General features: G+C 52.2%; 4 protein-coding genes and 2 non-coding genes across 12 annotated transcripts; 5 read left to right on the forward strand and 1 right to left on the reverse strand.

Moving 5' to 3' along the window:
- The first annotated feature begins 3,720 nt into the window (after positions 1-3,720).
- Positions 3,721-46,046, forward strand: MAPRE3 (microtubule associated protein RP/EB family member 3). Of its 4 annotated transcripts, XM_038751405.1 has the most exons (8): positions 3,721-3,838; positions 18,821-18,885; positions 42,172-42,293; positions 42,778-42,923; positions 43,600-43,801; positions 45,300-45,454; positions 45,615-45,767; positions 45,893-46,046. In XM_038751405.1, exons 3-8 carry the CDS (start codon positions 42,173-42,175, stop codon positions 45,959-45,961), a joined length of 846 nt encoding a protein of 281 aa, XP_038607333.1. In that variant the 5' UTR covers positions 3,721-3,838; positions 18,821-18,885; position 42,172; the 3' UTR covers positions 45,962-46,046. The 4 variants fall into 4 exon arrangements, with proteins under 4 accessions (XP_038607333.1, XP_038607331.1, XP_038607334.1 ...); XM_038751403.1 differs by lacking the exon at positions 18,821-18,885 and having other exon boundaries at positions 3,722-3,838; XM_038751406.1 differs by lacking the exon at positions 18,821-18,885 and having other exon boundaries at positions 3,723-3,838; positions 43,600-43,756.
- Positions 46,047-55,024: 8,978 nt separating this feature from the next.
- TMEM214 (transmembrane protein 214) lies at positions 55,025-69,246 on the forward strand. Its single transcript, XM_038750853.1, has 17 exons — positions 55,025-55,148; positions 60,390-60,604; positions 61,535-61,685; positions 62,014-62,148; positions 62,393-62,475; positions 62,749-62,854; positions 63,108-63,189; positions 63,519-63,620; positions 63,834-63,975; positions 64,562-64,653; positions 65,034-65,082; positions 65,892-66,005; positions 66,400-66,517; positions 66,778-66,874; positions 67,042-67,210; positions 67,397-67,548; positions 68,061-69,246. The coding sequence occupies exons 1-17, from the start codon at positions 55,025-55,027 to the stop codon at positions 68,185-68,187; spliced, it is 2,058 nt and encodes a 685-aa protein (XP_038606781.1). The 3' UTR covers positions 68,188-69,246.
- Positions 69,247-72,747: 3,501 nt separating this feature from the next.
- TRNAY-GUA lies at positions 72,748-72,837 on the forward strand. The gene is given in 2 exon segments: positions 72,748-72,784; positions 72,802-72,837. It is a non-coding gene; the product is annotated as a tRNA-Tyr (tRNA).
- A 1,434-nt stretch (positions 72,838-74,271) lies between these two features.
- TRNAA-AGC lies at positions 74,272-74,344 on the forward strand. The gene has a single exon. It is a non-coding gene; the product is annotated as a tRNA-Ala (tRNA).
- A 2,968-nt stretch (positions 74,345-77,312) lies between these two features.
- Positions 77,313-94,740, forward strand: AGBL5 (ATP/GTP binding protein like 5). 4 transcript variants are annotated; one of them, XM_038751727.1, is made up of 16 exons: positions 77,313-77,393; positions 78,774-79,034; positions 79,287-79,458; positions 79,800-79,963; positions 80,495-80,672; positions 80,933-81,111; positions 81,856-82,285; positions 83,241-83,410; positions 83,699-83,834; positions 84,406-84,608; positions 85,549-85,787; positions 91,322-91,489; positions 92,909-93,021; positions 93,320-93,366; positions 93,708-93,920; positions 94,239-94,740. In XM_038751727.1, the coding sequence occupies exons 2-15, from the start codon at positions 78,805-78,807 to the stop codon at positions 93,841-93,843; spliced, it is 2,565 nt and encodes an 854-aa protein (XP_038607655.1). In that variant the 5' UTR covers positions 77,313-77,393; positions 78,774-78,804; the 3' UTR covers positions 93,844-93,920; positions 94,239-94,740. The 4 variants fall into 4 exon arrangements, with proteins under 4 accessions (XP_038607655.1, XP_038607656.1, XP_038607657.1 ...); XM_038751728.1 differs by having other exon boundaries at positions 93,795-93,920; XM_038751729.1 differs by lacking the exons at positions 93,320-93,366; positions 93,708-93,920.
- Positions 94,741-95,132: 392 nt separating this feature from the next.
- Positions 95,133-97,117, reverse strand: OST4 (oligosaccharyltransferase complex subunit 4, non-catalytic). Its single transcript, XM_038751679.1, has 2 exons — positions 96,917-97,117; positions 95,133-95,325 (listed from the first exon to the last, which is right to left on the reverse strand). Exon 1 carries the CDS (start codon positions 97,052-97,054, stop codon positions 96,941-96,943), a length of 114 nt encoding a protein of 37 aa, XP_038607607.1. The 5' UTR covers positions 97,055-97,117; the 3' UTR covers positions 95,133-95,325; positions 96,917-96,940.
- Positions 97,118-112,657: the final 15,540 nt, after the last annotated feature.

The following is a 112,657-nucleotide window of genomic DNA, read 5'->3' on the forward strand; positions in this document are numbered from 1 at the left end:
GCTTATAATTCTATTTATTCTGATGGCATCGACACCTGTCTACTTGTTTTGTTTTTTGGGTTGTTTTGTTTTTTGGGAAGTCCAAGTTGGCAACATCTTGAGACGGTCCCTACCCAACAACGCCCTACCTCCTTCCCCTCCCCACAGCACCTGTATATACGTTTGTACAGATTTTTTACCTCATTTATTCTACTTGTAATGATAATAATAACGATGTTGGTATTTGTTAAGCGCTTACTATGCGCAAAGCGCTGTTCTAAGCGCTGGGGGGAACACAAGGAGAGGAGGTTGTCCCACGTGGGGCTCACAGCCTTAATCCCCATTTTACAGATGAGGGAACTGAGGCACAGAGAAGTGAAGTGACTTGCCCACGGTCACGCAGCAGACCTGTGGGGGAGGTGGGATATTTACTATTCTATTTATTTTGTCCGTGATGCGCATTTAGCTTTACTTCTATTTATTCTGATGACTTGACACCTGACCACGTGTTTTGTTTTGTTGTCTGTCTCCCCCTTCTAGACTGTGAGCCCGTTGCTGGGTAGGGACCGACTATGTTGCCGATTTGGACTTCCCAAGCGCTTAGCACAGTGCTCTGCACACAGTAGGCGCTCAATAAATACGATTGAATGAATGAATGAATGAATGAATGAATGAATGAAAGCGGGCCCACAAGAGGGTGTGGGGGGTGGCCGGAAGGGGGCGCCGTTCCCTGCCCGCCGTCCTGCAGGGGCGCGGGGCGACCGGAGGGGGGCGCTGTACTAAGCGCCCGGGAAGTCCGAGTTGGCAACATCTAGAGACGGTCCCTACCCAACCACAGGGGGGCGCTGTTCCCGGCCCGCCGTCCGGCATTCATTCATTCATTCAATCGTATTTAGGGAGCGCTTACTGTGAGCAGAGCACTGTACTAAGCGCCTGGGAAGTCCGAGTTGGCAACATCTAGAGACGGTCCCTACCCAACCACGGGGTCACAGGCGGGGGGGGGGTGTGTGACCGGAGGGGGCGCTGTTATTCATTCATTCAATCGTATTTATTGAGCGCTTACTGTGAGCAGAGCACTGTACTAAGCGCTTGGGAAGGACAAGTTGGCAACATCTAGAGACGGTCCCTACCCAACCACGGGGTCACAGGCGGGAGGGTGGGGCGTGACCGGAGGGGGGCGCTGTTCCCGGCCCGCCGTCCGCCATTCATTTATTCATTCATTCATTCATTCAATCGCATTTATTGAGCGCTTACTGTGAGCAGAGCACCGGACGGCTCGGCCGGTTACCGTGGAGACGGCGGGTGCCCTGGCCCCGCCCCTCGGAGCGGTGACAGCGCGGCCGCATCGCGCCTGCGCAGTGCGCGCTGCCCCCGCAGCCTCGGGTGGGGGGTGTGTGACCGGAGGGGGGCGCCGTTCCCGGCCCGCCGTCCGCCGTTCATTCATTCATTCATCCATTCTTAGTGAGCGCTCACTGCGAGCAGAGCGGCGGACCGCTCGGCCGGTTACCGTGGAGACGGCGGGCGCTCTGGCCCCGCCCCCTGGATTGGTGGCAGCGGCGGCCGCATCGCGCCTGCGCAGTGCGCGCTGCCCCCGCAGCCTCGGGGGTGTGTGACCGGATGGGGGCGCCGTTCCCGGCCCGCCGTCCGGCATTCATTCATTCATTCATTCACTCTTAGTGAGCGCTTACTGTGAGCAGAGCGGCGGACCGCTCGGCCGGTTAAGCACCGTGGCTCAGTGGAAAGAGCCCAGGCTTTGGAGTCAGAGGTCAGGGGTTCAAATCCCAGCTCCGCCACTTGTCATCTGGGTGACTTTGGGCAATAACTTCCCTGTGCCTCAGTTCCCTCATCTGTAAAATGGGGATTATTAACAATAATAATAATAATAATGGCATTTATTAAGCGCTTACTATGTGCAAAGCACCGTTCTAAGCGCTGGGGAGGTTACAAGGTGATCAGGTTGTCCCACAGGGGGCTCGCAGTCTTAATCTCCATTTTACAGATGAGGGAACTGAGGCACAGAGAGGTTAAAAGTGACTTGCCCAAAGTCACACAGCTGACAAGTGGAGGAGGCGGGATTTGAACCCATGACCTCTGACACCCAAAGCCCGGGCTCTTTTCCCCTGAGCCACGCTGCTTGAGCCCCCCGTGGGACAACCTGATCACCTTGTAACTTCCCCAGCGCTTAGAACAGTGCTTTGCACATAGTAAGCGCTTAATAGATGCCATCATTATTATTATTATTACCGTGGAGACGGCGGGCGCGCCGGCCCCGCCCCCCGGAGCGGTGACAGCGTCGGCCGCCTCGCGCCTGCGCAGTGCGCACTGCCCCCGCAGCCTCGGGGGTGTGTGACCGGATGGGGGCGCCGTTCCCGGCCCGCCGTCCGGCATTCATTCATTCATTCATTCACTCTTAGTGAGCGCTTACTGTGAGCAGAGCGGCGGACCGCTCGGCCGGTTAAGCACCGTGGCTCAGTGGAAAGAGCCCAGGCTTTGGAGTCAGAGGTCAGGGGTTCAAATCCCAGCTCCGCCACTTGTCATCTGGGTGACTTTGGGCAATAACTTCCCTGTGCCTCAGTTCCCTCATCTGTAAAATGGGGATTATTAACAATAATAATAATAATAATGGCATTTATTAAGCGCTTACTATGTGCAAAGCACCGTTCTAAGCGCTGGGGAGGTTACAAGGTGATCAGGTTGTCCCACAGGGGGCTCGCAGTCTTAATCTCCATTTTACAGATGAGGGAACTGAGGCACAGAGAGGTTAAAAGTGACTTGCCCAAAGTCACACAGCTGACAAGTGGAGGAGGCGGGATTTGAACCCATGACCTCTGACACCCAAAGCCCGGGCTCTTTTCCCCTGAGCCACGCTGCTTGAGCCCCCCGTGGGACAACCTGATCACCTTGTAACTTCCCCAGCGCTTAGAACAGTGCTTTGCACATAGTAAGCGCTTAATAGATGCCATCATTATTATTATTATTACCGTGGAGACGGCGGGCGCGCCGGCCCCGCCCCCCGGAGCGGTGACAGCGTCGGCCGCCTCGCGCCTGCGCAGTGCGCACTGCCCCCGCAGCCTCGGGGTGTGTGTGTGACCGGAGGGGGGCGCCGTTCCCGGCCCGCCGTCCGCCATTCATTCATTCATTCTTAGTGAGCGCTTACGGTGAGCAGAGCACCGGACGGCTCGGCCGGTTACCGTGGAGACGGCGGGCGCTCCGGCCCCGCCCCCTGGAGCGGTGACAGCGGCGGCCGCCTCGCGCCTGCGCAGTGCGCGCTGTCCCCGCAGCCTTGGGGGGGTGTGACCGGAGGGGGGCGCCGTTCCCGGCCCGCCGTCCGCCATTCATTCATTCGTTCTTAGCGAGCGCTCACTGCGAGCAGAGCAGCGGACGGCTCGGCCGGTTACCGTGGAGACGGCGGGCGCTCTGGCCCCGCCCCCCGGAGCGGTGACAGCGGCGGCCGCCTCGCGCCTGCGCAGTGCGCGCTGTCCCCGCAGCCTTGGGGGGGGTGTGACCGGAGGGGGGGCGCCGTTCCCGGCCCGCCGTCCGCCATTCATTCATTCGTTCTTAGCGAGCGCTCACTGCGAGCGGAGCAGCGGACGGCTCGGCCGGTTACCGTGGAGACGGCGGGCGCTCCGGCCCCGCCCCCCGGAGCGGTGACAGCGGCGGCCGCCTCGCGCCTGCGCAGTGCGCGCTGCCCCCGCAGCCTCGGGGCGTTGGAGCCGGAGCCGGAGGAGCCCGCAGGAGCGGCGGCCTCCGCCTCCTCCTCCTCCTCCTCCTCCTCCTTCATCTCCTCCTCTTCCTCTTCCTCCTCCTCCTCCTCCTCGCCCCCGCTGCCCGTCTCCTCCCGGGACCGGCCCCGAGCACCGTGAGTCCGGGGGTCCGCGGGTCCGGGGGCTGAGTCAGAGGGAGGCCCGGGCCCCATCCATCCGTCCATTCATCCATCCATCCATCCGTCCAGTCATTCATTCATTCATTCAGCTGTATTTAGTGGCTGCGGAGTACTGGACTGAGCGCTTGGGAGAGGACCAATAAGAAGAAGAAGGATGATGGTATTTGTTAAGCGCCCACTAAGTGCGAAGCACTGTCCTAAGCGCTTGATGATGGTATCAGGCGCTTACGCTGCTCTAAGCGCTGGGGATGGGATGGCAGACCCCCTACTCCCTCCTCCTCTATCCCCCCCGGACCCCCCCTTCCCATTTCATTCATTCATTCCGTCGTATTTACTGAGCGCCGATTGGGTGCAGAGCGCCGGACTAAGCGCATAATAATGATGATGGTATTTGTTAGGCGCCCACTAAGTGCGAAGCACTGTCCTAAGCGCTTGATGACGGTATCAGGCGCTTACACTGTTCTAAGCGCTGGGGATGGGATGGCAGAGCCCCCCACTCCCTCCTCCTCCATCCTCCCCCCCTCCCCGGACCCCCCCCTTCCCATTTCATTCATTCATTCCGTCGTATTTATTGAGTGCCGATTGGGTGCAGAGCCCTGGACTAAGCGCTTGGGAGAGGACCAATATTAATGATGATGGTATTTGTTAAGCCCCCACTAAGTGCGAAGCACTGTTCTAAGCGCTTGATGATGGTATCAGGCGCTTACACTGTTCTAAGCGCTGGGGATGGGATGGCAGAGCCCCCCACTCCCTCCTCCTCCATCCTCCCCCCCTCCCCGGACCCCCCCTTCCCATTTCATTCATTCATTCCGTCGTATTTATTGAGCGCCGATTGGGTGCAGAGCCCTGGACTAAGCGCTTGGGAGAGGACCAATATTAATGATGATGGTATTAAGCGCCCACCAAGTGCGAAGCACTGTTCTGAGCGCTTGATGACGGTATTAGGCGCTTACACTGTTCTAAGAGCTGGGGCTTCACTCATTCATGCAATCAATCGTATTTATTGAGCGCTTACTGTGTGCAGGGCACTGTACTAAGCGCTTGGGGATGGGATGGCAGACCCCCACTCCCTCCTCCTCCATCCCCCCCCCACCGGGACCCCCCCTTCCCATTTCATTCATTCATTCCGTCGTATTTATTGAGCGCCGATTGGGTGCAGAGCGCTGGACTAAGCGCTTGGGAGAGGACCAGTAATAAGAAGAAGGATGATGGTATTTGTTAAGCGCCCAGTAAGTGCGAAGCACTGTTCTAAGCGCTTGATGACGGTATTAGGCGCTTACGCTGTTCTAAGCGCTGGGGATGGGATGGCAGACCCCCCACTCCATCCTCCTCCATCCCCCTCCCCCCGGACCCCCCCTTCCCATTGCATTCATTTATTCCGTCGTATTTATTGAGGGCCGATTGGGTGCAGAGCGCTGGACTAAGCGCATAATAATGATGATGGTATTTGTTAAGCCCCCACCAAGTGCGAAGCACTGTCCTAAGCGCTTGATGACGGTATTAGGCGCTTACGCTGTTCTAAGCGCTGGGGATGGGATGGCAGACCCCCCACTCCATCCTCCTCCATCCCCCTCCCCCCGGACACCCCCTTCCCATTTCATTCATTCATTCCGTCGTATTTATTGAGCGCCGATTGGGTGCAGAGCGCTGGACTAAGCGCATAATAATGATGATGGTATTTGTTAAGCGCCCACTAAGTGCGAAGCACTGTCCTAAGCGCTTGATGATGGTATTAGGCGCTTACGCTGTTCTAAGCGCTGGGGATGGGATGGCAGGCCCCCCACTCCCTCCTCCTCCATCCTCCCCCCCCGACACCCCCTTCCCATTTCATTCATTCATTCCGTCATTCATTCAGTCGTATTTATTGAGCGCTTCCTGTGTGCAGAGCACTGGACATCGAGCGCCGACTGGGTGTAGAGCACTGAACTAAGCGCTTGGGAGAGGGTAAATAATAACACCAATGATGGCATTTGTTAAGCGCCTACTATGTGCGATACACTGTTCTAAGCGCTAGGGATGGGATGGCAGACCCCCACTCCCTCCTCCTTCATCCCTCCCCGGCACACCCCCTCCCCATTTCATTCATTCATTCCGTCGTATTTATTGAGCGCCGACTGGGTGCAGAGCACTGGACTAAGTGCTTGGGAAGGACAAATAATAATGATACTATTTGTTAAGCTTAGTATGTGCGGAGCACTGTTCTAATTTCTGGGGTTGGGATGGCAGACCCCCACTCCCTCCTCCACACACACCCCCGGAACCCCCTCTCCTAAAGATCGCTCTCCCCACCCCGGGGACACCCCCTCCCCATTTCATTCATTCCGTCGTACTTATTGAGCGCCGACTGGTTGCAGAGCACTGGACTAAGCGCTTGGGAGAGGACCAGTCGGCACCAGAGACGGTCCCTACCCCACAACGGGCTCACAGTCTAGGAGGGGACCCCTACCCCATTTCCATTTCCCTCCCATCCCTCTTTGGAGGCCGCCCCTCTGTCCGTCCTCCAAGGGATTTGTCCCCCCCAATACCCGCAGGCCTCTTGCCCGGGCTGGGCCGAGGAAGATGAAGGGAGAGAAGACTGGAAATCCAAAGGAGAGCCCATCCTGCCAACGCCCCCTCCCCTGAATCCCCCCCGAGGATCCAGGACAGGGTGACCCCTCGTCATCCTGGGCACCGCAGAGTGCCAAGGGGAGCCTTAGGGCTGGAGGCCCGCACCCACTCATCTGTAAAATGGGAATCAAGACTGTGAGCCCCACCGGGGACAACCTGATCACCTTGAATCTCCCCCAGTGCTCAGAACGGTGCTCGGCACGTAATAAGCGCTGCACAAATACCATCATCATCCTCATTCCCAAACTGGAAGACTGCCCGGCCTTTCCGGCCTGGTCGGGCGGAGGGAGGAGAGGGGGCTGTCTTTCTTTGGGAGTGGAGGGGTTGGGGTTGGGAAAGCCTGGGGTGCAGTATAAATTGTCCTTTTGCAGAGTTTATTCATTTGCAGGAGGGAAATGATAAGGTGGCCGGCTCCCTTCCTGCCTGGGCCTGTCTGGAATCTGTGAGCCCACTGGTGGGTAGGGACTGTCTCTATATGTTGCCAACTTGTACTTCCCAAGCGCTTAGTACAGTGCTCTGCACACAGTAAGCGCTCAATAAATATGATTGATTGATTGATTGATTGATCTGGCCCTGTGGTGTCCTTGACACCCTCTTTAATTCATTCATTCAGTCGTTTTGATTGAGCGCTTACTGTGTGCAGGGCACTGGACTAAGCGCTTGGGAAGTACAAGTCGGCAACATCTAGAGACGGTCCCTACCCAACGGCGGGCTCACAGTGTAGAAGACGGGCTCTTAGGTGGCCCCCGTGGCTCCTTGGATTCCCCAGGGAGGCCATGGCTCCTTGTGTTCCCCAATAAGGCCACCTCCTGCCCTCCCCATCCCGGGTGGGGGACGGTCCCCCATGGCAGCTTTGTTTTCCGAGCCCAAGCGAAAGCCACGCCGAAGTCAGAGCCATTTTCACCGGTCGGGCTTCGCCAGGAACAGCCTTTTAAAACATGCCTCAACGTGTGGGTCCCCTAACCACCGACTTCTGTGTTTACCAACTTCCTTTGATGCCCTTTTTTTCCTTGAGCTTCCCAGATTACAGGGTAGAGTCGGGAACTCAGGGAGCCTGTTCCACTAGGCCGGCCCCATTTCGGCTCAAGAAATGCGGGAGAGGGGGGTGCCGGGATGTGGGCGGAATGGATGGGTGACTGCTAAGTGCTCTATTTCTTTGGAGTTGTTGGGTGCCGGCTGGACCTTGGAAAAATCCAGTTGCATTTGACTGGGACTTCGTCGCGCCTTGGTTTTTATGCCCTAGATTTGCTTCCAAGAGCTCTGTCTGCTGACCCCCTTAGCTTTACGTGGGAGAAGCAGTTGAGGGATACTACAGTCCCCTTCAGCGCATCGTCTCCACGCGTGACCCGCGCCCTGTAGGGGCTGGCTGAGGTCAGCTTCATTGAGCGGCAGCGGGCCGTTGAGGGGGTCGTGGAGGGGGATTCTGAGGCCCTGAGAGTCACGACCCCTTTGTGCAGTGGTCTCAGACCTGTTCTGGGTGGTCCGATGAAATGACTGTCCGAGCGAGGCAAAAGAAGGCCGTCAGCCCTGACGGCGGTTCCTCCTGCGTTGAGCCTGTTCTGACCAACAGTAGTGCTGGAGAAGGTGTTAGAAATCAATCCATCCATCAATAGTATTTATCGAGCGCTGACTGTGTGCGCAGCACTGTGCTAAGTGCTTGGGAGAGAACTTTCCGTCCCGCTTGAGGTGGATGAGTTTGAACAGATAGTTTAGTCTTTTAACTTAATGTGTAGGTTTGAAGAGATGGTGGTGACAGCGTGGTTGTGTTGAATACCTAGATACTCATCTTTGTCCTTCATGCTCGAAGTGTGGATGTGCCTGAAAAACCCCAGTGTGGGACCCGTGGTCCTGACCAGCCTGTACCCGTACGGACTGCCCTTTGTTGTGCTTTCGTTCAGTATCGTGAAACGGGGTGGAAAGTAATGGAAAATTTTGGCCTGCGTAACCTGCCCTGAACCCCTGGCTATTAGGAAAATCAAAGAGATGGTTCCCTGCCTCTCCCTCCCCCATAAAAAAAAAAAGAAGCAGAGAATGATTATCTTACTATAGCTGTGGAAGAGCTATTGGTAATTTGCTTTGCACATAGTAAGCGCTTAATAAATGCCATTATTATTATTATTATTATTACTAATACTGCTAAGAGAAAAAGGTGTCTGAAAGAAAGGTATTTCTTATTGTGTCACCTGTTACCAAATGGTTTGGAAACGAGAGCCATTAAAGCCCAAAGAGTAAGTCATGAGAGATGTGAATGACAGGGAGGAGGGTTCATCGGTAACCAGTCTGAACAGAACAAAGTGGCAGAGATCTTTGTAGGACAGAAAGGGGACAGTCCCTCCAGAGGTAAAGTTAGACAACTAGACCAGTTAGAGGTGAAGCAGACATTTGAATGGAGAGAAAATGAATAATAGGGAAATTTTGGAGGAAAAAAAGGACATTCTCCCTGGAACAGGAGAGAGATGGGGAGCCTGGTTGCTGGTCAGTCAGTCGATAGTATTTTTTGAGCACTTCCTCTGTGCAGAGTGTTGTATTAAGCACTTGGGAGAGTGCAATATAGTAGAGTTCTCTGCCCAAAAGGAGCTTACAGTCCAGAGGGAGAGATAGACGTTAAAATAAATTATGGGTATGTTCATTAGTCCTATGGGGCTGAGGATAAGGAGAATATCAAGTTCTTAAAGATTACAGTGCGTAGGCATGTTCTTTCCTCAAAAGGAGCTTGTGGTCTAGAGGGGGAAACAGACCTTAAAATAAGTTTTGGATATGTTCATAAGTCCTGTGGGACTGAGGACAGGGAGAATATCAAGTGCTTAAAGATTGAAGTGCATGGATAACGCAGAAGGGAGAGGGAGTAGAGGAAATGAGGGCTTAGTTGGGGAAGACCTTTGGGAGGAGTTGGGATTTTAATAAGGCTTTGAAGGTGGGGAGAGTGGTGGTCTGTCCTCTATGAAGGGGGATGGAGTTCCAGGCCACAAGGAGCATGTGAACAGCTAGAGCTGTTAAGTCCAGGTGGGAGAAGAGGATGGACATATCCATCCATATCCATACGTTCATTCAATTATTTATTGAGCGCTTACTGTGTGCAGAGCACTGTGCATTGGGAGTTTCCAGGTGAATTGGGATTTCTGAAAGCACTGCCTCTCTATCTGGCAAAATCTCTTGTAGAGGCACTGAGTGAACCCATTTGGGGAGATTGGAATTCGGGAGTTCACTGGATGGCAACCGTAAAATATTGATTTGTACAACGTGGTCCAAGAATTAATGGGAAAATCCATTATAGAAAAGATGAAGTATAAACAAGTTTGCCATAAAGAGGTTTTATGCTGATTTTAACAAAAAATGAAGTGTCCTGTCACACTCTAAAGAGGTCCTGCCTTTCTCCCATCTGCCTATTTATATGTTAAAATCTGTGGGAAAAAATAACAACACAATGGAGCCATTTCCTTTAAAGTTTCTGTATGTTCAGGGCCTCCTTATGTATATTGATTAAAGCTTTCCCCGGGTGGAGGTTTACTCTGGTGACTAGCTTTTCTACGTAATAGAGAAGTAGGGTAGCCTAGTGAATAGACCGGCCTGGGAGTCATAAGGAATCCCAGCTCCGCCTCTTGTCTGCTGTGTGACCTTGGTCAAGTTATTTAACCTCTGGGCCTCAGTTACCTAATCTCTAAAATGGGGATGAAGACTGTGGGCCCTATGTGGGACATGGACTGTGTCCAACCTGATTATCTTATACGTACCTCAGCGCTTAGTGCAGTGCATGATATGTAGTAAGCATTTAAAAGATACCTTTAAAAAAAAAAACGAACTCCCATAAACAGGATGTGCTCATCTTCTGGAATGTTACAGGACAAGGCAGAGTTCTGGTCACACTCCAGTTATTCGCTCATCTCCTACCATCAAAAAAATCATCCTTCTCCCACATTCTGACTTACGCCGAGGGAGGTCACAGAAGTTTGGCTTTTGTAGGCTCTGACGAGGGTAATGGAGTTCTGCAAATGGAGATCTGACTACTGACTCGCCTCAGATTTCCTGGCCACTCTAGTTAGTGAGCGGGGGACCCACACGTAGCACTGTTCGATGACCGTTGGTGCCAGCACTATGGGGGTCTAACATTTTATTGGACTTAAAACATCAAAGCTCTGGAGAGCCAGTGGGAAGCTTTAAACTCCTACCGGCACTTACTCAAGGGTGGAACAAAAACTATTCCTTTCAAAAATTGTATAGTGGCTCACTTTGTTCCCTGTTGAAAAGCTGAGGAGGCAGGCGATTTCTTAGCATCCCATGAAGAAGGTCAGGTGAGAGAGTAATGGGATTGGGAATGATTCGGTGAAGCTTGGTTTGTGGAGCGTTTCAACTGCAAAAATAGAAATGTATGAAATGTCCCTTTATCTCAGTGCATTCAAGCTGACCTGATTATTTGAAATACCGTTGTGTGATGCCTTTATGTGGAACCGTTGACTGAATTAGTGCCTGTGTGTGTGTGTTTGCATATGGTGAGGAGGGATGGTTTGGTTTTCAAGTCATCCGGTTTAGTCAGTCTGCCTCAAGTCTGAATGGTGTTTTTTCATCTAGGTCTCGGTTTGAGAGGGAGAAGACTTTACAAGAAGCTACTGTGTGTCTGCTGCCTCAGGAATGAGGCCCAGGTCTTGTACCGTTCGCAGGCACAATTTCATAATAGAATCTCTCAGATCGGCTTCGACCCAGAGCACCTGCCGATTGAAATAGCTGCCGTCGGAAAGAGAGCTGGGATTTGCAATGACGCTACCATGCTAAGGGGGAGAGGTAGTAAGCAGCTCAGCAAAGAAATCAGGAACCCAGTTCAGGTCGTCCATATGGTAGACTAGGCGAGAGGCTGGGGTTGCTGCCATAAATCCGGGAGGAGAGGTCGGAGATGGATCCTGAAATGGATGAGAAGTTAAATGGACTTGGAAATCTATTTAGAAAAACCAAGTGAAACGTGGTGCAAGACAGACCTTCTGAGACAGGGGTCAGGAACCTTTTTGTACAGAATAGCCAAACAAAATGAAATCATTGAGTGGTTGGTATACAAAGAGCCAGTGGTACAGTTTAAGCACACATTTTGATTCATTATGAATCGAGCCATTTTCAAAGCCTCGTTTCCCCCGACCCTCCACCCCCAGCAAAGCAATAGCCGTGTTGAATGCCTCTTACCTAACTCCCGTACAACCACCGGTTAGCCATGGCTAGGCCGGATTAGCCCCCGCCACTGGGGACCCAGGGCTATTTGGTTTTCTGGGGCCCCCACGTGACATCGTTATGTCACACTGCGCACTGCTTCGTAGCAACAGCTACTGCTACCAGCGGGGGAAGGCAGGGGAAGGAGGGAGGAGAGGGGAAGGGAGACGTGATGGGCCCCTGCCCCCTTCCCTCTCCTCATCCAAGGAATGTGAGAGGGCAGGGCCCACCTGGCCAGGCCTGGGCAGCAGCGGTGCCACCGGCAGATGTGTCCTGTTGTCCCCAGCTCAGAGCACCACACCGTCCCTCCCCGCAGACAGTGATGGGATTTAGCCATGCTGCCCGGGTGTGGAGGCAGGGGCATGCATGTTGGGTGGGTGCCCCTGCCCACAACCTCCCTTCCCTCCTTCCCTTCTGGTTTCAAAGAGCTGCCAAGCCCACCGAGACCTCCAGGGTGGGCAGAGATTCACCTCGGTGAAGGGGAGGGGGACTCCCTAAGCAAAACATGGTGAGGATTTTACAGTGCAAACGGCATGGGCAGAATGGAGCCCAGAGGCCCTGCATCGTCCACCGCAGCTTTTAGGCAGGTGGCAGCGGTGGTGCCGCCTTGCAGCACTGTCCGACACTGTGTGTTGTGAGGTGTTTGATGCCCCCACCTCGCTCCCCAACACACACACACACTCCTCTCTTATCCCAAGTCCCTGCCCAGCTGTCTCACATGCGCCTCTCCACTCCCCCCGGCCTCAAGAGCCACATTTGGCTCCGAGGAGAGACAGATCTGGCTCTCAAACCATAGGGTGCCGCCGCCTGTGCCCGGAACCCAGAACCAGGAGAATCCAGAGCTTCTGCAGCTCTGCCGCTGCCACCTCAGTGGCTCGGTGGAAAGAGCCCGGGCTTGGGAGTCAGAGGTCATGGGTTCTAATCCTGGCTCCTCCACTTGTCAGCCGTGGGACTGTGGGCAAGTCACTTAACTTCTCTGAGCTTTAGTTACCTCAGCTGTAAAATGGGGATTAAGACCGTGAGCCCCATGTGGGACAACCTGATTACCGTGTATTCCCCACACACACACACACACAGAATTAGAACAGTGCCTGGCACATAGTAAGCGCTTAACAAATACCATCATCATCACCACCGTAAATGTGTGCTCAGCAGAAAGCATCGAAACCAACGTATCTAAGCAAACGCCTCTGGTCCAGGATGGTGTAGGGACCTCCCCTACTCCCTTTACTTGTTAGTGAGTTGCTCTGGGAATGTGGCCTGGACGAACAAATTACAACAGCAGGGAGTGAGAGTCAGAGGAGGCTTCCCTCCACCCTGAGAGCGGTGACTGCCCGGCTCCGATGATGTTGGCATCCCAACGATTGGTGTTCGCCCACTCTGGCAAGTCAGTGAGCACCTGGGTACTGTCACTGGTGTGAGTCAGTGAGACCCGAGTTGGATTGATGAGTGTATTGCCCTGTAAAAGAGTCAGGCCCAAGAGCGCCGAGTGAAACTGAGCAGCCCTTCCTCTCCTCTGGAACTGTGTGCCTGCCGGAGTCTTATCTGCGGGATGTAATGTGACCTGCTTAGTCAGGCTTTCTGCAGGAGCCTGATTTTGGCATCCAGCCCCTCCAATCTCCGCTGCTCACCCGAGGCTGTCAGGAACTTTGATTTACTCCCCGGTTGCCCTGGTTTTTGTATGGGGAGAGACCAGGCTGGCAACTCCCAAGATGAACGTTGATTAGGCTTGCAGCTTCATCGCTGCCCTTGTCTCTCAGCGTCTCAAAGTGACTTGGCCAGGGAGAAGAGACTGTGCTGGCTGAGCTGAGCTATCACTCACACTCGGGGGAGAGAGGGAGAGAGAGCGTGTGCACGCATGCACGCAGCACTGGACATTTTAGCGTAAGGGGACCAAATTTCCTTTCATTAAATTCAAGGATCCCCGCTCCTCCAAATGTAGGTATTATTTTCATAGATCTTTATATGGTGTTCCCAAGTCTCTGATTCCAAATTCCTAGTGTAAATTAAAATAAATAATGAATGTATTGCAACTGTATTTGGAGCAGAGCATGTATAAATTCTATGCACTATTTTTATAGGTGTACTGGTTTGATCCAGTGTGGGGGAGACACAGATGCCAAGAGAGACTTTCGGCTCTCAATCTCCTCCAATTTTATTTTTATCATTATTATTATTGTATTTGTTAAGCACTTACTATGGGTCAAACACTGTTCTAAGCACTGGGGTAGATACAGGGTAATCAGATCAGACACAGTCCCTGTCCCACGTGGGGCTCCCAGTCTAGGTAGGAGGGAGAACAGGTATTTAATCCTCATTTTGCAGGTGAGGAAACTAAGGCACAGAGAAGTTAAGTTGCTCATCCAAGATCACACAGCAAAAATGGGCAGGGCCAGGATTAGAACCCAGTTCCTCCAACTTCCAGGCCCGTGCCCTTTTCACTAGACTCTGCTGCTTGTTAGTTTTCCCTTCTAAACCACAGTCCCCACTTGCCTACTCTCACCCACACTTCCTCACACACCTAATTGTATAGCATTTGTTGAGCGCTTACTATGTGCCAAGCACTGTACTAAGTACAAGATAATCACTTCAACAGCCCCGCACCCTCTCTGGCCTCATATGGCCTAAGCAGTGACGGGATCTGTAGTTGAGGAGAGAGCAACCTCTCTGACGCACAGTATTGCAGGAGGCCCTTGAGGAACATTGTAAATACTAGGCACAATTTCGGCCCTCAAGGTTCTTATAGTGTAAACCAGGAAACAGATCAATAGAACAGTAGAGCTGTAAGTGGATAATTGATTATTATAAGCACAGTAATTACAACAGGGCAGCTAGTCGCGTGGGGCTTTATCAAGTACCCCCTTTGACATGACAAGATGACCCCCTGAGGGGACTCTGTTTTAATCCACTATTTTTTCCTGCAGCATTCTCAGCTACACCCCCCCAGCAAGCGGTCCTCCTGTCCTAAAGTGGGAGTGACCAGGCTCTGGCTCTCGTTCACTTGCTGGGCCACTCACAGCCAAACGCTGGCCAACACGCTCTGTGGCTCGATCAGCAGTGAGAATAAACTGGAACAGGTCAGGACAAAAATGTCCAGAACGGCTGTTCCGGTATGAAAACGATCTGACCACGGCGATGGCAGGCCTCAGGGGACTGCTGTGCCAACCCTTACAGGGGCAGTGGCACAATGCCCCTGCCCATATGGCTACTCTGGGAGGGGTGTGGCACCGGTCCCCAGCCCCGGGCATCACTGGCTCACCACCACCGCTCACCTCCATCTTGCCAGGGACCTTCCCAGACTGAGCGCCTTCCTTCCTCTCCCCCTCGTCCCCCTCTCCATCCCCCCATCTTACCTCCTTCCCTTCCCCACAGCACCTGTATATATGTTTGTACATATTTATTACTCTTTATTTATTTATTTATTTATTTTACTTGTACATATCTATCCTATTTATTTTGTTAGTATGCTTGGTTTTGTCTCCCCCTTTTAGACTGTGAGCCCACTGTTGGGTAGGAACTGTCTCTATATGTTGCCAATTTGTACTTCCCAAGCGCTTAGTACAGTGCTCTGCACACAGTAAGCGCTCAATAAATACGGTTGATGATGATGACCCCTCCTCTCCACCACTCGCCAGCCCCCTCTTGCTCAAACGTGGCTCCGGCCCGTATCACGTTGGTGGTTTGTAGGTCAGGAGGCTTGGCCACCCCCAATTCCTTATCCTAGGGTGAATCCCATTCAGCAGCTGTGAGTTGGCAGGGTCCCCTAGTCACCCCCCTGAGTCTCGGGGCCAAGATCCAAGCTGGGGCTGAACCAAGGGGCCTTCTCTTGACGGTAATTGTTTTGAGAATCTTTCCCTCCAGAACAGATCTAAACCCCCATGGAGGGCCTAGAACTGACCCTATTGCTACCGCCTTGGGGTCTTCCAGCCCTGGAAGGCCTCCAACCCCAGAGTGGATCCCTTATCCTCCTCCAAATAGGCTCCAGATTCCCTCTGGGCTCCAGCACTGTACCGGTGGCTTCATACCCCCTAAAACCCACCAGGATGTTTAGAACTAGGGCCCTGTTCCATCAAGTCTTGTTCGAAACTCCCAGCACTCCTTAACTGGCACTGGCTGCTGGAGAGAAGAAATCCCTAAGCTTAGAGAAGCAGCGTGGCTTAGTGGAAAGAGCCAGGGCTTGGGAGTCAGAGGTCATGGGTTCTAATCCCGACTCTGCAACTTGTCAGCTGTGTGACTGTGGGCAAGTCACTTGACTTCTCTGTGCCTCAGTTACCTCATCTGTAAAATGGGGATTAAGACTGTGAGCCCCACGTGGGACAACCTGATAACCTTGTATCTATCCCAGCGCTTAGAATAGTGCTTGACACCTAGTAAGTGCTTAACAAATACCACCATTATTATTATTATTATTAGCTGTGGCCCTGACTTCGTCTACTCAGAGGTCTGGTGAGAGCGACAACAAAACTCCCAGAATTCTCCCTTCCCCTTGGGTTTTCCTTTGGTTGTGGTTTTAGTTCATGTTTGGGGAACTTTTCTTCTCAAACAGTTTCCCAGCTACAGTCTCCCACAGCCTCTCCCCGGCTGAAAAACCGACCTCCCGGGAGGAATTGTGTTTTCTTCACCACAGTATTTGGCTCTAAGCCTCAGCTTACAAAGATCCTGCAGTGCAAAACTAATTCCTGAACCTTGTCTCTCTCTTCGCCATTCCAGGAGTGGCTGCTGAAAGTCTTAAGTCTGCAGTGGGGTATAGGAAGGTAAGGCCCCACTCAGATGGATATAATCCTGTTTTGCGTTTTTTCAGTAAAGCCATCCTTTTTGAGCAATTCTGCCTTCCTGGATCCCCTGGAGGGTCAGTAGGTAGTGCATATTCTTCCCATTCTACAGATGGGGAAACTGAGCCAAGTGCGGAGCCAGTCGCCCTAGGTTACAATTAGCCGGTTCCTGAGCCTAAATTAGACTCAGATCCCCTGGTGCTCCTTCTGGTACCGTCGGCTGCATAGGTTTGTTGAAACATTCTTGACATACTTGAAAATGTACGGATGGGTACTCCTAAATCCTCGTCATGATTGTGGAATCCTTTCACCCCTTAGCTTCGCACTACAGTCAGAGGGTCAGCTGCTTCTTAGCTAGTTCTAATCACTTGGTCTTGGAAGGGGCAGTGAGCTACCTAAGGCAGCTGTCCAACTCTTCCTTTCTTCCTTAGGGATAAGGGGGGAGTGAGCTTTAGACTGTGAGCCCAATGTTGAGTAGGGACTGTCTCTATATGTTGCCAATTTGTACTTCCCAAGCACTTAGTACAGTGCTGTGCACATAGTAAGCGCTCAATAAATATGGTTGATTGATTGATTGATTGAAAGCCCTCCACTATGAGCCCAAATGGACTTGGGGCTGAGGGGCATGGCCAGGGTTACCGTAGATTCATAGAGCTGGAAGGGAAAGGTCTCCTGGCCAGCCAGTCTCGGATTCTGGGAGGTTTCATTCAGTTGGAATCCATCGCTCCCGGTCTTTTCACCATGGGAAAGTTGATTCATGCTCAGGGGTCTATCCTGGTGCCTTATTTCTCTAAGTTGAAGTCCTTATAACAATAATAATACTGATGGGATTTATTAAGCATTTACTATGTGCAAAGCACTGGTCTAAGCACTGGGGAGGTTACAAGGTGATCAGGTTGTCCCACGGGGGGCTCACAGTCTTAATCCCCATTTTATAGATGAGGTAACTGGGGCACAGAGAAGTGAAGTGACTTGCCCAAAGTCACACAGCCGACAAGCGGCAGAGCCGGGATTTGAACCCGTGACCTCTGACTCCAGAGCCCGTGCTCTTTCCACTGAGCCACGCTGCTTATGAAGGGATCCTCCAGTCTTCCTCCAAAAGCAGAAAGGGCTGAGGGAAGAACATTGATGCAGGGGTCCAGAGACGTGCCTAGAGTAATAATAATGAAATGTGCCCGGAGTTGGAAGCCAAGTCCAGCTCAGGGCCGCTCGAGTTCCTACAGCTAAAACACCCTGGGGTGCCTGCCTACCAACTGAGAGGGAGTAGATCCTGGAAGCGGTGGAAGGGCATTTGTTTCAACAAGCCTCCAAGCCCTCAGGACTATCAACAGTTGGGAAGTGGCTTGGGAAGGCTCAAGAGTGGGGAAAAACATGATGGGAAGGTGCCCAGGAGATGGGGAGGTTACAAGAAATGATTATATTGGAGTAATTGGGCAGGTTGTGCGAGGTCCAGAGAGGGGACGGGACTGGAAGAAAGGAGTTTTATCACTCAATCATACTAAGCACCTCCTGACTGTAGAGCACTATAGTAAGTGCTTGGGAGAGTACAATACTCTCAGGATATAATAATGATGGCATTTGTTAAGTGCTTACTGTGTGTGAAGCACTGTTCTAAGTGCTGGGATATGTGTCCCAAAGTCTAGCAGAGGAGACAGACATGATTTACAGATAGAAGAAAAGAAAGGAACAATGGATATGTAGCTGCGTATATTCTTAAACAAGTTATATAAATCACTGTGTACAGAAGTGCTATAGGCGCATGTGTGCGTAATTGGCAGAAGAGAGCTGCGTGGGAGTAGGGAGATACGACCTGGGGAGAAGAAAAATGAATCGGGGATGGTCTCCTGGAGGAGAAGGGATTGAAGAAGGGCTCCAGAGATGAAGAGCTCTGTTGACAGCAGATCTGAAGTAGGAGAGAGTTTGAGGCAGGGAAAGGGCGTGAGCCAGGGGTCAGAGGCGGGAGGGAGGAGAATGAGGAACAGTTACCTCAGGAAGAGTTGACAAGAATTGTCCCAGTTATTGCATCACAGTTGCAGTTTCTGTCTTCCAGTGAGGGGGTATCAGAGTTCCCACCTGCATGCAGAGTGACAGATCCTCCGCACATTAAATTCCCCTGCAGCATCGGGTGCCCACAGGACACCCTCAGGAGTTTAGGGGGTGAAGTTGGAAGTGAAACCATTCAAACCAAAAGCTGCCTCTTTCTCGGCACTGCGCTATCTCATCACTGTCAGCAGTTGGGGTCTTCCTGTCTGTTCTCAGGAAGGGTTCTGAGCATGGGGAAGACCCTACCATTGTGTCCCCGTTTCCTCCACAAAGTGAAAATTATTTGCCTCCCACTCTGGGTTCCGGGAAATGAATAAACACTAATAATTAATGTTTGTGCTTACAGATCCATAGATGAGAGGCATGCTGAGTTCAAAGAAGTAGAGTTGGACGTGGGCAAGACAGCTAAATGTGAGCATCAGAATAGCCTGTGATTCCCACTCTCAGAACCCCATTTCGGGAAACCTGAATCTGAGAAGAGTTAGTAGAGTGATGATCCTGGCTGCCTGGGGAGGTTGTAGCAGAGAAAGGATTGGAGACATCGGGACTGGGGACATTGCTTCTGGGCTCATGAGAAGCAGGGGGCCACCTGCTTGGCTGCAGGTAGTCTTTCTAACCATCAAACAAGGCTTGTTAAGCATCAGGCCTTCAGATGGTGGCTTACCTTTTGGCGGAAGACAGAGCCACCCTCATGGCAAGCTACCTCCTCCTGCTTCCTTGTGAAAACTGTTCCAAGGTAGCAGTGAAATTCCTGGGAACTTAGCTAAAAAAAATCAGAGGTGCAATAACTCTTAACTAACACTTTTGAAGCACACAGACTTGAAGTTCAGGCTAATGGCCCAATAATTCCTCTATAGAAAGGTGGAGCTGGGTGTTATGCCCTCCCCTGACCCTCAGGAGTTTAGGGGGTGAAGATGGAAGTGAAACCTTTCAAACAGACTGCTGCCTCTTTCTCTGAACCACCTATTATCACTGCCAGTGGTGTGGCTGCCTCCTGCCTAGGCAGAAAACCTGAATGCGAGATTCCTTCCCAAAGCATCCTCCCAGCCTGTCATTCCCTAGCTCTGAAGTGTAGCTTGTCAACATTAGGACATTGGGAAGTTTATGGTGATCTGGAGCAGTGAAGAACCTAAAGCTCTTCCCTCCCAGCAGTAACGTACTGCTCTTCTTGTGGTTGCTGAATTGACCCCATTCATTCTTTCCCTCCGTGTCCGTCCCCTCCTGACTTTTAGACCGGGTGACCCCTGTGGCCGGGAACTGTGTCTGAATCACCGTCTTTGTGTTTCTCCCCCAGCACTTAGTTCAGTGCTCTGCATCTAATCAATGTTATTGCTACTTATGGTGTGGCTGGTTGAGGTCTAATCAATCGATCAGTTGTATTTACTGAGCTCTTCCTGTGGGCAGAGCACTGTTCTAAGCGCTTGGGAGAATACAGTATAACAGACATATTCCCTGCCCACAGTGAGCTGCGTAGAGGGGGAGGCAGGCATTAATAACAAGAAATAAATTGAGGCTATGGACATATGGCCAAGATGATGGCTGCCCCAGCAGTGGCTTGAATGTGGAGGAATCCCCCAACCCAGGTGAGGGAGGGTAGACATTGAGGTGCGCCTTTGCTAAACCACGAATGATCGATCTGTGGGCATCTCCCTCAGGCAATTGCTGGAATGTCAAGAAAACAGTTCCTAGAGCTTCAGAGTTGTGTCTTTCTGCCTGGGACGCCTTTCTCTGGTTTCTCTGAGAGTGCTGGGTCTGATTCCCCACAGATGTTGCCACAGGGCAGAGGACACTGACCCTTCAGTAAGCTTTTGCCTCTTGGCAGAAGAAACTAATTCCCTAATTGGTCCTTAAGAGCTGGACCTAGGCTTGGGGCATTTTGTTTCTCAGAATCCACACAGAGAGCCTTGCGTTGCCTCATCAGGGCTAGGAACAGGCCCTCTTTAGAAAGCAGGGATCCCAAGGGGGAGGGAGAAGAGAAAGGCTAATGAACTGTAAAATGCCTGATGGGGTGTTTTTGAGTTCCCTGTTGCTTTCAGGGGCCACGGTCAGCCAAGCCAAGCCCGTGTGTGAACTCACACACACGGAAGCACACAAAACCCCAGGCTAGCCTAGGGCTGCCTGCCAGAGAGGAATAAATGGGCCCTTCCTCTGACTAAGTGTCTTCTGAAGCAGCCAATCTAAGGTCAGCAGTTTGGAGCTCCTGAAAAGAAGGAGTGGCCCATTTCCCCTCCCACCCATGCTGACCTTGTGATTTAGAAAACAGCTTAATGGGATGTTAGCTGAGCACCACCTGTACTATAATAGCCCTTATTCCACAGTTCACCCTAACTGCCAGCCAGTATGGCCACTCTGAAACTCCAAGCCCTTCCTAAACAGATCTACAGAAATCTACTTTCTGTGTTCTTATGTTTAGGCTGAGCCTTGAAACTCCGGCTTCCTCCCGCCTCTGATTAGGTTCTAACATCTGGGAAGCCTGTGTTGTCCCACTGTGTTGGTTGAGGCAAGTATTAAATAGTTTTGAGCATCTAATAGTTGTCCTCTGGAACATCAAGAAGGTCAACCAAAACTTAGCTGGCTTCTGGTAGGCTTCTCTGTAAAAGACACCTCTCTGGGGTGCGAGGGAAGATGGGGCCTACTGGGTTCAGAGAGGGTGCCTACAAGTCTAGGCAGATCAGGTGGTTTGGCAGGGAGAGCACCGAGATCCCAGACAGGAAGTCAGCTCCATCACTGACTCAGGGCGAATCTGTGGGAAAAATAATTTAACTCCTCTGTAGCTCCACTTCTTCTGTAAGATGGGGTAACGTCCGCTCCCACTACCCAAGCATGAGCCCATATTTAGACTTGCTTTGAGATCCTCAGATGAAAGAGATTAATAAAGTTCAAAGTGAGGTGCTGATGTAGACTGACGGACGTCTTCCACAGACACCAAGATCTGCGGGGCCGGGGATGATGGGAGGCGAGGGAGGTTGTAGGAAGAAGGGACGCACAAGAGGAGAAGGGCGAGACCGGGTGAGAGGCGAGTCAGGTCAGGGCCACACAGAGGGGTAAAGCACGGCCGTGGGAGCTGTAGGCTAGGTGATGGTGGAGACATAGGTGGAGTGGAGCGAGGTGGGGTGAGTCAGGAGAGTAAGAAACACTGTCCTGCCAAGAGCCCAAAAATACACTGGCCCGTCTGTATGTGCCAGACTAGCGAGGATTCCTCAACTCTGGAGATTTCGGTATGAAGAACCCTAAGGGTTTTAACATGTTGACTGGCTGAAAGGACTTCTCTGGGCCTGCTCCCCTTGCTCAGCCAAGAGGGACATTATGAGGGCTCATCTGAGTGTCCACAATGAATTAAAGTTCTTGGTAAAGCACTGAATTTCTTGGAAATTAGACTGTGAGCCTACTGTTGGGTTGGGACTGTCTCTATATGTTGCCAACTTGTACTTCCCAAGCGCTTAGTACAGTGCTCTGCACACAGTAAGCACTCAATAAATATGATTGATTGATTGGAAACTGGCACTATACAAGTCAAAGGGTCAATGTGATTTTATTACCATGTGTTGGATGGAACGCTGTGCTTTGGACCGCCCTGCCTTCACAGGCTCAGCTCCCCTCAAGACTCGTAGGCCCAGCCCACTGCACTGTGGATGAAATGGCCGAACGTCCTTGCCTTGTTGGCTTCCACAGATGGGCCAGGTTGTTGCCGGGGGTACTGGGAAAAGCTGAGCCTATTTTGCATTTGCTCCTCCACTGTGGCGCTGGGAACAGATGAGCGTCCTGGCAGAAGCAGACAGCTTGAGGACGTAACTGAGCTGCCATTCCAAGGCTGGGCCCATTGCTCCAGGATGCCAGAAGGGAACCCAGCAGCAAACGGCTCTTTGTTCCTCGACCCGGGCGAGCGGTCAGCCGGGGCTCCAAACGGTCCAATCCAGCGACTTTAACGAGAATCTTTCTTTGCCGTAGTCACTTCCTCTCCAGTTTCTCTCTTGCCTGAGGGGGTCAATCATCCCGGGAAAGGAGGAGACACCCAAGCAGTGGGTTAACTGATTCCAACCCGGGCTCAGAGCAGATGGCAGAACGCTCGGAGAGGGGGGACTGCGGTGGCGAGGGCCAGGCCTGCAGTCAGAGCTTCAGTGGGAAGCATCTCCCTAACAAACGCAGGGACTTATGTGCTGCTCTGGCTCGTTCTTTTGATTGGGATTGCTGGGTGGCCCGGGTACAGATAGGAATTTACGAGGAGTCAAAAGCGGCTCTATCAAACACAACAGGGGGATAAAGTCCCAATGGGCCCCATTCAGGATGGGGTGGAGAGGGATGCCGAATGCCTCTCTGGAAAGTCCCAGAGGGCCTGACTCTCCTTTTTTGCGGGCAACAAGTTGGCCAGGGCCGGGGCTTCAGGGCAGGACTGCTGAGGCTGCAGAGAAGCCTCTTGGCAAGGAATGTAGCCATTGCAGGCCTACATGTCCTATCCTGCAGTGCTCTCTGGATTGTGTGCGGTTTTGACAGATCTTTTTCACATGGGTGTGTTCAGAGGCATACAGATCCAAGAACAACTCAGTCGCGCAGCTGGTCCGAGGGCCTGGCAGGAGTGTTTATAAGGGGAAGGCTGAGATGAAGAGAGGATCTGTTATATAGAAGCTTCTCCTGGAAACGTCAGCTGGCACTTCCTTTCTGACTGGGAATCCGGCTCCTCTTTAATTCTGGGGACGAAAGAGACGTTAGAGATCACATCTAGCCCAGCCACCTCCCTCCGGGCCTCAAGCCACCGAAATCACCCAAAACGAGTAATTGCCCTTCCTTTTTAAAGACCTTCAAGACCAACTTCCACTGTCAAGAAGTTCGTCCAAGTTTCTAACCTAAATTTCTAGCTACAATTTAAGTCTGTTTCCTTTTGTTCTGAAGATGAAAAGTGGCCCCTTCCGTATAAACCACCACCTCCTTCTCAACTCTTCTAGTTGCGTGACTGGTTGCCCTGAAACCATAAACTCCGGAAAGTTAGCTGCTTCTGGCCTTTCTCCCGTCCCCTCTTCCTGCACCAAATTCCTCTTCTCTTCCTGACCTTACCTTAAAAAAGCCTTTTTCCTGCTTAAATTAAGCGTGATTACTCTCATCCTAGGTGGACTATTCTGTTACCATTGGGCTGGGACTAAGAAGTTCCTTTTTGCCTTCCCGTCACCTCCGATTCCATCCCCCATAGCTGAGAGATTTCCCAAAGGCTCGTCACCCTCCCATGAACGGCTGCTCCGTGTGCCCACAGCTATCTATGGGGTGTTGTCGGCCTTCCCAGTACAATTTTAGACCATTACACAACTGTCTGAGGCCCCTGAGAATAGCCCTTGCCACCTGCTGAGGGCACTGGGGGGATTTGGAGGGAAAGAAAAAATAAATGAAACCCAGTTGCCATTCAGAAATGTCCAGGCCTCGACAGTCCCCATTCAGAAGCAGCCTCACCCTCTGCTCCCAGCTGGTGGATCCCTGTCCGGGAGAAGAGTGGCATCTGTGAGAGGCGGGGGAAGGCAGCAGGGACTCCAAGCCCATGCCGCACATTCTCCCTCTGTCCCTCAGACATCGTCCCTCATGAGTCAGCGATATACAATCCCATTTTCCAACCAGTTCTGCCAACCCCCAAGAACAGAACTCCGATTTCTGGGTCTATTTTCAATGCCTTCCCGTCCCCTCACACCCCCAAGAGGTCCCTTCTGTTTTTTAATCGCCCTGGTGAGTGGGACTGGATTGGCCTTCCATGGGCCATGCAGTATTCAGGTATTCGGGGAAACTCAGAACCATGAGAAGTGATCCCCTAGACTTCCTAGAATAGAGCCCACCCTCAAAGCTTGTTGATGGTTAAAATGTTGACCAGTTTCTTCTCCTCCTTCTATCCCCTGGTTCTTCCCTGAGCATAGTCCCCTCCTCCCTCTCGTTTGAAGTGGGCTGGTCAGAGTAGACGGACTTTCCTGCACTAAGGTCATGTGTGATTTTTATACTTGTACTTGAAACAAACAGATTCTGATGTGGGCTGTCCCTGGGTCAGAGGTAGTGAAGCCAAACCTATACTCAGAACTATATAAAGTTCTGGATGAAGAGGATGTGGACTATGAATCTCTCCCCTCTATTGGCCGTAGCTCTTTGCACCAGTGAAGGAACTCTTAATCATCCCCAGACTCCAGAGGCTGGTTTCTCCCTGCTAAAATCATAAATCCTGATGGAATTCTTTGTTTGCCTCCACTCCATTGGAAGTAAAGGCTGTTCTGCAATGATGTGTTCCACTTGGGATTCAAGTCTTCTTTCTCTTTCTTTTTCTTTTTCTTTTTCTCTCTCTCTCTCTCTCTCTCTCTCTCTCTCTCCTTTTTTTTCCCTCCTCCTTCTGCATACACTCACCGCTTTAATCCTGGGGGGTTTGGTCTCCTTAAAATCATCTCCATCAAATCAATTCCCTAAATACAATTTTTCTTGTCAGTCAGATCCCATTGACAGGAGTTGAAATGGTGGGGGATGGTAATAATAATAATTAATACTGATGGTATTTGTTACACACTTACTATGTGTTAAGAACTTACTGTGTGCCAAGCACTGTTCTAAGCACTGGGCAGGTACAGGATAATCAGGTTGGACACAGTCCCTGTCCCATATGGGGTTCACAGTCTAAGTAAGAGGGTGTAGGATTTAATCCCCATTTTAAAGATAAGAAAACTGAGGTACCAAGAAGTTAAGTCACTTGCCCGAGGTCACATACCAGTCAAGTGGCAGAGCCAGGATTAGAACTCAGGTCCATGCTCTTCGGAAAATTCAAAGTGCTTTACAAAAAAAAAAAAAAGGTGGGGGATTCGTTTGAACAAAAGAGCCTGAGAAGAGACATTGAAGTTTACAAAATCTTGAAGGCGGTAATAGTTTTGATATTTTTTCTGAGTGCTCACTGAGCCCAGCTGCACTAAGCGCTTGGGACAATACAAGCAAAGCACAAATCACGACCCTTGTCCACAAGGGGCTAACCCTCTAGCTGGGGAGACAGACATCCAAATAACGGAATCAGAATAAATAACTGAATGTGCAATCAAACATGCAAATATAATAGCGTTAGTCGTGAGACAGGATATAAATACATAAGCACTAAAGGTGACTGTTGGGTTAACACAGTTTTGAGTGCTGGGAATTAAGCCCCCTGAGGTCAGGGCTCATGTCTACAAACTCTGTACTTTACTCTTGTGAGTGCTCAGTACAGTGCTCTGCACAGTAAATGATCAATAAATACCATTTATTGATTCCCCACAAGCCCGTAAGCTCCTTGAGGGCAGGGATCATGCCTACTGAGTCTATTGTACTCTTCCTAGTGCTTAGTATAGCACTCTGCCCAGGGTAAATGCTCGACAAAGTGTTGATTGATTGACTTAATTGGAGAAGGTTTGTTGGAGGAGGAGGGATCGTAAGAGAGTTTTGAAGGTGGGAAAGGCTGAGGTTGGATGGATTTCAGGAGGAGAATTCTAGGCTGGATGTACAGAGATTGGAGCAAGGGGTTGGAGATGGGAGGGACAAGAGCAGGGTACAGTTAGCAGACAAGCTTGGGAGGGACAAAGGTGGCGGGGGTGTGTGTGATGGGGACATGAAACTGTTCACTTACCCCACCAGGCTGATGGACTGCCCTTCCAGGTCTAAAAGTGGTTGATTTGAGACAAACAAAAGGAAGCGTTTCTTTTGCATTATCACGTAATAAGTACAAAAGTTAATTAAAGTTAGGTAATAATAATTGTGGTATTTGTGAAGTGCTTACTGCTTGGGGAACCACATAGCTGCTGTATTGGTCCCCAGAAAAAACCCTCGTGTCTGTTGATGTTACTCTGTAAGGGAGGATTTGGCTTTGAGTCATGGGTATAAACCCTCCATATGAAGACAAGAGCAGGATTTTTTCCTGAAGCTAATCTCCAGAAGTTCTGGAAGTAAAGTGTCAGCTCCAGGATACAATTTTATTGTCCTTCCACCAGTAGGCTCAACCTGTGAACTGTGCTCCCAGGTATTAAAAATACCTTCCTGTTCACCATAGCCTGAAAAGGCAGCTGCCAAACTATCCATAGTCCACAGAACCAGCAATAGAGGTCAACTCTATTCTCCAAGGCTCTTGGGTCTATCAGAAACCTCGTTGTTGCCTCAACAGCCTGCGACCTGTGAGAAGACTTATAGCAGAACTTGGAATTTTTTATAACTTGTATTTCTTCGTTTCCCACAGCAAAGGGCCCTGGACTCCTAATACATTCTCTTTCCTTCCTTCCCCTCAGGGAAGAGTAAGCAGTTGAAGTTTGGAAAACCGAGTGAAGAAGGCAGGTCACTACAGTCAGTCGTATTTATTGAGCGCTTACTGTGTGCAGAGCACTGTACTAAGCGCTTAAGGTTTCCCCAGGGGAGCACTTAGCGCTGAAAAGCATGAATGCCCTGGGCAGGGTTAGGGAGCCCCAACTCCACCTCTGCTGACCTCAAGATGGGATAATTGCTGAAGATGGTGGAGTCTAGCATGTGAACAGAAGGATGGCAATTCAGAGGCTAAGTGATCAAATCCTGGCCTACTGGGATACATGGTCTTTAGGCCCTCTGTCCTCTCCATTATAGAACGAGGTGTTCCTACATAAACGGCACCAGAAAGGAGCAGCACAGCGTAGTGGACAGAGCACAGCCCTGGGAATCTGCTGTGTGACCTTGGGCAAATCACTTCACGTCTCTGAGCCTCAGTTACATCATCTGCAAAATGGGGAGTGAGACCGTGAGCCCCACGTGGGACAGGAACTGTGTTCAACCTGATTTGCCTGTGTCCATCCCAGCACTTAGTACAGTGCCTGGCACATAGTAAGCGCTTAACAAATACCACAGTTATTATTACTGTCATTATTACTCTCCTGACCTCACGTTTGAGGTGCCAGGTGACCAGCTCGTTTATTCGGCATCCTGGGGCCTCCATTGCCTGGGCTCCGGCCTAGTCAGCATGAGAGCTGTCCAGCAGCGTTTCAGCCTCCTCTTTCCTAGCTGCCCACTTGGATAAAGAGCAGGAAAGCATAGGTGGAAAATGTTTAATCAGTCAATCAGTGGTATTTATTGAGCACTTACCATGTGCAGAGCACTGTACTAAGCACTTTGAGAGTAGAATAAAACAAAGAGCTGGTTGACACGTGCCCTGCCCACAAGGAGCTTGCCCTCTGGATTGTTCCATTCATTTCATTCATTCATTCATTCAGTTGTATTTTTTGAGCGCTTACTATGTCAGTCCCCTCTCTTTTGGTTCTGCTGGTCCCTCCGCACATCCGCCAAGCTAGCTGTCTTCCTCCCTTCAAGGCCCTACTGAGAGCTCACCTCCTCCAGGATGCCTTCCCAGACTGAGCCCCCTCCTTCCTCTCCCCCTCCTCCCCTCTCCATCCCCTCCGCCTTACCTCCTTCCCTTCCCCACAGCACCTGTATATATGTATATATGTTTTTACATATTTATTACTCTATTTATTTTACCTGTACATATCTATTCTATTTATTTTATTTTGTTAATATGTTTGGTTTTGTTCTCTATCTCCCCCTTCTAGACTGTTGGGTAGGGACCATCTCTATATGTTGCCAACTTGTACTTCCCAAGCGCTTAGTACAGTGCTCTGCACACAGCGCTCAATACATACGATTGATTGATTGATTCTCGGTTTGCCACTGGAGTCAGTTCCCTGGAGCTGTGTCAAGCTGGCCAATTAAAAAGCAAATGTCTTGGTGGGGGGCGTCCGGCTTACCCTTTCAGCCTGCTGAGAAGGCCCCCTTCATTGTCTCCAGACTTGCTCACTCAGCAGAGAAAGCCTTTGGAAATGGTTGCAGGACTCGGTTTGGCCTTTTCAACCTAAGGGAGCATCACTGATCCCTACAGTTTTTCATGAATGAGGGGATGGAAGAATGAACAGACAGGAAATAGAAACAGAGAGGGAAATTAACTGATCAAGATCGCACATTAAGTCAGTACAGAGGTGACAGATGATCAGTAGATAGAGCATAGGCCTCGGAGTCAGAAGGACCTACGTTCTATGATCTTGGTTCCGCCACATGTCTGCTATGTGACCTTGGGCAAGTCACTTAATTTCCATGGGCTTCAGTTACCTCATCTGTAAATCGGAGATTAAGAGTGTGAGCCCCATGTGGGACAGGGACTGTGTCCAACCTGATTAACTCGTATCTACCCCAGCGCATAGAACAGTGCTTGGCACATAGTAAGTGCCTAACAAGTACGAAAATCATTATTTTTTTTATTAATTATTATCTGTTCATTTGTCATTCACTTGAGCAGTCTCTTCTCTCAGCTCCCTTATATCTCTCTATGTCCATTATGTCTATTACAGTCTATCACCCCCATCAGATTGTCAAGCTCTTCAAGGGAAAGGAATCACATATATGTTGCCAACCTGTACTTCCCAAGCACTTAGTACAGTGCTCTGCACACAGTAAGAGCTCAATAAATACGATTGATGATGATGATGAATCACATCTGTTGCTACTTTTGTATGTTTCCCTAAGCACTTAGTACAACACAGTGTCTTCAGTAGGTTTTCAGAAAATGTTGATGGAGCAGATCCTCAATAATAACTGGCATTTGTTAAGTGCTTAGTATGTGCTGGGCACCGTTGACCACTGCACCCTCCTCTTAACTTTTGGCCCTTGTTCAGAAGGAGGGAACTGTACCCCAAATCAGGTGAGCCAGCTCCTCAGAGAAGCACGTGGGCAGAGGGTGATAGACTGGTGCCGGAAACGGGATTCTGGTGGAGAGTGGGAGAAGGGAGCGGGGAGCAGGATGGATGGACTGGATCAGGGAAGACGGAGCTTGTCCCTGGGGCCTCACGGGTCGGTTTTGGAAATGGCCTTGTTCAGGCTTGCTGGCAAATCCCCTTTTCCCCAGCCTTGACTAGGCCCCATCCACTGAATCTGCCCTGGGCCCACTAGCTGAGTGGACTAGCTGGAGCTGATTGACTTTTCAACCAAATACACATTTCCATTGACGGGCACAATGTGATCTAGCAAAACGTGGTACAGATTCATGTCATTTCCCCTTTTCCCTTCTTCCTTTTTTCAGGATTTCCAAGCAATCCTAGACATCCTGATAGGGCAGGAGTGTTTCCAGTCTTCCATTTTTTTTATCATTATCAATCACTTCTTTCTCTTCTTGTTCTATACAAAAATCTACTCATTCTCTTTACCTCCTACTAAAGTTTAAAAGCTGTCACTATCATATGGTCTAAAAAACATTTCCCTTACAACTGTAATATATTTATGCCTATAGATATAAATTGATTTAGATCTAGTTGGCTTGCTCGTTGTCCCTTCGAAGTGAGTTCTATAACATCCCTGCTTTCTGTGGTCAGGTATTCCAAATGCTTTGCCTTGTGGGTGCTGGTCCAAACTCCATCAACCTTCTCTCCCATAACACTAAACAGGAAACCCTGCCTTCCGTTTACCTGGTCAATTCCATCTGGTGTGGAAAAACTTCACTCAATGCTTGTAGCCCGTTGTCCTTTTCTGTGACAAAACTTCTTTATCCCCTCTCCCTGTCTTCTGGATCGGTATACTATTGACATGGGTCATTCCTTCGTGAAATGTGTCATGAGTTTCTATACTTTCCCAATCAATTCTCACCAGTAGAGTTCATTTCAGAATTTATTTATTGTCATCCGTACTCTACTGTAGTTTGTTCCTCGGCTCCCATTTTCCCTCCCCTTTTCTCTGGGCCTTTCACTGAGAGAAAACTGTGTGTCAGTCCCTCTGCCTGTCCTTGAAGGCTCCTTTTGAGCCCTATCCCTCCTCACACCCCCTTGGCGTTCAGTCTGATCAGCCTTCAGCCTGGACCTGAGTGAGCATTTCCACTCCTTTATTGTTGGTCTTCATTAGTAATTTCTCTCCCTTCCTATTTTTCTCTCTTTTACTCTAAACTGTAAGTGCCTTCTAGACTTTAAGCTCGTTGTGGGCAGAGAATGTGTCTGTTTATTGTTGCATCGTACTCTCCCAAGCACTTAGTACAGAGCTCTGCACACAGTAAGTACTCAATAAATATGATGATTGAATAGATTGCAATCTCCTTGCAGGCAGGGAACATGTCTACCGATCCTGTTGTACTCTCCCAAGCGCTTTGCACAGTGCTTTGCATGCAGGAATCGCTCAATAAATTCCACTGATTGACTGATGGATTTAACCTGACTCTCCTTCCAGGTAGTTCACTTATCAACCATTACCTAGCAAGGCATCTTGCCTCTTCTTGCTTGTGAGATATCCCCCACCCAGTCTTCCTACTAGGTCCACGATCTCCCACTGATCAACCTTGTTTTCCACCAGCTTGTTCTGTCCTGACTCTGTCCTTCCTCCAGCACAGGCTGTTGAGGATATTCCCGCCCAGGGCACGCCAGTGCCCCTGTTCTGTACATCTCCAGTGCTTTCTGGATCCACTCTGGGAAGCTTAAGGCTGCCAGTCTAGATGCAGTATCTTCTGTGTGCTTTTATGTCATCCCCTTCAATCCTGGCATCTGAGTCATCACAAAAACGTCTGAGTCATACTGAGTGATTTTGTAATCCAGGATCCAACAACATAATCTCTGTCTGGATCCCTGCCAATTTCTCCCTTAAACAAGCAGCGGGGCCTAGGAGAAAAAGGATGGGCCCGGGACCTGGCTCTGGAGTCAAAGGACCTGGGCTCTGATCCCAGTCCCACCACTTGCCTGCTGTGTGACCTTGGGCCAGTCACTTAACTTCTCTGAGCCACTATTTCCTCATCTGAAAAGGGGGATTCAATCCCTTCCACTTAGATTGTGAGCCCCATGTGAGGCAGGGACTGTGTCCTATGGGATTACCTTAAATCTACCCTAGCACTTAGAACAGTGCTTGATACATAGTAAGCACTTAACAAATACCACAATTATTACTCATATTTATACATAATTATATAGCTGTATTGAGAAGCATCATGGCCTAGTGGATAGAGCTGGGGCCTGAGTCAGAAGAACCTTGTCCCTGACATCATCTGTCTTAATTTTTACCCAGACTCCTTGCTAGTTCCTGTTACAGCCCAGAGGAAACAACACATTATTATTCCCACTTAACCCTCGGGGGAACCAAAGCAGAAGGGGAAATTATTTCTTCAGGGTAACATATGAGAGTCTTATCTGCACAGGACAAATCCAACATCTCTCTGAAAGACTAAATCTGAAATCATCATCATCAATCGTATTTATTGAGCGCTTACTATGTGCAGAGCACTGTACTAAGCGCTTGGGAAGTACAAATTGGCAACATATAGAGACAGTCCCTACCCAACAGTGGGCTCACAGTCTAAAAGGGGGAGACAGAGAACAAAACCAAACATACTAACAAAATAAAATAAATAGAATAGATATGTACAAGTAAAATAAATAAATAAATAAATATCGCCTGGTTCCGAACAGTGCAGTAATATTTTCATCAAGTAAAAGGGGGACTTGGCCTAACTGATGCAGACAGGCTGCAAGTGGTTTGAGGGGGGATGGAGAAGGCCGCTGGGTCCAGGAGACGGACCCCTCCTACATAGTCCAGGAGCCCACCTGAGTGACAGCTGCTGCTGGTGAGATGCTGCTGGAGCTTCACATCTCTTCCAAGGCCCCTTCTGCACCCTAGAGAAATAAATATTGCAAAACACGAAACAGATTTTGTTCTGTTTGTTCTACATGCAGAAGGCAACTCTTGCTGCACAGAGATTTTATAAGCCAAAGCAGTTCGAACTGGGCCACACTGGGCTAGGTTTTACGTTAAGCACTGCATATGAGTGGCAGTGCAATTCCTCTGAAATTAGAAAAGTAGAGGTAGCTCCCGTTTTCATTTTTGAGAACATTTCTTTTGGCCTCCCTGGATTTTTATTTTTTTGGCCTGGGGATAATGTTTCTTCCCCGGGATGCTTAATGCTTAATGCTTCTGCTAGACAGCACTGCCTCTGTCTATGGCGGCAGAAAGTCATTTGACATTTTCTCTATCCTCTAGTTTTATTTCTCCTCTCCCTGCCTTCCAGCACTCTGGGCAGCAGGAGAGCCAAAAGAGAGAGGGAGCGAAAGAAGAAAACATCTTTGGGAAAAAGGACGCCCAGCCAAACCATTAGCTGCAGGGTGAGGCACCGTAGAAAACGGACACAAGTAGGCACAGGCTGCCCATCAGTGGGTGTGGTGGGTGGCCCCTGAGATCACTTTGGTCCCGTGCAGGTTCAACCAAAAATGAATATTATGATTAAAAATGCAAAAAATTAAAAATACACCCACCTTTGCGGACTCTTCCCGTGATTCAGGAGTAGAGTTGGGGCCACATCTCAGGTTTCCAACTCCCAGTTCAGTGCCCTATCTATGCCGTTTCCATTTCTGACTTGCCCCCAGCCTCATCAGTCAGTCAATCAGTAGAATGTATTGAGCACTGTGTGCAGAGCACTTGTACTAAGTGCTTGGGAGAGTACAATACTGTCTCAGCCCTTCCAAGCTGTGAGGCTTGCTGACCAAAATCAGGTTTGCAATTTTCAGTGAAGCAGCCTGAATGCAAACGCCTGTTTACTTTAGTCTCTGTGTCCCTATGAACTTAGATCTATACCCTATATGCACTTAATATTCACCCCACCCTTAGCCCCACAGCACTTATGTACATATCCGTAATTTATATTAAAGTCTGTCTCTCCTTTAGCCTGTAAGCTCCCTCTGGGCAGGGAACGTTTCCATGAACTCTGCTGATTTGTACTGTCCCAAGCATTTAGTGTGGTGTTCAATAAATACCAGTGACTGATTGATTTAGTCTCCCACTCACACTTAAGAGGCTAGTGACCACTGGGAAAGGACTGCAGGGCACCAAACTCTAGGTGTGGAAACCACCCCCTGACCTGTGGTCAAGTAGAAAGGCAGCCTACTGAGAATTGGATGCCCGTACATTAGCATCCCAGAGAAGATCCCTTTGGGTGAAATAGAGTCTCCGGTACGTGAAGCTGGCCTATACCCCTCGTCTCCTCACTTCTCTTTTCTGGCTCTTAGTCTTTCTCAAGGTTGGATGGAAACCCCTTGCTCTCAAAAACCCCATGTCTTATATCCAGCCTGTCATCCAGTTTTACCGTTATCCTCATCATAAACCACAAAAGAAGTGAATGCCCATGAGATGCTAGGGAGAGAAACAATGGAGAGACAGAGCACAGCAGAGGTCAGCTTCTCTGCCCTTGGGAAGCTTATAGCACATCTGAGACAAGGCTTTCAGCCACGACAATTAAAACAAATCTCCTCTTGGAAACATGCTGAGGGTCCCATTTTATTTGCGTTTGTCAGAATGGACAGGATCAATTCCTGAATGAAGTACGCTTCTCTTGATTGTAACTCCAAGGGCAGGGATCATATCTATTATCTCCATTGTTCTCTCCCAAGTGCTTAGTACAGTGCTCTGCACACAGTAAGTGCTCAGTAAATACTATTGGTTGATTAAAGGATGGGATGCCAGAAGAGAAAGGAGGGCTACTCCAAGTTTAGGGGACAGCTTGACGAAGGATCAGAGAAACTGCATTGATGAGGACATAGGAAGGATACAACGACAACTGGACAAATATGGAAGTCATTTTCATTAGATGTAAGCAAAGAAGAGAGAAAAGGGGCATTTTGTGGAGTGGTGAGTGAAGAGTCCTCTGGGAATTATGTATTTAGGTGGGGGCTCATCATCAATCGTATTTATTGAGCGCTTACTGTGTGCAGAGCACTGTACTAAGCGCTTGGGAAGTACAAATTGGCAACATATAGAGACAGTCCCTACCCAACAGTGGGCTCACAGTCTAAAAGGGGGAGACAGAGAACAAAACCAAACATACTAACAAAATAAAATAAATAGAATAGATATGTACAAGTAAAATAAATAAATAAATAAATAGAGTAATAAATATGTACAAACATATATACATATATACAGGTGCTGTGGGGAAGGGAAGGAGGTAAGATGGGGGGGATGGAGAGGGGGACGAGGGGGAGAGGAAGGAAGGGGCTCAGTCTGGGGTTCAGTAGGGTTTGAGGTATAATCACCAGCTCTCTCCCATTTAGATGGGGAATGTTTCATGGAAGAGTTAGCATTCCAGTAACTGTTTGAAAGAGGGAAGACGAGGGCATTCCAGGACGGGTTGAAGCCAAAGAAAAGGCCCTGGGACAGAAATGGAGTTTTCCTGGAAGAGGGAAGGGAGTGGGCTGGGGGAAGACATGTCAGATCACCTGGGGCAGACAGATAAAGGTTCTGAAGGCAGGGTTGGGGAGATACCTGGGGGATGGGTTTTCAACCAGATTTGCCTCAAGGTGGGGACAGGGGGATCAGTGTTCCAAGTAGCCCATGAGGACGGCCACTTGGTGAGCAGCAGCTTCCTCCAGGACAGCTTCCTGAAGTAAGAGATCCAGAGGCCTCAGCAAGAAGTGGAGCAGTGGCTGAAAAGAGAAGCTAAGGCTACTGCCACCAGCTCCTGAGTCCGTACCTCTGCCAGAAGCGTATAAGAAGCATATGAGAAGCAGCGTGGCCTGGAGGATAGAGCAGGGGCCTGAGAGTCAGAAGGACCTGGGTTCTTGTCCCAGCTGTGCCACTTGCCTGCTGTGTGACCTTGGACAAGTCATTTCACTTCTCTGGGCCTCGGTTACCTCATCTGTAAAATGGGGGTTAAGACTGTAAGCCCCATGTGGGGCAGGGACTGTGTCTAACCTGATCCCCTTGAGTCTACCCCAGTGCTTAGAACAGTGCCTGGCACATAGTAAGTTCTTACAGATACCATTTTTTGAGCGCTTACTGAGTGCAGAGCACAGTACTAAGAACTTGGGAGAGTACGATATAGAAGAGTTGGCAGACAAGTTCCCTGCCCTCAAGAAGCCATCTGTGAGCATGTCCCACACAGCAGAGGAAGCCCTGGGAGCAGGGTCGCCCACTCTGTGACAAATACCGGGGAAGAAACCAGACAGTCATATTGGCCAAAGTCCCTGCCTGTCCTGCATGGGGTTCACAAGCTAAGTAGGGACCCCTATCCCCCATCCACAGTTTACATAGGAGGAAACAAAGATCTAGAGAGATGAAGGTCCCTTGACAGGCTGGTGCCAGAGCTGAAGTCAGAGGCCTGGTCTCCCGATTCCCAGTCCCCTACCCTTTCCACTAGGCCATACTGTCTCTTTCCCTCCCAACCCTAAACTGAAGTCCTTGGAAGAATAAGCAGCCCCAATGCGGAGGGAAAGACCCCAGGGCCATTCAACAGCACCCTGAGTGCCCAGGTAACACTCGCCCCAGTTAGCAATGGACAAGGAAAGGTGCCCTGCTACATTTTCATGGGCAGTGGATGCAAGAGATTCTCTCTCAGTGGCCCTGACATTAGTGGATTCATTCCATCTCAGTGGTCAGTGACCCAGAGGGCAGCTTTGGGAAGCCACTCCATTGATAACATAGAACATGACTTGTTCCCCTGGTCTGTAGTTCTTCATTCCTCCACCAACACACATACCCGGGCACCCAAGATGCCACCCCTTGAAAGAGAACTAGGACTGGCGAGGTGAATTTTAGAGGAAACCTGCCATTTCTCCCCTAGCAAATTCCCTAACCAGGAGGGGAAATGACACCAGATCTGGTGAAACCCTGGAGACCCAGCATGCCTCTCTAGGATCTGGCAGGCAAGGTGACCGGCTAAGGCCCAGGAAATAGTGCAGGCTGAATAATTCAGATAGTGGGGTCAGAAGCTGTGTAGTCTAGTGGAGAGAGCAGAGAGCTGGAAGTCAGGAAACGTGGGTTCTAATCCCAGCTCCAACACGTTCTTCCGTCCCTAGTAGGTCAGGGACTGTCCGATCTAATTGTATTGTATCTACCCAAAGCCTAGTGCAGTACAGATCGTAAGTGTTGAAACAAATACTACAATCATCATCATTATTATTATTATTTCCAATATTAGCTCCGGTGGCTCAACAGGCCTGCCAGGCAGGAATCTGGTTGAGACCTGTGGCCCTACCCCTTCCCCAACCTTGCCCGCTATTCTAGTGCAGTGCTTGGGTCCTGGCTCTCTGCCACACCAGTGGGTACAAGTGTACCTAGGAAGAGGAAGGGAGCAGGGTTTGAGATGGCCAGTGGGAGAAGCTAAGCCAAACTCGGGCCTTTTGGTGGGATCAGGGGCTCTCCTGGAGACAAGAAGACCAACCGGGGTGTCTTTTCAGGCAGTGCAGTCTCTGGCCCTCAAACCCTTCCGCCCATTCCCCAGGCTGGAGTCAAAATGCCCATCCCCTTTGGGTCTGGGTGGGTGGGGTGGGGGAAGGGGTGGCATTGTTTATGATGGGGGAGCAGCCCCGGGTGGGGGGCAACCTGAGCTCAGCCGGGGGAGGGAGGCGATTGGCTACGTCACCCCAGGCCTTTGTGACCCGGCGGAAGGGTCGCTGCAGCTGGCCCCCATCACCCCCTCCCCACAGCCAGCCTGCATTCCCCCATGAAGACTCAGAACATCGTGGATGTGAGCAAAGCGGGCAGGGGCGACGGCAACCACAGACCTCCCAAACAGGTGATTCCAGTCACTTCCGAGGCTGGACAGGACAGCAGCTCAGAAGCAGCGGGCACTGTCCGGCCGTGGAAGCGGGAGGCGGGCCAGGAGGGCTCCGGGTGGGCTGGGTGGGGCCCCCCCCGGCCTGGCTGACAAGATGGGGTTTTCAGAGCCGGGCCTGAGAGAGGCTCAGGGTCGGAGAGGAGGGCAGACCAACCTGGAAGCTGAGCTTTCGGGAAAGATAGACGGATGACAGCTCGAAGGTTGGAAGCTGAAGGGCTCATCAGGACTGAAGCGTTCAGCCTTGTCCCAATAATAATAATCACAATAACTGCTATGTTTGTTAAACCCTTACTATGTGTCAAGCATTGTACTAAGTGTTGGCGTAGGTACAGCGTGGTTCAGTGAAAAGAGCACGGGCTTTGGAGTCAGGGGTCAGGGGTTCGAATCCTGGCTCTGCCCATTGTCAGCTGTGCGACTTTGGGCAAGTCACTTAATTTCTCTGTGCCTCAGTTCCCTCATCCGTATAATGGAGATTAAGACTGTGAGCCCCCCGTGGGACAACCTGATCTCCTTGTATCCTCTCCAGCACTTAGAACAGTGCTTTGCACATAGTAAGTGTAATGCCATTATTATCATTATTATTATTATTACAAGATAGGTTCCACAGTCTGAGTAGGGTATTGAATTCCAGTTTTGCAGATGAGGGAACTGAAGCCCAGAGAAGTGAAGTGTCTTGCCCATGGTCACACAGCAGACAAGTGACAGAGCCGGGACTAGAACCCAGGTCCTCCAACTCCCAGGCCTGAGCTCTTTCCACTAGGCCACACTGCTTCTCCCAAGACCACAAACTCATTCGTTCATTCAATCAGTCGTATTTACTGAGCACTTAGTGTGTGTAGAGGACTGTACTAAGTGCTTGGAAAGTACAATTTGGCAACAAATAGAGACAATCCCTACCTAATAACGGGCTCACAGTCTAGAAGGGGGAGACAGACAACAAGAAAACAAGTAGACAGGCATCAAGAGCATCAACCCTCTCTGGGTCGGGAGCTGTATGGCTCCCTGGAGGTTTAACGTCATGCAGCGTGTCTGGTGTCTGTTTTACGCCCTGGTGCCCTGAAGAGGGTGAACTGTCAGGGTCCCCGGGCGTGCTGCTTGTTTCCTTGCCATAGAGTTGCCACCCACTGAGGTCATTCAGGACTACCTTGCCACTATGGCCCAGCCCAGGCAAAGGCTGCTTGGGGCCATGCAGCTAAATGCCCCAGGGTGGGGTGACTAGGGACTCTTTGGAGCTGCCAGAAGAGAAGTTTAACTCTGGGGAGGGTGGAAAGTGGAGAACAGGGAACTGCCAGGGAGTTAGAAAATGCAGGACTCTATCGTGAGGATTGTTTTGTAGGCCCCTGGAATGTGGAATCCTTAGCAGGCTCATTATTCCCAGCCCCTGCGGGGGGTTCCAAACTCCATCAGGATTTGCTTACTATAAACTGGGGTTCTCCCAGAATCCTCCTTCCCAATCTCCCACAAGCCTAACGGGAAGCCTGGTGCTAGCGGGTAGTGGGTCACCAGCGCCTGGTGCTTTCTGACTGCTGCAGCAGCTGCTGGGAAGAGCCACTGTGATGCAAGAGGCTTGACCAGCCCACCCTCCAGGGCCAGGGGTAGGACAGGTCAGAGCTTGAGAGGCTTGCGAGGGAAGGACTGGACAGGACCTAAGAGGCTTGCAGCCTTCCCGAGTGCGGTCCCCAAACACAGGCTGGCTCCTGTTTCAGGGTAACCCCAATCCAGTGCCACAGGAGGTGGGAGGAACCATTCCGGGCTCCTTTTAACCTTTCAGATCTAATCAGGGAGGTCTTGGTTTAGCCCCAATCTCCAGTATCCAGACCTCAATCTGCCTCTTGAAGATCTTCCTGGGGCTGACCGTGCCCAGAGGGCACCTCCCAAGTCAGCTGCAGCACAGACAATTCCCCCAAACCTATCTCAGCCCAACTCAGCCCAACCTCACGCTCCCAGGGCAGGCTGTGAAGCCGCCCTGAGGCTCGGGAATGTGATGCTGGGTGCCCTCAAGCGAACAATGCTCCCTCAAGATACTGCAAGAGCAGCCGGTCTCCTGGCCAGCTCATAACGCTAAGTCACCCCTGCCCTGCTGGGTGCCAGAGTCTCTGGGAACTGGCCCCACACCCAGAGACTTTGGCACCCCACAGGGCACACCACACTGCGTATAGTCCATCAGGGCAAGCTTTGACCCTGGAAGCTATTTTTCTGTCAGCATCCTGTAGGTTATATCTCAGCAATCTCCATACTTAGAGCCTCTCGAGCCACCACTCCCTGGGCCTGCTAGGCTCCTGCCACTCGGCCGGCCTGGCCCCACTCCCTGCCAAGCTACCAAGGGCAGTGTGAGTTGTAGGAAGGACCTCAGCATTGCAGCATGGGCAGCAGAGTTCAAGCCAAGGGTAGCAGAAACTCTGCAGACCTAGCATGCACCTCACCTGCTTCCTTCATTCCCCTCCTTGGCCTTGCATAGCGATGTAAATTCTTGCTGATGCCCACCCTAACTGGTGCCTTCTCCAAAATGGCAGTAGTGCGGCCTAGTGGAATAAGCCTGGGACTAAGACTTAAATGACCCGGGTTCTAAATTGCTCCGTGACCTTGGACAAGTTGCTTCCTTCTCTGTGCCTCAGTTTCCTCATCTATAAAATGGGAATAAAATAACTTGACCCTCCCTCTTAAAACTATGAGCCCCATGTGAGACAGGGGCTGTGTTCAATCTGATTTAGCTTTTTATCTACCCCAGCACCTGGCACATAGTAAGAGCTTAATATCATTATTATTATTATTATTATTCATGAGTAGATAAGAAACTGTCAGGACACATCATTCCTTGTGCCACCAGTGCTCAGGGCCTAGAGGAGAGCAATAGCAGGAAGATTCTCTTTGTCTCTGTTCCCGGTTATGCTACCTCGTCTCCAGACGAGGCTGTTGCTGTGTCTAATGGGCCTCGACACCAGTCAGATTTCTTCAAATCTAGTCATTCCAAGTGAAATCTAAATTCCCAGATCTCCTCAGGGAGAACCCAGAACTGTTCCTGTCGACCCCAAGTTTGCTACCAGACAGGGCCTAAAGTCTTGCCCAGAGGAGAGGCAGCCACCGACAGACACCTCTGCTTAGTAAGTGAGACAATTTCATAGGATACCCTGTTTCTGGGCAGAGATTCTGATGGCGTGGGATACTAGAGACAGGAATTCTGGAAGTTTACATTACACTGAAAGCCACTTGAGTAGAGAGTGTGTCTTGCTATTGTTGAACTCTCCAAGTTCTTATTACAGCGTCTAGAAGACCTCAGTAGGAGCTCAGTAAAGGTCATTGATGAACTGAGTGGGGTTTCTGTGGACTTAGAGAGCTTTGGGTCACCCCCATTTCAAAGACTGTAAGAGGATAGGTCACTTCCAGGAGTACTCTTGGGATTTTTGTTACCTTTACAATGCTTCAGGATCCTGAAGCGTTACTGAACCACCCAGAGCAATCTCAGAAACCTGGGGGGAAATCACAAAACAAACTGAACCTCTGGTCCTTCCGTGCAATGGCTCAACCTCATTCATTCATTCATTTATTCATGCGTGCAGAACACTGTACTAAGTGCTTGGGAGAGTAAAATACAACAATAAACAGACACATTCCCTGCCCACAATGAGTTTACAGTGTAGAGGGGGAAGCGCCCCCGCGCCCCGCTCCAGGGCTGGTCTGATTGCCCACCAAGATTGACCTGGAGTTATAATAATAATAATGATAGCATTTATTAAGCACTTACTATGTACAAAGCACTGTTCTAAGCGCTGGGGAGGTTACACAGTGATCAGGTTGTCCCATGGGGGGCTCACAGTCTTAATCCCCATTTTTACACGTGAGGTAACTGAGGCCCAGAGAAGTGAAGTGACTTACCCAAAGTCACACAGCTGGCAATTGGCGGAGCTGGGATTTGAATCCATGACCTCTGACTCCAAAGCCCATGCTCTTTCCACTGAGCCACGCTGCTTCTGAAGTTCCGGAGCTGGCCCCAAGACTGCCAGCCCCCGAAGACAGATCAGGCCAACGTGACCCCAAGCAGTGCAGCTCAAACTCGGTGGTCTACAAAAATGATTTCACATTCTGACCTTTCCCCTCAGTATTCAGGGAGGGAGCTAATCTTCACCTTCCTGGTCACGTGTCCCTTCAGCCACGCTCGGTGCTCACCTGTCCCTCAGTTTACCCCATTTCTGCTTTCTTTTTTGCATACTTTGGATTTTACCAGTGGCACGTCTGTCTCTACCCTTGCTCCCAGAGTATGTATGCACAAGGTGTATCTTTCTACCCCCCCCCCCCCAACTAAACTGTAAGCCTCTTGAAAGCAGGAACCTGGTTTCCTACAGTTATTGTATGCCTCTAAGTGGCAGGTATAGTGTTCTGCTCCCAGCGTGTGCTCAATAAACACTGATGATGGTGGTGATGATGATGTCTATTGACAAGCCAGCGTTTAGAACATAGTAAGCGCTTAACAAATACCATCATTATGTCTCGGGGTGAGAGCTTCCCCTGCCAGTCACAGTTAGTTTGCAGGGCAAGGCTAGTATTACAGAACCCAGCAAGAGCCCACTGGGCAGGCGGCCTGCCAGTTGACTGGCCATAGCTACCAGTCCCCGTGCCACTTCCTCGGAAAGTTGCAGGTCCCAGTGGAGCCTACTGTGAGGAGTCCTGCGCTGGGCTCGTCCAGAGTAGTACCTCAATACTGGGGAGAACCCTCTGAATGGAAGCCCCCGGGGGTGTAAGCTAAAGGCCCCGGAGAGGCCCCTGTGTGGAAAAGGCAAGGGTCGGTTCTTAGGCCGAGGCCTCCCTCAGAGCCCTCAGATGATCACCGGCCTTGAGGTCGCTCCTGCTCTGGTGATAAGTGTGGGCGCGCTCGACGGATTACACTCCAGTCAATGCATTCTGGCCCAGAAACGACCATTTTGGGCATTTCCTAGAATGCCTTTCACTAGGCCGTCACGTCAGGTCCATGCCACACATTGTGGCCTCGGGGGGACAGGGCAAGACATCTGTTTTGCCTGATATCTTTCCTCGGGGCCCACAGCGAGCCCCATCTGGTGACCTGAGTTCTTTCCAGTCCACAGTGGACTCCCTCTCTCTCTTGCCCCACAGCTGAGGCACTGACTTGGCATGTTCTGTCTCTCCCTCTCTCACAGCATGGCCGTCAATGTCTATTCCACCTCTGTGACCAGTGAGAATCTGAGTCGTCATGACATGCTTGCCTGGGTCAACGATTCCCTGCACCTCAACTACACCAAGATAGAACAACTCTGTTCGGGTAAGAAATGGGCAGGCTAAAGAGAGGCCTCACGACCTGAAGTCTAGGGATGAGGTGGAAGGAGAAATGATCACAATGGGAGTCCAGGAGAAGGAGAGCAAGGAGACTGGAGAACGGAAGCAGAATGAGGAGACCCGAGTCTGAGGCTAAAGGAAGGCGCAGAAGGGAAAAGAGAGTAGCAGCTGCAGCAGAGTTTGGTGAAGAGGGAGGAGCAGATGCAAAATTCAAAATTGATTCACTGGGTTTCTTTATAAATGTGCAAGACCAGAGGTAGGGCATTTTGTAGGGAGAAGAGGAAGGCAAAGAGTGGACGGGGAATTTAGAGATGAGACAACAGCACGGGGGGAGTGGGCTTGCTAGCACTTGTCCCAAGATCCAGGAGGCTTGGCCCTGGGCCTAAGGTTGGTGTTGGAGGAGGAGGAGGAGGCAAGGACTCTGAGGAGGGGGCCCAGGTAGGCCTCAGGTCTGCCCTTCCCATCCGCAGGGGCTGCCTACTGTCAGTTCATGGACATGCTCTTCCCTGGCTGTGTACACTTGAGGAAGGTGAAGTTCCAGGCCAAGCTGGAGCATGAGTATATCCACAACTTCAAAGTGCTTCAAGCTGCTTTCAAGAAGATGGGCGTTGACAAAGTAGGTGCCTGGGTTTGGGGAGCCCAGCCCCCGAGGAAGAAGACGGCTTGGTGGATGGCCACGGGGCGGCAGAGCTGATGGAGTCCTGCTCAGAGGCTTCCTGCCTTTTTCCCTTCCTGCCTCCCAACCCAACCCCGGGGGAGCAGGGACAACCTGGAATGCGGGGTGGGAAGGACCAGCTGGAACATCCCAAGGCCCAAACTAAGCACAGCACAGCACACACTGACTCTCTCTCTCTCTCTCTCTCTCCCTCTCTCTCTCTTTCTCTCTCTCTCTCTCTCTCCTCTCACTCTGACCCTTGGCTGGGAGGTCCTGGGCAAGCCCCTACTCACCCAGCCTTAACTTACCCCTGGGCCCAGTGACCTGCCGTCTCCATCCCCACCTCTGGAGCCGGGAAGATGAGCCACACCCAGCTCTTTTTTCCCGTGGCCTGAAATGAGAGAAATGTAACAGTTTTAGTTCAAGCTGCCCCAACCACTGGGCAGCAAGTCTGGTCTACCCTCTGTGGCTTTTTTTTTTTTGTCGTGGGGGGGAGGGGGGCATTGCGGGGAGGGGGCTGGGAGGCAGCACCCCAGCCCAGTGGAGACTCTCACTGGAGCAGTGGCACTGTCCCACGAGAACCAGAGCTGTGGGCTGGGGGTCGGTGAATGCTGTCTGCTTATTTGGTCTGTTTCAGATCATCCCGGTAGAGAAATTAGTGAAAGGAAAATTCCAAGATAATTTTGAGTTTATTCAGTGGTTTAAGAAATTCTTTGACGCAAACTATGACGGGAAGGATTACAACCCCCTGCTGGCCCGGCAGGGCCAGGAAGTGGCGCCGCCTCCTAACCCAGGTGATCAGATCTTCAACAAACCCAAGAAACTCATTGGCACCGCAGGTAACGTGCCTCCCCTGGGGGAGGGCGCACGGGGAGCCTCTGCCAGCCGACAGTGCCTGCGGGGCCGGCCCCGGGCCCTCCTGCCCGCAGGAAACTGTTATTACGGAGTTCAGATGTCGCCCGTTGGCTGCCTTCTGAGGTGGGGTCGTTGGCAGTGGGGCGGGGGCGAGGGGAGAGAAGGGGGTTCAGGGAACCGTGTTCGCCTGGGTTGTTGGATTAACAAGGTTGGGCCATGACAGCATCCTGTCGTAGGGCTCGTTCAGTTGCCTGGCCCTTGGTCTTGTGGACCCAGGAGGGCAGGGCTTCTGCAGACTAGCCAAGGGCCTGCTCCGGCCAGCTCGTTCGACCGGGATCCTCGGGGCCACCGAACTGGGCGATCCCGCTGCACCTGGCCGAGCCGGAAATCGGGCTTTGCTAGGCCTCGGGAACCCCTCATCTCCACCCCTTCCCAAGGCCACAAGTCCAGACCCTCCTCAGAGTAGTAACGGAGAGTCAGTTGGAGGAGCTAGACCAGAGACAGAGAGAGAGCCGGGTAGAGCCCTCGGAGGGAGGACGGGAGGGACCTGGGAGAGGAGTCGGTCTCTGTACCAACTCCAGCCCATAACATCTGAACCCGTCATAACAAAGCTGTCTCCTCCGCTTGCGATGCCTGACCGCCCCCCGCCTTCTCCTCGCCCCCCAACTCCACCCGCTTGCTTCGCAGAGCCGCAGCCGGTAGCACTTAGGGGAGCCGCGGCCAGGGAACCCGGGGTGGGCACGGGGACCCGAGTTTAGCAGGACCACTTTAATGCCATCCTCCGTGGGCGGGGCTCCGGCTTCTGTAAGTTCAGGCACTAAGCAGCCTGAGGAACGGGCAAAAAGAAGAGGGATGGCAGCAATTCAGGGAGAGAAGCCGTTTCCTTCCTGTGGTCACAGTCCTGCGGGAGGGGACCAAAGCAGATGCCCATCCCGAGAAGCGTCTTGGGAACCAATTCAACCTTGGGTAGTCTGGGAAGCAGAGAGGAGCCAGGCAGGAGAGGGTCAGTTTGTATTGAGACTTAAGGGCAAGGGGTCATTTTGCCCGCCCCCTCCCTCCCTAACTCCTGTAGAGGACAGGATCCCACTGAGCCAGAACCAAGAGTCAGTGCCTGTTCAATCAGCCCGCTGGCCCAGCCCCTTCTGCCCTCCTCTCTCGCCATTTTCCTCCTTTCCTCAGCTTCAGTCTTTCGCCTTTCCCGCTCTGCTCTCTGCCCTCCTCCACCCCTCCTCTTCCGTTCTGCAGTCCCTTCCGCTTCCCCAGGGCCACATGGCGCTCAGCTCTCAAGGGGTCTGAGTTCAAGTCCCTCCAACTGGTATGGACCAGTGTCCCCCACCTCCTGAGGGGGAGTGTGGGGAGGGGGAGAGGGAGGGCTGCGTGGACTGCGACTGCCTCCTGCATGGGCCTTGCACCCTCGCAGCCGCTGGGCAGGGTGGAGCCCCTGGGCAGAGCCGACCTCTCCTGAGTCCCCTCTCTGTGCAGTTCCGCAGAGGACGTCACCCACGGGCCCCAAGAGCATGCAGCCACCAGGCCGGCTGAGCAACGTGGCACCCCCCTGCATTCTGCGGAAGAATCCCCCCTCGGCTCGCAATGGTGGTCACGAGGCCGATGCCCAGATCCTCGAACTCAACCAGCAGGTAGGGTGCAGGTCCCCGGGGAGGGGGCAGGCCGGGGCCCTAAGAGCTTCGGGGGGGAGTGAGGGGAAGGACAGAGAGGGAACCAGGATCTCTGTGGGCTCTGGGGAGGTCAGCCGCGAGTGTGGGGAGCAAGGCGCGAGAGGCACTCTCCCTCTGGCAGCTGCTGGACCTGAAGCTGACCGTGGACGGATTGGAGAAGGAGCGTGACTTCTACTTCAGTAAATTGCGTGACATCGAGCTCATCTGCCAGGAACACGAAAGCGAAAACAGCCCCGTCATATCTGGCATCATCGGTATTCTCTATGCTACTGAGGTCAGTCCCACCGTGGCGGCTCTCTCCTCCCTCGCCTGACCCGACCTCTCCGTCCCCGCGTCTTCCTCCGTCGGTGGTCCCTCCCGTCTGACTGCCCCCCGCCCCGTCTCGCCTCCCTCCCGCAGGAAGGATTTGCACCCCCTGAAGATGATGAGATTGAAGAGCAGCAGCAAGAGGACCAGGATGAATATTAAAGGGGACCCAGCCCCTGCCGGCCCCAGCGAATGGCGCGGCTCCTCCCGTGCCCCCCCAACACACATTATAACCCTTTCCTCACAACCAGACAGCTGGCCGGGTGCTTTGTGTCAGCGCCGCCGTGGCAGGGAGCCCTGGAGAGCGGGGGTAGGGATGGGGACCGGGTCCGAGAGGCAAAAGGCCCAACCACCACCCCCAGCCCCTATTTATTTCCGTTGTCTCAGCTGAATCGGTCAACACTTTCCAAGGTGGCACTGCCCACTGGGCCGCCCACCCGCTCTGCTCCCCGCCCCACCGCCCCCGACAGCTAGCAGCTATATGGTATCGACAGACAAATTCATTGGTATATTTTTACTTACTGGATTTTCCTTGCACTTTGCCTCTTCTTGTCCCCCAGGTCCTGAGGCCAGCCATGCCCTTCCCCGTGCCCGAGATTCCCCCAGATTCTTATTTATTTTGTCATTTGATTTTTTTTTTCCAGTGGCTGAGGAGACGGTGTCCCGGGGAATAGGGGAGGGTTTTACAGCCTAGTGAGGGCTTGGGTGGGGAGGGGAGGATGGGGGGGCAGGAAAAGGGAGGGGAAAGGGAGCATTTAAAAGGTGGGGACTTACCCACCTGGCACTGGGCCCACCCTCTAAATCCACTGCCCCCAGCATTGAAGCCCAGCACTGTCCCTCCCCATTCCTGCGGCTTAGTTCATGCCACACGGACTCTGCCTGGATCCTGCTGTGTGTCAACTCCCCTGCCCGCTCGGGCGGTTCAGCCTGCATCTGTGTTCACTTTTATTTAAAATAAAACTTGTGTGGTAAAAGTCAGTGTCGTGTCTCACTCCACCTGGCTGTGTGGACAGATTTCCCGTTTCTCTCCCGAAGTCCTGCAGTTCAGTGACCTGGAGGTCATCATCAGGACCCCGTCAAGAGACCTTAGACACCAAAGCAGAGGGGCTTAGTGGAAAGAGCACGGGTTCTAATCCCGGCTCCGCCAACGGCTCCACCGAACGCTTGCTGTGCGACCTTAGGCAAGTCACTTAACTTCTCCGTGTCGCAGTTTCCTCAAATGTAAAATAGGAATTCAGTACCTGTTCTTCTGCCTATCGTGAACCCCCATGCGGGACAGGGACCGTGTCCAACCTGATTAACTTGTACCTACCCCGGCGCTTAGAACGATCTTTAAGATAGAATAAATGCTTAACAAGGACCATAAATCAAAACAACAAACCAAAGACGGAGCCTGACCCTCAGCCCTAGCTATTTGAAAAATCAGGCCCTGGACCTCAACCCAGGACGTGGGGAGGAACCAAATCCAGCTGTGAATTAGATATAAATGCAGTGGCCTAGTGGAATGAGCACGGGCCTGGGAATCAGCGAACACGGGTTCAAATCTTGGCTCCGTCGCATGCCTTTTGAATGACCTAGGGTAAGTCACCTCCCTGTGCCTCGGTTTCCTCCCCTGTAAAACGGGGATTCAATGCCTGTGTTTCATCCCACTTAGACTGTGAGCCCCTTGTGGGGCAACCTGATCAATTTATATCAACCCTACCGCTTAGTGCTGTCTTTGGCACATAGTACACATTTTGCAATCAATCCAATGGATCGGTCAATGGTGCTATCTGCAGGCGGAGCACTGTACTAAACGCTTGGGAGAGTGCAATTCAACAGATTTGGAAGATACATTCCCTGCCCCCAGGAGCTAACAAACACCACTATTGTTAGAAGGAAGTAAGGTCAAAAGTCAGTGTGAAAGACGGGGGCCACAACCACGTTGAAAAGGGAGGGGATCGATTGCTTACTGGGTGCAGAGCACTGTACTAAACGCTTAGGGAAGTTCACTACATCACCATGAAGATAGGAAAAGCCGTCGGGGGGCGAACAGTCAGAGGGACTGCTTCCTCTGAGGTGGGACAACGTCTTTGGAAGTCAAAAAGGGTGTAAATCGCTACCTCTCTGGATTCCAACAGAGAAGCAGAGTGGCTCAGTGGAAATAGCCCGGGCTTGGGAGTCAGAAGTCTTGGATTGTAATCCCCGCTCTGCCCCTTGTCAACTGTGTGACTTTGGGCCAGTCACTTCACTTCTCTGTATCCTCATCTGTCAAATGGGGATGAAGACTGTGAGCCCCACATGGGATAACCTGATGCCTGTGTATCTATCCCAGCGCTTAGAACAGTGCTTGCACATAGTAACCGTTTATTTATTTTACCTGTACATTCAAGCTCTCATCCTATCCCGTCTGGACTACTGCACTAGCCTTCTCTCTGATCTCCCATCCTCGTGTCTCTCTCCACTTCAATCCATACTTCATGCTGCTGCCCGGATTATCTTTGTCCAGAAACGCTCTGGACATATTACTCCCCTCCTCAAAAACCTCCAATGGCTACCGATCAATCTGCGCATCAGGCAGAAACTCCTCACCCTGGGCATCAAGGCTGTCCATCACCTCGCCCCCTCCTACCTCACCTCCCTTCTCTCCTTCTACTGCCCAGCCCGCACCCTCCGCTCCTCCACCACTAATCTCCTCACTGTACCTCGCTCTCGCCTGTCCCACCATCGACCCCCGGCCCACGTCATCCCCCGGGCCTGGAATGCCCTCCCTCTGCCCCTCCGCCAAGCTAGCTCTCTTCCTCCCTTCAAGGCCCTGCTGAGAGCTCACCTCCTCCAGGAGGCCTTCCCAGACTGAGCCCCTTCTTTCCTCTCCCCCTCGTCCCCCTCTCCATCCCCCCGTCTTACCTCCTTCCCTTCCCCACAGCACCTGTATATATGTATATATGGTTGTACATATTTATTACTCTTTATTTATTTATTTTACTTGTACATTTCTATCCTACTTATTTTATTTTGTTGGTATGTTTGGTCCTGTTCTCTGTCTCCCCCTTTTAGACTGTGAGCCCACTGTTGGGTAGGGACTGTCTCTATGTGATGCCAATTTGTACTTCCCAAGCGCTTAGTACAGTGCTCTGCACATAGTAAGCGCTCAATAAATACGATTGATTGATTGATTGTTAGTATGTTTTGTTTTGTAGTCTGTCTCCCCCTTCTAGACTGTGAGCCCGCTGTTGGGTAGGGACCGTCTCTGTATGTTGCCAATTTGTACTTCCCAAGCGCATAGTACAGTGCTCTGAACACAGTAAGCGCTCAATAAATACGATTGAATGAATGAATGAACAAACACCATCATTATTATTATTGTCTGGCCTCAGTTCCCTCATCTGTAAAAGGGGGATTAAGACTGTGAGCCCCATAGGGGACAACCTGATCACCTTGTATCTATCCCAGCACTTAACAAACACCATCATTATTATTATTATTGTTGTCTGGGCCTCAGTGCCCTCATCTGTAAAAGGGAGATTAAGACTGTGAGCTACAAGGGGAACAACCTGACGACTTTATATCTACCCCAGCACTTAACACCATTATTATTATTATTATTATTATTGTTGTCTGGGCCTCTGTGCCCTTATCTGTAAAAGGGAGATTAAGACTGTGAGCCCCAAAGGGGACAACCTGATGACCTGGTATCTATCCCAGCACTTAACAAACACCATCATTATTATTATTATTCTCTGGGCCTCAGTTCCCTCATCTGTAAAAGGGGGATTACGACCGTGAGCCCCACGTGGGACAACCTGATGACCTTGTATCTCCCCCAGTGCTTAGACCAGTGCTTTACACCTAGTCAGAGGTCATGGATTTAAATCCCAGCTCCACCACTTGTCAGCTGTGTGACTTTGGGCAAGTCACTTAACTTTTCTGTGCCTCAGTTACCTCATCTGTAAAATGGGGATTAAGACTGTGAGCCCCACATGGGACAACCTGATCACTTTGTATTCATTCATTCATTCATTCATTCATTCAATTGTATTTATTGAGCGCTTACTGTGTGCAGAGCACTGTACTAAGCGCTTGGGAAGTCCAAGTTGGCAACATATAGAGACGGTCCCTACCCAACAGCGGGCTCACAGTCTAGAAGGGGGAGACAGACAACAAAACAGAGCATATTAACAAAATAAAATAAATAGAATAAATATGTACAAATAAAATAGAGTAATAAATATGTACAAGCATATATACATAATAATAATAATTTTGGTATTAAGCGCTTACTATGTGCAAAGCACTGTTCTAAGCGCTAGGGAGGATACAAAGTGATCAGGTTGTCCCATGTGGGGCTCACAGCCTTAATCCCCATTTTACAGATGAGGTAACTGAGGCACAGAGAAGTGAAATGACTTGCCCAAAGTCACACAGCTGACAAGCAGTGGAGCTGGGATTTGAACCCATGACCTCTGACTCCCAAGCCCATGCTCTTTCCACTGGGCCACGCTGCTTCTCTCTCTCTCTCTATATATATATATATCATCAATCGTATTTATTGAGCGCTTACTATGTGCAGAGCACTGTACTAAGCGCTTGGGAAGTACAAGTTGGCAACATATAGAGACGGTCCCTACCCAACAGTGGGCTCACAGTCTGTATGTATATGCATATATACAGGTGCTGTGGGGAGGGGAAGGAGGTGGCTCAGTGGAAAGAGCCTGGGCTTTGGAGTCAGATGTCATGGGTTCAAATCCCGGCTCTACCAACTGTCAGCTGTGTGACTTTGGGCAAGTCACTTAACTTCTCTGTGCCTCAGTTACCTCATCCGTAAAACGGGGATTGAAACTGTGAGCCCCCCCATGGGACAACCTGATCACCTTGTAACCTCCCCAGCGCATAGAACAGTGCTCTGCACATAGTTAGCGCTTAACAAATACCATCATCATTATTATTATTAAGGAGGTAAGGCGGAGGGGATGGGGAGGGGGAGGAGGGGGAGAGGAAGGAGGGGGCTCAGTCTGGGAAGGCATCCTGGAGGAGATGAGCTCTCAGTAGGGCTTTGAATCCTCCCCAGGGCTTAGAGCAGTGCTTTGCACATAGTAAACGCTTAACACATACCAAAATTATTAGTAGTAGTAGTAAGCACTTAACAAATACCTCTGCACACAGTAAGCGCTCAATAAATACGATTGAATGAATGAATGAATGTTGCCAACTTGTCTTTCCCGAGAGCTTAGTCCAGTGCTCTGCACACAGTAAGCGCTCAATAAATACGATCGAATGAATGAATGAATGTTGCCAACTTGTACTTCCCAAGCGCTTAGTACAGTGCTTTGCACACAGTAAGCGCTCAATAAATACGATCGAATGAATGAAAGTCGTCAGAATAAACAGAATCAAAGCTCTATGCACAGTACAGATTTACTACTCTATTCGTACATAGTTACTATTCTATTTATTTTATTTCGTTAACGCTTTGTTTTGTTGTCTGTCTCCCCCTTCTAGACTGTGAGCCCGCTGTTGGGTAGGGACCGCCTCTCTCTGTTGCCAACTTGTATTCCCAAGCGCTTAGTCAAGTGCTCTGCACACAGTTAGCGCTCAATAAATACGATTGATGATTGATTGATTGAATGAATGGAAGTCGTCAGAATAAACAGAATCAAAGCTCTATGCACAGTACAGATTTACTACTCTATTTTATTTGCACATAGTTACTATCCTATTTATTTTATTTCGCTAATGTTTTGTTTTGTCGTCTGTCTCCCCCTTCTAGATTGTGAGCCCACTGTTGGGTAGGGACCGTCTAAATAGAATTAAAGCTCTATGCACAGTACAGATTTACTACCCTATTTTACTTGTACATAGTTACTATCCTATTTATTTTATTCCGTTAATGTTTTGTTTTGTTGTCTGTCTCCCCCTTCTAGGCTGTGAGCCCGCTGTTGGGTAGGGACCGTCTCTATGTGTTGCCAACTTGGACTTCCCAAGCGCTTAGTCCAGTGCTCTGCACACAGTTAGCACTCAATAAATACGATTGAATGAATGAAAGTCGTCAGAACAAACAGAATCAAAGCTCTATGCACAGTACAGCTTTACTACTCTATTTTACTTGTACATAGTCACTATTCTATTTATTTTATTTCTTTAATGTTTGTGTTGTGTTGTCTCTGTGCACAGTACAGATTTACTACTCTATTTTACTTGTACATAGTTACTATCCTATTTATTTTATTTCGCTAATGTTTTGTTTTGTTGCCTGTCTCCCCCTTCTAGACTGTGAGCCCGCTGTTGGGTAGGGACCGTCTCTCTATGTTGCCAACTTGTCCTTCCCAAGCGCTTAGTACACAGTAAGCGCTCAATAAATACAATTGAATGAATGAAAGTCGTCAGAACAAACAGAATCAAAGCTCTATACACAGTACAGATTTACTACTCTATTTTACTTGTACATAGTTACTATCCTATTTATTTTATTTCGTTAATGTTTTGTTTTGTTGTCTGATTCCCCCTTGTAGACTGTGAGCCCACTGTTGGGTAGGGACCGTCTCTAGATGTTGCCAACTTGTATTCCCAAGCGCTTAGTCCAGTGCTCTGCACACAGTAAGCGCTCAATAAATATGATTGATTGATTGATTGATTGAATGAATGAAAGTCGTCAGAATAAACAGAATCAAAGCTCTATGCACAGTACAGCTTTACTATTCTATTTTATTTGCACATAGTTACTATTCTATTTATTTTATTTTGATAACATGTTTTGTTGTGTTGTCTGTCTCCCCCTTCTAGACTGTGAGCCCGCTGTTGGGCAGGGACCGTCTCTCTCTGTTGCCAACTTGGACTTCCCAAGCGCTTAGTACACAGTAAGCGCTCAATAAATACGATTGAATGAATGAAAGTCGCCAGAACAAACAGAATCAAACCTCTATGCACAGTACAGATTTACTACTCTATTTTACTTGTACATGGTTACTATTCTATTTATTTTATTTTGTTAATATGTTTTGTTTTGTTGTCTGTCTCCCCCTTCTAGACTGCGAGCCCGCTGTTGGGTAGGGACCGTCTCTCTATGTTGCCAACTTGGACTTCCCAAGCGCTTAGTCCAGTGCTCTGCACACAGTAAGCGCTCAATAAATACGATTGAATGAATGAGTCATCAGAATAAACAGAATCAAAGCTCTATGCACAGTACAGATTTACTACTCTATTTTACTTGTACATAGTTACTATTCTATTTATTTTATTTCGTTAATATGTTTTGTTTTGATTGAATGAATGAAAGTCGTCAGAATAAACAGAATTAAAGCTCTATGCACAGTACAGATTTACTACTCTATTTTACTTGTACATAGTTACTATTCTATTCATTTTATTTTGTTGATATGTTTCATTTTGATTGAATGAATGAAAGTCATCAGAATAAACAGAATTAAAGCTCTACAGTACAGCTTTACTACTCTATTTTACTTGTACATAGTTACTATTCTATTTATTTTATTTCGTTAATGTTTTGTTTGTGTTGTGTTGTCTGTCTCCCCCAATGTTTTGTTTTATTGTCTGTCTCCCCCTTCTAGACCGTGAGCCCGCTGTTGGGTAGGGACCGTCTCTCTCTGTTGCCAACTTGTATTCCCAAGCGCTTAGTCCAGTGCTTTGCACACAGTAAGTGCTCAATAAATACGATTGATTGATTGATTGATTGAATGAAAGTCGTCAGAATAAACAGAAGCAAAGCTCTGTGCACAGTACAGCTTTACTATTCTATTTTACTTGCACATAGTTACTATCCTATTTATTTTATTTCGTTAATGTTTGTGTTGTGTTGTCTCTATGCACAGTACAGACTTACTACTCTACTTTACTTGTGCATAGTTACTATTCTATTTATTTTATTTCGTTAATATGTTTTGTTGTCTGTCTCCCCCTTCTAGGCTGCGAGCCCGCTGTTGGGTAGGGACCGGCTATGTTGCCAACTTGGACTTCCCAAGCGCTTAGTACAGTGCGCTGCACACAGTAAGCGCTCAATAAATACAATTGAATGAAAGTCGTCAGAATAAACAGAATCAAAGCTCTATGCACAGTACAGATTTACTTGTACATAGTTACTATCCTATTTATTTCGTTAATGTTTTGTTTGTGTTGTGTTGTCTCTATGCCCAGTACAGATTTACTACTCTATTTTACTTGTGCATAGTTACTATTCTATTTATTTTATTTCGTTAATGTTTCGTTTTGTTGTCTGTCTCCCCCTTCTAGGCTGTGAGCCCGCTGTTGGGTAGGGACCGTCTCTAGATGTTGCCAACTTGGACTTCCCAAGCGCTTAGTCCAGTGCGCTGCACACAGTAAGCGCTCAATAAATACAATTTAATGAATGAAAGTCGTCAGAATAAACAGAATCAAAGCTCTATGCACAGTACAGATTTACTACTCTACATTACTTGTACATAGTTACTATCCTATTTATTTCGTTAATGTTTTGTTTGTGTTGTGTTGTCTCTATGCCCAGTACAGATTTACTACTCTATTTTACTTGTACATAGTTACTATCATCATCATCATCATCAGTCGTATTTATTGAGCGCTTACTATGTGCAGAGCACTGTACTAAGCGCTTGGGAAGTCCAAATTGGCAACATACGGAGACAGTCCCTACCCAACAGTGGGCTCACGGTCTAAAAGGGGGGAGACAGAGAACAAAACCAAACATACTAACAAAATAAATAGGATAGATATGTACAAATAAAATAGAGTAATAAATAGTACACAGTAAGTACACATTTAATTATCCTATTTAATTTCGTTAATGCTTTGTTGTCTGTCTCCCCCTTCTAGACTGTGAGCCCGCTGTTGGGTAGGGACCGTCTCTAGATGTTGCCACTTGTATTCCCAAGCGCTCAGTACAGCGCTCACTAAATACGACTGACTGAACGAGCCCCTTATCATCTTTTAGACTGTGAGCCCACTGTTGGGTAGGGCCTGTCTCTATATGTCGCCAACTTGGACTTCCCAAGCGCTTAGCACAGTGCTCTGCACATAGTAAGCGCTCAATAAATACGATTGACTATGATCCCAACTCCGAGGGAAGGCCGCCCTCAGAGAGGGCCACGGCTGAGGGCCGGGCTCCCGTCGTGCACTGGGGCCGCTGGGGACTACAAGTCCCAGGGTGCAGCGCGCGTGTGCGTGTGACGTCAGACGCCGGCCCGCGCGCGACGTGGCAGCGCGTGGGGAGGGAGGAGAAGGAGGTGTCAAGAGGCGGCCATGGCGGCCGTGGGGGTGAGGCGATGGGAGGTGGTGAGGAAGGGGAAACGGGCCGGGGCCGGCGGAGGAGGCCCGCGACGAGCCCTGGGGGAGGCCAACCAAGCAAGGACCATCGCCCTGGCCCGTGAGTCACCCCGGAAACCCTCCCTCATCATCAATCAATCGTATTGATTGAGCAATTACTGTGTGCAGAGCGCTTGGGAAGTCCAAGTTGGCAACAGTCCCCACCCAACAGTGGGCTCACGGTCTAGGAGGGGGAGACAGAGTCCAAAACCAAACACACTAACAAAATAAATAGATATGGTATATATGTTTGTACATATTTTTCTACTCTAATTTATTTGTACATATCTATTCTATTTGTTTTATTTTGTTAGTATGTTTGGTTTTGTTCTCTGTCTCCCCCTTTGAGACTGTGAGCCCACTGTTGGGTAGGGACTGTCTCTAGATGTTGCCAATTTGGACTTCCCAAGCGCTTAGAACAGTGCTCTGCACATAGTAAGCCATCAATAAATACGATTGATGATGATGATGATGATGATTAACGTATGAAGAATGTATGCACATAGTAAGCGCTCAATAAATACGATTGATGATGATGATGATGATGATATGGTCTCCCTCCTCCCCGCCCCCAGGACCGGCCCCTCTCCTCAGTAACAATCCTAATGATGGCATTGATAATAATGATAATAATAATGATGGCATTTATTAAGCACTTACTATGTGCAAAGCACTGTTCTAAGCGCAGGGGAGGGTACAAGGTGATCAGGTTGTCCCACGGGGGGCCCACAGTCTTCATCCCCGTTTCACAGGTGAGGGAACTGAGGCCCAGTGAAGTGGCTCGCCCACAGTCACCCAGCTGACAAGTGGCGGAGCCGGGATTGGAACCCATGACCTCTGACTCCAAAGCCTGGTCTCTTTGCACTGAGCCATGATGATGGTGGCATTTATAAAGCGCCTACTATGTGCAAAGCACTGTTGTAAGCACCAGGGGGGTTACAAGGTGATCAGGCTGTCCCACGGGGGGCTCCCGGTCTTCATCCCCATTTCACAGGTGAGGGAACTGAGGCCCAGTGAAGTGAAGTGGCTTGCCCAAAGCCACCCAGCTGACAAGTGGCGGAGCCGGGATTGGAACCCATGACCTCTGACTCCAAAACCCGTGCTCTTTCCACTGAGCCATGATGATGATGGCATTTATAAAGCGCCTACTATGTGCAAAGCACTGTTGTAAGCACCAGGGGGGTTACAAGGTGATCAGGCTGTCCCACGGGGGGCTCCCGGTCTTCATCCCCATTTCACAGGTGAGGGAACTGAGGCCCAGTGAAGTGAAGTGGCTCGCCCAAAGTCACCCAGCTGACAAGTGGCGGAGCCGGGATTGGAACTAATAACCTCTGACTCCAAAGCCCGGGCTCCTTCCACTGAGCCATGATGATGATGATGATGATGATGATGATGATGGCATTTGTTAAGCACTTACTATGTGCAAAGCACTGTTGTAAGCGCCAGGGAGGTTACAAGGTGATCAGGTTGTCCCACGGGGGGCTCCCAGTCTTCATCCCCATTTCACAGGTGAGGGAACCGAGGCCCAGAGAAGTGAAGTGGCTTGCCCAAAGCCACCCAGCTGACAAGTGGCGGAGCCGGGATTGGAACCCATGACCTCTGACTCCAAAGCCTGGGCTCCTTCCACTGAGCCATGATGATGATGATGGCATTTATTAATCCTGTATATATGTTTGTTCATATTTATTACTCTATTTATTTATTTATCTTGTACACATCTATTCTATTTATTTTATTTTGTTAGTATGTTTGGTTTTGTTCTCTGTCTCCCCCTTCTAGACTGTGAGCCCACTGTTGGGTAGGGACTGTCTCTATATGTTGCCACCTTGTACTTCCCAAGCACTTAGTACAGTGCTCTGCAAACAGTAAGCGCTCAATAAATATGATTGATTGATTGATTAAGCGCTTACTATGCGCAAAGCACTGTTCTAAGCGCTGGGGAGGTTACAAGGTGATGAGGTTGTCCCATGGGGGCACACAGTGTTAATCCCCATTTTACAGATGAGGGAACTGAGACACAGTGAAGTGACTAGCCCAAAGTCACACAGCTGGCAATTGGCAGAGTCGGAATTTGAACCCATGACCTCTGACTCCAAAGCCCGGGCTCTTTCCACTGAGCCATGCTGCTTCTTCCACCATCGTCGATGGCTCCGTGGGCCCGAAACCCTTCATTCATTCATATTTATTGAGCGCCTACTGTGTGCAGAGCACTGTACTAAGCGCTTGGGAAGTACAAGTTGGCAACATAGAGAGACGGTCCCTACCCGACAATGGGCTCACAGTCTAGAAGGGGGAGACAGACAACTAAACAAGCCACGCTGCTTCTCATTCATTCATTCAATCGTATTTATTGAGCACTTACTTTGTGCAGAGCACTGTACTAAGCGCTTGGGAAGTCCAATTTGGCAACATATAGAGACGATCCCTACCCGACAATGGGCTCACAGTCTAGAACGGGAAGACAGACAACAAAACAAGCCACATTGCTTCTCATTCATTCATTCAATCGTATTTATTGAGCTCTTACTGTGTGCAGAACACTGGACTAAGCGCTTGGGAAGTACAAGCTGGCAACATATAGAGACAAGTACCACTCTTATTATCGCCATTATTATTATTATTATTATTACTAATAGGGAAGCAGCCTGGCTCGGTGGAAAGAGCCCGGGCTTGGGAGTTAGAGATCATGGGTTCAAGTCTTGGCTTCGCTTCAATCAATCAATCAATCAATCGTATTTATTGAGCGCTTACTATGTGCAGAGCACTGTACTAAGCGCTTGGGAAGTACAAATTGGCATCACATAGAGACAGTCCCTACCCAACAGTGGGCTCACAGTCTAAAACGGAGAGACAGAGAACAGAACCAAACATACCAACAAAATAAAATAAGTAGGATAGAAATGTACAAGTAAAATAAATAAATAAATAAATAAATAGAGTAATAAATATGTACAACCATATATACATATATACAGGTGCTGTGGGGAAGGGAAGGAGGTAAGACGGGGGGATGGAGAGGGGGACGAGGGGGAGAGGAAAGAAGGGGCTCAGTCTGGGAAGGCCTCCTGGAGGAGGTGAAGGCTTGTCAGCTTTGTGACTTTGGGCAAGTCATTTCACTTCTCTGGGCCTCAGTTCCCTCATCTGTAAAATGGGGATGAAGCCTGGGAGCCCCACGTGGGACAACCTTCATTCAGTCGTCCATTCCATCGTCTCGATTGAGCGCCGACTGTACTTCCCAAGCGCTTAGTCCAGTGCTCTGCACACAGAAGCGGCGTGGCTCAGTGGAAAGAGCCCAGGCTTGGGAGTCAGAGGTCATGAGTTCAAATCCCGCTCTGCCAGTTGTCAGCTGTGTGACTTTGGGCAAGTCACTTCACTTCTCCGTGCCTCAGTCCCCTCATCTGTGAAATGGGGATGAAGACTGGGAGCCCCCCGTGGGACAACCTGATCACCTTGTAACCTCTCCAGGGCTTGGAACAGTGCTTTGCACATAGTAAGCGCTTAATAAATGCCATTATTAGTAGTAGTAGTTAGTGCTCAATAAATACGATTGAATGAATGAACGACTGGGTGCCGAGCACTGGACTAAGCGCTTGGGAAAGTACAAATCGGCAACAGACATTTACTCATTCGTTCCATCGTATTGATTGAGCGCCGACTGTGTGCAAAGCACTGGACTAAGCGCTTGGGACAGTCCAAATCGGCAACAGAGAGAGACGGTCCCTACCCAATAATGGGCTCACATTGCCAAGCCCCAGCTGGTGCTAAGCGCTGTGCAGAGCAAATCACCCTGGCGGGTGGAGTTTCCTCCCTGCATAGTAGAAAGAATAATAATAATGATGATGATGATGGCATTTGTTAAGCACTTACTATGTGCCTGTTCTAAGTGCTGGGGCAATAGTAATGATGATGATGATAGTATTTGTTAAGGTCTTACTATGTGCCGAGCACTGTTCTAAGCGCTGTGGTAATAATAATAATAATGATGATGATGATGATGGCATTAGTTAAGCTCTTACTATGTGCCCGAGCACAGTTCTAAGCGCCGGAGTAATAATAATAATAATGATGATGGCATTTGTTAAGCTCTTACTATGTGCCGAGCACAGTTCTAAGCGCTGGGCTAATAACAATAATAATAATGATGATGATGGCATTTGTTTAAGCGCTTACTATGTGCTGAGCACTGTTCTAAGCGCTGGGATAAGAATAATAATAATAATGATGATGATGGCATTTGTTAAGCTCTTACTATGTGCTGAGTGCTGTTCTAAGCGCTGGGGTAATAGCAATAATAATAATGATGATGATGGCATTTGTTAAGCGCTTACTATGTGCCGAGCACCGCTGTAAGCCCTGGGGTAGATACGAGGTCATCAGGTTGTCCTATGTGGGGCTCACAGTCTTCATCCCCATTTTACAGAGGAGGGAACTGAGGCCTAGAGAAGTCAAGTGACTTGCCCAAAGTCACACAGCTGATCAGTGGCGGAGTCAGGATTAGAACCCGTGACCTCTAACTCCCAAGTCCGGGCTCTTTCCACTGAGCAACGCTGCTTCTCAACTCTCCCTCTCTCTCTCTGCTGCCCTGTGCTTCCGAGGGCCGCGGATGTTTGGCTGGGGAATTCATTCAGTCTTATTTATTGAGTGCTTACTGACTAAGTCTTGGAAGGTACAGTTCATTCAGTCGTATTTATTGAGCGCTTACTGTGTGTAGAGCACTGTACTAAGCGCTTGGAAGATACAATTCGGCAACATATAGAGGCCCAACAGCGGGCTTACAATCCAGAAATGAACCCAGGCCCCCAAAGGACCCATATGTGGGGGTCAGACACATGACCAGGCTCCGCCGTAGGGGTGTCACCTCAACCTCTGTTTCCCTATAAGGAGTCAAATAGCCGTTCCCCAACAACCACCCATCCCACCATTCAGCGCTTAGAACAGTGCTTTGCACATAGTAAGCGCTTAATAAATGCCATTATTATTATTATTATTATCACAGCCCCATCAGAACAGTTCACCGTTAGTGAGCTTCCTCAGAAGGGTGTTGGGATGGTTGTCAGGGGAGGAATTAGGAGTTAAACACCCAAGCCCTGGACTAATACTGAGGCAAGTGCCTCCCATTCAGCGCCTGGGAAGCAGCTGAGTTTGTGGGGACTGGGTCACTCACCATCCAGAAGGGTCCGGCTGCAAGCCACAGAGCATTCCCAGAAGAGTAGAAGCCTGGGAAGGAAGGGAAGCAATGGGAGGAATGAACTTAGGCCCACCCCCGAGCTCAGTAGTTCCTGTTGTCTTCCTCCCTTTACAGCAGCTGGCATCCGGCCCTCAAGCACCATCTTTGAGTTGGGCTTTGAGAAGGTCGTGAAGCAGCGCAACAAGGAGCAAGTACCACCAGCTGCCCCCATTGTAACCAAAAAAGCGAGCACCAAGAAGCAGCCCAAGAAGGCAGGAGCGGCAGCAAATTCCAAGGAGACGGGCCCTAAGGAGAGCCGTTTTCGCAGCCTGGAGGAGGCCCTGAAGGCTGTGAGTGTGATGGAGCCAGGGTTCAGGAAAGGAAGGGGCCGGGGGTCTGCCGTGTGGGAGGGGGTGAGTCCCGGGGAAGTGATTAGGGAAGCCCACAGCTCAAGCTGAGGATGGGGAGAAGCCCAGGAGCTGCGGGAGGGAAGCCCAGGCCCCAAGGAGGGAGGGTTGCCAAGACCCAAGGATCAGGCGTGGGCAGGGAATGAGCCTTGATCAGTCATTGGTATTTATTAAGCACTTATTATGTGCAGAGCCCTGTAGTAAGCGCTTGAGAGGTAATGGAGCCCGATCTCACCATGAAATCACTTCCTCACCTCTTGGCTGAGGGAGTCTTGTCACTACTTCAGGTCATCAACCAGAGCAAGTAGCAAGTAGGTCATTTGGAACTTTGAAGGATGTAAGAGCAAGGCGGTTTGGGGGTGAGCATGAAAAATCAAGGCTCAGATCTTCCCCCATCAGAGCCGCCCAACTTCCTGAGCCCCGGGGAGTCTAAATGCAGCGGTAAAGATTCCGGAGGCCATTAAAAATGTTGTTCGAAAAGGCAGAGAGCTCTCCGATCCTGTCCTCCCAATCTGACCCCACTCCCCTTTGCGGATCCTGCCGTCATCTGGCCTAAGTGCTGGGGTCTCCTCGTTTCTAGCCAGACTCTTATTATGGGGTCTCCTCTAGACTGTGAGCCCCTTGTGACGCAGGGACCCTGTCCAGCCTGATCAGTGGATGATATTTGAGTGCTTACTATGTGCAGAGTGCTTTACTACCTCTTGGGAGAGTACACTACAACCGAGTTGGTAGGTCCATTCCCTGGCTGATGATCTTGTATCTACCTCAGCACTTGGTACAGTGGAAGCCCTTAAGAAATACCACAGTTATCATTATTCTCGTCATTTCTCCCGGCGGGGCTGAGGCTCTTTCTAACCTCTGTGTCCCCGGCAGCTGGATGTGGCAGTCCTGCAGAAGGAGTTGGACAAGAGCCAGAGCATGTTCCCGGGGAACCCGTCCGTGTGGGTGAAGGACCTGGCGGGCTATCTCAACTACAAGCTCCAGGCTCCTCAGAGCGAACCCACGCTAAGTCAGCACACACATGGTTAGTCCGGCCTCCAGCTGCACATCAAACCAGGAAAGTGCTCCCTGAATGAGGAAAGGAGCCCCGGGCACTGTGTGGGGAAAGTCGGCGTCCAATTCTAATGCCCCCAGGCTCCTCATCCCCAACCCCTTTGGGTGCTCCGAGCTGGCTTCCAGTCCAGTTGTATGAACCTGTTAGAGGGGTTGGGGGGCAGGAGTGCGGCAACCTGTATTCTGGGGGCATCTTGGTTTCTTTCTTGTGGGCAGGAGAATGGGTGAGCAAGGAGTAGCTGAGCTGGCCTAGGCCTCAAGGTGCTCTGGCCGTGATGTGAGGGTCTGGTGGGTTGTAGATTATCCATTCCGGCTGGTGAACCGGGAGCTACGTGGAGTTATACGGGGGCTGCTGGGAAAGGCGGCAGGTACCGTGGAGCTCTTCTTTGACCACTGCTTGTACACCATGCTGCAGGAGCTGGACAGGTCACCAGGTAAGAGGATGGAAGTGTCAACTCTCGTGTGTGTACACAAACTCTCTCTCTCTCTCTCTCTTTCTCTCCCCCCCACCCCCCCAGTAAAGAAATATCTGTATCCAGTACACTGATTTGTCCTGTCCGGGGGAGGGTCTGGGAATAGGAAGAGGGCTGTGGGCCCGTCCAACGTGAGGCAGCATGAAGAGGGCGCGTTGGAAGAAAATCAGTGATGCAGTAAGCCTGATATTTCCTTCCTCTTCAGGGGAATCGCTCCACGGCTACCGCATCTGTATCCAGGCTGTGCTACAAGACAAGCCCAAAATCGCCACTATGAACCTGAGCAAGGTAGGTCAACATCTGCCAGGGCTGGAGGGTGTGGGATCTCACGGGCTGGGTGTAAAGAGTAGAGAAGCCCATGCAGGAGAGAGAGCCAAGAAAGAAATTTCCAGGGTTCCCCCAAATATGATCTTTTCGGAAGACCTTGAGTGACCCGGGGAGTGGTCTTCTCCCCCAGACACAGTTTTCTCCCTCCTGCCCTTGTTAGTTATTATGCCCTAGGTATCTTGATTTCCTCTCACCCACCTCCACTGCTGACCCTGGCTCCCTTGGTCTTCCCAGTACCTGGAACTCCTGAGGTCGCACCAGAACAGACCGGCGAAGTGTCTGACCATCATGTGGGCATTGGGGCAGGCCGGCTTCGCTGACCTGACTGAGGGCCTGAAAGGTAACAGGGTATGGGGCTGTGGGAAGGAGAGGGAATTCAGGAGAGCGGAGTGATTGGAGTGAAATGGGGTCAGTGTGGCCAGGAGCTACCTAGAGGCCTGATGCCTTTCTCGGGGTGGGCTGGGAGTGTCTAAGGTGTCTGTGGACCCAGGGTAGTCTCAGCCAAGTTGAGACTTGTTGTGCGAAGCTGTGTGATTTCCTACATAGGGCCTGGTCACTAATCCCACGCCCTCCTTTGACATTCTCTCCTTTAGTGTGGCTAGGGATCATGATGCCTGTGCTGGGGATCAAGTCACTGTCTCCTTATGCCATCGCCTATCTAGACCGCCTGCTCCAGTGAGTGACCTGGGGAGCATTGAGGGAGGAAATTGGGGGATTTTCCCAATGCAAGGGAATCGCTCTTGAAGGGGTAAAAGTAGCAGAAGCTCTGTCTGAAGTCCCAGTCCTACCAGAAGGGCGTCCGGGGCAGGGGTGGGTGAAGAATCCGGGACATCATCCTGTTCATTCCTCCTCCCTGGAGATGGGTTGGGGGTGGCCCCGAGTTGGGGGAGAATGTGCCACTTTACATAGGTGTCAGCCCTGGCCCCAGAGGAGCAGAAGAGGCAAATGATCTGAAGCGGGAACTAACAGGAGGACCTCCCTCCCTTTCTCTGACCCCTCTACAGGATGCATCCAAACCTTACCAAGGGCTTTGGCGTGATCGGCCCCAAGGACTTCTTTCCTCTGCTGGACTTTGCTTACATGCCCAACAACTCTCTTTCCTCCAAGTAAGGTCACCCTGAGGCCGTGCCCATCACTAGCAGGGTTGGGGAGGAGGAGTCGGATAGGGCGTCCCAGTCTCCCAGGTGCTGAGAGGGAGAGAGAACTCTCCTAGATCCCCTCAACTTGGAATTTGGCCCCATTGGGCCAGGAAGGGAGGGTGCATGCCCCCACCCCCTCCACCCTGTTCCAACCTTCTTAACCCAGCTTTATCTCTTCAGCCTACAGGAGCAGCTGCGTCAGCTATACCCCCGGCTTAAAGTGCTTGCATTTGGTTCAAAGCGTGAAACTACCCTGCACACCTATTTTCCCTCCTTCCTGTCCAGAGCCACTCCCAACTGTCCCTCTGACATGAAGAAGGAGGTGAGGAGGAAGAGGGGTAGGGGCGGGTTCAGGGGTTTCCCTTTCAACCCTTGGCCTTGAGATCAGGCTCTGGAAGTTCAGCCAGGCAGCTTTAGGCGGGTCTTCCCTCCCCCCTGAAGATGCTAATTCCCCAGTGCCCCATCAGTCAGGCTCACTCATTACCATCAGCACCACCCTAGGCTAGAGACGGTTGTGCCCGGGGCAGCCAGGGAGGAGATTTAGGCTGTGCCAGTGGAGAGTCCAGCTCCCAGGGTGGTTATTAACATCCTAACTCCAACCCAGCTGGCCAGAGGGAGCCTGCCTATAACTCTCTCAATGCCAGATCATCCTGAACCAAGATATCCAGCCTCATCCGATTCCTTCTCCAAGGTTTCCAACCTCCAAGGCTTGGCGTGGCACTCCCTGAACTTGGGCCTTCCCCCCGGCGGAGCTTACCTTCCCCCTTGCCTGCCTGCCTGTCATCTGGGCAGGGACCTCGTGGATCCTGGTCCTCTTCCCCTTGTTCTCGGGTCCTCAACTGAGGGTTGGACCCGTTCCTACCCCAGCCGGATTTCTTCCAACAATATTCCTCCCCCTCCCATTCCAGCTCCTGAACAGCCTAACTGAGTGCCTGAGCCTGGATCCGCTCAGCTTCAGCGTCTGGAGGCAGCTGTACACCAAACATCTGTCCCAGTCCAGGTGAGGTGGGGGAAGCGAGCCAGCCTGCCTCTGGCAGAGCAGTCCGTGTCCTAGCCCCTAGCTTCCTCCCCTGGCCCCCCGTGGCATGTCGATAGAGTGGACGGCGGGGGAAGGAGGAAAGCGGCTCTTCTAAGCCTTTCGGCTCTCAGCCACTGGTCTGTTGCCCTCCAGTTCCAGCCTGGGACCTTCTCCAAGGTGTTGCCCCAGTGAAGTCCAAGTAGATAACCCCCACCTGTTGGAGCTGGAGGGACTTCTGGGACAAAGGGGTCAAGGTTTGGACAAGGAGGGATGGGTGTGGGAGGCCCTTTGGGCTGCATGATTGGACGAAGATGGAGCCTGAGAGGTGGCCAGGCTGAATGGCAGCTATTCTGTCTCCGCAGGCTGCTCTTGGAACATGTGCAGACATCATGGGACCGTGTGCCTAAGAAGGTGAGGAGGAGGTAGGGGAAGGCCTGCTGGGTGGGGTGGCAGTGGTAGCTCTGCTCTGGTAGCCATAGAAGGGCCCCACCAAGATACCAGATCAAGCTTGGCTAAACTAGGGCCACTCGCACGCGTCTTTTGCAGCAGTATGTCGCTAGCCCAGTCTAGTGGGGGTGCAGTTCCTGGTTCTGTCCCCAGTCCCTCCTCTCCACCCCTTCCCCCTCCCCACCCTTCCTCCCCACAGCCCAAACACCTACTCCCCTTTCTGGTTAAGGGATTTTTAAAAATTTTGATCTGTGGCTCACAGACGTTACCAGGTTTGTTCACCTAATGGCCTCCACCACATATTTGCCCCACCCCAAGTTATGAGAAAGAAATATGATATTTTTGCCACAAAATCTTAAGCAGTGAGTGTGGTTGGGGGGTATGTCAGGAGAAGGGCGTTTGTTGAAAGGGGCATTGCCAGAGGAAGAGGAGGAGAAAGGGGATTAATTCATTGTCTATCGTGTGCAGCACTTGAGAAGTAAGAGTTGTAATCTCAAGTGCCTTCGCACCTTTTTTCTCCTCTTTCCTTTTTTTCTTCTGCTCCCCTATTGCTAGGTTTAATTCTTATATGACACACCTAGTAGTCCCATCTTGTTTTAATGTTACCAAAATTATGCAAGGATTTGTATGGCATTAAACATTTTTTGGTGGCCACCCTGGGTCAACTAGATGGGGAACTGAAATGAAGAGGGAGGCTCTTGTGGGACAGGGAAACTGAGCTCCCTGTTGGTAGCCTCAGGGCCCCCTTTTCCCTCCCGTCGTCCTCCCCACAGATAAGGAAGTCTCTCCAAGAAACAGTCCAGTCCTTCAAAGTGACCAACGAGGAGCTGATTGGGAAGGGCGGGAACAGTGCCCAGGATGTGGCAGCCTGTAATAGCGCTTGCAAGGTACCACTTGCCCAGACCCTGGCCACCCTCACTCACCTTCTTGAACGCACTTCTTTTCCAGCTGTCTAGATCCCAACACCTGTTAATGTCACCCTCCCTCTTAGCTCGGAACACCCTCCTAGAACGCTCTTAAACCTTCTTACCCCTGGGCAGCATGACACAGGCTGAAGAGTCCACTTGTTTTCTCTCCTCCGTGTCGGCAGGGACTCAAATTAGTGATATTTTTTTGAGTGCTTATTATGTGCAGAAAACTGTACTAAGCACTTGGGACAGTCTATTACGGTAGAGTTGTCGGGAAGATCAGTATGTTTGGCTTGACCCTTTACCGAAGAGAGTGTAATTTGAGGACTCTTCTCAGACTGAGGGGAGCGATCGTCCTTTCCTTCACTCCTAGGGCATGTTTCAGGAGGCACGGAGCCGTCGGCTCCCTTGGACTCAGCTGCTGCTAGTCCTGCTCGTGTTCATCACTGGTTTCCTGTGCCATGACCTCCGCTCACACAGCTCCTTCCAGGGTAAGGGGATGAAAAGAGAAGAGGACAGGGAGGGGTGGGAGAGAAGAGAGAGCATTCATGTCTCCCGATACCAGACAGCACCGTGGGGCTACGTCCTCTTGACTGACCCTGTGGCCGTATTCCGCCTGGTTCTGAGAACTCGGCCGTGTGCTGTCACCGCTCCTTGCCCGGCTCTGCGGTGCCTGCCTACCCGTCGTGCCCCCTCGGACATCTTTCATCTCCCAGCCCCCCTGAGGATTTGCTTCTCCTCTTCCTCCTAGCTTCTGTCTCTGCCCGGGTGTTGCAGTCCTCTGGCCTCCTCCCTGCTGGCCAGCAGGCCTGGGCCAAGCTCCATCACTTCGGTCTGCAAGGCTCGAGGTGAGTTTTGGGAGTTGGTGTGCCCAGGAAAAGAGGGAGGCTTTGAGGGGGATTTGGGTGTTCCCCAGGGCCCAGCACAAGGTTAAAGCTAATTTCCTAAGAAATGGCCAGGAGACGTTCAAGTGCTGATTTGCATTACCTCCCCCCAACCCCTCCCTTCTCTGCAGCTGGCTGGAGAAGACACTGCCCGTCTACGGCTCCCACCTGGTGACAGTGCTGGGCCCCAGCCTGCAGCTGGCCTGGGCCCAAACCAATGCTACAGCCACCTATATCTCTGCCCACTGCGCCTCCCAGCTGGCCTGGGTGCGGGCCAACCTCCCTGGCCTCATCCAGGGGGTAAGGAAGGGACTTAGGGCCAGCCAGTTTGGCTGGAGACGGGGGGCTCGTGCCGAAAGGATGACCCTGTGAGAAGCGGGAAGTTAGGGGGCACCTGGGGTGGGGGAGGCTGGTTGGGACTTTGGGAAGATAGGGTCTCTGGGGGTGCGGAGGGGAATGCTGATTAATCCCTCCTCCCGTGCTCAGTTGCAGACCCAACTCCCAGACTCACTGCTGTACCTCCTCCTACAACTAAAGGAGCTTCTACTGTTTCTGCATCAGCACCTGCTGCTCCCGCTGTGGCACGGGCTGCTCATTCTGCTGGCATCAGCCCACAGACTCTGCCAGGAGACCTGCAAGTGAGACACCCCCCACCCCCATAGCCGGCATTCCCTTTCAAAGAGGGGCACCAAGACCAGTACCCCCTTCTTACCGCCTTTCCTTCCGTTATTCCCCAGCTGGGGCCGGGCTTCTCACGGCTCAGCTTCCAAGACTGGGGATTGGCACTCCTGGGTTTTATTCCCATCTACCCTCTGAATATATTGGTCCCTGTACCTTCCGTCAATCATTGGCATTTATTGAGGGCTCGTTCTTGTGCAGAGCCCTGTACTGAGCACTTGGGAGGGTGCAATAGAATCAGTAGACAGGATCCCTACCCTCAGGGAGCTCACGATCTAGCCGCTAAAATAATTTGCAGGTAGGAGGAAACAACCGAGGTTCAAGAGCCGTTCCGACGTACCATGGCTGGGGAGGGGTCGGGGGTGAATCCCTTAAGTACCTTGGTTGGCCTGCAGCCCTATGGGATATGGGGTGACGGGCCTGGCTTCTTCCAGACCGACAGACCCTAACCCCAGATTGGTCCTTCCCTTAGAGGTGACGTAACCTGGGACTGTGTGATGAGACAGCTGAGTGGTGCTGTCCACTGGGCCTGGCTCTGCCTGCAAAACACCACCGTCGCCCTCAAGGATTGGACGTTGGCCATGATGTCTCAGCAATAGGAGCTGCCTCAGAGGCCACTGCTTCCTCTCTGCCAAGGGGCCCCGGCACCCCCTGTGGACTGCAGGGAGTGGGATGGGCATGCATGGGAATGTGTGTCTGCATGGGTATCTTTTCTGATGGTTGGCTCTGGCCACATCCTCCTGCCGCTCCTCCAAGCCAAGAACCCCCATTGGAGCTGATCCTGGGACCTTGTGCTAGGGTTGGCTGAGCCCCTGCACTCCCTCTGTGTATGTCTCCCATGGAGCTCGCTCCCTCCCTCCCTCCCTCTCGCCTTTGGTCCCGCTTCCCTCTCCGTGACTCTGAACTGCGCGGCTCAGGTCCGGTCGCCGCCACCACTCGCCACACCGTCCCAGACCTGGAGACTCCCGTCTCGGCCTCGCTTCTGTCCCATGGAGCGAGCCGCTTTCCCCATTTCCTTCGGGGCTGGGAAGAGCCGTGGGGTGGCCTTCGATTTCCATTCCCCAAAGCACGTTGAACCTCAGAAGCTGGCTGCTGACTCTGGAGGAAGAGAGGAGAGGAACGATCCAAGAAAAAAGCATTGTGGAACTCTCTAGGACCTGCCCTCCCATTTCTCTCCCCTTAGATCCATAGACTGTTGTCAAAGTACCATTGGGTGGGTTGTGGTAGAATCATGTATCCAAGTGCCTAGCACCCACTCTAGCCGCTCCTTTCTTGTGACTAAAACCAAATCCACTTGCTTCGTGCTTCCCTTTTCTTGCTGCTCATCTTCCCCAGCTTCCTCGTGGCTGTAGCAGTGGAAGGGGTGAGGAGCAGGCTCAAGGAAAAGGCTGCTATGGGCCTCGTGTATTCCCCTTACCATCTCCCCCTCCCTTCATATTCATCCTTTCTCTCGCTCTCTCTTCCGTGTCTCACTTTCCCTGTGTCTATTTCACACCTGCTCCCATCCAGGACCCTGGGCTCTGCTTCATCTGCGTTCCGCAGGCTAGGCTCTGGTTCCATCTCTTCCTAAGCCTCCTGTTAAGGCAACAGGTTGTGTATGAATCTTTACCCCACCATATGGATGTGAGGTGGAATAAAGGTGAGATATTTGGTCTGTAGCCCTAGCCCCCTTTTGTGCCTCAGTCGTGAAGAAGATCTTGTAGAAGGGAAACATAGTTCCCGCCATTGATGCTCTTTAGCACCATGACCCCCTGGTGCTGATCTCTAGCTCTAGGCCAACCCTGGGCTTGGCTCATTCTGGGCTGGGATACAGTCCGACAGCTGTCCGACCACCGTCCTCAGTTTTAAATGCACTTTCTTGGTACCCCGTTCCTCACTCGTCAACATTTTGGACCCAGGTTAGGGGTGGATGTAGCAGGTGGGGTGCTGCCGGGAAAATTACCCCCAAATTCCCAGGGAACTGCAACTGTTCTGCTGTGCCTCCCAGGAATCAGCTCTGGTCAATCAGTCAATCGTATTTACTGAGCACTTGCTGTGCGCAAAGCACAGTACTAAGCTCTGGGGAGTACAACAGTTGGTAGACGTGGTCCTTGCCTACAAGTAGCTTACAATCTCGAGAGGAAGCCAGGCATTCAAAAATATAAAGATGGTGTACATAAGTGCTGTGGGGTGAGTAAAGTGTGCAACTCCAAGGGCAGGGGTGATGCAGAATGGAGTGGGAGAAGTGAAAATGAGGGTTTAGAAGAGGAAGGCCTCTTTTTTAGTGAGGCATTGAAGGTGGGGAGAGTGATTGTCAGATATGAAGGGGAGGGAGTTTCAGACCAAAAGCAGGACGTGGACAAGGGGATGAAGGTGAGAGCCAAGATTGAGGTACAGTGAGTAAATTAGCATTAGAGGAGCTGGGGTGTAGTAGGAAATGAGAGAGGTAAGATAGAAGGGGGCAAGCTGATGTGGGTGTTTTAAAGCCAAATGGTAGGGAGTTACCGTTTGATGCAGAGATGGATGGGCAACCGCTGGAGAATTTTGAGTGAGAACACATGGACTGAATGGTTTTGTAGAAAACCGATATGGGCAGCCGAGTGAAATATGGACTGGAGTGGTCCTAAGCTCTGATTTGGCCTGGGGTTTCACCCATCCAAAATAAGGGATACCACTTGGGCCGGGCCAGGCAATGCGTCATGATTTCTTGCTTGTGGGCCATTCTAGTTGAAAACCCAATGCATGTTCATGGAGGGAAAGGAAGGAATTTGAATCAGACCAGAGCTGACCTTGTAAGAAACGTTTGCATGGATATTGAAGTCTCCAAGGGTCAGTTTAGGGGAGGAGAAACAGAAGGAGATTAAGGAAGGAGTCAAAATCATTTAAAAGGGAAGGGGAAGGGACCAGAGGGTGGTAGATCAGTTAATTAGTTTGATTTATTGAGCCCTTACTGTATGCAAAGCACTGTGCTAAGCACTGGCCACTCCTGCCGTGACCTTGGGCAAGTCACTTAACTTCCCTGTGCCTCAGTTTCCTCGTGTAAAACGGGGATTAATTAGTCTAATTTAGACTGTGGGAGCCTCTTGTGGGACAGGGACTGTCTAACCTGATTACCTTGCATCTACCGCAATGCTTTGTACAGTACAAGCCACATAATAAGCGCTTAACAAGTACAACAGACGGCGGCGTTGGTAGACTCGATCCCTGTCCTCAAGGAGAGCAGTCAACAGTGTTGCTATGGCATTTGTTAAGCGCTTACTGTGTGTCAAGAACTGTACTAAGCGCTAAGTTAGATGCAAGTTAAGCAGGTTGGACACAGTTCGGTCCCACATGGAGCTCACAATCTAACCCACAGACCCCGTAAAAAGTAGGACTAGTTAAGGAAGTGGGAGAAGGTGAGGCCCCTCTTGGGGAGTATCCGCTGGAAGGAGTGTATTTGTGTATTTATTCATCGTATTTATTGAGCACTTACTGTTTGCAAAGCACTGTGCTCAGCGCCTGGGAAAGTACAGTATAACATCAAACATGTTCCCTGCCACAACGAGCTCACAGTCTAGAGGAGGAGGTAGACATTAATATAAATAAATAAATTACAGATTGCATACATGTGTGCCGTGGGGAAGGGAGAGAGGATGAATGAGGGAGCAAGTGTGAGCGGCGCAAACGGGAGGGGGAGAGGAGGGATCAGTCATGGAAGGCTTCCTGGAGGAGATGTCCCTTCAATAAGGCCTTGAAGGAGGGGGAGAGCAATTATTTTTCTGGTTTGTGGACACTCTACGGCCCCTGCCTCTGCCCAATAGCTCCTGGCAAGAGGAGGTGGTGGAGCTGGGTTTGGGGTGGAGGATCACATCCACGTTTGTCGAGAGTTGTTTTTTTTAATGGCATTTATTAAGCGCTTACTATGTGCAAAGCACTGTTCTAAGCGCTGGGAAGGTTACAGCACTTAGAACAGTGCCCGGCACATAGTAAGCGCTTAATAAATGCCATTATTATTATTATTATTACAATTATTATTGTCTTGCGGGAGTCCCTCTCCCACAAGAGGTTCCCGCAGTCTAAATTAGAGGGGGGAGGATTTAATCCCCGTTTTACACGAGGAAACTGAGGCAGAGGGAAGTTAAGTGACTTGCCCAAGGTCACGGCAGAAGAGTGGCCAATGCTTAGCACTGTGCTTTGCATACAGTAAGAGCTCAATAAATCAAACTAATTAACTGATCTACCACCCTTTGGCCCCTTCACCTTCCCTTTTAAATTATTTTGACTCCTTCCTTACTCTCCTTCTGTTTCTCCTCCCCTAAACTGATAATAATAAACTGACAATTATTACTGTCCCACGTAGGGCTCACAGTCTTCATCCCCATTTTACAGGTGAGGTAACTGAGGCCCAGAGAAGTGAAGTGACTTGCCCAAAGTCACCCAGCTGACAAGTGGCGGAGCCGGGATGTGAACCCATGACCTCTGACTCCAGAGCCCGGGCTCTTTCCACCGTGCCCCAACTCACAGTCTTCATCCCCCATTTTACAGATGAGGTCACTGAGGCGCGGAGAAGTGGTCACACAGTTGACGGGTGGCGGAGTAGGAATTGGAACCCATGACCTCTGAGTTGGGGCACAGTGGAAAGAGCCCGGGCTTTGGAGTCAGAGGTCATGGGTTCCAATCCCTACTCCTCCACCCGTCAACTGTGTGACCACTTCTCCGTGCCTCAATGACCTCATCTGTAAAATGGGGATGAAGACTGTGAGCCCCACGTGGGACAGCTTGATCACCTTGTATCCCCCTCCCATCATCATCAATCGTATTTATTGAGCGCTTACTATGTGCAGAGCACTGTACTAAGCGCTTGGGAAGTCCAAATTGGCAACATCTAGAGACAGTCCCTACCCAACAGTGGGCTCACAGTCTAAAAGGGGGAGACAGAGACCAAACATACTAACAAAATAAAGTAAATAGAATAGATATGTACAAATAGATTAAATAAATAAATAAATAGAGTAAAAAAATGTACAAACATATATACATAGCGCTTAAAATAGTGCTTCGCACATACTAAACGCTTAATAAATGCCATTATTATTATTATTATTTCCTGATTAAAAATTAAAGTGGAGGAACGCTTTGGAAGTTGGGCCGAGGGCCTGATGAGCATAAAGGAGGGTGCGGAGGGGGGTTTGTTAGCGAGGCCTTCGATAGCTCAGTTGGTAGAGCGGAGGACTGTAGTGGACGCTCCCATGGTCATCCTTAGGTCGCTGGTTCGATTCCGGCTCGAAGGACTTCCCAATTTTTTTTCTTTTCCCCTTCACCCTCCTGCTGAAGAAGTATAAGTTATTTAAATGACGACGGGAAACCAGAGAGTGAAATTAAGGACAACATTTTGTGTATCTTTGTGCGTCAGCGGCCGTGCAACTTTGCGTCGAGTCTATCTCGACTCACTGATGAAGAGAGCGGAGTGAAACAATACCTACATGTGACGCTACATGTAATGTATATTTTGTATTTCGGTGATTTTTCTTCTACGTTCGTTCCTTCACCCATTCAATCGTATTTATTGAGCGCTTACTGTGTGCAGAGCACTGGACTAAGCGCTTGGGAAGTGCAAATCGGCCACAGATAGAGGCGGTCCCTAACCCAACAGCGGCCTGGAAGGGGGAGACAGACAACAAAATTTATTTTACTTGTACACATCTATTCTATTTATTTTATTTTGTTAGTATGTTCGTTCTCTGTCTCCCCCTTTTAGACTGTGAGCCCGCTGTTGGGTAGGGGCTGTCTCTATAGGTTGCCAACTTGGACTTCCCAAGCGCTTAGTCCAGTGCTCTGCACACAGTAAGCGCTCAGTAAATACGATTGATGATGAAGTACTTCCCAAGCGCTTAGTACAGTGCTCTGCACACAGTAAGCGCTCGATAAATACGATTGGATGAATGAGCAAGTAGGTGTCAGTACCGTCAGAATAAACAGAATTATAGCTATATGCACATTAGATATATGCATATATATGCATGTATATTATATATATTGCCTATTATATCATATAATAATATATATTATTGTATAATAACATATTGTTATATATAATATAAAATAATGTATTATATGATATGTGATATGTATTATATTAATATATCATGTATAATATATAATATATTATATATAATATATGCTATGTTATTATATGTGTTATATATTATATGTCATATATCACATATCATATTATTATATTATATGTTATATTATATATGCTATAATATTATTTAATATTATATTGAATGTATTATATAATATAATATATAATGCCATATGTGTTATATATATGCACATTAATAATATAAATAGAAGAATAAGTATGTACAAATATACACAAGTGTTGTGGGGAGGGGAAAGGGGTAGGGAAGAGGGAGGGAGGGGGGCGATGGAGCGGAGAGGAAAAAGGGGCCGTCCACAATCATTTATTTTGCCAGTGCCTTAGTTTCCTCATCTGTAAATAGGGATCCAAGACTTGTTCTCCTTCCTGTTTAAACTGCGAGCCGCACGAGGGATAGGAATTGTGCCCGACCAGATTAACTGGCATCTACCCCAGCTCTTAGAACGGAATTTGACACACAACAAGTACACAACAAATACCATAATTACTATCATTATTCCCAGTAAAGGCCTCCTTGAGTTGCTAATTCACATAGGTTTGATGAGAGCTTTTTCTCCAGGAAGGGGGATTAGCTCAAATGGTAGAGCGCTCGCTTAGCATGCGAGAGGTAGCGGGATCGACGCCCGCATCCTCCACTTTTTTTTTTGCTATCCATTGCTGGATTCATTAAATGATCAGGCTTATTTACGAGACCGCCTCATTGGCCTTGATTTTACTTCTTTGTCATCCTCGGCCCCCTGTATCCCTGAATTGGCGTTCATTATAGTTGTGTCTCGGCGTTACACCGCTCTAAGGGTCAATAACCGTCTCCAAGTTGCCCTACTGAGAGCTCCCCTCCTTCAGGAGGCCTTCCCAGACTGAGCCCCCCTTTTCCTCCCCCTGCCCCCTTCCCCTCCCCACAGCACATCTATTTGTACATATTTATTACGCTATTTTATTAATGATGTGTATATAGCTATAATTCTGTTTATTCTGATGGGATTGACGCCTGTCTACTTGTGTTTCGTTGTCTGTCTCCCCCTTCTAGACTGTGAGCCCGTTGTTGGGTAGGGGGCCGCCTCCATCTGTGGCCGATTTGTAATAATAATAATAATGATAATAATGGTATTTGTTAAGCACTTACTTTGTACAACGCACTGTTCTAAGCGCTGGGGAGGCTACAAGGTGATCAAGTAGTAGCCTCCAGGAGGCCTTCCCAGACTGAGCCCCTTCCTTCCTCTCCCCCTCGTCCCCCTCTCCATCCCCGCCATTTTACCTCCTTCCCTTCCCCACAGCACCTGTATATATGTATATATGTTTGTACAGATTTATTACTCTATTTATTTATTTATTTATTTTACTTGTACATATCTATTGTATTTATTTTATTTTGTTAGTATGTTTGGTTTTGTTCTCCGTCTCCCCTTTTTAGACTGTGAGCCCACTGTTGGGTAGGGACTGTCTCTAGATGTTGCCGACTTGTACTTCCCAAGCGCTTAGTACAGTGCTCTGCACACAGTAAGCGCTCAATAAATACGATTGATTGATTGATTGATCAAGTTGTTTGTACATATTTATTACTCTATTTATTTATTTTACTTGTACATATCTATTCTATTTATTTTATTTTGTTAGTATGTTTGGTTTTGTTCTCTGTCTCCCCCTTTTAGACTGTGAGCCCACTGTTGGGTAGGGACTGTCTCTAGATGTTGCCAACTTGTACTTCCCAAGTGCTTAGTACAGTGCTCTGCATACAGTAAGAGCTCAATAAATACGATTGATTGATTGATTGGGGGGCCTCACAGTTTTAATCCCCATTTTACAGATGAAGTAACTGGGGCGCAGAAAAGTTAAGTGACTTGCCCAAAGTCACACAGCTGACAATTTGAACCCATGACCTCTGACTCCAAAGCCCGGGCTCTTTCCACTGAGCCACGGACTCTCCCAAGCGCCTAGTCCAGGGCTCTGCACCCAATAAGCGCTCAATAAATTCTAGACTGTGAGCCCACTGTTGGGTAGGGACTGTCTCTATATGTTGCCAACTTGTACTGCACACAGTATAAGCGCTCAATAAATACGATTGAATGAATGAATGAATACGACTGAATGAATTCATGAATGTCCCTGGGACACCAGAAGAAGATTTGGTCAACAGGACCGGCTCCTGTTGGGGGGCTTATTTAGGGGGAGGGGGTGAAGTCCTCCAGGAGGCCTTCCCAGACTGAGCCCCTTCCTTCCCCTCCCCCTCGTCCCCTGCTCCATCCCCCCCATCTTACCTCCTTCCCTTCCCCACAGCACCTGTATATATGTTTGTACAGATTTATTACTCTATTTATTTATTTATTTATTTTGCTTGTACATATCTATTCTATTTATTTTATTTTGTTAATATGTTTGGTTTTGTTCTCTGTCTCCCCCTTTTAGACTGTGAGCCCACTGTTGGGTAGGGCTGTCTCTAGATGTTGCCAATTTGTACTTCCCAAGCACTTAGTCCAGTGCTCTGCACACAGTAAGCGCTCAATAAATACGATTGATGATGATGATGACTGTCTCTATATGTTGCCAACTTGTACTTCCCAAGCGCTTAGTCCAGTGCTCTGCACACAGTAAGCGCTCAATAAATACGATTGATTGATTGATTTTATTCTGTTAGTATGTTTGGTTTTGTTCTCCGTCTCCCCCTTTTAGACTGTGAGCCCACTGTTGGGTAGGGACTGTTGCCAACTTGTACTTCCCAAGCGCTTAGTCCAGTGCTCTGCCCACAGTAAGCGCTCAATAAATACGATTGATTGATTGAAGTGCGCTTAGTACAGTGCTCTGCACACAGTAAGCGCTCAATAAATACGATTGATTGATTGATTGATTGATTTTATTCTGTTAGTATGTTCGGTTTTGTTCTCCGTCTCCCCCTTTTAGACTGTGAGCCCACTGTTGGGTAGGGACTGTTTTCAACTTGTACTTCCCAAGCGCTTAGTCCAGCGCTCTGCACACAGTAAGCGCTCAATAAATGCGATTGATTGATTTTATTCTGTTAGTATGTTCGGTTTTGTTCTCCGTCTCCCCCTTTTAGACTGTGAGCCCACTGTTGGGCAGGGACTGTTGCCAACTTGTACTTCCCAAGCGCTTAGTCCAGCGCTCTAAACACAGTAATCGCTCAATAAATACGATTGATGGATTGAAGTGCGCTTAGTCCAGCGCTCTGCACACAGTAAGCGCTCAATAAATACGATTGATTGATTGATTGATTTTATTCTGTTAGTATGTTCGGTTTTGTTCTCCGTCTCCCCCTTTTAGACTGTGAGCCCACTGTTGGGTAGGGACTGTTTTCAACTTGTACTTCCCAAGCGCTTAGTCCAGTGCTCAGCACACAGTAAGCGCTCAATAAATACGATTGATTGATTGATTGATTGAAGTGCGTTTAGTACAGTGCTCTGCACACAGTAATTGCTCAATAAATAGGATTGGTGATGATGATGAAGTGGGGGGCCTCACCACGAGAAGGTGGGGGGGGGGGAGCGCGGCCTTTCCCCTTCGGACCAATGAGGGAGGGTTTTGCTGGGCGGGTGGGCAGCGGCGGCCAATGGGCGTGCTTGTTGTTGTTCCCTCAGAGCCGGGCCCCGGCCTTGCTCTGGTTTGGTTTGGGGCCGGGCCCGCGCCTGGGCCCGGTGCGGGAGGCGGAAAGGGAGCGCCGGGCCCCGGAGAGAGGTGAGGGGCTCCATGCAGGGTTCAGGCCCCGTGGCCCCCTCACTTCAAACCATTTTCCCACCTCCAACCCCGTCGGGGGTGTGGGGGGCGTTGGGCTGAGGACCAGCCCAGGCCCTGCCCCCTGGGCATCCCTTTTGGGCATCCCTTTTGAGCATCCCTTTTGGGCATCCCTTGGGCATCCTGCCCCCGCTCCTGGACACTTAGGCCTCCCAATCCAAAGCAAAAGAGTCAAGGCTCGGGGATGCAACTGGGAAACTGGGGCCCGGATAATCATAATGATAGCATTTATTTTACCTGTACCTATCCTATTTATTTTATTTTGTTAGTATGTTTGGTTTCGTTCCCTGTCTCCCCCTTTTAGACTGTGAGCCCACTGTTGGGTAGGGACCGTCTCTAGATGTTGCCAACCTGGACTTCCCAAGCGCTTAGTACAGTGCCCTGCACTCAATAAATACGATTGATTGATTGATTAAGCGCTTACTACGTGCAAAGCACTGTTCTAAGCGCTGGGGAGGTTCCAAGGTGATCGGGTTGTCCCGCGGGGGGGGCTCACAGTCTTCACCCCCGTTTTACAGAGGAGGGAACTGAGGCACAGAGAAGTGACTTGCCCCAAGTCACCCAGCTGGCAGTTGGCAGAGCGGGGATTTGAACCTCTGACTCCAAAGGCCGGGCTCTTTCCACCGAGCCACGCCGCTCCAGCGCTTCGAACAGTGCTTTGCACATAGTAAGCGCTCAACAAATACCAATTATTATTATTATTATTCTCCAGATGCGAGCCAGAATGCAGCCGCCCTCCCCCGACCCCTGTGGGCCCCTTCTCGTCTTCTACAACAGAGCAGCTCAAGTCGGACTGAGAAGTGGTGGAGGGGCAGCCCTCCAATCAATCAATCAATAAATACGATTGACTGAATGAATCCAAGCCCTGGGCCGGAGCTGAGCATGGTCTCCCGTTGGCCCCTTTACGATTTTGCATTCTGGCGGATGCTTCGTGGCTTGGATCCATCCGGCCTGGACGCCCGTTGGCCGCGGGGCTGGAAGATCAAAACTCCTCCTGCGCTTCTCAGCTTGGCTCAACCAAAACGCACAACTCCAGGGGATTTATATGTTGCCAACTTGTACTTCCCAAGCGCTTCGTACAGTGCTCTGCACACAGTAAGCGCTCAATAAATAAATACGATTGATTGATTTGAAGAGCGGGGCAGACCAGACTGTAGCCTAACGGGGTCGATTCAGATCGCGGCCCTCGAGACGGAGGGACCCGGTGGGAGCTTCTTCCCAGCTTTCTCCCAGTGGAGCCCTCAGGATTCCTGGAAAGCTCCAGAGCAACCCCTGGGGCCCACGCTCACAGCTTCTCTTCTTCTCTTTCCTCTCCTTCCCCAGCTCTTAGGGCCAGTCTGGGGCAGGAGGATGCATGCTCAGCCTTACCATGGAACTGCGCTGTGGGGGGTTGCTCTTCAGTTCCCGCTTTGACTCAGGGAACTTGGCCCATGTGGAGAAGGTGGATCCTGAGGCTGGTGAGGGGGAGGGGGGCGGGGACGGGGGCCCACTCCCCACCAGCAGCATTTCCCCCTCCCCTGACTACGAGTTCAACGTGTGGACGAGGCCCGACTGTGCCGAGACTGAGTTCGAGAATGGGAACAGGTACGGAGCGGGAGGGGAGGTGGGAAGAGCCCCTGAGCCATTTCCCATTGGTTCCCCTAACGATGCCCTAGGGACCTCGCCCCAACCCGTTCCCCGACCACCCCACCACCACCACCTTCCCATTCCTGCCCTTTCTCTCCTCACAGCCTCCAACCGACCAACCACCCTGCACCTCCTCCCGCTCCCCGATCTAGGGGGGTCCCTCATCCTCTGCCTTCCCAATCGTCCGTCTCTTCTCTCTTGCCCCCACAGGTCCTGGTTCTATTTCAGCGTGCGGGGAGGCGTTCCAGGAAAACTCATCAAGATCAACATCATGAACATGAACAAGCAGAGCAAGCTGTACTCTCAGGGCATGGCTCCCTTCGTGCGCACCCTGCCCACCCGTCCCCGCTGGGAGCGGGTCCGCGACCGGCCCACCTTTGAGGTACGACCCTTGCGGGACGGGGGAGCTACTCTGCCGATTGAGACCCGGGAGCAGGGTACCAGAGGTCCTCCCTTTGGGGAAGCAGAGAAAGGCCCACTTCTTACAGGACCAGAGAGATTGTTTGGCTCCCAACTCTGACTCCTTCCCTCCCCGAACTTTCCGAGTTTCTGTGTTCCAAGGCTAGAAAAGCAAAGTGCGGTCCAGGGAGCCAAGGTGCCAGCGGTCGGGGGGAGTGGGGCCGGTCGCCAGGGCGGTGGGGGCAAGAGGCCAGATTACCGGCCAGAATACCAGGCTGACCGGGCTGATCCTTCTTCCCTTCTCTGCCCCCTCCGCCCTCCCAGATGACAGAGACGCAATTCGTGCTGTCTTTCATTCACCGCTTCCTGGAGGGCCGCGGGGCCACCACCTTCTTTGCCTTCTGCTACCCCTTCTCCTACAGTGACTGCCAGGAGCTGCTGAACCAGCTCGACCAGCGCTTCCGAGAGGACCACCCTTCCCTTAGCAGGTGCCATGGGGAGCCATGGGTGGAGCCCTGATAGAACAGGGGCCCCGGAGCCAGGGAAGGTGAGGGAGGGGCAAGGATATCAGACCAGGTGCCGGGGAGCTCCCGGCAGTGTTTCTCGGGTAGCCGCCTCGCCGGAGGCAACGGCGGGCAAGGGGGCCGGGCCAGGAAGTAGCACCGAGATCCCATCCATCCACCCCAGGTCCCCTCTGGGACTCTGGCCAAGATTTTCTCCTCACCCTGGGGAGCCTCCCTTCCGGGTCGGATCCGAGCATCTGGAGACTCACGCCTGAGCAACGAGCACTTGGCTTTCCTAACTAGAGCGTTAGCCCAGATCAGGGAGATCCCAAGGATCCACCGCTATCCAGACTTGTCCCAGCTGGTGTGACGTAGCTCAGTTCTGCATCAGCCCCACCCGGAAGGCCTCGGTGGTCGAGTTGACTGTAGGGAACCGCCCTTTCCCCCCGTCCCCATCTCTGCAAGTGAGGAGGACCCCGAGGGCCTCTCCTGGCCTGATGACCCCCATCCCTCCAGCCCCCTGGACTCCATTTATTACCACCGGGAACTCCTGTGCTATTCTCTGGATGGGCTGCGTGTGGACCTGCTGACGGTCAGCTCCTGCCATGGGCGGCAAGAGGAGCGAGAGCCCCGGCTGGACCAGCTGTTTCCTGACACCAGCACTCCCCGGCCCTTCTGTTTCTCCGGCAAGAAGGTGAGTGAGCCCATGAGCCCGGGAGGGGCGGCGGGGCGGGCGGGAGGGAGGAGGAGAGGAGCTAAGATCAAGCCTGGCCAGCCCAGTGGGGCATTCAGCCAGCCTCTGGCAGCCCCAGCCTATGCTCCGGCCCAAAAGTGCCAGCCAGCTTGTACCCACCCTGCCCTCGTCCCCCCACTGCCGTGTCCCCAGCAGCCAGCCAGTCGGCTAGCCAACCCCCGCAGTTGACAGGCCGCACGTCGCTCCCCTCCCCACCCTAGGTGTTCTTCTTGAGCAGCAGAGTCCACCCCGGGGAGACGCCCTCCAGTTTCGTCTTTAACGGCTTTCTGGACTTCATCCTGCGGCCCGACGACCCCCGGGCCCAAACCTTGCGTCGTCTCTTTGTCTTCAAGTTGATTCCCATGCTGAACCCCGATGGTGTAGTGCGGGGCCACTACCGGTGAGTGCTCTCCCCCACCCAGTCTCTGCCGGTGAGAACCTCCTCCCCTCTCCCTCTCCTTCCCCTCTGACTCCTGATCTCTGACTCCCGGGGAGAGCCTCTCCCCGCTCCCACCCATCACTGGGCTGAATACTGATTGCCCCCTGAGGAGGCCCTGCCGCCCCCCGACCCGCTCCTCACCCTCATTGCACCTCAGAGTGAAACATCCACTTGCCCCGCTAAGCACTCTGGAGTGTGTGCCCTCTCCCGAGGACCTGCTGGAGGGCTGGTGGGGGCAAGGTGGGGCGGGGGGCCGGGGGACTGTGGGCAAGGCCCTTCCCAGGCAGGAGAGCGGCTGGCGAATGGCAGACATTCCCCCCCAGGCCCCACTCCTTTTCAGGATCAAACCTCAAACCTGAGGCAGAACCCAATGATCCCCTGGGACCTGGGGTCCCATTCAACTCAAGGCTGGGGGTTCAGAGGCTGGAAGGCACTGCCTCTTCCCAGATTCCCCCGACTGACTCCCGCTGATTGGCAAGATGTTGTTGGGAGCCAGCCCAGCCCTCAGGGTTTTGTCTCGAGTCCCACAGTGCCCAGGAACGGGATCTATTCCCGTGCCAGGGGAAGGCAGCCCCTCAGCCTTTCAACCTTGCTCTTCCTCTCCTCCTCTCCCTCCTGCTCCTCCTCCTCCTGGGCTCCCTCGAGCCCCCCATCCCTCCCCGCCGGAACCTTCCAGGCTCTGCCCTCACCCTGGTTCTCCCACAGCACGGACTCGCGAGGGGTGAACCTGAACCGTCAGTATCTGAAGCCAGATGCCGTCCTGCACCCGGCAATCTACGGAGCCAAGGCGGTGCTGCTCTACCACCACGTCCACTCGCGTCTGGGCCCACACCCCGCACAGGCGGCCCCCTTCTCTTACCTCGACCGAGCCGATGCTCTCCACGACGGGGCCCAGCTGAAGCCCCGACCCGGCGGGGGCCGCCCCGAACCCTGGGTCCGGGCTGAGCCGGGCGACCGGGACCCCGGCAGCTTGTGGATCCTGGCCCCCGGGCCGGGTGAGCTTCGCAACCCGGTGGCCAAAGAGGTCATCCCCCCGCAGGACAGCGGCGTGGCCTACTACGTGGACCTGCACGGCCACGCCTCCAAGAGGGGCTGCTTCATGTACGGGAACAGCTTCAGTGATGAGAGCACCCAGGTGGGCACCCCGGGGCTCACGCAGGGGCGGGGGCGGCCTCCGGAGAAGGCCTGGGCCGGGGACGTCGGGGGGGAGAGGAGGGGGCAGAAAGGCTGAGAGGACAGACCGGCAAGGGGGCTTTGGCCCAGGCCGGTCAGATGGAGCAGAGATTCAGCGGGCAAACTGAGCCCCCTCCTTCCTCTCCCCCTCATCCCCCTCTCCATCCCACCCGTCTTACCTCCTTCCCTTCCCCACAGCACCTATATATATGTATATATGTGTGTACATATTTATTACTCTATTTTACTTGTACATATCTATTTTATTTTGTTAATATGTTTGGTTTTGTTCTCTGTCTCCCCCTTCTAGACTGTGAGCCCACTGTTGGGTAGGGACTGTCTGTATATGTTGCCAACTTGTACTTCCCAAGAGCTTAGTACAGTGCTCTGCACACAGTAAGCGCTCAATAAATACGATTGATTGATTGAGAACTGATCCCGTGGTGCCGTTGGACAGCGGAGCCTGGGCCCCGGGTTACTTTAAGAGCACCAACCTGGAGAGACTTGCCAAAAGGGGAGAGGAGTTTTCTTCCACTTGCAGAGGGGAGAGATTGAGAATGCACGGCCCTTGTGGGGGCAACCTGCGTGCACAGGTGACTAGCCCTTACCACCCTTTCCGGGGCCTGAGCCAGTCCAGGCTCTCAGGTGCACTGTGTTAATCGGTGGCAAATATGGAGGGGTGCCCTCATCTCTGTACGTTGGGGAAAGCTAGAGTGGTGGAGACCCAGGCTCCTTCCCCTCTCCTGCTGTTCCCCCACTCCACCCTCCACCACTACTTCTGGGCTACTCCCCCACCCCCCAACCCATCCACCTTTGCCCCTGAGCCGGCTCCCCCCTCTCCCGCCTCCGTCCGCGAGCCGGTTCCCCTCCTCCCGCCTCCGCCTCCGAACCGGCTCCCTCCTTCGCCCCGCCCGCAGGTGGAGAACATGCTGTACCCGAAGCTCATCTCCTTGAACTCCGCACACTTCGACTTCCAGGGCTGCAACTTCTCGGAGAAGAACATGTACGCCAGGGACCGGCGCGATGGCCTGTCCAAGGAGGGCAGTGGTCGGGTGGCCATCCACAAAGCCTCGGGAATCATCCACAGGTGGGAGCCGGGACTCCGGGCCAGGAGGGCTGAAGATTGGAGGATGGGAGCCCCGGGGAGGCCCTCCTCACGGCCCGGTGTGGAGAGGGGCAACGCAAAACCGTCCCGGGCTGACTGACCCTGAGACCTCAGTGAGGCCACTTCGGGCCTCCTTGGGCTACTGCAGCTGAGGGGAACACACCCGGTTCCCCTCTTCCCCCCTCACGCTCTCCAGGTAGAGGCCCCCCACCCCGTCCCGGCCGACAGTGTCTGTCTAAGCGGGGTAGTGACGGGGTCTCTGTGTCTCAGCTACACGCTCGAATGCAACTACAACACAGGACGGTCGGTGAACAGCATTCCCGCTGCCTGCCACGACAACGGGCGAGCCAGCCCCCCTCCCCTGCCTGCCTTCCCCTCTCGATACACCGTAGAGCTGTTTGAGCAGGTAACGGGCTCACGGGCAACAGAGCGGGCAGCGTGACAACACTAAGGGGGAGCCCGAAAGCCAAGGGGCCGTCCCGCTCTCCCTCCGTCGGCCTGACCCGCCACGCTCTGGCCCCACAGGCCTTCCAGGTGCACAAGCTACCGCCTACATGGCTGCAGTTGGCTCTTCCTATACAGGGTAGGGCCCTTCCTCTCCCCCACCCAAGCGCCCCCCATGACCCGCTGCTCTGCTGCTGCTTCTCCAGGGGTCCGTCCCCCCCGCCCCCCTACGTGCCATATAGGAGCAGACTTGCCTAACCCCAGGGGCGGTGTGGGGAAGGCCTGAGGGCCACCGGAGAGCAGGGATGCTCCCCAAAGGGTCCCAAGCAGCTCACTCTACAGACGAGAGACTCACTCCCAAAATGCCCAGGGAGAGAGGACAGCTGGGAGGAGCCCACTGGGGCCCGGTTTCAGGCCTCACTTCCAGATTAGCTCCTCCCGTCCTCCCCGCATGCAGCTTTTTGCACCCCAACCTCAGCCCCCGTCTCAGGGTGTCTGCCCCTCGCTAAGCCGGCCTCCAATTCCCTTGGCAGGTGGGACGGGCTGTAGCCATCGCGGCTCTGGACATGGCGGAATGCAACCCCTGGCCCCGCATCGTGCTGTCGGAGCACAGCTGCCTCACCAACCTCCGAGCCTGGATGTTGAGGCACGTGCGCAATAGCCGGGGACCGGGCACCAGCCTGAGTCTGAGCAGCGGCAAGAGGAGAGGCCCCCGGGCTACACCCAAGGGTGCCAAGTAAGGCCAATGGCATGGAATGGAGGAGCGGGAGGGGAGCAGTCCGAGAGAGAGAGAGTCTCCCATCCAGGGGAAGAGGGGGAGGTGTCCTAGATGGACTCCTCACTCAGGGGGAAGATGGGGGAGCAGTCCTGGAGAGACTCCGGGGTGGTGGCAGGGGGAATAGAGGACAGCAATCCTAGGGAGAGTCCTGGTGAGGGAAGGGGTGGGAGAGGCGAGTAGTCCTAGAGAGACTCCAGGATGGTGGCAGGGACAAATGGAGGGGAACAGTATAGACAGAGTCCTGGTGAGGGAAGGGTTGGAAGAGGGGAGCAGTTCTAGAGAGACTCCTAAGTGAGGACGGAGTCGGGAAGCAGGTCTTGGCCGGAGGAGAGAGGGGCGACGGAGCTGGCCAGTCCTCCTCCTCCAGGTGACTGGGGGTGATGGGTGGGTGTGAGTGGGGCCTGGTTCAGTGGCAATGGCTGCTGCTGCTGGTGATGCCATCAACCTCAGACTCCTGCACCCACTGGCCACAGCCCAGCTTGAGATGGGGGTGTGGTGAGGTGCTCTCTCCCCAGCCCCAGCACAGACTTCTGTGTCATTCCCTCCGCCCCCACCCTGAGGTGACTTCATTGGCTGATGTGGGGACCGAGGCTCAGGGAGCCCTTCGGCATGTAACACCGGTAATCTGCCGATGCACACTCCTGCCGCTCACAGGGAACACTACCTCTCCCTCTCCCCACCATCAGCCAAGGCTCTGCCGAGCCCCGCCGGAAACCCTCCCCCCCAACTGCTAAAAGCTCCCATTCCATTCCTCCGACCCTTCCCTCCCTCCCTCCCTCTCCCAATTCCTACTGCACCCTCGGGCTTCCAACCAGGTGGAGGAAGTCACCAGAGGGCCCGGGATGGCCCTCCTCCAGGCCCGGCTTCATCCCCGTGTTCTCCCATTTATTCCCCATAGCCATTTCTCCAGCTCCTGCTCCGAGGTGGCCCTGAGCCGGGCTCGCAGCTTCAGCGTCGGGGCCGCTGGCGGGAACGGGACCGGCGGCGGCAACCAGCAGAACTCTCCGCTACTCCAGGCCTCGCCCAGCTTTCCTTTCCCCAGCAGCGGCGGTGGCGGCAGCGACAGGCCCCCCGGGCTCCCAGGCCTGGGCCCCAGCCCCCAGAAGGGCAACCAGCGGGTCCTGGGCTCCGTGAGAGGTAAGCTGGGCTGGGAGCCTCTTCAGCAGGTGCTTCACAGTTTGTGGTGTTGCTGGGGGAAGAGACAGCCGTGAAGATCGGTGCCGATTCTGGGACCAAGGGCTGAACCAATAAAACCGGTTTGTAGTGGAACCCGCAGCTTCTCCTGAGAACTTGGTGTTCCCCGCGACGGCGGGGGCGGCGGGGACGGCAGTGGCAGGGGGGCCAGGGGCCACATTGCAGCCCCAGGCCCCTCCATGCCAGAGTCCAAGGAGCCATCCCGGGAGATGGAAAGAACCAGCCAGACATTGTTCGGTTTCCGCCCTGGGCAGTAAGGGTGGGCAGAAAAGGACTCGAATTCCCCTCAGTCCGGACTCCCGTGGGCAGAGCTGAAAAAGTGGAGATGGGATTGGTTTCTAGACTCACAGCTCAGGGGCTCAGGTGGCCAACTTGGTGAGATCCCAGGTGTATTCCAAAGGCCTCAGGGAGGACTCCACCTTGGGACCCACACAGCGCTAACCTGGCCCTCTGAGAGGATCTGTGAATCTAGCCTAGCTCCAAGGGGTCCAGAATCGGCCAGCCCTAAAGCTCCAAGGAGAGAAATGGAGTCCTTAGGATTTAGAGGTTCACCGTCCCACCTCTCTGCACCCCAATCCGAGGATTGGAAGAGCTGGATCAGGTAAGAGAAAATGCGGGCTGAGGCTCTCGGTCTCTGAGAGCCAGCCAGAAGGAGCTGCAGGTCTCCTTCGCCTTGGGGAGCGTGGAGCAGGACCCCAGAGTCCAAGTTGCAGAGAGCCCTGATGGGCGGTTACTGCCCCACTGGCTCCAGAGGCTAGTCGGACAGAGAGCAGTCGGGGGCACCACAGCCTTGCAGATGACGGGCGGCTTTTTTTCCAGCTCTCCACGAGCCCAAGCCGGGGTCCGGCCCTCCCAGCCCACAGCTGGAGCTGCCCAGCCTTTAGCTTAGTGCCCGTGGGCTCCCTCACAGACCAGTGTTTGGAGGAGCCGGGATTGAGGGCCGGGGTCTTGGCTGCAGCCTGTCCTCAGGAGGGAAGGGGAGATGGGTGAGCAAACTGGGCCATGGGGGACTGGTGAGTGTCCCCAGGAATACCCTGGCTGCACGATGCTGAAACCCTGAGCAGCAGCCTTGCCCCCCCGGGGTGGCCTAGAGGTCTCGACTGCCTTTTCTAGGGCTGGGGAAAGACCAATTCCAAATGAGTATCCCTGGGCTCACAGCCACGTAGACCAGCCCAGAAGCAACAAAGCAACTAGAGATGCCAGGGGTCACCTTGTCTGTCAGGAAGTTCGCCCCATACTTCAAGCTGAATTGTCCAGCTCCGCTCAGCCGGCCCCTGATTCTGTTCTCACATCCCCATCCGTGAGATTCCGGTAACCCCGCTTTCGCCCTTCTATGATTTTCAGCCCCTAGCACTCCTCTCCCCTTCCTTCTCTGGGACTGTAGGTGGCCGGGGAGCCAAGCAAGACAGAGCCAGGGCTACCCAACCCCTTTCTGGAGAGGCAGACCCCCCATAGGGTGCTCCCATCTGACCCCCAGTAGCCCTTCTGGACACATCCACTTACCTATTCTACTATTTAAGCAACAACTCACATATGGAGCCACTTCTTCCTCCGATGAATAAAATCCAATTCAGTACGTCTCACCCATTAGACTGTAAGCTCCTTGAGGGCGCAAGCAGGCCTACTAATTCTGTGTTGTGCCCCCTCCCCACCCGGGGCTTAATAGAGGGCTCTGCACAGAATATAATTGAGTAAGAAACCGGCCTGTAGTGAAGGACTTTTTTTTTTCATGGCATTTGTTAAGCATGACTTTTTTTTTTTAATGGTATTTGTTAAGTACTTAGTATGTGCCAGGCACTGTACTGAATGCTGGGGTAAATACGGGCTATTTGGACACAGTCAGTATCCCACATGGGGCTCACAGTTTTAATCCCCATTTTACAAATGAGATAACTGAGGCACAGAGAATAATAATGTTGGTATCTGTTAAGCACTTACTGTGCTGTTCTAAGCGCTGGGGTAGATACAAGGTAATCAGGTTGTCCCACGTGGGGCTCACAGTCTTAATCCCCATTTGACAGATGAGGTAACTGAGGCCCAGAGAAGTTAAGGGACCGGCCCAAGGTCACACAGCTGCTAAGTGGCGGAGCGAGGATTAGAACCCATGACCTCTGACTCCCAAGCCCGGGCTCTTTCCACTGAGCCATGCTGCTTCTCTAAGTGATTTGCCCAAGGTCATACAGCAGATGAGTGGCAGAGCTGGAGTTAGAAATTCCGACTCCCAGGTTTGGGCTGGATTGGCTGGGCCAAGTTTTGTCCTCTTTTATCCCTACCAGATGTGCCTTGAGACCCTTCCTTCCCCTCCCCACATCCTCCTCAGTCTGTCCAAGTCAGTTTTCAGAAACATCCTTTTGAGCCAAGGCGTTACATCGGTCAGGAGGCAGGGAAGCAGTGTGGCCCGGTAGATAGAGCACGGGCCTAGATGTCAGAACCTGGGTTCTAATCCTGGTTCTGCACTTGTCTGCTATGAGACTTTGGGCAAATCACTTAACTTCTCTGTGTCTCTTACCTCTTCTTTTTTTTTAAAAAAAAATTGTATTTAAGTGCTTACCATGTGCACATGCCAGGCACTGTACTAAGTGCTGGAGTAGCTACAAGTGAATCATGGATTCACTAGGTTCTAATCATTAGAAGCAGCGTGGCTCAGTGGCAAGAGCCCGGGCTTGGGAGTCAGAGGTAATGGGTTCAAGTCCCGCCTCCGCCACTTACCAGCTGTGTGACTTTGGGCAAGTCACTTAACTTCTCGGTGCCTCAGTTCCCTCATCTGGAAAATGGGGATGAAGACTGTGAGCCCCACGTGGGACAACCTTGATTACCTTGTATCCCCCCCAGTGCTTAGAACAGTGCTTGGCACATAATAAGCGCTTAACAAATACCATTATTATTATTATTATTATGTCCCACATGGCACTCACAGTCTTCCTTGTCCCCCCCACCCCCCCCCGCAGTGCTTAGAACAGTGCTTGGCACATAGTACGTGCTTAATACCAACATTATTATTATGATGTCCCACATGGCACTCACAGTCTTCATCTCCGTTTTACAGATGAGGTAACTGAGGCATAGAAAAGTTAACCCCCCCCCCCATGCTTAGAACAGTGCTTGGCACATAGTAAGCGCTTAATACCAACATTATTATTATGATGTCCCACATGGCACTCACAGTCTTCATCTCCGTTTTACAGATGAGGTAACTGAGGCATAGAAAAGTTATGCAACTTAGCCAAGGTCACATAGCAGACAAGTGGTGGAGCTAGGACTAGAACTCAGGTCCTTCCGACTTCCAGGCCTGTGCTCTAGCCACTAGGCATGCTGCCCTCATCTGTAAAATGGGGCTTAAGACTTTGAGCCCCATGTGGGACAGGGACCGTATCCAACCCGATCTGCCTGTACCCACCCCAGTGCTCAGTACAGTTCCTGGAACGTAGTAAGAGCTCAACAAGCAAAATCATTATAATAATTATTATTGTTATGCCATCTTGGCATCCAAATCCAGCTTGAGACTAAGGACCAGAATGGGGCGGTGTCACACGCGTGGCATTTTCACAGCTGCTGGAACTTCAAATTCCCACAACCCGGTTGTAACCATACACACGTGTGTGAAATCACGCCTGCATGCAGCGTGGTGCCCAACGTCTAAGCCAGACTTCTCCCCACCCCCAGCCTAGCTGCCTGCCAAGAGCCATTCTAATAGAGGGAGTTGAGACAGTCTCTAGTGGCCTCTTACCTTCCTCTTATCCTTTTCCCTTCTCCTCTGCCTCTCCCTCCCTCTGTCTCTTTCTCTCGCTTCCTTTACTTCCTCAGTGCGCCATCCCCAGTTGGCCTCCATGCTCCAAATTCAATCTCAGAGGGATTTCAATCAATTGAAATTTGTTTCGGGGGGGATTTTCCTCCTAGAACAGTCAACTTGAGGAAAGTTCTTAAGAAGCAGCTCCGAATCAAGCCATGGTATTTTTTTTTTGGAGCGCTTGTCATGTGCATCTCCCCCTTTTAGACTGTGAGCCCACTGTTGGGTAGGGACTGTCTCTATATGTTGCCAATTTGTACTTCCCAAGCGCTTAGTACAGTGCTCTGCACATAGTAAGCTCTAAATAAATACGATTGATGATGATGATGATGATGTGCAGAGCATTATGCTTGAAATGTACCCCAGAATACAGTAAGCCACCCCGCCTTTGCTCTTGTCCCACCTTTGCCGCCTTCTGGGGGGCAAGCGGACTTTTGGTGCCCCTCTCCCAAGCAACTACTGTCAGGGACCCTTCCCCAGCCGGCAATTTTGAGGGAAGAACTGACTCTCCCTTTCCTCCCTCCCCCGTCCCCTCATTGTGCAGGCCTCCTTCAGCCCCATCTGCTTTTGTGCTCCATGGTTGGCACATGCTCGCTCGTTTTCCCCTGCTCAGCGGCCCCAGCGGTCCTGCTCACTCCCCCACACTTCCCTTCCTCTCTCCTGCTGCAGCTGTCCTGGAACTGGCTGATGGCATTGTCTGGGGTGATGGGCCGATCAGCAGCAACAGTAACAATGCCCCTTGGGCAGTGGGAGGAAGCCAGCAGAGGGATGGGCTGAGCAGAGAGAGAGCAAGCGAGACCCTCCCTGTGGAAACCAAGGGGGCTGGGTTGGGTGGGAGGGGGACGCAAGGCCACAGTTCCACCCTGTGATTCAGGGCTCGACTTAGACCCTAGACCTTAGGGTGGGCTCCTTTTCCCACCCCCCATCTATGGGGGCTGCGCCGAGGTCATCTTGAGTGTTTGACTTATCCCCTGTTCTCTTTTCTCTCGGAGCTCAGAGCTTGTATACTCTCCCAGGGCTTAATACAGTGCTCTGCACCCGGCAAGCACTTAATACTCTTAGTACTGGCAATCTGGAGCCAGCCCTGCCAATCCTGCAGCAGAGAAAGGAGCTGTGGAGAGGCAGCCCCCGACCCCACCCCTTATCCTCTGGGTTCACCCTCCCCAAGGCCTCAGAAAGCCAGTGAGTGGAGACCAGGGGGAGGAAGGGGCACAGCTATGACATCCCCAGAAAAAGGCGAGAGCACGGATTTCGGGCCCGGCTCTCCTGCACGTCCACTTCCTCCACTCGGGCTGTTCGTGCTCTGGGTTTCTGGACGGGCTGAGCTAGAGGAAAGGAAGTGTTCTCCTTCTGCCTGCGGGGCTGATTTCTATTCTGAGGACCCACCTGGGTGCCAACTTTGGATCTGGAGTGAAGGTTGAGAAGGGCAGACAGGGCTCCTGGGGCCCAATAGACCAGGTCGGGGCCTTTCCATCCCAGTTCGGAAATCCTTAGCCGTTTCCGACCCCGGCGAGACCCGGGAGCTGAGCCCGGCTGGGAGTCGAGAGCCCCAGAAGCGGTGGGGGCCACAGCGAGGGCATCACCCTGGCAGCCGGACGACCCTTCGCTCCCCCCGGGAAGTGGTCCGAACAGGAGTTGTCCCTCCCCCCGCTGACCTGCCCTTCTCTCTGCTTGTGTCCCCTCTGCCCAGAGCCCCGGAGCCAGGAAAGGAGACGGCGGCAGCAGCAGCCACTGACCCCGCGCTCTCCTGGGCGCGGCTTCAGCCAGACCCAGGTCCCAGCCCCCTGCAGCTCTGGGCTGACCCCCACGCCCGCTTTGGGTCCCTGCTGCCCCTTGCCCGCCTCGCTCCGCCTAGCAGGTCTGTACCCCCTGCTGCCGGCACCCGGGCTGGCCACCCTCCTCCCGGCTCTGCCCCCCGGGGCCCGGGCCGGCCTCCATCATCACCACCACCACCACCAGACTCTGAGCAAGCACCTGTCACCCCTCCTGACCCCTGCCCTGCCCTTCCTCCGAGAGCAGCCCGGACTCGCGGGGCCCGAGGCGGATGCCGCTCTCTTTTGCCGGGCCACCGTGCTCTAACCCAGCAGCCCTGGCTCGCCCTTCCCTCCAGAGGACACGGACATTTTGACTTTTTAGAGACATGGCCAAAAATCGAAAAAACTCCTGTGTGCTGTGCATACTGCCCCTCTTTATGGGGCCTCTTCCCGGAGTGGGACAGGGTCACCCACTTCAACACCCCGTTCTGAAGGGCCGTGAAGTATCTGGGCACGGGACGGACAGGGAGAGAGCCAAAGGCTTCTCGGCTTTCCCACGTACATCTGCCGCGCACATGTTTTGATGTATTCTCATCTGCGCGCATGTCTCTGTTTCGGTGTAGCCGGAAGGGACCCCACCTGTGTGACGGTTTTTTCCTCCCTCCATTGGGACGCGTGATGAAGTACAAGAGTTGGCAGAGTGCCCAGGGAGTCCCCAGCTGCAAGTATAGTCACCAACCCGGGACGGGTTGCAGGTCTCCGGGGTCCTGACTCCCATGCTGCCGTCACAGGAGCTTGGGGGCAGAATTCCATAAAAACGGCAAAGCAGAACCCAGGACGGCTCATTAATCCCATATAGATCAGGGCTGAGCTAGAGGAAAGGAAGTGTTCTCCTTCTGCCTGCGGGGCTGATTTCTATTCTGAGGACCCACCTGGGTGCCAACTTTGGATCTGGAGTGAAGGTTGAGAAGGGCAGACAGGGCTCCTGGGGCCCAATAGACCAGGTCGGATAAACTGGATTCCACTTGACGGGAGTCGGAGTGTTGAACCAGTCTGGAGAGCAGTTAATCGAGCAGCGTTCACTTTGTGCAGCGCACTGTACTAGGTGCTTGGGAGAGTACAGTATAACAGAATTAGCGGCCGTTCCCTGCCCAGAATGAGCTCACAGTCTAGCAGGTCCCATTTGGGTATTGTCTCGTTTCCCTCACCCCAGGTGTCTGAAGAGCTGCAGCTGCAGCTTTGTCAGCAACAGACGCGGTCAGTTGACAATGGCAGGGGGGAAATAGAAAGCAGGAGAGTCATGACCGCGGGGAGTAAAAAAAGAGTCACAACTGTGGAGGCTGCTTTTCAGAGAATGAGGATGTCCTGAGAAGATTACTTGAGAGAAACGGGGTTTGATTCCTCCCACTGTGGGCTCCCAAGTCAGGCCAGGGAACCAGGCCTTACTGAGACTTGGGATTGACGTAGGACCCCCTTGGTCCTCTCTGCCACCGCCCTGATGACCGGTGTCTCTTGTTCCCTAGGGAGCAGCTGCTCAGCCCTGTCCTCAGGGGACAAGCCAGGGGCTGTCATGGTCATCGGGAAGGGGCTGTTAGGGGCCAGGCCCCAGGCACCCTGCGGCAGGGCTCAGCTACAGGTAACGCTTCCCGCCATCCCCGGCCCCTGGCCTACCCTCCAGCATCATCACCCCGCTGGAACCTGGTCCCTTTACCTGCATCGAGGGTAGGGGCAGACCCAGCATCGTCCCGGAGCTTCCCGCACAGCCATATAGGGCTGCGTTCCTGGGGTGCTCGTCCATCCCTCCTCCCTCCGGCGACCCCCTCGGCTCCCCCAGCCAGCCGCAAAACGTCCGCCTCCCATCCCACCCTGTGGCTTCAGCCAGAGCCTCCCTTAGATGCCCCCGATATCTGAGCCTCTCCTCTCTCTCTGCTCAGAACTGTCCGAGGAAAGTTCGTGACTGGAGGGGCCTCGGATTCCCCAGGTAACAGGCCCCCCCACCCCCCGGCCACTGCTGTCCCCAGGAACCCTAAGGCCACCGACTCCGGGACCCAAACCAGGCTCAGCTTCCCGAGCCTCCAAACGGGTTTAGGCAGGGGCTGAGCAATGGGGGCGAGGACAGACTCCTCAGGGGGAGGTTTTCCACACTGAGCACCTTCTGCTTAGTCAGGTGTTCCGCCACCCCCAGCGCCCAGATCTGTTACTCTGGAGCCACCGGGCCCCTCCGCCCAAGCCCCCTACAATCCCAGACTCGATGCCAGTCAGTCCCGTGCTGAACGCCTCACCGCCTCAGCCAGCCGCTCCCCATTCTGCCCTGACTTCCAGCAAGGGGCCGCAGCCGGTGAAGGCAGAGCCGGCGGGGAGACCCTCAGGAGAAGAGCCTTCCCCTCAGCCCGGCCCCTGTCTACACAGGCCGGGCCCAGCTCGAGCCGGGGTTCACCGTTACTTCGCCGAGGGATGAGGGGCTCCTCGGGCCCCCCACCCCCCACCTCGGATCAGGGAAAGCCCACAGCTGGGACGCTGCAGTGCTGTGCCAGGGTGAGCACTCAGGGCTGGGCCCCCGCTGGGCCCAGGAGCCCAGAACCATGCCCTCCGGGAAACCTTTCACCAGTCCACGTGGCCCTCCCCAGCCCCATCTATCCCTAGAACTTGGGGAGCGAGCCCCCGTCCTCTTCCACCCTTCCCCGCCACCAGCTCAGACTGACGACTCCCGCCAGCTCCCGGGATGCAGGAAGGTAGCTGGGGCCCCTGAGAGGCAGGGATGCGGCTGGCAGGGATCGTTTCCACCCCCGCTGCGGAGTTCCCGAGGAAAGGGTGACCCCCGGCCCCCTCGGGCTTCCTTTTTCTGTGTTTCAGGTTTTTCCGGGCCACCTTCCCACAGTCCCGTTCTATCCCGGCCTCCTCACCTTTATCCGTGCCTGATGGCGACGCCCAACCCCAGGCTTGTTCTCAAGGGGCGTCCCCGGCACACTCCCTCGGGTCACCCCATCCGGCTTCTGGGCTTCTCTCAGTTTGGTGCTTTCCTGGGCCTCCATTGGATCGGGTGAGGTAAAGCAGGGAACGTCCTCACCTTCTCCCCAAGCAACCGCACCTCCTTGGAGACCCCTTCTTCCCTCCTCCCCACCCCCCAATTCTGGGTAACACAAGCCACCAGCCTGGGACAGATCAGAGAAGCGTAAGCTTCCCAGCTCCACCCCTCTCTGTAGCATACAGGCTTTGGAGAGTCTCTATATGTATATATATATATATATATTTTTATATCAGTGGGGTGAAGAGAAATAATCGGTCTCCATCCTGGGCCCGATTTAAAGGCAGGTTCTGCTCTTCCTTGCTTCACGGAGAGGGGAGGACTAAAGAAATAAAGGTTGTTTGGAAAATCCTGCTGTTTGTTTAGGGGGCAGGGGAAAGAGTGAGACAGTGGAGTGGAAGAAAAGAGAGGTTTCGTGCATCCTCATCTGGCTTCAAGTCTATGATCTCGTTTCCAGTGAGGCTGGGGGCGGGGGGGCTCGTTCCACCTGCAGACTGGGGCCTATTCCCCTAAGCCTTCGGCGATCAACTCCTTTCCATTCCTTCCCTCTTTGTCCCTTACCTGAATCCCGCCCCAACGCTTCATTTGATCCACCTAACAGCCTCCGTCCTAGACGGTCCTTTCCTTCCTCCCGAGACGGGTCCCCGGGGCCTGACCGCCGAGGGCAGCTTGGATCACCTGGGTCCAATCCCATCTGCTTCCCCAAATAAGCCAGTAGAGTCTCAAAAACGAAAGGAATGGTTTAATGGAAGCCCCGGGGCCCCCAGCTGGGAGGGCCACCGTCTGCCCGGCCCGTGGCTCGCCGGTCCCGCGGTGTCGGTCGCCTCCATGTCCCTCGGGGGGCTATCCTGGGCTCAGGCCTGGCACCCTCGGCCCACCCGGAGGAAGCCCCGCGTCCGTGGGGCACGCGTCAGCCTAGGGGGCACACAAGGAGGGGGAGGGAGGTTAAGGGGGGCTATGGGGAGACCCCTCCCCCAAACTCTCCCTTCCCCCAGCACTGCTAAGAGAGTGGGCCCGGAACCGGGCGGGGGGGGGCAAGGTTAGGCAGGGTGGGTCTGGATTCTAATCCTGCTCCTTTCAGGGGTCCTTCCTCTCTCCCTCTTCCCCCCGCCCCGCCCTCATCCACCCACCCCCCCTCTGCCTCCTGCTCTCCCCGTTTCTCCTCACGTGGACAGGGATTGTCTCCATTTGTTGCTGAATTGCACTTTCCCAAGCGCTGAGTCCAGTGCTCCGCACACAGGAAGCGCTCAGTAAATACGACTGCACAATAATAATGATGATGATAGCATTTATTAAGCGCTTACTATGGGCAAAGTACTGTTCTAAGCGCCGGGGAGGTTACAAGGTGATGAGGTTGTCCCACGTGGGGCTCACAGTCTTCATCCCCATTTTCCCGATGAGGGAACTGAGGCCCAGAGAAGCGAAGTGACTCGCCCAAAGTCACCCAGCTGACAAGTGGCGGAGCCGGGATTTGAACCCACGACCTCCGACTCCCAAGCCTGAGCTCTTTCTACTGACCACGCCGCTTCTCTAGGAATGAATTTGGGGGCGAGGCCGCAAGGGACGGAAGCAGCGCGGCTCAGGGCTGGGAGTCGGAGGCCGTGGGTTCGAATCCCGACTCTGCCACTTGCCGGCTGCGTGACCTCGTTTAAGTCACTTCACTTAGAGAAGCAACGGGGCTCAGTGGAAAGAGCGCGGGCTTGGGAGTCGGAGGTCACGGGTTCGAATCCTGCCTCCCCCACATCATCAATCGTATTAACTGAGCGCTTACTATGTGCAGAGCACTGTACTAAGCGCTTGGGAAGTACAAATTGGCAACCTATAGAAACAGTCCCTACCCAACAACAGTGGGCTCACGTCTGCTGTGTGACCTTGGGCAAGTCACTTCACTTCTCAGTGCCTCAGTTCCCTCATCTGTAAAATGGGGATTAAGGCTGTGGGCCCCACGTGGGACAACCTCATCTCCTTGTGTTCGCCCCAGCGCTTAGAGCAGTGCCTCGCGCATAGTAAGCGCTTAACAAATACCAACATTATTATTATTCTTCTCAGGGCCTCAGTTTCCTCATCTGGAAAATGGGGGTGAAGCCTGTGAGCCCCACGTGGGACCACCCGATCACTCTGGATCTACCCCAGCAGTTAGAACAGTGCCTGGCAACACTGTAAGCGCTGATTATTATTATTATTATTATTATTATTATTATTATTATTATTATTATTATTATCGGATCCCCAGGCCGGTCCTGACGGCGGGCGCGTGGCCCGGTGGAAAGAGCCCGGGCTTTGGAGTCAGAGGTCACGGGTTCGAATCCCGACGCCGCCACGGGCAAGTCACTTCACTGGGCCTCAGTTTCCTCATCTGTAAAATGGGGGTGAAGACTGTGAGACCCCCACGTGGGGCAACCTGATCGCCTTGTAACCTTCCCAGCGCTTAGGGCAGTGCTTTGCGCATAGTAGATGACGTCATCATCATTATTATTATTGTTGTTGTTGTTGTTATTATTATTACCTGGGCCGGGCGGGGTCACCGGCCTCACTCCTGCTTCTTGGGGTTGTTGACGGCCACGTAGTGATAGAGGACGACCAGCAGGAAGAGCGACACGCCCAGCATGTTGGCGAAGATGGCCAGCTGCACGTCCGTGATCATCCTGCGGGGGACGACGACCGCCACCGACCCGCTCACCTGGAAGGTTCAGCCCCAGGCTACGTCCCCGAGGCCGGAAGTGGGGCCGACGGCTCACCCCTCCCTAACGCCGCACTTCCGGCCGCTCTAGCCGCGAGGCCGCCCGCCTCGACTGCTCCCCGCGGGGGAGGGCGGGGGAGGGTTCCCGGGCAACCCCCCCCAGGGGGCGGGGCCTCTGTTGCCACGCCCCGCGCCCCCTGGTGGCCCTGGTGGCCCCGCGCCCCCTGGTGGCCCCACGCCCCCTAGTGGCCCCGCGCCCCCTGGTGGCCCTGGTGGCCCCGTGCTCCCAGTGGCCCTGGTGGCCCTGGTGACCCCGCGCCCCCTAGTGGCCCCGCGCCCCCTGGGGGCCCTGGTGGCCCCTCGCCCCCGGTGGCCCTGGTAGCCCTGCACCCCTGGTGGCACCATGCCCCCTGGTGGCCCTGGTGCCCCCGTGCCCCCTGGTGGCCCTGGTGGCCCTGGTGGCCCTGGTGGCCCCGCGCCCCCTGGTGGCCCCACGCCCCCTGGTAACCCTGGTGACCCCGTGACCCCCTGGTGGCCCTGGTGGCCCCACATCCCCTGGTGGCCTTGGTGGCCCTGCATCCCCAGTGGCCCTGGTGACCCCATGCCCCCTGGTGTCCCTGGTGGCCCCACGCCCCCTGGTGGCCCTGGTGTCCCTGGTGGCCCTGGTGGCCCCGCGCCCCCTGGTGGCCCCACACCCCCTGGTGACCCTGGTGACCCCGTGCCCCCCTGGTGGCCCTGGTGGCCCTGCGTCCCCAGTGGCCCTGGTGGCCCCACATCCCCTGGTGGCCCTGGTGGCCCCGCGCCCCCTGGTGGCCCTGGAGGCCCTGCTGGCCCTGGTGGCCCTGCATCCCCAGTGACCCTGGTGACCCCGTGACCCCCTGGTGGCCCTGGTGACCCCTCGCCCCCTGGTGACCCCGCGCCCCCTGGTGGCCCTGCGCCCTCTCTCCCTCCTCCCCCTCCCCCTCCCCAGCCCCCCCGGCCTTACCTCCTTCCCCTCCCCACAGCACTCATATATTTATTGTATTTATTTTATTTTGTTAATATGTTTTGTTTTGTTGTCTGTCTCCCCCTTCTAGACCGTGAGCCCGCTGTTGGGTAGGGACCGTCTCTAGATGTTGCCAACTCGGTATTTGTTAAACGCTTACTATGTGCAAAGCACTGTTCTAAGCGCTGGGGAGGTTACAAGCTGATGAGGTTGTCCTACTTGGGGCTCACAATCTTCATCCCCATTTTACAGATGAGGGAACTGAGGCACAGAGAAGTTAAGTGGCTTGCCCAAGGTCACCCAGCTGACATGTGGCGGAGTCGGGATTCGAACCCATGACCTCTGACTCCAAAACCCGGGCTCTTTCCACTGAGCCACACTGCTTCTCCGGACTTCTCCGTCTCTAGATGTTGCCAACTTGGAATTCCCAAGCGCTTAGTACAGTGCTCTGCACACAGTAAGCACTCAATAAATATGATTGAATGAATGAATGAATGGCCCTGGTGACCCTGCACCCTCTCCCCCTCCCCGTCCCCCCTGCCTTACCTCCTTCCCCTCCCCACAGCACCTGTATATATGTTTGTACGTATTTATTACTCTATTAATAATAATAATAATATTTGTTAAGCGCTTACTATGTGCAAAGCACTGTTCGAAGCGCTGGGGAGTTTACAAGGTGATTGGTTTGTCCCACGTGGGGCTCACAGTCCTCACCCCCATTTTACAGATGAGGTAACTGGGGCCCAGAGAAGTGAAGTGACTTGCCCAAAGTCACACAGCTGACAATTGGCAGAGCCGGGATTTGAACCCATGACCTCTGACTCCAAAGCCCGTGCTCTTTCTGCTGAGCCACGCTGCTACTCTATTTATTTATTTTACTTGTACATATTTATTTTATTTTGTTAATATGTTTTGTTTTTGTTGTCTGCCTCCCCCTTCTAGACTGTGAGCCCGCTGTCGGGTAGGGACCGTCTCTAGATGTTGCCAACTTGGACTTCCCAAGCGCTTAGTACAGTGCTCTGCACACAGTAAGCGCTCAATAAATGCGATTGAATGAATGAACGGTGGCCGGGGCTGTGAGCCGCCGGGGGGCACGGGGGGGCACAGCGGGCACAGAGGGGGCACAGAGGCGGGAGCGCGGCCGCTTCAGGTGAAGCAGTGTGGCTCAGTGGAAAGAGCCCGGGCTTTGGAGTCAGAGTTCATGGGTTCAAATCCCAGCTCTGCCAATTGTCAGCTGGGTGACTTTGGGCAAGCCACTTCACTTCTCTGGGCCTCAGCTACCTCATCTGGAAAACGGGGGTTAAGACTGTGAGCCCCACGTGGGACAACCTGATCCCCTTGTAACCTCCCCAGCGCTTAGAACGGTGCTTTGCACATAGTAAGCGCTTCATAAACCCCATCATTATTATTATTATTATTTAAGTCTCTGGGCCCCTGGCCCAGCTGGGTACAGCCGGTGGGCTTTGCCAGGCCGGAGCCCCCTGCCAGGTGCTTCCTCTCGGCTCTGCCCGGGTCACCCGCCTCCCAGGGCCGCCGGGCACGGGGCAGCCCCTCCTCCAATTGCCCAGAAAAAGTCCCGCGTCGGAGCCCGGCCTCGGAGTGGGAGTCGGGAGTGGACAGGAAAAGTCAGTCAGTCGTATTGATTGAGCGCTGACTATGTGCAGAGCACTGGACTAAGCGCTTGGAAAAGCACAAGTTGGCAACAGATAGTCATTCAATCTTCTTGATCGAGCGCTGACTGTGTGCAGAGCACTGGACTAAACCCTTGGAAAAGCACAAGTTGGCAACAGATAGCCATTCAATCTTCTTGATCGAGCGCTGACTGTGGGCAGAGCACTGGACGAAGCGCTTGGAAAAGTACAAGTCGGCAACAGATAGTCATTCAGTCTTCTTGATTGAGCGCTGACTGTGTGCAGAGCACTGGACGAAGCGCTTGGCAAAGCACAAGTCGGCAACAGATAGTCATTCAATCTTCTTGATTGAGCGCTGACTGTGTGCAGAGCACTGGACTAAGTGCTTGGAAAAGCACAAGTCGGCAACAGATAGCCATTCAATCTTCTTGATTGATTGAGCGCTGACTGTGGGCAGAGCACTGGACGAAGCGCTTGGAAAAGCTCAAGTCGGCAACAGATACTCATTCAATCTTCTTGATCGAGCGCTGACTGTGGGCAGAGCACTGGACTGAGCGCTTGGAAAAGCACAAGTCGGCAACAGATAGTCATTCAATCTTCTTGATTGAGCACTGACTGTGTGCAGAGCACCGGATGAAGCGCTTGGAAAAGTACAAGCCGGCAACAGATAGTCATTCAATCTTCTTGATATTGAGCACTGACTGTGGGCAGAGCACTGGACTAAGCGCTTGGAAAAGTACAAGTCGGCAACAGATAGTCATTCAATCTTGATCGAGCGCTGATTGTGTGCAGAGCACTGGACTAAGCGCTTGGAAAAGCACAAGTCGGCAACAGATAGCCATTTAATCTTCTTGATCGAGCGCTGACTGTGGGCAGAGCACTGGACGAAGCGCTTGGCAAAGTACAAATCAGCAACAGATAGTCATTCAATCTTCTTGATCGAGCGCTGACTGTGTGCAGAGCACTGGACTGAGCGCTTGGAAAAGCACAAGTCGGCAACAGATAGCCATTCAATCTCCTTGATTGATTGAGCGCTGACTGTGGGCAGAGCACTGGACTAAGCGCTTGGCAAAGTACAAATCAGCAACAGATAGTCATTCAATCTTCTTGATCGAGCGCTGACTGTGTGCAGAGCACTGGACTGAGCGCTTGGAAAAGCACAAGTCGGCAACAGATAGCCATTCAATCTCCTTGATTGATTGAGCGCTGACTGTGGGCAGAGCACTGGACTAAGCGCTTGGCAAAGTACAAATCAGCAACAGATAGTCATTCAATCTTCTTGATCGAGCGCTGACTGTGTGCAGAGCACTGGACTGAGCGCTTGGAAAAGCACAAGTCGGCAACAGATAGCCATTCAATCTCCTTGATTGATTGAGCGCTGACTGTGGGCAGAGCACTGGACTGAGCGCTTGGAAAAGCACAAGTCGGCAACAGATAACCATTCAATCTTCTTGATCGAGCGCTGACTGTGGGCAGAGCACTGGACTAAGTGCTTGGAAAAGCACAAGTCGGCAACAGATATAGTAATTCAATGTTCTTGACTGAGCGCTGACTGTGTGCAGAGCACTAGACTGAGCGCTTGGAAAAGCACAAGTCGGCAACAGATAGCCTTATGAGACTTATTTAGACTGTGAGCCCACTGTTGGGTAGGGACTGCCTCTATATGTTGCCAATTTGTACTTCCCAAGCGCTTAGTACAGTGCTCCGCACACAGCAAGCGCTCAATAAATACGACATTGATTATGAGAAGCAGCGTGGCTCAGTGGAAAGAGCCCGGGCTTTGGAGTCAGAGGTCATGCGTTCGAATCCCGGCTCCGCCACGTGTCTGCTGTGTGACCTTGGGCAAGTCACTTCTCCGAGCCTCAGTTCCCTCATCTGTAGAATGGGGATGAAGACTGCGAGCCCCACGGGGGACAACCTGATCACTTTGTATCCCCCCTCAGCGCTTAGAACGGCGCTTTGCACATAGCAAGCGCTCAACAGATGCCGACACTATTATTATTATTATTCAATCTTCTTGATCGAGCGCTGACTGTGGGCAGAGCGCTGGGCCGAGCGCTTGGGAAGTACAAGCGGGCAAACCCCCTCCCTCGCTCAGGGGGAGTCAGGGTTGGGGACCCCGGAAAGCCCGGCCTCTCCCGTCCTTCCCCTTGGCAGGGAGCCCCTTCCACCCCTTCCCGGCTCCTTTCTCCCTCTGGCTTCACCATAAAAGGGAAAACAGGGAGCCGGGATGGGGCCGGGCCGGGGGGTGGGGAGCTGGGCTGCCACTCCAGAGCTGTCAGGGCTAATGGAAGCCAGTTGTTCTGCGGTGGAAGGGGGGGCCCAAGGCTCAGGGGACGCCTCTGCCTCTGTCCCTGCCAAAGCAAACTCCACAGGAGCTGCCGTGGGGCCACAGCAATTAGGCCCCGGGGTAGGCCTCGGGGCAAGCCGCGCCTAAAACCAGCCAGAAGCCCCTCTTCCTACCCCATTCGCCTCCCGCTTATAATAAAGGTGGTATTTGTTGGGCGCTTCTAAGCGCTGGGGTAGATCCAAGGTGACCAGATTGTCCCACGTGGGACTCACAGTCTTCATCCCCAGTGGGCAGATGAGGTTAGTCCAGTGCTCTGCGCACTGTAAGCGCTCAATAAGTACGATTGGATGAATGGATGAGGGAACTGGGGCCCAGGGAATAATCATTCATTCATTCATTCAATCGGATTGAGCGCTTACTGTGTGCAGAGCACTGGACTAAGCGCTTGGGAAGTGCAAGCTGGCAACATATAGAGACGGTCCAGAAGAGGGGGCGAAGGAGAGGAGGGGAGGGGAAGAGAGGGAGGGAGGAGGAATGGCATTTTTATTAAGCACTCACTATGTGCTACCTCTCTTCCTCCCTTCAAGGCCCTGTTGAGAGCTCACCTCCCCCAGGAGGCCTTCCCAGACTGAGCCCCTTCCTTCCTTTCCCCCTCGTCCCCCTTTCCATCCCCTCATCTTACCTCCCTCCCTTCCCCACAGCACCTGTATGTATGTATATATGTTTGTACATATTTTTTTACTCTATTTATTTATTTAATTTATTTATTTCTACATATCTATTCTATTTTGTTAGTATGTTTGGTTTTGTTCTCTGTCTCCCCCTTTTAGACTGTGAGCCCACTGTTGGGTAGGGACTGTCTCTATATGTTGCCAATTTGTACTTCCCAAGCGCTTAGCACAGTGCTCTGCACATAGTAAGCGCTCAATAAATGCGATTGATGATGATGATGATGATGATGATGCAAAGCGCTGTTCTAAGCGCTGGGGAGGTTACAAGGTGATCAGGGTGTCCCATGTGGGGCTCACAGTCTTCATCCCCATTTTACAGATGAGGCAACTGAGGCGCGGAGAAGTGAAGTGACTTGCCCAAAGTCCCACAGGTGACAAGCTGCAGAGCCGGGATTTGAACCCATGGCCCCTGACTCCAAAGCCCGGGCCCTTTCCACTGAGCCGTGCTGCTTCTCTAAGTGAAGTGACTTGCCCGGGGTCACACAGCAGACACGTGGCGGAGTCGGGATTAGAACCCACGACCTCTGACTCCCAAACCCGGGCTCTTGCCACCGAGCCACGCTGCTTCCAGCTCCGGCCTGACCTCCCTTATCTTCCTTGCAGGGGCTCCTCAAGTGTCTACGAACCGTGCTGTATTCTCCCCGGTACGTAATCAATCAATCATATTTATTGAGCACTTATTATGTGCAGAGCACTGTACTAAGCGCTTGGGAAGTACAAATTGGCAACATATAGAGACAGTCCCTACCCAACATTGGGCTAAATTCAGTGCCCCCTTGCACATAGCTCTCGGTAAGTACCACTGACCAACCGAATGCTGTATTGCCGTATTGTCCTTTCCAAGCGCTTAGTACAGTGCTCTGCCCACAGTAAGCGCTTAATAAATATCATCGAATGAATGTATTGAGCACGAGAAGCAGCGTGGCTACGAGAAGCAGCGTGGCTCAGTGGAAAAGAGCCCGGGCTTTGGAGTCAGAGGTCATGGGTTTGAATCCCGGCTCCGCCACAGGTCTGCTGTGTGACCTTGGGCAAGTCACTTCTCCGAGCCTCAGTTCCCTCCTCCGTAAAATGGGGATGAAGACTGTGAGCCCCACGTGGGACAACCTGATCACCTTGTATCCCCCCCAGCGCTTAGAACAGCGCTCTGCACATAGTAAGCGCTTAACAAATGCCATCATTCATTCATTCATTCAATCATATTTATTGAGCGCTTACTGTGTGCTCAGCACTGTACTAAGCGCTTGGGAAGTACAAGTCAGCATGTGCGAAGCCCTGCGCAAAGTGCTTCAGCACTGTACTAAGCGCTTATCAATTGATTGCCCTCAGCCTGGTAGCACCACAAATGTCTGGTCAGAAATTAAGCCACCTCCTTCATGAAATAGAGTCTTCCCCTCTCCACACCCCCACCTCTTTCCTTTTTGACTCTCTCCTCCACTCAGAACAGTTCCTTCCCACCTTCCCAACCCTGAACCCAGGGCCGGCTTCAGTCATCCGGACCCCCCCCAAAAGTGGGGGAGACTGTGCTGCCCACCCCCACCCCCCCGTTCCATGTGACATCATTAGGTCACACGGAAGTCCGGCCCGGCCGCCGACCTTTGAGCGACTGTTTTCCCTTGAGCCATCCTCTTGCTCCAGGGCCACCGCTTTCCCCTCCCGGTAGTTGAGGGCAACCAACCACTTCCTCCTCAGGCAACGGAGGGAGGCTGGCGGCTTCCATGATCACCCCCTCCGCCTCTCTCTCTCCAAGACAGCCGGAGCCAGCCCCAACCGAACCCCCAGCCCCCAACACACAAAGCCACCAGAGCCGGAAGCGGGATCGGTAGATCCTCAAAAATCTCCAGTGGCTACCAATCAATCTGCGCATCAGGCAGAAACTCCTCACCCTGGGCTTCAAGGCTGTCCATCCATCCATCCCCTCACCCCCTCCTCCCTCACCTCCCTTCTCTCCTTCTCCAGCCCAGCCCGCACCCTCCGCTCCTCCGCCACTAATCTCCTCACCGTACCTCGTTCTCGCCTGTCCAGCTGTCGACCCCCGGCCCACATCATCCCCCGGGCCTGGAATGCCCTCCCTCCGCCCATCCACCAAGCTAGCTCTCTTCCTCCCTTCAAGGCCCTACTGAGAGCTCACCTCCTCCAGGAGGCTTTCCCAGACTGAGCCCCCTCCTTCCTCTGCCCCTCGTCCCCCTCTCCATCCCCCCCATCATACCTCCTTCCCTTCCCCACAGCACCTGTATATATGTATATATGTTTGTACATATTTATCACTCTATTGATTTTACTTGTACATATCTATTCTATTTTATTTTGTAGTATGTTTGGTTTTGTCTCCCCCTTTTAGACTGTGAGCCCACTGTTGGGTAGGGACTGTCTCTATATGTTGCCAATTTGTACTTCCCAAGCACTTAGTACAGTGCTCTGCACACAGTAAGCGCTCAATAAATACGATTGATGATGATCTGGACCAGCCGGGGGTCAGCTTTGGGCCGACTCAGAGACTCCTGTTCGGAAGAGAACGGGGCTAGGAAGCCAGACTGAACCCCCCGGCCCCACCTAGGGCAGGCTCAAATCTCCAGGGGGACCCAGAGGTTGTGAGTTCAAATTCTGGCTCCACCACTTGTCAGCTGTGTGACTTTGGGCAACTGTGTGACTGCGTTGCCAACTTGTACTTCCCAAGCGCTTAGTGCTGTGTGCTCTGCACACAGTAAGTGCTCAATAAATACGATTGAATGAATGAATGAATACTTCTCTGGGCCTCAGGGACCTCATCTGTAAAATGGGGATGAAGACTGTGAGCCCCCCGTGGGACAACCTGATCACCTTGTCACCTCCCCAGGGCTTAGAACATTCATTCATTCATTCATTCAATTGGATTTGTTGAGCGCTTACTGTGTGCAGAGCACTGTACTAAGCGCTTGGGAAGTACAGGTTGGCAACATGTAGAGACGGTCCCTACCCAACAGAGGCCTCACAGTGTAGAAGGGGGAGACAGACAACGAAACAAAACATATTAACAAAATAAAATAAATAGAATAGTAAATATGTAAGAGTAAAATAAATAGAGTAATAAATATGTGCAAGTCGCTTCACTTCTCTGGGCCTCAGTTACCTCATCGGTAAAATGGGGAGTAAGACTTGAAGAAGCAGCGTGGCTCAGTGGAAGGAGCCCGGGCTTTGGAGTCAGAGGTCATGGGTTTGAATCCTGGCTCCCCCACATGTCTGCTGTGTGACCTTGGGCAAGTCACTTAGCTTCTGTGAGCCTCAGTGACCTCATCTGTAAAATGGGGATGAAGACTGTGAGCCCCACGTGGGACAACCTGATCACTTTGTACCCCCCCCAGCGCTTAGAACAGTGCTTGGCGCATAGTAAGCGCTTAACAAATGCCAACATTATTATTATTATTATTATTCATTCATTCATTCAATTGTATTTATTGAGCGCTTACTGTGTGCAGAGCACTGTACTAAGCGCTTGGGAAGTACAAAACCCTAGAACCCCAGACTGGGGATCATCAGAGGTGGGACCTCTTAGGACCCCTCCAGACTCCGGTGCCGGGGGTGGGAGGGCCACCCAGGTTAGGCATCAAGGTGCCTTTTTCTACATGTGGCTCTCCGAGATGCTGTTCTCTGTCACAGTTCAATTCTTTAATCAATCGGCCAATACTTTCTACTGAGGATGTACTGTGTGCAGATTACTGTACTGAGCACTTGGAAGAGTACAGTAGGGTCTGTAGACATAATCCCTGTCCTCAAGGAGCCTTCAAAATAACAGGCGGACTTACTCCAACTTGAGGAAGCCTGTAATGGGGAGAGTGGAAGAGGGGAGACTTTCGTTTTCTCGGCAGCAGAGATCTCTCCACTTCCCCGGACTTCCCGTATCTCCGCTATCGGAGAGGAAATTGAGGAAAAGAGAGCAGAAGAGGCCACTCTGTGTGGACCAGCTGCGGAATTGTCTGGAATCCAGGGAGAGCTCTGTCTCAATCCCCTGCAGCTGCTGCCAAGGGAGGAAGAGGAGGCCGTTGGGTCAGAAATAGCACTTCATCTAAACAACCGCCATCCGGGAATCAATCCACGAATCAATAGTACTTATCAAGTGCTTACCGTGTGAAACCAGGCATGAGTCAACCCCAGGAATTGGGTGGCCTAGAGGTCTCCGGGAGCCCGGGGCCGAGGCTGGTGGGTTAGTACAGGCGCTTAGTACGGTGCTCTGCGCACAGTAAGCGCTCAATAAATACGATTGAATGAACGGTGGGAGTGGGAGGAGAAGGGAGGGAGTGTAGGGAGGAAGCCTTTATGTGGGTTTTGACTGGAGTATTTGAACCGGGGTCTGGAGGAACTGAACTCGCAGTCGTGGACTCCAGGTCACAATGGGAGCCAGCTGAGGAGCGGCAGGACCAAAAAGAAGGGGACTAGAGGCCGAGTTCTGGGAGAGCCATGTGGGCGGGGAGGTCAGCTCCAGGAAGAGGGCAGGAAATGGGTCTTTCCAGAAGATTGTGTTGGGGGGGTGGGAGGAGAGAAGGGGATGACTTTCCAGAAGGAAGATAGAGATTTAGACCGGGAGCCCCGCGTGGGATCGGGACTGAGTCCCATCTGATTCGTTTTTTATCAGTGCGGCCTAGAGGAAGGAGCACAGGCCGAGGAATCGCAGGCACCGGATTCGAATCCCAGCTCCTCCACTTGTCTGATATTGACCTTAGGTGGGTCACTTAACGTCTCTAGACCTCTAATAATAATAATAATTGTGACATCTGTTAAGCACTTCCTATGTGCCGGGCACTGTACTAAGCACCGGGGTAGATACAAGATAATTGGGTCGTACGCAATCCCTGTCCCACGTAGGGCTCTCAGTCTCAATCCCCATTTTACAGATGAGGTAACTGAGGCACAGAGAAGTCAAGTGATTTGCCCAAGGTCGCAGCGGAGACAAGTGGTGGAGCCGGGATTATCATCATCATCATCATCAATTGTATTTATTGAGCGCTTACTATGTGCAGAGCACTGTACTAAGCGCTTGGGAAGTACCAATTGGCAACATATAGAGACAGTCCCTACCCAACAGTGGGCTCACAGTCTAAAAGGGGGAGACAGAGAACAAAACCAAACATACTAACAAAATAAAATAAGTAGAATAGATATGTACAAGTAAAATAAATAGAGTAATAAATATGTACAAACATATATACATATATACAGGTGCTGTGGGGAAGGGAAGGAGGTAAGATGGGGGGGATGGAGAGGGGGACGAGGGGGAGAGGAAGGAAGGGGCTCAGTCTGGGAAGGCCTCCTGGAGGAGGTGAGCTCTCAGCAGGGCCTTGGGATTAGAACCCAAGTCCTCCCGACTCCCAGGCTTGTGCTCTATCCGCTTAAGCCACGCTGCTTTTCTGTCGGTAGACCCCACGACCATCACACACTGAGTAAGACGAGGGGACCCCGGCTCCGGCGTTGGGGAGGGGTTTGTCAGCGGGGCACTGAGTTGGGATCGGGCGAGGCGGCGTGGGAGGAGAGGAGGCTGCAGGTCTCCTAGCAGTGGCTCTCAGCCAAGTCCCTGAGTCACCACCGGCCAAACTGAGATTCCCACCAGGGTTAGCGGGTCCGTGGGGACCCAGTTCACGCTGTCTGCCTGCCGTCCTCCTCGCTGCAGTCCTTCCCTCGGCAGTCTATGTAAGGGCCAGTTCAGCCAAATCTGTGGCCCTGAGCCCGGGAGCTACTCGGGGGACAGAAAACGCTAATTTCACAGCCTCTGCTGGGAAACTATTTTCCCCCCTCCGCCTCCCCCTTAATAATAATAATAATAGTAGTTGTGGTATTTGTTAAGCACTTACTATATGAGTCAGGCCCGGTAGTAAGTGCTGGGATGGATACAAAATAGGTTGGACAGAGTCCCTGCCCTGCTTGGGGCTCAGAGTCTTATTCCTCATTTTATAGGCGAGGAAACCGAGGCTCACAGAGAAGTTAAGTGGCTTGCCCGGAGTCACGTAACAAGTGGAGGAGCGAGATTAGAACCCGGGTCCTTCCGACTCCCAGGCTGTGCTCTACCCACTAGGCCACAGGGCTTCTCTGCTTTTCTCCCACCTCCCAATTCTGAATGGCTACACTGGTGCTGGGAAGCACTGAGAGTCATTCAGGTAAAGGGAGAAAGTCATTGTCGTCATTATCCCCGTCCCTAGTACATAATAGATGGGATCGTGTCTACCCCAGCTCTGCCGCTTGCCAGCCGGGTGACTTTGGGCAAGTCACTTCACTTCTCTGGGCCTCAGTTCCCTCATCTGTAAAATGGGGATGAAGACTGTGAGCCCCCCCCGTGGGACAACCTGATCACCTTGTAACCTCCCCAGCGCTTAGAACAGTGCTTTGTACACAGTAAGCGCTTACTAAATGCTATCATTATTATTAGTAGTAGTACCCACTGTGTCGGACTCTCTCAAGCGCTTAGTACAGTGTTCAGCACACAGTGAGAACTCAACAAGAACCATGGGTGGATTGATGAGAGATCAGCTGCCTTTTGGGCTCGGAAACCTTCCCCGGGCCTCTCCCCCAGAACTCCGGGGCCCTGACCCGAAGAAAGTCACAGGACCCAAATTCCGCTTCAGAGGCACCTCAGGATTCGAGGATTCGAGGAAGTCCCACCCGTCTGACGGCTGTGCAGAATGAAATCTTTAATGTAGAAATGACCCAGAACTTAATGGATCACTGGGCCACCTCGGGTTGGCTTCTGTCTCCTTTTCTGGACACAGATCTGTTTTCCCTGGCCTCTGAAAGGCAGCCGCACGGAGGATACCCCTCCTTTTGACAGGAAGGGAAGGCCGGACGAGACCAGCCCCCTCCCAGCAGCATGGCCTTGGAGGAGAACGGGTCAGAGGTTGTGGGTTCTAATCCCGGCTCTGCCACGTCTGCTGTGTGACCTTGGGTAAATCCACTTTTCTGGATTCCCACTGGCTCCCCACTTGTCAGCTGTGTGACTTTGGGCAAGTCACTTCGCTTCTCTGGGCCTGTTACCTCATCTGTAAAGTGGGGATGAAAACTGTGAGCCCCAAGTGAACCTATATCCACCCCAGCGCTTAGGACGGTGCTTGGCACGTAGAAAGCGCTTACAACAAATACCACAGTTATTATTATTATCACTCCCCCCATTTTAGGGACTGATCACGGTGTAATGGATAGAAATTGGGGCTGGGAGTCCAAAGGTCATTGGTTCTAATCCCAGCTCTGCCAACTGTCACTTTACTTCTCTGTGCCTCATCTGTAAAATGGGGATTAAAATCGGGAACCCCACGTGGGAAAGGGACTGTGTCCAACCCGCTTTGCTTGCCAGCGTTAAGTTCAGTGCCTGGCACATAGGAAGCGCTTAACAAATACTATAATCATTATTATTATGCCTCACCCCCAACTCTCTCCCTGGAGTCCCTCAGCTTCAGGCCTATCCCAGCCTTTCCAAGATTGTTTCCACTGTGCCCCTCCCCACCCTAGAACATCCTTCTCTTCCTCTCCATCAAATGATATCCCTTCCCTTCTGCTAAACTCTGCTAAAAGCCCGTCTCCTCTAGAAAGACTTCCCAGATTAAACCCACGAGACTCCAGCATTTAGGTACTATCTCTGCCCCAAAACATTTCTAGGATGAGGTCACCCGGATTGTATCCATCTTATTTGGTACGAAAACCACTTGGAGCTTCAGGAGAGGGAATCCCGACACCTGGACAGTATTGGGGGACTCCAGCACAAAGCAGGGAAGCCCAGGGAGCTAGAGGACAGGCGAATCCTGGGTGGGAGGAAGCAGATGATCAGTCAATTGTATTTATTGAGTGCTTACTCTGTGCAGAGCTCTGTATTAAGCGCTTGAGAGTTGGTAGACACGTTCCCTGCCCACAACAAGCTTTCTTGAGGGGAATACGGACATGAATATAAATAAATATATGATGGCTAAGTACATGAGCGCTGTGGGGCTGAGGGCAGGGGCCTGAAAAGAGGGCAAGGGTGACACAGAAGGAAGTGGGAGAAGAAGAAATGAGGGCTTAGTCGAGAAAGGCCTTTTGAAGGAGAGGTACCTTCAGTGAGACTTTGAAGGTGGGGACGGTGATCGTCTGTCGGATGTGAAAAGGGAGGGCGTTCCAAGACAAGAGACAGGATGTGGGTGAGAGGTTCCTAGGAGTGTCCTCCAACACGGCAGATCATTGAGAGTTTGCGATAATCAATCAATCGTATTTATTGAGCGCTTACTGTGTGCAGAGCACTGTACTAAGCGCGTGGGAAGTACAAGTTGGATAAATTTGGCTTGTGTCTGTGTCTGTCTCTCCCATTAGATTATGATCTCCAAGACTGAAAGCAGGTCTTGGTCTCCCTAGGTAACGCCACTCTGAGACCTGTCCGGGACCCTGCATGCAGCGGGAGCTCAATAAATAATCAAATAATAATAATGATAATGGCATTTGTTAAGCGTTTACTATGTGCAAATCACTGTTCTAAGCGCTGGGGAGGATACAAGGTGATCAAGTTGTTCCCTGTGGGGCTCACGAGTCTTCATCCCCATTTTCCAGATGAGGTAACTGAGGCACAGAGAAGTTAAGTGACTTGCCCAAGGTCACACAGCTGACAATTGGCGGACCCAGGATTTGAACCCATGACCTCTGACTCCCGAGCCCGGGCTCTTTCCATTGAGCCATGCCACAGAACCTTCATCCACTCTCCAGCCATCCATCCATCTGTCTGTTCATTCACTCATTCAATAATATTTACTGAGCACCCACTTAATGCAGATGTTAGGTTTGGTCCCTGACCGCCCCACCCCCCACCCAGGGGTCCCGCAGAAGCAGCATGGTGCAGTGGATAGAGCCCAGGGGGTCATGGGTTCTGTCGGCTGTGTGACCTTGGGCAAGTCACTTCACTTCTTTGGGCCTCAGTTACCTCATCTGGAAAATGGGGAGTGAGACTGTGAGCCCCACCTGGGACAGGGGCTGGGTCCGACCTGATTTGCTTGTATCCACCCCAGCGTTTAGTGCAGTGTCCAGCACTTAGTAAGTGTTTAACAAATGCCATCATCCTCATAAGGAAAGGAGGAAAGTGTGAGACTTTCCTTTCCTTCTCCAAGCTGTGCTTGTGTTGAGAAGGGGCAAATATAGCTTGGATCATCCCAGGTCTGGTCCGGCAGGGCAGGGCAAACGTCACCATCACCTCCTCTCCTGCAGCAGCGTTGCCACCTGTGAACATGAAGGACAGATAGACACATACATGTTTGACTCGAGCCCCAGTCCCCAGGGTGCTGGCATCCTGCTGACTCTTGGTCAGGGATGTGGGGGGCGTTGGGAAGGGGCGGGGGGCAGAAGCAGTGCCCCTTGCCAAGGGAGTGCATGTCAGAGTTGGCATCCCCAGAGACCCAGGCTGGCACCTCTAGCTTTGTCTAAGCCTCCGGACAGTAGTCGCTCGGCCAGCTGGCCAGCAGGCCCTCCAAACCCGGGAGTCTGTCTCCCACAGTGGCCGCCAGCTTCTAGGAAGGATAGTTGCCACCTGGATACCCATCTCTGATCCCTGATTTTCCCTCTTGGAAATCGCTAGGGCCGTTCCTCCGTGAACAGATCCAAGCCTGCTCAGGGAGGCATTAGAGCCCTTGACTTCAGCGGGTTTGGGATACGTGCCCCCAGGGACAGGGGGGAATTACTCTGGGCTAGATTGGAAGACATTTATTTAGTGTCATCCTGGCTGTCACTGACCAATCAAGTGCGATCTCTGGGTCAGTGCTCTGCACAAAGTAAGCACTCAGTAAGTACTTTTGAGGGATTGATTGAGTCCTCTTCATGGCCCCCTGGGTTCCTCTCTTAAGATGCCCCTTGCAGAGGAATCTGTCACCTCTCCAACCAGGCCCTGGCTTCTCTTGGCCCTGACTGAGGGCTCCCCCGGGACAGGGATGGGGGGGTGGGGACGCTTTCCTCCTTCCTTAGAGA

Source organism: Tachyglossus aculeatus, chromosome 9 (genome assembly GCF_015852505.1).
Source record: "Tachyglossus aculeatus isolate mTacAcu1 chromosome 9, mTacAcu1.pri, whole genome shotgun sequence".
Lineage (NCBI taxonomy): Eukaryota > Metazoa > Chordata > Mammalia > Monotremata > Tachyglossidae > Tachyglossus > Tachyglossus aculeatus.

Excerpts from the sequence above, each read along its gene's own strand:
- MAPRE3 (XM_038751405.1), top strand. The coding sequence starts at position 42,173 with ATGGCCGTCAATGTCTATTCCACCTCTGTGACCAGTGAGAATCTGAGT. Across the intron at positions 42,294-42,777 it reads GATAGAACAACTCTGTTCGG|GGGCTGCCTACTGTCAGTTC; the intron begins GTAAGAAATGGG and ends TCCCATCCGCAG. Across the intron at positions 45,768-45,892 it reads GTATTCTCTATGCTACTGAG|GAAGGATTTGCACCCCCTGA; the intron begins GTCAGTCCCACC and ends TCCCTCCCGCAG.
- TMEM214 (XM_038750853.1), top strand. The coding sequence starts at position 55,025 with ATGGCGGCCGTGGGGGTGAGGCGATGGGAGGTGGTGAGGAAGGGGAAA. Across the intron at positions 66,006-66,399 it reads CCTGTAATAGCGCTTGCAAG|GGCATGTTTCAGGAGGCACG; the intron begins GTACCACTTGCC and ends CTTCACTCCTAG. Across the intron at positions 67,549-68,060 it reads CTCTGCCAGGAGACCTGCAA|AGGTGACGTAACCTGGGACT; the intron begins GTGAGACACCCC and ends TCCTTCCCTTAG.
- AGBL5 (XM_038751727.1), top strand. The coding sequence starts at position 78,805 with ATGCTCAGCCTTACCATGGAACTGCGCTGTGGGGGGTTGCTCTTCAGT. Across the intron at positions 79,964-80,494 it reads GACCACCCTTCCCTTAGCAG|CCCCCTGGACTCCATTTATT; the intron begins GTGCCATGGGGA and ends CCATCCCTCCAG. Across the intron at positions 93,022-93,319 it reads GCGGCAGGGCTCAGCTACAG|AACTGTCCGAGGAAAGTTCG; the intron begins GTAACGCTTCCC and ends CTCTCTGCTCAG.
- OST4 (XM_038751679.1), bottom strand. The coding sequence starts at position 97,054 with ATGATCACGGACGTGCAGCTGGCCATCTTCGCCAACATGCTGGGCGTG.